General features: G+C 46.0%; 1 protein-coding gene across 1 annotated transcript; it reads right to left on the reverse strand.

Moving 5' to 3' along the window:
• Positions 1-23,541: 23,541 nt before the first annotated feature.
• ANGPT4 (angiopoietin 4) lies at positions 23,542-108,344 on the reverse strand. The gene is made up of 9 exons (XM_086932729.1): positions 107,372-108,344; positions 53,617-53,772; positions 52,953-53,074; positions 49,680-49,912; positions 31,828-31,940; positions 29,387-29,488; positions 28,184-28,350; positions 26,950-27,080; positions 23,542-24,380 (listed from the first exon to the last, which is right to left on the reverse strand). Exons 1-9 carry the CDS (start codon positions 107,633-107,635, stop codon positions 24,220-24,222), a joined length of 1,449 nt encoding a protein of 482 aa, XP_086788855.1. The 5' UTR covers positions 107,636-108,344; the 3' UTR covers positions 23,542-24,219.
• Positions 108,345-144,179: the final 35,835 nt, after the last annotated feature.

Here is a 144,179-nt window from a genome sequence, read left to right on the forward strand (position 1 = left end):
CCAGTAACATGAAGCAACACCCATCACCCCAGGTCTAAGGCTCACCCACAGCTCGACCACTGAACCTCTTGTTATTCTAGATATGGAACCAGACAGAGCATTAGGCAGATTTACAACAGGAAATGCTGTTCTAATACCGATGGAATCCTTAGGCAGCTAAGCCACTGCTCCCTAATCCGGAACTGCAGTGGATGAGGCCTTTACTTGGGTACTTGTTAGTGGTCACTTTCCAGGGTGGGTACATTTATTTACCAGCGATATGCTGTGACCACCAATTCCATTGCACTCCAACTGGATAACCAAGTTATTCCCTTTGGGCACCTGTCTCTTCAAGGCTTATTCTAGGAGGTTGCAAGATACGGTAAGTAACACTGACAAATAAAACAAAACTTTCTGCCTCATGTCTCTCTTCTTACTTCATCCAACCTCTTCTACCTCAACCTGCTAGCATAACTTCTCTCTCTACCTATCTCTAGGTATCCACCTGCTGTCTATCAACCTAATTTTTGTCTACCTCACCTCTCTCTCAATAGAACTCTCTCGCATGACCTCAACACTCCTTTCTTTATACCACTCTCTGCGCCTATCATTGTACATTTACTTCCTTACCAATTCTCTATACCCAAACGCTATCTATACCCCACTCCCTCTCTACATGCCTGTTTCCAAATCAGCTCTGCGTATCTCTCCTCCCTCATCTTCATATCTATCCCTGTCTCTGCCTCACCTCTCTCTCTACCTTTATTACGCTTTTGTTCTCTAAGATTGGTAGCTAATGCCCCCCGGCCTCCGGGATGTGGGCTAAATGGCTGTCTAAAGTATCATCAGCGAATTATGAGGTTCAGAGATGTGGAGGTCACAATAATTCATTGTTTTTTTTTTATATCTGCAATAAAAAAAAATAAAAAAAAATTACGCTTTTGTTCTCTGTACCTCTCTCTCAGCCTGCTCGCTTTCTCTCACCTCTCTACTTCATGCCTCTCTCTCTACATCAATTCTCTCAAACTCACATCTCTCTCACCAGCATCACAACTCCCACCACCTCATTTCTCTCACTAGCTAACTTCTTGATGTACCCCCAGCATTCATCCTCTACCTCACTTCATCTTCCATCTTTTTCTACCTCTGTTCCTTTCACTGGAGCTTTCTCACTACCGTACTATTTTCTCGCTACCTCTTCCTCTTTTATGCTTACATCTTTCCCTAATCTCTCTACACTTCTTTCCTATTTCAATTCACTCTCGCTGCCTCCCCTCTTCCTATCTATTTTTCATAATACATCTTTTAACTCTTTATTTACCCTCCCTCTGTAGTAACCGGAGCCCCCTTCCTCTATTTCATCTTTTCACCCCAATTTTACCTCTATTCTCTCCTCATTTCTCCTCACTCACTCTACTTTTCTGACCGCCTCACCATTCTATTTACAGGACCAGTCTTTCTGCATTTCTCAGTTTACAGCTCAGTCCTTCACGCTCTCACACTACTTTGCATCTTTATACTATTTGTGGGGTTTCAAAGGCCGGGCCAGGCCTGCCGCGCTGCTTCGCTAGATATGCGCATTAAAGGACACACACACTGTTACTGCTCTGGTGTGGACCGGAAGTGCCGTGCCACTTCGGTCCCTTTATTTAAAGCTTTCTGGCCAAGCCTGGCCAGAAAGTGATACAATGTGCGTAGTGCTTCCGGGGGCTCAGCCTGAGACCCTCGGAGCACTAGAGCGCTACATCCCTTCCCAACTTGGATTTTTTTTCAAAATAAACATAACAATAAGTTCAGCATGCGAAATCTGCTAGTCTGTGATTGGGCCGTGGATTAGATCTAAGATTATATTGCCACTTGCCTCTCGGAGGGATCTGGTCTCGAGGAGGTCCCGGTGATGACAGAGACGGATGTTCTGCGGTGTCCGGGGGCAGGCACGTGGTGTCGTTCGTGACTGCATTCTCTCCTTCTTCCCTTGCTGCAGGTATGCCACTGTCTGAGCTCTGTCCTTTCGGTGTGGGTATTTGCTTGAACCACGATATGTTACGAGTCACCTCTTCTCTGTCTCGGCTGACTGTGATTGCTGTTCCTCTGGTTTCTTTGATGACCCAGGGTTCTGGTTCGAATGGAGTCTTGAATTTTCCTCCTGGCCTCCTTGTTCGGATCAGCACGGTCTCTCCTGGATTCAGGGTTTTTGTTTGGGCTCTCCTCTTGCGACTTGCCTTCTCGTTTGTCCTTCTTCTCCGTTCTTGTGTGTCTGCTGGCGAGTATGGTGCGGGAGCCCAATTGTCAGCCATGGGTAATAAGTCTCTCCGTGGCCCGGCCAGCATCAACGCCCATGGTGACTGCATGGTGGTGCTGTGTGGTGTGCTACGATATTCTCTTAAGAACGCTTGCAGTGCTTCTTCTGGGTCACTCCCTTCTGCGGAAGATATCCGCAGCACTTTGTTTATTGTCCTCATGAAGCGTTCTACCTCGCCGTTGGCTTGTGGCCATTGCGGGGTGATTCGGTGATGCGTGATCCCAAGGTTGTTCAAAAATTCCTTGAACTCGCTCCCCTGGAACGGGGGCCCATTGTCCGTTTTGATGACCATCGGAATGCCGAATAGGGCAAATGCTTTGCTGAGGATGGGGCGAATGTTCGCGAAGCTGGTTGATGCTGCAGTTTCTACTATGGGGTACTTGGTGTAGTTGTCCATTAGTACTACTGTGATTTTCCCATCTGGGAAACTGCCAAAGTCGAGGCTTAGCCATGCCCATGGCGACGGGGCATGGTCTTCCGTGATTACTGGGGCTGGCACTTCGGGGCTGCTGGTGATTTGGCATGCTCGACACTCCCGCACGAAAGCCTCAACGCTCTCCTCCATGTTGGGGAACCATATTTTCTCCCGCATCCTCGCTTTCATTCTGCGGGTGCCTTGGTGTCCTTCGTGTGCCAGGGTGGTTGCTCTCTCTTGCAGCGCTTTGGGGATGACCACGCGAGCTCCTCTCAGTAGGAGGTCATTGTCAGCGCAGCTGAGGTCATCGTGAATTTTCCAGAACTGTTGTAGGCGTGTTCTGTCTGCTTCGTTCCACCCATTGGTGTCCTTCAGGAAGTTTGCCCACGTTCCTGCGTGTATTGCTTCTTTCGCCCTCTTGACAACCGCATCACTGTCATAGTGGGAGATGATGACATCAGCGGTCAGTGCGCAGGGGCATGCACCTGTTGCTAGCATATTGATGAACTCTTCGGTCTGAATTTCTGGGTCTGCATTGTGGGATCCATCCGTGAGGGGGTGGCGAGACAGAAAGTCAGCCGGGTTTTTCGCCCCGGGTCGGTACACTAGGTCCATTTGGTACTGTTGAACTTGGATCGCCCAGCGCTCAATCCTTGGCGGTGGGTGTGGTGCGGTGCCACGGAATAAGGGAATTAGCGGTTGGTGATCTGTCACCATTCTGAACGGGTGACCAGATATGTAGAGGTGAAAGTGGGCGCAAGCCCATTTTACTGCCAGTGCCTCCCTCTCAATTTGCGAGTATCGCGACTCTGTCGCTGTCAGAGCCTTGCTCGCGAACGCCAACGGGGCCCACACCCCTGGTTCAGATTCTTGTGACAGGAGGGCTCCTAGGCCCACTGGGCTGGCATCTACTAATACCTCGGTGGGTCTCGCAGTGTTGAAGTATGCCATCGTTGTGCTGTCCAATAGTGCCTCTTTGATTCGGTGAAACGCTTTGTCTTCAGTTTCCGTCCATTTCCATGAGCTGTCTTTCTTCGTCAGGTTTCTCAGAGGCTCTGCGATCGTGGCTAGATTGGGTATAAATCTTGCACAGTACTGTGCCATCCCTAAGAAGCTTCTCACTTCGGACGCAGTTGAAGGTGCTGGAGCGTTCTTGATGGCATGCGATTTGCGGGGATCCACCTTTACTCCGTCTGAATCAAATACGTATCCGAAGAATTCTATTGATTTCCTGAAAAATTGGCATTTGTCCTTATGTAATGTGACACCATACTGTGCGAGTCTCTGTAGGGTGGCCTTTAGTCTTCGGTGGTGTTCCTCACTCGTTTTGGCATGAATTAAGATATTGTCGCTGACATTCAGCACTCCATCAAGTCCTGTTAGGATTTCCTTAATTGTGTTTTGGAAGATTTCGGCTGCGGATGAGATGCCGAAATTAAGTCGCTTGTATCGTCTCAGCCCCAGGTGTGTTGAGAAGGTTGTGATGTAGCGGCTCTCCTCCGCTAGTCTGAGCTGATGATATCCTGCATTAAGGTCCAACTTAGAGAACCATTGGGCCCCATTCAAGTCTGTCAGGATGTCATCTACTGTTGGGGTGAGGTGCCACTCCCGTCGAATGGCTTTGTTGGGGACCCTCATATCTATGCAGATGCGGATCTTGCCTGGCTGGCGTGGCTTCTCAGCTATCACCATTGGGGATACCCACGGCGTCGGCCCAGATACCTTCTCGATTACCCCTTGTTCTTCAAGTTGGTTGAGTTCCTTTTCTACGGCTGTGCGCAGGTGGAACGGTATCCTTCTGTGCCTCAGTGCTACTGGTTGAATGGCGGGGTCGATGTGTAGTTTGATCGGCGGTCGTTTGATTGTGCCGAGGCCTTCAAAGAGTGTGGGGAACATTTCCAGGATGTCTTCTGTTTGTAGCGCTTTGACGGCGTTTGCAAACGCAATGAGGCGGAGGTCTTCCGCTGTGTTGCTACCTACAAGTAGATCTACTTCCTTGTCTATTACATGGAATGTTGTCGTCACCTCATTGTCTTCCGCCTTTACTTGGATGACCATCTTCCCTCGCAGCGGGAGGGGTTCCGTGTCTGCCGTATGTTAGTATTCGTGCCTTCGATGGGACTAGCTTGGGTCTTGGCTTCAGTGCCTTATAGTGTTGGATTCCCATGACATTCACGGTGGCTCCCGTGTCAATGACGCCATTCGCTGGAGATCCGTCGATGTGTATTTGGCATTTTGGCTGGGGTCTTCGCCGCCTCTTTAGTTCACTTACGAATGATACGTAATAGCATTCATCTTCGTCCTCTGTGGAGGACTCGTCGAATTGGGATTGCCTCGGCGATCTGTGTGATCGAGACGACGTTGCTTCGTCTAGTGATAGCTGTCTCACGGCTCCTGTGATTGGTTTTCTCCCTGACGCCCCTCTTCCTCGGGAACCACCTCTGCACACACTTGCAAAATGGTTGGGTATTCCGCATTTTGAGCATGTTTTGCCATGTGCTGGGCAGCCATCTTGGTTGTGTTCGTCTCGGCCACAGTATCCGCACGGTGTTCGGCGTGGCGTCCTGGTCGGCCATCTTCCTCTGCCTCCCCGACTGGTGTTGCGGACTGCATCCACCCTTTCTGTCTTCACCACGGTTCCTGCTTCTGCCCGTGGGTTCAGGGCTGCTTCCATTGCTGTCGCACGTGCATCCGACAGCTCGTGGGATCTGGCAAGGATCAATATTTCTTCAAGTGTAATGCGCGGTTGCCTTAGAATAAGTGTCCTTAGGTGTTTGTTGCGGCAGCCCTGAATAAGCTGTGCGGTCACTTCTTTCTTTTCGTCATCGTCTGTGCACGTGCTTATGAGATCTCTCAGCCGCGCATGGAACGCATCCATGGTTTCTCCTTCCCTTTGTCTGGATTGGCGAAACTTGAATCGCTCATAGTGTGGGTTTAGCTGGGGGTCGAAATGTGCGTTCAGCGCGTTGACCGCCGCGTCGTAGTCATCGTCATCCCCCGTGTCTGGGAGGTGTTTGAATAATTTGTACAGTTCCGTGCCCCCAAAGTGTAACAACAGGGATCTCTTTACTTCGTTATCTTTCTCCCTGGTAGCAGTGAAGTAGTTATTGAGCTGCCCTAGCCATACGGCCCATCGGGGAGCTGCTGTCCCCGGGTCTATCAGTTCGCTGAAGGGAGGTAGTGCCTGGATCTGTGAGTGGGCTGACGGTATTGGCGGCTGTGTTCCGAGGTTTAGTGCCTGTGCTGGTGGTCCTGCTTGCTGAGCCTGGCCGGCTCCTTGCTGTGCTCCCCCAGTTGCCCCTCCTGGGTTTGTGGTCATTTTGGTGCTGGGAGGTAGCTTGGCGCTTTCCCTTTTGGGCGTCTTTCTATTGGATTGCTGGTTGTATTTGCTTGTGCTTGTTGGCGTCTGCTTGAGCCACTGCCTGTTGAGTTGTTGGCTGCACTTGCTTGTGCTTGTTTAGTGTTTGTCTGGGCCAATGCTTGTTGGGGCGCTGTTTGTGCTTGCTTGTGCTTGTTTGCGTTGTTCCGTGGTGTGGTCGGCCCCCTCGCTGGGTCTCTCAGGGGCTTGCTGGGCCTCGCGCTCGATTGGTTCGAGGCGCCTCTCCGGCCTCGTGTTCTCCCGGGACTTCTTTCCCCGGTGACGTCGTCCCGCTCTCTGCGCATGCGCGCACTGCTGGGCCTGCTGCCGGTCGCTTCCTCCGGCGCGCGTCTCCGCTTTGGGCCTTCCTGCCGCTGCTACCGCCGGTGCCACACGCAGCTTCTTGCATACGCTGCTTACCGGTGAGTGTAGTTTTGCTTTCGCTGATCGTCGCCGACGTGGGTGCCCCGCTCTCGTGCTGTGGCTGGGGGTGTTCAGATCGGCTGGCGGTTTGGCAGGTAACGCCGCTGGCTGGCGCCGTTTAGTTTACGGGCATCCCACCCTCGTCGCCAGTGTGGGGTTTCAAAGGCTGGGCCAGGCCTGCCGCGCTGCTTCGCTAGATATGCGCATTAAAGGACACACACACTGTTACTGCTCTGGTGTGGACCGGAAGTGCCGTGCCACTTCGGTCCCTTTATTTAAAGCTTTCTGGCCACGCCTGGCCAGAAAGTGATACAATGTGCGTAGTGCTTCCGGGGGCTCAGCCTGAGACCCTCGAAGCACTAGAGCGCTACACTATTCTCAGTCCCTCAAATCTCTGTATACTACATGCACCCTGCCTCTACCTCTATAACATACTTCTTTTTATACCTTACCTCTCCGGCTGTCTTACCCCTCAGACTACACTGCCCCTCTCCCTTTCTATAGATTTCCCCCACTTTACCTCAATATCTTCCTTCTTCTCTCACTCACTTTAAAATCACACTCATCTTCCTGCCTTTCGTTCCAGCGGGGGCTCCTCTGCTATGGCGGAGGAGAATCGGCACCAGCTGCAAAAACGGACAAATAAAATGTAAATAAACCAGGTTTAATAGGATCTTATTTTTCTCTACTAGCCGAGTCTTGGGGGCGGGGCCATTGTGGGGGCAGTCACGGAGGCGGAGTGGTGGGCACTGTTGTCAGTGTGCATGTGGGTTTGGCCGGCCATCTCAGGACGGCCAGATCGGCATGTGCACTGAATCGGTCTCCAACCCGAGCTTTGTTGCCGAGACAGCAGGCACAGGCGTAAATCGAGGGCGTTCAAGCCAATCCTGATAAGGCATGAGAGCAGCGTCAGGATTGGTTGCAGGGAATTCTGGTAGCCTGTGCTGTGAGGAGCAGAAGAGCAATGATACAGCAGGCAAGTTAATATTATAATTTTTTGCTATTTTATTGTCCCCACCCTGCCACTCAGCCAGGATACCAGCCGGTACTGTTTCATTCTCTACCTACATCCTCCTCTGTTACCTCTATTTTTTCTGGTTATCTCACCTTTCTCTTTTTTCATATATCTTTCCAAACCTATACTACCTTTGTACCTCTTCTCCATCTCTGCTTCTCCTCTCCCACAACAACTCTCTCACAATTCCATCCAACTCTCTATCCCTCTGGTGCCTACCCTCTCCTCCCATTTCTCATACTCAGCAGTGTCAGAGGCCACTTTCTAGCCAGAGCAATGTACTTGTAGACAAAAAGGAGAGGTGTTGCATGGAACAGGTAAGAGAATTAAGGAGAAAATTATCCGATTTCACCCAATGGAATGATGAAAATTTAGATAGCAGAGTTCGATTTTCAATATTGAAAAGAGAATGCCTGCGGCGAAGGGGGATTTATTTGTGATTACAAATATCTAACAATTAAAGGTACAATTTAAGTGCTATGCGAATATGTCTAATTTACCAACATGCACCTGTCCAATCAATATCCACCATGTCACCAATGCCCTGCCTTTCCTGCAATGAGAGGATCAGGCTGGTTAGAAGCTGAGCTCAATGTAGAATCTTGCTGAACGACCAAAACATGTTTACATCCAAGGGCAAAAAGAAATAACGCCATCAATGTTTGTTCAAGCTTTCTTTTTGCTGGTGGGTTCTGGGCATCCTGAGCTTTCAGCTGTTTTTGCAAGCCTCACTTTCTGAAATGTTAACATATAATTCAGTTTTGTTTGGCATCATGAGGGCCTCAATTAGCTAAAAAAGGATAAAGAATTCAAATTGTCCTGAAAACTAAGTTTTAACACATGCATCGCCGGACCCAACAAATTCTTAAGATGACAGTGAGTCACAGCCTGGGGTGAGGGGTAAGTAGCCACCCTCACCAACACATTGTGAGGTCACTTTGGGAGACACCCCCCACCACCACAAGTGTCGCTGGTAACAGTACGACATGGAGCTCTTCCAGTGTTGAGTAGACTGTCAAGATCACCAGAAGAAAAGCATATGGCAAGCCAGGACAACAATCTAGTGGACAATGGTGCACATTTTAGAAGGTATGTGTGAGGTCGGCAATAGGACCCTGGGGAAAGCGACGACTCTACCGCGCACCGGAACAGCAACCCTGTCAGAGGTAGGAGGGGTCGGGTTTGTTATGTGTAACAGAGGAAGAGAAAAAGAGTGTAGTGTAAGGAGAAGTACGAGCAATAAAAAAGAAACAAGCCGACTCCCCAGTGTCCACCTTTTCATTCAGGGGACACTACAGTATGCAGGGGACCTTGGACCCAGGGCCCTGCTGTTCTACTACTGCCTGGGCGCGCCCACAGCTCTAACCCAGGGCTGTAACATAGGGTCTTCCCTTCCCCATTGGGGGCTTGGCATCCTAGGTTCTTCCATCACTTCGCCCTGAAAGTTTGTCTGGGTGTGAGGGAGCGTCTACGCATACTCCACAGGGGTCCGCTTCAATCAATCAATCAAAGACATTTATAGAGCGCACTATCTACCCGTAGGGTCTCAAGGCGCTGGGGGGAAGGGGGTGCCGTTACTGCTCGAACAGCCAGGTCTTCAGCTTCTTCCTGAAGGAGAGGTGGTCTTGGGTCAGGCGCAGGTCGGTCGGGAGGGAGTTCCAGGTCTTGGCAGCCAGGTAGGAGAAGGACCTTCCTCCTGTTGTCGCTCTTCGGATGCGGGGGACGGCGGCGAGGGCGTGGTTGGCTGAGCGGAGGTGGCGTTTGGGAGCGTAGAAGTTGATTCGGTTGTTGAGGTAGCTCGGGCCTTGGTCGTGTAGGGCTTTGTGTGCGTGGGTGAGGAGGCGGAAGGTGATTCTTTTGTTGACGGGGAGCCAATGCAGGTCTCTGAGATGTCCGGAGATGTGGCTGGTTCGTGGGATGTCGAGGATGAGTCTGGCTGAGGCGTTCTGGATCCGCTGGAGTCTCTTCTGGAGCTTGGCGGTGGTACCGGCGTAGAGGGCGTTGCCGTAGTCCAGTCGACTGGTGACGAGGGCTGGGTGACGGTCTTCCTGGTCTCGGTGGGGATCCACCAGAAGATCTTCCGTAGCATGCGAAGGATGTTGAAGCACGCCGAGGAGACGGTGTTGACTTGCCTGGTCATGGAGAGGGAGGAGTCCAGGATGAAGCCCAGGTTGCGTGCGTGGTCCGTCGGTTTGGGTGCGGTGCCCAGGGTGGGAGGCCACCAGGAGTCGTCCCAGGCGGAGGGCGAAGAGCCTAGGATGAGGACCTCCGTCTTGTCTGAGTTCAGTTTCAGGCGGCTGGTCGTCATCCACTCGGCTACCTCTTTCATCCCTTCGTGCAGATTAGCTCTGGTGGCGGCGGGGTCGTTGGTCCGGGAGAGGATCAGCTGGGTGTTGTCGGCGTAGGAGATTATGTTGAGGTTATTTTGGCGTGCGATGGCCGCGAGGGGGCTCATGTAGACGTTGAAGAGGGTGGGGCTCAGTGAGGATCCTTGAGGGACGCCGCAGATGACTTCGGTGGCCTCTGACTTGTACGGTGGTAGGCGGACTCTCTGTGTTCTTCCGTCGAGGAAGGAGATGATCCATTCCAGAGCCTTCTCCTGGATTCCGACGTTGCTGAGGCGCTGTACTAGGGTACGGTGGCAGACAGTGTCGAATGCCGCGGAGAGGTCTAGGAGGATGAGGGCCGCTGTTTCTCCGTTGTCCATCAGGGCTCGGATGTCATGGGTGGCGGCGATGAGGGCGGTCTCGGTGCCGTGGTTGGCTCGGAAGCCAGACTGTGAGGGGTCGAGGGATCCATTCGTCTCAAGGAAGGCGGCCAGCTGCTTGTTGACGGTCTTCTCGATGACTTTGGCTGGAAACGGGAGGAGCGAGATGGGGCGGTAATTCTTGAGTTCGGTGGGGTCCGCTGTGGGTTTCTTGAGTGGAGCGCTGAGTTCGGCGTGCTTCCAGCTCTCAGGGAAGATGGCGGTGTCGAAGGATGTGTTGATGATGTCTCGCAGGTGGGGTGCGATGACAGCGTCGGCCTTGTTGAAGACGTGGTGGGGGCAGGGGTCGGTCGGAGATCCTGAGTGGATGGAGTTCATCGTGCGGACGGTGTCTTCGGTGCTGATCGGAGTCCAGGCGCGGAGGGTGGTGGTGGGGGGTGGTGGTTCGGTCGTGGTGTGCGTAGGTTGGTTGTTGAAGCTGTTGTGTATGTCCGCGATCTTGTTGTGGAAGTATGAGGCGAGGGAGTTGCAGAGGTCTTTGCGAATTCATTACACTCCTGGCTGCGCCAATGCCCCTCCATCCAGACCAAAAACAGACTCTGCTATTTTAATACTCCAATGCATCCCTAGTCAGAAGTTCAGTCCTCCCTGCTATGCTAATAGTGCTGTCAGGAGCACCCCTACAACTCTGCCTGTGGTCCAGTCTCCATCACATCACCCCATGCTTTCTAATGGTGCCTGAGACCAGCAAAGGTTTTGTCGGACTGACTGACCCTCCATTCAAGGCAATGTGTGTTCTTCCTCTGATCATATTGTCAAGCGCTCTGATATCCTTCGGGATCTTGCTCGAGCTATATAAAACTTTATAAATAAATAAATCAATAGTTAGAAACAGACTAACAGACAATTTTCACGAGAACTGGGGGATCTCTGGGAGTAGAGCCATGGACTGGGAGGCGATGAAGACGGTTCTCCGAAGGGCATGTCTCAAGACTACCTATGGGGTCAAACAACAACTGGAACGAGATATCCAGACGCGCAAGAGACCTAGGTGACATCAAGGCGGATAAAAAAAAGCTCTGTTGGTCTTTTTCTATATAGATGTGTAGTACTCCCTAAAATCCTAACACTCCCTTGAGCTGTCTCACATACCAGCAGTAGTCTCAGTTTTGTTTTTGTTTATTTGTGAAGCTCAACTTTTGACATGGACATAATACACCTAACCATGGTCACCAACAGATACAAGCAGACATTCTTTATAATCTTAACTTATGAGAGCATGTCTATGTACTGAAGAAGCAAACTCATTTCCAAGAAATATTAGGCCCTTGGCAGATGTCCTTTGACTTTTTCCATGGACTGAAGCGCGTTTCCCTTGCTGCGGTAACTCCAAGGCCCTCATGTTGTCTCTGACGTGTTCTCACATTCTGAGTGGTCCCCTGTGTCAGTATTGATTGTGCTCTTGGCACCCTTGATTGAGGGCAGTTAATTATTCTGAAATATACACCAGTTGTAGCTACCATCTGACACATCCCGCGATGGAGCTCTATGTCCAGGATTTTGGAATGTTATGCGCCATCCATTTTAAATCCTTTATAGCGTTCCTGTGTAAACTGAGTGACCTGGACTCAGGTTCAAGTCTCAACCCCATGAAATTGTCCCTATTGGAATATTCATCTTTAAAAAAATATCTCTCACCACCACGTTTCTGCTTTTTCAATATTCCTCATAAGCTTTGGGGTGGAAGGGAGGTTGCAGTGTGAAGAAGTTGTGGGCTGAAAATTGAGTAGCCAGAGAAGCATTAGATGGGTGTAAGCCCACCTTCCTAATGAGGGAAGGAGCTATATGCAGTCACAAGGTTAGGGAGTTCCAAAGGCAGAGTCTCGTGCATGAAAGGATTTCCACGCAGGCATTTGCGCCTCAAACTGCGCAGTAGGGGATGGTTTTGGAAGTCTGAACTAAGAGTTGCCACCTCAGTCCATGTCATCGGGACACCATGTTTCCAGTCTTGGGCTTACATTGACACCCTAGTGCATTCTGGGCGCCAAAATATTGGTGTACCTCTATTGAACCAATTGCACCAATGCACTTGATGACATCAATTTTTCTCAGAACAGCCCAGAGCTAAAATCATGTGTCCAGAGAGCACTGAGTTAGCTGGCAGCCCTACTGGGGGCTTGTTTGGGTCACACGGTAGCAGTTATTTAATTAGGTTTGGGTTTAGCTGTGTACAGAAGACCGGTGGTTTGAAGTTGATCCTCGTCACGGCTAGCAGCCAATCGCTCTTCCTGAAGCATATAGGACTCATTCACCCAGAGTCTTTAATCTGGTGCTTAAATCTCCCCACCTAAGCACTTGTCTCTCTCTACGAACGTCCTTACAAAGTTGTTGTCTTCTTCTTCAGCCTCCATCTTCCCAAAAAAGATCTGCATGGCTTTGTCCTGAACTCTAATAAAAGAGAGAGGGACCCCTAAACCAAAGGGATAGGGTACCACAATAGACACAAGTCAAAAAAGTAAATTCCCTTTGGGCAAGTGAACATTAATACAAAGGTACTTACAAACAATAAACTCACTAGTACATACGCATAACAAAGAAGCAATGAAAAAATGGAAAATTCAAAAATGTGAAAACACTATAATAAGATCAAAACATTAGTACAATTTATTGACATACATTATGTTCATTAAAAATTGGGAAACAAACACAGGACGTAACAATAATAAATAAAAACATTCCAATAAAAAAGGAGTTACAGGAAAAAGGACTAAATTCAAACAACAAAATTATTTCGAATTTTCCTTAATTTTGTAATCCACATTCACTCCTTGAGCATCGACGCGTTTCGGCAGTATAAACAAAGTATGACCGCCTTCATCAGGGTATATGTATATCTGTTTCCCAACAGTTTGATAAAGATATAGTTGCTGCGGTAAAGTCCAGCTTTCAAAATACGTCCAGCACTATGGCTGAAGGACGAAATATTAAAAAGTGTAAGCCTGGAACGCGGTACAGTCTTAATTAGTTTTCAACTTGCTAGGGACACAGCGTGACTCCTGATACCCTTCAGTTTGGGAAGCTCAATATGGGTCTCTGTCCTCCAAAGCTTGCTAAGCCGGCGTCCCGCGTCCTCACGTACGTTTAGGCGAAATCAACCAGCTTGATTTCGCCTAAACGTACGTGAGGACGCGGGACGCCGGCTTAGCAAGCTTTGGAGGACAGAGACCCATATTGAGCTGCCCAAATTGAAGGGTATCAGGAGTCACGCTGTGTCCCTAGCAAGTTGAAAACTAATTAAGACTGTACCGCGTTCCAGGCTTACACTTTTTAATATTTCGTCCTTCAGCCATAGTGCTGGACGTATTTTGAAAGCTGGACTTTACCGCAGCAACTATATCTTTATCAAACTGTTGGGAAACAGATATACATATACCCTGATGAAGGCGGTCATACTTTGTTTATACCGCCGAAACGCGTCGATGCTCAAGGAGTGAATGTGGATTACAAAATTAAGGAAAATTCGAAATAATTTTGTTGTTTGAATTTAGTCCTTTTTCCTGTAACTCCTTTTTTATTGGAATGTTTTTATTTATTATTGTTACGTCCTGTGTTTGTTTCCCAATTTTTAATGAACATAATGTATGTCAATAAATTGTACTAATGTTTTGATCTTATTATAGTGTTTTCACATTTTTGAATTTTCCATTTTTTCATTGCTTCTTTGTTATGCGTATGTACTAGTGAGTTTATTGTTTGTAAGTACCTTTGTATTAATGTTCACTTGCCCAAAGGGAATTTACTTTTTTGACTTGTGGCTTTGTCCTGAAACCAGGCTTTCTGCAGGATAAATCTGCTTGACCTGCTCTCCCCGTTGGTGAATTTGAGATGTGTCTACTAGAATTCTCAATGACTGTGGGTGTGAACAGTGATCAAGATATCTGATTGAGGATGGGTGTGTTACAGTGACGGCTCCTCCGCTAAGGCAGAGGAGCGTCGCCCCACAATCAGAAAGCAGCAAAAGAAAGGAAAAAATAAAATGATAATAAAGGAATGTTATTATTGATTTATTTTCTCCTCCTGCTACAACAGCGTATGTGAGGGGGTGGGGTAGCAGAGCAGGGGAGGAGTGGTAGAACATGCCTGTGCGCAATGACTGTAAAACAGTCATGAGCACTTCCCTGTTCTCCATTCAGGCTGCATTACAGCCCACATGGAGAACATGCCCACCCCTCCAGTCCCTGGCTGAGCTCCGTGTCACAGAGGTCAGACCAATCACAACGCTCCATTGCAGGTTTGTGATTGGCTGCGGGGAGCGTGGGACCCCTGGTGAGTCCTGTTTCTATCAAGAAGCCAGGAAGAGGATGTGACGGGACACAGGAGAGGCGGTGGCGGCCGGCCCGGAGGTAACTGATTTTCTTTTTGTTTATCTGATTCCCCCCGCCCCTTCTAGGCAGCAGCCGCAACTGGCGTATTATAGGAAGGGATAGTAATACATGAGCGATGTGCACAGCAACAGAAGACAGCAAACTTCAACTGGTGGGAAAGTCATTGAGAAGAGTGGATGTTAGCTGTGTGAGGTTGAAGATTATTTAATTCACAAGGTTGGTTAAGCATGCAGGTTGTACCCCAAGAAGCTAGTAATGGTTTTTCACATAGGGTTCTAGGGTGCACTGAGAGCAGTGATGCAGTAGAAGATGACCACCAGTGGCTGGTAATAGTCAAGTTAGTCAGGAAGTGGTGGTACAGAGATACAGGTGGCTGTGGAAGATTTAAACGTCCTGGGTATGACCTTTTGAAAAGGACCTACTGAACATAATCTTCAGTGGCTGCAAGCAGCCATGGCTTGTAGAAAATAATGACTATTTGAAGAGGTAGCCAAAAAAGGGGCCTAGATATGATGCAGATGGAGTAGCTGTGGCTGGATGAGCGCAAACCTTGGTGGTAGCTGGGCGCGGCTCCTACATAATGGTAGAGGAGCGTTGTCCCACTGCTCGGAGCCAGCATAAGATAAATAAAAGGAAAATTAACCCCTTCCATGCGGCCGCGATTCCCCTGGTGTGCTGTAAACAACACGAACAGGGGCGGGCCGTGATGAACCCCAGCCGTCATCAGCACACGAGCACCGTAGTGCATGACGGCTGGGGTTTGTCATCAGCATGGAAGGGGTTAAGGATAATGTTACTTACCCAGTAAGCATCTGTTGTTGGCGTGTAGAGCTGTAGATTCACATGCTGTACATAAGTAGCCATCTAGTGTTGAGTCAGGATGTTTGCACTTTGGTTTTCTATGAAGAAGTCTTTCCAGGCACAAGGTAGGTGACTCCTCCTTTCGGTGACAGTGCGCATGTCAAAATACATAAAGGAAAGGGTAGATCTGCCCCGTATTTGATCAAGGATACGCTCTTATAGAGTCCAATCTTTTTCAGTAATCACCCATTTCAGCGCTCACCAAATAGTCAAGGCCAGATTAGATTTAGACAAAAGCACTTTTATAGAAAATATATCATTTTTATTATTATTTTCTTCATATTTTTTATATAGCACATATATCCATAATCATTTTTTAGAGAATTTCACAATTGCAAGGTAAAAGAATACATATATATACAACCCATTAACCTTCCAACATTCAGACTTCAACATATTCATACATCACCAAACAGTCATACTCGTACAAGGTTCATTCATGCATTCAATTCAGATAAAATTTACGACAAATTGCTCTGAGAGCATCCTGAACATTCCTCTCAGCAGGGAGCCGGGGATAGATGATAGTAGGTTCAGGGTAGGTGGTTTCAACGCCGACGCGCGTTTCGGTGCCTGGCCAAAGGTAGGCCGCACCTTCGTCAGGGCAAGGGAAAGGAGGGAGGGGTTGTACTCAACTGTAGGAAAAATACTTCTGATATCCAGGCTCTATTCAAATCCACATCCGCATGTAGAGTACTGCTGGAGAATGATAGCAGGTTTTTTCCACTTGGAGGCAAGCTTTGGGCACCTTCCTGATATCCTAAGTATAGGTTCTGATGGGCGATACGCGGGGCGTGGAGACAGGTTCGGACCGAGAATCGAGGTCTGCCTGCTAGGTCACTTTTGCAGTTTGAACAGTTAGGCAGTTTTCCGTCTTTTTCACACCGGAGGGCTCAGGCGGTTAACAGCTCACACTTTGCATCCGCGTTCAGCCACACGGTCAGCCCGAGCGGTGATTTCACCGAAGGGGGCCGTCAGGGTACGGGCGGTGCTCGTGGAGATTCCTCTTCGCTTCACATCCGGCAGCCGGTGACAGTGCGCATGGGCATCGACTCCATTGTTAGATTATTTGCTGCAGAGGGTGAGAATGGAGTAATAGTAAAGAATAGAGATGTCCACGCGTATGTATGTATGTATGTAAATTAAATAGAGAATAACAGCAAATACAGGTATCCGGGGAGTTGGGTGGGCGCAAGTGAATCTACAGCTCTACATGCCAAAAACTGATGCTTACTGGGTAAGTAACATTATCCATTTGAGGCATGTGAGCTGTAGATCACATGCTGTGCATAGACTACATAGCAGTATCCTCTCAAAGTGGTGGCTAACCTGTAGCTGTTGGAGTTGTCTGAAATAGTGTCTTAAGTATTGCTTGACCCACATTGGCTTGTTGTCTCACTAATATATCTACACAATAGTGTTTAATGAATGTGTGCGGTGTAGGCCATGTTGTAGCTTTGCAAACGCCAACTATGGGGATGTTTCCCAAAAAAGCCCTAGTGGACCCTAGCTTGCGAGTGGAATGTGGCCTAGGGGGTACAGTTAAGAGTTCTATTTGCTTTCACATAGCAGGATTGAATGCACTTAACAATCCACCTTGCAATACCTGATTTGGAAATAGGATTGCCCTTAAGTGGTGGCACAAAAGCAAAAAATAGTTGTTTTCTTTTACGAAAAGATGTTGTCCTTTCAATGTAGTACAAGAGTGCTCTTCCAACATCTAAGGTGTGTAGAGTTCATTCTGCCACTGAATCGGTTTGAGGGAAGAATATGGGTAATTCTACCGACTGATTTGTGTGAAAGTCAGATACTACCTTAGGTAAAAATGTGGGATTGGTACGAAGAACCATTTTGTCTCTGTGTAGTTGGAAAAATGGTTCTTGTATAGTTAATTCCTGTAGTTCACTCACTCTCACATGAAGTGATTGCAATGAGGAAAGCAGTTTTCCAGGAGAGGAACTGTGGTTCGCATTTGTGCATGGGCTCAAAAGGTGGCCTCGTTAATCTTGTAAGGACTATGTTAATATTCCACACTGGAGCAGTTGGAAGTTTAGGTGGTATAACTCATTTTAGTCCTTCCATGAAGGATTTGATCACTGGTACTCTAAACAACAACAAATGCTGTCTATTTTGTAGATAAGCAACTATTGCCGCTAGGTGTAGTCTGATGGAGGTGTAAGCCAACACTGACTGTTGCATGTGTAACAGATAGCAGATGATGTTTTGTGTGGAAGCATCAAGAGGGTTGATATGGTTGTTACCACAATAAACAATAACTCGCTTCCACTTAGCTGCATAGCAGGCCCGTGTAGTAGGTCTTCTAGCCTCCCTAATGATAGTCATACATTCTGGTGGAAGGTTCAAGTAACCAAACTCTAAGACTTCAGGAGGCAGATTGCAAGGTTCAGCTGTTTGAGGTCTGGGTGTCTGCTTTCTCCATGTCTCTGTGTGAAGAGACTGGAGGTTAAAAGCAGCTTTTGTGCAGAACCAGAGATAGCTCCAACAGGGTTGTGAACCACGTTTGACGTGCCCATGTGGGAGCTACTAGGATTAGTGATGTTTGCCTGACCTTGTGAACCACTAATGGAATGAGTGGGAGAGGCTGAAAAGTATAGGTAAATATCCCTGACCAGTTCATCCATAGTGCATCGCCCGTGGATTGCGTGTGTGGGTACCTGGAGGCGAATCTTCGGCATTTTGCGTTTTGGTGTGTGGTGAACAGGTCTATGTGAGGGACTCCCCAACTTTGAAAGTATGGGAGGATAACCTGAGGGTTGAAATCCCATTCGTGTATCTGCTGTCTCTGCCTGCTGAGGAGATCTGCAATCTGGTTGTTTACTCCTGGGAGGTGTTCCGCTAGGGGATAACGTTTGTGGTGAATGGCCCACCTCCAGATATCTTGGGCTAAGTGGGGCAGTTGGAGAGAGTGTGGACTCCCCTGTTTTTGTATGTAATACATAGCTGTCATGTTTTCTGTACGACCAAAGACAGCTTTGCCCTCCAGGTGAGTCTGAAACACCTCGAGTGCTAGAAAGATTGCAAGCAGCTCTAGATGATTAATGTGGAGCAACTTCTGCTGTTGACTCCACAGGCCTTGCACTTTGTGCTGTTGTAGATGAGCTCCCCAGCCAGTGAGAATTGTGTCAGCTGTCAGTACTATATGTGGAACGGGGTCTATGAATGGCCGTCCTTTTGACAAATTTTGTGTTCCACCACTGCAGAGAGCGATGAGTACGGCCGCTTACCAACACTAGATCGGTCAATAGACCACGTGACTGGTTCCACTGACTGGCTAAGCATTCGTGAAGTGGACGCATGTGCAGCCTGGCATGGGGGGCGATTATGATGCAAGATGCCATAATTCCCAGCAGTTACATTTAAACCCAAGCTGGAATCCAATGATTGGGTTGAAATTAGAGAATTAAAGCCTGAATATTTCAAATTCTGGCTGGGCTGGGAAAGGCCAGAGTCTTTTTTAGTATCTAGCGTGGCTCCTAGGTAGTCCTCAGTATTGGCTGGTTGGAGATGTGATTTTGTCACATGGATTGTGAACCCTAGTTGATGTAGTAACTGAATCGTTCTGAAAGTGTGCTTACGACATTGCTGGTACGTGCTGGTTTTAATGAGCCAGTAGTCCAAGTATGGGAAGACATGGATGCTTTGTCTTCTTAGCTGAGCAGCTACTACCGCCAGACACTGTGAAGACTCTGGGGGCTGTAGTGTCTCCGAATGGGAGTACCTTGAACTGAAAGTGTTGACCGCTACCATTAACCTGTGGAATTTGCGATGAGCGGGGTGGATTGGAATATGAAAGTAAGCGTCTTTTAAATCTAGAGTAGACAGAAAGTCGCCTTTCTGCAACAGAGGAAGTACTTGTTGAACTGTTACCATGTGGAAATGATCTGACTGAATGTAAAGATTGAGTTCTCTGAGATCTAATATTGGTCTGAGAGAACCATCTTTTTGAGGTAGTAGGAAGTAAAAGGAGTACACGCTTGCCTGTGATGTTGGGGTGGTACGGGCTCTATAGCCCTTTTTAGAAGTAAAGACTGAACCTCTTGTTTGAGGAGGTGTAGGTGATCTGGTGAAAGTTTGTGTGACTTTAGTGGAATGTTTGGAGGAGTGTTGATGAACTCCAAGCAGTAACCAGAACAGATAATTTGTAGTTCCCAATTGTCTGTTGTTATTGACTGCCAGATTGGTAGGAAATCTGACAGTTTGACCCCGACAGGTGTTAAGTGGTCGGGGGAAGTGGAGGCAAGTAACTGCTTTGTATTGGAGGGGGAGGCACGTGTGTTTGAACCTCTGCCCCTGCCTTTGCTGCTGTTACCTCTGTAACGCCCTCTGAAGTAACCCCTAGATGGAGAGGGTTGCTTACTGCTCTTGTAGGTGGTGGTGGTCTCCGAGGAGGTATTTTTAGAACCTCTGCAGTAAAAAGAGCACCAAAAGGAGCCACAGCTTTGTATTGACTGAAGGGCTGCTTTGGAATTGGCCACTTCAGTGTCTTTCTTCAATTTCTCTAGTGAAGAATCTATCACTAGGCCAAATAGATGTTCCTTATCAAAGGGTGTATTTAATATGGAGGTTTGAACCTCGGGTTTGAACCCAGATATGCGAAGCCAGGCATGCCTCCTTAAAATGACAACGGTGTTTATAGCTCTAGCAGCAGTGTCTGTAGCATCTAGGGAACATCTTATTGCGTTGTTAGAAATAAGTTGTCCTTCACGCACCAGGTCTTGTGCTTTAGATCTGTGTTCCTGGGGAAAATATTGGATCAACTTCTACATTCCAGTGCACAGAGTTGTATCGTGCTAGCAATGCCTGAGTGTTGGAGACACGCCAGAAATTCGCTGCCTGAGAGGCTACCCTTTTCCCTGAAGCATCAGTAAGTTTGGATTCTTTATATGGGGGGAGCATCACCTGTTGGTTGGAAGTTGGATCTTTTCCTTGCATTGGACACAACCAGGGAGTCTAGTGGTAACTGTCCCCTTATATATACTGGGTCCGATGGTGCTGGGTTGTACTTCTTGCATACTCTAGGGGTAAGAATACGAGCTGTGACTGGGTCATGAAAGATGTCATCTACATGCCTGATTATCCCTTTGAACATGGGTACTGTGTGTGATGACTTCTGCGTGGCACTGAGGGTTTCAAAGAGGAAACCCTCATCTAAGGAATCTTTCTGTAGCTGCACCCCATTATAGTTGGCAGCTCTACCCAGTAATTCATTGTACCCTGCACTGTCATCTGGTGGAGAGGGCTTGTTAGGGTACAAGTCTGGATCATTGCCTGTGGGCGAATTGATGTTGTAATCGTCCCATGGGTCTTGTAGTGGCGGATTATCATCCCCATCCCCTTTGCCATCCCCATCATCCTGGTTGTCAGGTGTATATGGTGGTGAATGTTCAGGTTAAATTGGCTGAAACTGAGGGGAAGGGGGTGATGGAAGAGGAAGAGGAGGAGGGGAAGGGTTAGTTCCAAAAGCTCTTTTCTTAAAAGGAATGTGATATTCCTCTTCTGTATCAGCCTTTCTTTTTAAAGTCACTTTAGTGGTGATATGTCCAGTCTGTAGATGAATATACAACACTTTCTTTTTCGGATCCGGTTTGTCGACCAGAGCATCAAAACTGTGTTTTTTCCGTGATTTGGGCACATCTCGGCGCCAAAAGGTTCAGTGCCGGAGTCTTAAGCGTTGGTGTCTTCGGATTCGAAGTGTGTTTTGGTGCCAAATGGTGGGGATCGGTGTCAGACTTGTGTTTTGACCCCAAAGGTCTCAGCTCGGAGCTCGATTTGGAGGGTGTCTTTTTGGAGCCTTAGTAGGCTTCGATGATGAGCCAGAAGGCGGGATGTCGGAAGCATGGTCTCGGTGCCGGCCAGAGCCCGAGGGTGCGGGTTGGACTAGAGCCTTCTTTTTATGTGGAGTTGTGTCTTGGGATGAGGTGGTAGTTGTACTCATGGTACGTTGTCCATGTGGGATGTCATCCTCTTGGTGGGAGTCGAGCTCTGAGATGGCCATCAGCTCCTGCTCCTCCTCGGTTCCCATGGCATCCCCAGCCTCTTTGTCCAATTGGTGCACAAAGATGTCCTGAATGGAACTTGTATGCTGGCTCTGCATGTCGCGACGTCGAGCCCGACGATCGCAAAGTGTTTTCTTGGAGTGGAAAGCCTGGCACGCGTTGCAGTCTAGTTCTTTGTGTTCGGGGGACAAACACAGGTTACACACTTTGTGTGAGTTGGTGCACGGTATTGGTATTTCGCGTGACACAGAGGGCAGAGTTTGAAGGGAGTTGGTTCCATCGACTGTGGGTCGGCCCGATGCGGGTAGGCCCAAAGGCCTTCCACGAGCTTTCCGATCAAAAGATTAGTTTTAGTAAGTAAATACGATACGCAATAGAAAGGGAGACGCGATCGAAAACAATACCGTTGAGGGTGAATATCTTGCGCACCAAGGGAAACCGAAGGAACAGTGTCGAACCGGAGCGCAGCGATAGATGTCCGAACCCGATGGCGGAAAAAAATAATCTAACAATGGAGTCGATGCTCATGCGCACTATCACCGAAAGGAGGAGTGACCTACCACTCGACTGGAAAGACTTCTTCGAAGAAAAACAAAGTACAAACATCCGGACCCAACACCAAATGGCGAGATATGCACAGCATGTGATCTACAGCTCACATGCCTAAAATGCAATGTTATTATCATTATATTTATCCCTGCCTGACTGAGCTGAAGCCGATAGTGTCTAGGGCAGGGCCGGGCCATGGCAGGGAGGAGGAGTGGTGTGCACTGAAAGTTCACATGTCGGTTTGGCTGGCTATCTTAGGACGGTCAAACCGATATGCGCAGTTCTATTTCTCCAATCCAGCTGTGTTGCACAGCCAGGTAGAGAAAAAAGGCACAGGCCCCCTGTGCCTGAGCGAGTGCCAGACCAACCTGCTCCGGCTAATCCCGGCACTTCTCTTGTGCTAGGTATAGCATGAAAGCAGCATCTGGATTGGGTGAGGAGCCTCTGCTTTGTGGCCCATGGACTGCTGGGTGGAAAGGAGCACTGAGGCGTCCGGCGGTGTCAGTGGCAGGTGAGTCTTTTCATTAATTTTTATTCCCGCAATCCCCAAAGCCGCACCCCACTCCCGTGCTGCACCACCACTTTAGATTGGCGGCAGCCACACTGGTGATAGCTGCGGGTAGAAATGGGCATATCAGGTTGATTTGAGATATCTGATCTTGATTCTGGGTATCTGATATGATCTGTTAATAAATTATTGCATATGAAAATTGTTATGAATGGTATATGAGGCTTTTCTGTATTGATTAAATATCATTAGAGCTGGTGCCCAAACTGAACTATTATACCTGTGAACACCATGTATTCTGTTATTGGATACGGACCAAAGAAGATCATTGTTACTGTCCTATCAGATGTTTCAAAAACTGTGAAGGATGATCCCGGCTCATGAAAAATGAAATGGTTTCGACTGTTTAAGGAATACTGGTAAATTCATACATGTATTCCATAAAAATTATTTGTAATATATATATATATATATCTTCAAAAAAACTAGCAAGTTTCCCACCATAACTACATAAGAACAGAGAAGAACCCTGCTACTAATCTTTGAGTGAGGTCCTATACAAGGATCCTAAACTATATAATAGACTTCGGAGCAACCATCAAGAGAGTCAAAACTTCAGACCCAACAATGCATTAGTAATTTTTATTCCTTTTTTTCAAGTTTCAAGATTTGATACATTTATTACAAAATTAACATTAGTTCATTACATCGTCATTGAAAAACACACACATGATTTTCAATATAATCCACACACACCGTTCAATCCTTACACTCACAAAAACACACTCACTCAACTTTAACTCAAACAACCAATCTCACATTCACAACTACGCAAATAGTCACAATAGTACATAGACGCCACAGGGTGGATTGATGACCAGATGGAACATAAGTCATTGAACAAAGGGAAGCAGGCAGGGAAAAGAATAGGGATGGATGATGAAAAGATTAATCCTGCTGCCCACAAGAACAACGCCTTGGTTCCCACCATAGTTTCCACAGCACAGAGGGAGTCCACAACGTTTTCTCCTTTCTTCAGGTACTTTTATTTCATTATATTACACCGTGTGCAAACAAAATAGGACGGTCAACGCGTTTCGGCTGTTGTATTTAACATCATCATTGATTAAAAATGTATTTTTAATTGCCACTATTGTTGAGGCCCTGAACTTGTAACATATAAGATAATTTGTGTGTTACTACTCCTCACCAAATCGTAGTACACTACAAAAATTGGTAATGAGTTGGCCTGTTATGGGATTTTTGAACCAGATGATTTAAGTTTTGCAAGTCCAGTGGTACTCATCATTTGCTGGGTACCTTCTACTTGAAAAAAAAAAATGACTTAATGTTTGCGGCGGTTTGAAGCAGCTTGCAGGAGGGTCTGATAGTAGGTGTGCTCTTGGTATACCGACCCTAGGGAGTTAGAAGCGCACGTGATTGAGTGCACTATCTTTGTGTGGTAGGAAGAAGCTGAGCGGTAGAGGTGGATGCTAGTACCTGAAGTTTGCTGAGAACTGTACTCTTGGTGTGATGTGAATGCTTGTTGCATATTCATAGGCCATGAGAGGTATACTTGGGGCCTCAGCAGTTCTTTTAGAACTTTTGACATTCCTAGTAAACTCATGTCAATGTTTTGCCTTTGCTCCAGTCTCTTTCTCCTTGTTATCGAGTGCATGTGCCTTCTTCTCAGTCTCTTGTTAGAAGTCCACTGGGCGTATCATCATGCGTGTACTCCTCAGAGAGTAGCTGGGACCCCGAAAGTAATGCCATTTAATGCCGTTCAGTTTCCGTAGATGCTGTTTGGCGGAGTAGTAAATGCCATTCAGGTTGGACAGTCCACACGCATCAAACCACCACCCTAAAGAGCAGAAAAGAAATTGCACATGTTAAACAAGACTGTGGCATGCCTCAGTGCTGGAGCACACATTTTACCCCCCTTGCAGTCAAGCTCATTCAATAAATCCCAGAAGTGGGGGACATTTGATACAGAGGATCTTCCAGACACTGGAAAAATAACACTTTGAATAAAGAGGTGTAGCAAAGCTGTCTTTGTTATCCCTTCTCAATTGATCGCTCTCCACACGGCGTAAGGGTGGTATTCTAAAGTTAGGCATCTTCATAAAATAAGAGATGATGTGGTGTGTGCCCCAGTATTCTTATGGACAATGGGGTTTGGTGTCCTACTACCCCAAACCTATTGCTCCGGTGATAGATATAATTAAGGCGAGAGGAGTTAGCGCGGCCCTTTACGGGGCTGAACTCTGGGGAACTTATAATTTAAACCAGTTATCCAGATCTGAGAATAAATTCTTGAAGGAATTGATGGCCCTCCCACAGAGTACCCCGACGTTACCCCTGCTGCTTGATATGGGGTGCCGTTCGATTAAAGACCAGGCACAACTTCGTCCGCTATTATTATGGGCCCGCCTATGGCGAGTCCCAGAACTAGCCAACTATGCGGATGGGTTGTTGGAAGTAATGGTTATGCCGGGTTGGTCCAAGATCAGGTGGCTGAAAGATGTCAAATCCTTGCTTCAAGAGTTGGGGCTCGGGAATGCCTGGGTATCTAGATCTGCTCCCCCTAAAGCTGTCCTTAAGAAGCTCTACTGGAGTTGGGTATCCTGCAAAAGTAGTTCCAACCCTAAACAAGGCAGAGTAACCGTAGAGTTTTTTAGGATTAAGGATTTGGCTTTTCGGGAACCCTACCTTGATATTATTACAAAGCCTACTGATCGGGCATTGTATTTTAAATTCAGGGTAGGAATTCTCCCAGTAGGCGAATGGACTACACGTTGGAAAATCCCGTCTCAAACTTCACCCCTTCGCTTATTCTGCACGTCCAGAGTAGAGTCTGTTGCCCATTTTTTATTTGAATGCCCGACATACAAATCACCTAGATTTAGCTGGCTTAAACCAATATGCAGAGAACTTGGCACCAGACATTACATTGTTGCTCTGCGTATTCTGATGTCAGACACTCGGCCCTTGTATGTGTGTGGATTGTCAAAATCTTTAACATGGGCTTGGTCGATCAGATCTAAAAGGCTAAATTAAATTGTTTAATTATGGTCATTGTATTAAGACCTTTTTAAGTATTTTTAACTCGATATGTATATTATTTTAAATAAATCTGCTTGAGCACTGTATATATTGTGGCTATTAAGTTGATGTATTATGTTATGCTTTTAAAGATATTTTTTATCGAAATAAAGCCTACTACTACTACTACTATTATATGGGATGGTGGTGGAGTTATGTGACTTGTATAATTACATATGTTGAGTTTGGGTGCAGTGGAATTGTATCGGATGGGTTTGGGGTTAGGTGTCTAATATTATTAAGGATGTGGGAGTTGGTATGTGTTGGTTTTATGTGTCCTGAATTATTACAGATGTCAGGGTTGGGTGCCCGAATGGCATTAAGGTTAGTATGGTTCGATTCCCTGGTATTATAAGAAATGGTGTCAGGGTTCAGTGTCCTGTACTAGTGGTGATAATGGAATTGGGTCCTATTACTAGAAGGAAAGGCGGAAAGAAAATAGTGTAATATTACAAAACAGTTACACAGTTGATATTTCACACACTCCTCATGCAAAAGCCCATATTTACATCTAAATATTGTATTGAATATTTTAATGTGAGAGTGCAGGGAAAACACTTAATAAACCTCTGACTGTGAATTAGGGGTCATTGTGGACACCATGGCAGACTCCTTAGTGCTATTAATTTTAAAAAACTCTGGGTCACAGAATGATTTACTTCGCTAGTTGAATCCATAGAGAGTATTAAACTTTGCTTTCCGTTTGTCCCAATAATCAGTCTTGGGACAAGAGGAAAACACCCTTTAAATTGGGGTTATTTGTGCCTTAAAGAGGAAATGTGACCCCTCCACGTGGACAGAACACAATCTGAAAGGGTATTTAAAAAACACATTTGGAGAGACGGTGGTGTATATACGTCCGTAGAAGAGAGCAAGTCATCATCAGAATACATGCAACATATAGAAAGAAAGCTGACACGCCTCACTTCTTTGGGAATCTCCCTTTCAGCAGCTGCAGAAGGAAAGACTTGGCTTTTTTCCTAACATTTCAGACCTAGCCTCTTCCTCTGCTTTTTATTAGCTATGCCCGTTTGTTTGTCTATATATATTTCACCAACAATCCTACTACCTGATTCTTCCTAAGGTCTTTTCTAGTTAAAACATTTGTGTTTTATATATACACATTTAAATCAATATTATTTTGTGTCATTAAAAAATAAAATGTTATGCCAAAGGAGCTATCAATGTAACTAATGATCCTATAAAGACAGCAAGTTCTACCAATATATTTACACCCAGCAGGCATTAGAATAGTCCAGGATTCTGACGTTGGTTGTAACAGTTAAGGGCAGTCTTATATTAAGTGAGACCAAGGTGCCAGGACTCACCACCGCTGAGCATCTGTGCACACTTGCACAGGCAGTTGTCGTTGTCGGAATCTCTGGTGCTGAAGTTGGTTTCGTGCAAGACAAGGCTGCTGTGTGAACCTGCAGTGCCGCTGTAATCCCCCAGGAAGAGCCTGCAAAAACAAGACCTAGAATCAGAGCAGTGGACAGAAAAACATGTGGCACAGAGGTGGTGCTTGATTTGAGCTGGTGGTTGCGGGGCTTGGCACCGGCACTTAATTCTCAACACCGGCGCTTATGACAGCCTGCCACATGGTGGCGTTGTTAGTCAAATTTAGAGCTGAGCACAACAACAGTTGCCACCCAAACCATTATTATAGCTTGAGATGTCCTGGAATAGAATAACTTGAATTGTCACCCTTGTAAGAGTGCGATGGTTAGTTGTGTTGGTTCTGTCACTGGCAGCGCTGACAGGTGCAATGGTTGGTGCAGACTTCAGTTGGGTCCTATCGAGGGTCCTGGTACTTAGTTTTTTAGAACTTAAGCACTGCGCAGAGGATTGCTGAAGAGCCAAAAATTGCATAATATGGGAGAGGAAAGGAGCTATGTTGTGGTGGGGTGAGTGAAGAAGCGCAAGTCAGAGGTGGGGGTGGGGAGAAGTGTCTGAAAAATTGAGGGATGTCAAGGAAAAGACTGTGAGAGGCTGGGAGAATAAGCAAAGGAGACAGTCTCACAAAGCCTGGCTGAAAATCAATGGTGAGGGCCTATTGCTGGAGGCCTCCAACACACACTAGGATCTCCTGGTTCTTACAAGGTTTACAGCAGTTCAAGGTGTCTAGAAGGTATATCTAAGGGATTTTCTCTGGGTCCTGGAGAAGACCGTGTTTACAAACTGCAGTCTGCATTGCACTCCAGTTGGATACCCAAGTTACTTCTCCTAAACACTAAAGTCTCCAAAGGTAGCAATAATGAGTAGCCAGGTACACTGGAGGAGGATGCACACAGTTTTGATCTCCAATGCTATATGATATTGAACTCAAACTCCATATCCAGTCGGAGTTGTATTTTTTAATAGAGTAGGTATTTTATTTAGGGGTATGAAAGGATTTAGACTGCATCCTTCCATTGTCAGTGTGTGAGTCATGGGTGGCAGTAATGGGGGTCACACTTTGCACTTGAGATGGTTGTCAGGCACTGAAGGCAAAGGAGATTTGGTGAATAGGTAACCAGAGCAGGGACGGATATGGGGTCGCTCTCGGCGCCTTGTATGTCCCACCTGTACAGCTGCCATTCGTTGCCCAGGCGGAATGTTCGATACTGTCCATAGGCCCGGTTGCCATCCCAGTCCTGAAGCTCCACCCTCAGGCTGTAGGAAGCCTGGCTGGTCAGGATGTGAACCCATTCATTTCCTAACCAGTGCTCGCCAGCTGCGTTGCCAAAGCCCTGAGAAGACAGGTGAAAGGTGGAAGCTAAGCGAGGCAAGCAATAAGGCACAAATTCAAAGCAACAAATTAAACAAAATGTAAACAAAGAGTTACCTCTGTCCAATAGTGGAGGGAGCTCTATGCAACCTCTAACCGGAGAGCTCTCTTTCACATACACAGAGGGAGCTGTAACCACCTCTCACCGCAGAGAACCCCCAGCCTACACTGCAGGAACTGTATCTTAACACCTCAGAGTCCACTCTCACCTACCCTGAGGGTGCTGTATCCTTGCTCCTACCTACACTGGGGAATCTGTATCTTCCCTATCAACTCACAACTCCCTCCACCTCACATTCATGCAACTATTTCTCCTTACTGCATAAGCTGTCTTGATCATGGCCACACAGTGCCACAATTAGAGACAGATGTCCCTATCCCAGCTCTCTGTCACACAGGTAAGGTGATGTCTGTATCACTTTACCCCCCAGAAATCAGTTTATTGACCACTTCATGTGATTGTCTCTCTTCAAGTCCATCTTATAATTCTCGCAGTCACTCAGTTGAAGCTGCTCTCTCTGCACGGCTACTCATAAAGCTCTCTGTTCTCTTGAAGGGGCTGCTTTCTCTCTGTCTAGATTTATCTCTGACCCACACACGAAGGGTGTGTCTCTATTCTTACTCCCTTGGAGCTCTCTCTGCCAATCAGATAAAGTTGTGTCTACGTCCCTATCACTCCTACAGCTCTATCACTCACCTGAAGCGGCTGTCTCTATCCCAATCACTCCTATATCATTCGCCTTAAGGGGCGGTCTCTAACTCTATTACTCCCATGGCTCTCTCTGTCGCATAGTGAAAGTGGTTGTCTCAACATTAGTATCCACCCCAGTGCCCTAGCTCCCTACATGACCGGGGACATTACACCTCTTCTGACCCATCTCCCACAGACATTGCCAGTTTGCTGGATTAAGCTTTCCAGGTTTCCAATCATGTATATATCATAATCCCAGCCCCATCTAAACCATTACCCTAAAGTAAACAAAATTAGCAGGGTTCACCGTTTTGTATTCTCTCCAGTTTCTCTGGAAGGCCAGGCTGCCATTATGCCTCTGCTGTATCACCGTCCAGCCGCCTCCCGCGGTCTCCATGTCGCAATACACCTGTGGGACAAAACACGAAGAAAGAACCATGAGTGAGTTCTGGACTGGGTCTCCAGGGCAATGCCTGGGAATGGAACACCTGAACTGGCTACAATAATGGGGCCCGGCGGACAAAAACTGGACAACGCCTCATGCTCAGTTGGCCATTAAGGATCAAATGCTCATTTCACATAGCGCTGCCTTGTCTTTTTGTAGTGTAAATCCTACCCAAGTTCATTTGGGGGTAGACCTTTTACCTCTTTTTCCAATCCATCCTTAACTGAAAATAACTATTTTGTTTTCAAAATGTTAAAGGAAACACAGACAATAGCTGTCATTACCTAAAAGGAAGACCTCCAAATAAATGCTGCACTCTAACATTATTAAGTCTGCTGTTAATGCATCAAATATCACTCCACCTTAACCCCATCAGAATCACAAATAATCTTGCTGATAACTCCAGTGAACAGCTCTCTGTCTCTAGTATTTCTGCGGACACGGGCACATCATCTCCAGATTCTTTGGGCCCTCGGTGGACCTCTCAGACCAGCATCCATCTGGAGCCTCAGCTTCGTCTCAGTTGAAGTAGCTCACATTTTGTGTAGTTTTATCATATTTTTGCAGAAGTTGCCACCACACATCAGTGAATGAGAAACCTAACGTCTCCCTCGCAAACCCTTACATTGATGATCAACCTAGGCGCCCCTTCTTTTTTAAACCTCTTCAGTAAGAGTCCGTCCTCATGGTTAAGACCTCATTCAGAGTCCTATATCATTCAGACGAGGCATTAACAGTAATTACAGGCGCATCGGGATTACAAATAAAGGAACACCACAGCTTGGAAGGAGTAAAAATATCGCAGTGAAATTTGAAAAACATGCATTTTGTGACCGGCATCTTGGAATTCACCATCGTCCATCACCCAGTTCAGCTGGCTTCCCTCTCAACTCCTGGGGCAGAAATGTCTGCCCTGGGAGTAGCAAAGTGATCTTTGATTAACAAATGTAGAGAGGGTCCTCCTCAGCTCCTGGTGTCGAGATTGATTTTGGAGTGGGAAACAAGCAAGCCTTCATGGTCCGATGAAGAGTGAAGGATGCTTGCTGTCATATCCGTATCGGCGGCGTCAATAGAGTGAAAAGGGCTATCTTACTCTCCTATTTTAAGGTGTGCAAACACCCCAGAGGGCTCTTGCTCATCAGTTTCTGAGTTAAAGATGTTGGAGTCAAGTCTGTCTTTTTTGAACCTGCTCATCCGAAATGTGGCATCATTCAAATCTATCCTCACAACCAATTCTGCGTTTCACATATCTGTTCCACTCTCTTAAACATTATTGATTTACAGGGATGTTGTGTGCCAAGTACACTATAATGAACGTTTAGCTCTTAACAGGGCACCCCTTGTAGAGTGGATGGCAATCAGGTGGCTCCAGTTCGGGAAACAGTCTTCCCAACAAGGTTTTTACCTTGTTGTGCCTTTAACACACATTTTTTTAGCACGCATATTTTTACCACCAATATGCATTTACAACGCATGCTAATACCACGCACTTCAGGTAAGTTGGCGGCGGTGAGGGGTCTCCCCCCACAAATACATTGTTTTAAAATCAAAATAAAATACCTGGTATTGGCATGTGTTGTAAATGCATATTCGCGGCAAAAACATGAGTGCTTAACATGCGTGGCAAAGGCATGCAATGTATTTACCTGCATTGTATCGTCGTACAACCCTTCAATTCAAGACATCCAAAATGGAAAGAATGGATTCGAAACACATTGTGGGAAATTCTTCCAAAACTCCTTTGGATTTGTTCTTCTAGAACACGGCTACCTAAATAAATAAGGCGTAAAGTCTAAGCCTTGTATCAGATGCTAAGTGCATGTCGATGCCAAGTAAGCTTCAGGTTTAAGAAAAGTATTTTTTTCAAAAAGACCAAAAATATATACTTCTCTTTCTTCAATAACAGACTGAGTGAAGGTAATCAGCCGCCACAAAGTTCTTTTTGACTTATTCCATTCTTTATGTTCTGGGTTTCCCCTATCCCTTAGAGAAAAAATAGTTTCCTCTGTACACTCATCTATGTTAAACTGGGCCTTCTCCTTAGGAGTAGGGGCCAACTTTAACAAGACAGCAACTTCCTGCTTCATAGGGTTGCCTGGAAACGCCCTGGTGTTAACACCAGTAATATTAAATCGGCAACTGCTACTCCTCAAAAGGGAAATACCAGTGATGAACGGCTGCCCTCTTTTCTCTAGTGCAGGCCCACAAATAGGGATACTTTTGAACGTATATCCATCAGCCATGTTTTCTATGGAAGGATTGGAAGCAATAGAGCTTGCCCTTCACTGATCTGTGATGCTCACCTTCTTGGGATCTGTCGTGTTTGCCATGTAGATGGTGTAAACCCCACTCAACTCGTGTCCAGCGCGACGAAGTTGGGCGCAGTCGCGAAACGGGCCGTCCTTCTTTGTAACGACTGCGAGGAAGAAACAACAGACTTTAGCCCTAGTATTTGCCTCCTGAGTATGTGATTACGCTCTCTTAAGGTGATATATTATTTGATGCCTTTATTTTTGCAGATTGAACAGTTGTCACAATATGCTCTGAGACCGCTCGGCTCTCAATGGTGCCCACCACACACACGCACTCATTAACATGCCACACCCTATTAACAACAACTGAAAAATCACGCCCTTACTATCCCATTTCGGTTGTACTACTAAATATCAACACCAACAATTGACTATTGACTATCGAGGACGGAATACCGGGATACTAAATATCAAAGGAGAACTGCATATAGGCAAGTATAGATTTACTGCTCCTAACACCACGTCTATGTAACTTGAAGATATATGTACCGCGTAGGTACAAATATGTGGAGTTTGGGATATCAAATCTAGACTAACTTACATATCAATAAATAATTTCAATGTTTTGTCCTCGATATTCTGTCATCGTCCCCCCTTCCCCCCCCCCGCCCCCCCCCCCAATCGATATTGTGGGTTCGCTATTTAGGTTTCAAATCCCTCATGTCACATCAAGAATTCCCAGACCAGTGCAAAATGGGGTTTGGTCCATTATTTTTACAGGCAGTACAAACCATGCATAGGAATCCTCGGGCCAAAATATGTACAATGGGATATGAATCATCATTTGTTTATATTACCCGGGGAACGAGACAGGGCTGTCCCTGCTACCCGTTGCTTTTCGCAATTTACATAGAGCCATTAATACAACTATTGGAGTCCACTAATCTAATACAATCAATGCTGGTGGGCGAACATGAAGTGCGTGTTCTTGCATATGCCGACGATATTGCGGTAGTGACTTCGGATCCGGAGCCTGCATTAAGGGAGGTGGAACGGCTGACACAAGCATTTGGACAGGTGGCTGGGTATAAACTAAAGATCGCTAAAACCCAAGTAATCTGTATGACTGGTCTGTGTTTAAGTGAAACACGAGTAACAAAAGAGGCTAAATATTTAGGGATTAAAATTAGATTGTCCATTCAGGAGATAGTGGATGTAAATTGGAGGGATATAATAAGGGCGGTTAAAAGCCAGCTTGATAAGTTAGAATGCCTACACCTTTGGTTGGACGCCGAAACGTGCTTAAGATGTGTATCCTCCCTAAAGTGCTATACTATTTCCGGACGGTACCTTTGGAATTGTCAAAGGCACAATTAACACAACTTCAAAGTATTTCAGATAGGTTTATTTGGGGTGGGCGTAAACCACGCCAGGCTTCAAAATACATGATGTTACCATTGATACATGGTGGATCCCAAATTTTATTTTATATTATTTGGTATGCCTTATACAAAATGCGCGATATATGGTGATTGGTGGGGCCACACGGTATTTTGAGACGCCGAATATCTACCAGATGATATCGGGAAATCAGACGTGTGAAGCATTGTTGAAATTCTATGAGCCAAGCTACTACAAACGCACCAGATTTAAAATCATGACCGCAGCGTATAAGGGGTGGAAGTGGTTGCGGAAGATTTTGGTTGTCCAACTGATTAATTTTTATACACCTCTTGACTCCAGGGCTATATTGCCCATGATATTCTGGGATACAAAGATGCGAATATGGCGTGAAAAAGGGATCGGCCGTCTAGGCGATTTCTTTAAGGATGGTATATTGGTTTCATTTATTGAGTTGATGGAAACATATGCAATTGTTAAGAATGATTTTTTTAAATATTTACAATTACGGGACTTTTTACATAAACAATGTCGACTTCAGCGTATTGTTAAGATTGAATTTATTGAAGCTCTCTTAAAAGGGGCTAAAATTGGGGCTTTGTATGAAATTTTAGTGTCGAAACAACCGGACGATATTGAAATACAGGATTTGAAATGGCAAAATCGAATGGGTAGCTCGGCTTCTTTTTTGCAAGCATCGATTGAGATGGCGACAGAAGTAGTTCTGTTTGCAAATTTACTTACTCAACATTACAAAACAGTGTTTAATTTGTACCATACCCCGGCTAAAATGATGAAATGGGGGACGTCTACGATGGAAAATGTTTTAGATGTCAAATGGATGAGGAAGACATTGTTCATGTATTTTATTGATTGTAATGCACTCCTCCAGTTTTTTGTACGTATTGAGGAATTTCGGTTTGAAGTAAAGAAGGTGCAATGGCATATTAGCGGTGAACTGCTGCTTTTTGGGGTTGGTAATAATATGCCTAGAACACAGAATTCTTACTCCTATCGTTATTTTATTTTTATGGCAATGGCAGTAGCCAGGTTATGTATTGCTACAATGTGGCTGAAACCAGAAGCACCTGCATTTGAAATGTGGAGAGCTAAGTTTTATAATGTGTTCCATCTAGAATTTAACCTATATCGCATCAAATCTGTTAAAAAAAAAAACAACTAGGGTTGAAGATATGGCAACCAATGCTCCAACATTTTGAAGTTTCACTTTGAAAATGTGATTTATGATATATGTACTGCTATTAACTGAATAATAAAGAAATAAAAAAAAAAAAAAGAATTCTTAGACCTCTGATTTTACAAAGAACTTCAGGACAAAAAATTACCCTTGCAGAGAATCCCTCACAACAAGCTCACTAGAACGAATATTTGACTTAATTCTGCAGAAACTTAAACCCTACCTTCCACATGAAGACCTAACATAAGCGGTCCAAGCTCTTGTATTGCCCTTCTAGGAGCCTCCCTCAATGCGGCAGCCAGACATGTCTCCAGAACAAAAAGAAATACACACATCTCCCCGGCCCTAAAATCTCTGAACTGGCTACCATATAAAGCAAAAATCCAATTAAAATGTGCATGCTTAAGATATAAAGCGCTACATTTCAATACCCCCACATATCTGTCTCAAAAGCTAGAAACATTAGGGGGCTTTTCCCCCCCAATAACAAACTGCGTACACCCTGCTTCCAAAAACCTCAACAAACCCACAAAAAGAAAACGGGCGCCAGAGCTTTTTCGGTTGTCGCACCTAAGATATGGAACTCTCTACCACTGGATGTTCGCCTAATCTCCTTTACCGCCGCCTTCAAACAAAAAACAAAATCTTTTTGCTGACTAAGCTTTTACCCTAAGACAATTTATCTGTGCCTATGGAAATGTAACCATATTAACTTCTCTATGATGGCTGACCATCTTATTACAGACTATAATTGAGATCAAGCTTTTTATTCTAAGTATCTTCATCTATGTTTGTCATGCACACATGTATCTTTTGATACCCTACTCTTCGTCATGTAAAGCGCTCTAATACCCACTGGTGTCATGTTCGCGCTATACAAAACTTTATAAATCATATTTTGTCTACCACGATTAACCTACTTCAAATACATCTACAGTGGGAAAGGTATTGTACAACTGTCCCTCTCAGCCATAGCCACACGGTCACCAACCTTACCTTTTACCCTTATCCTATCCCTAACTCTGAACTTAACCCAATTGAATTTAACCTCCGCCTAATAACAAGTCTGTTTCCCTAAATGTAAAAATAACCTTTAGACTAGTATGAGCCCTTAGCCTAACACTAAACCAGTTTAAAAAGTGTTGCCTTAGCTCAACACTAAGACTTACCCTAACCTAAATCCAACTGTGACCTTCATGTTTACCACTATTCTCCCCGAAACCATATTATCCAACTCTATCTTTAAATTAACTCTAACAAAAAAGAACAGATTGACACTCATTGTTAAAAAAGATTGGTTGTGAAACCGTACTAATCCATTTTTCTTTGTAATGTTGGAAGCTGTTTTGGATTAATAAGTTGTAACATAATTCGGAACACTCATTTCATCCACCTACCTATCTTGGTCCCGTCAGCCCTCCATCCCTCCTCCATTCCTCCTCTCCTCCATCCTTCCTCCAGCCATCCTCCACCCGACCTCCATCCGTCCTACACTCGTACTCGATCTATCCTCCATCCATCCATCCTCCATCCGTCCTCCATCCATCCCTGCCCTCTCTATCCTCCATTCCTCTTCCATCTGATCTCCATCCATCCTCCATTCATCCTCCATCCCTCTATCCTCCATCTGTCCTCCATCCATCCTCCATCTGATCTCATCCAGCCTCCTTCTGATCTCCATCCATCTGTCCTCCATCTATCCTCCATTCCTCTTCCATCTATCCTCCATTCCTCTTCCATCTGATCTCCATCCATCCTCCATCTGTCCTCCATCCATCCTCCATCTGATCTCATCCATCCTCCTTCTGAACTCGATCCATCCATCTATCCTCCATTTGATCTCATACATCCTTCATCTATCCATCCTCCATCCCTCTTCCATCTGATCTCCATCTATCCTCCTTCTGATCTCCATCCATCCTCCATCCATCGTCCATCTGATCTCCTCCATCCTGCATCTATCCATCCTTCATTTGTCCTCCATCCGTCCTCCATCCATCTATCCTCCATTCCTCTTCCATCTATCCTCCATTCCTCTTCCATCTGATCTCCATCCATCCTCCATCCATCTATCCTCCATCGGTCCTCCATCCATTCTCCATCTGATCTCATCCATCCTCCTTCTGATCTCCATCCATCCTCCATCCATCTATCCTCCATCTGTCCTCCATCTATCCTCCATTCCTCTTCCATCTATCCTCCATTCCTCTTCCATCTGATCTCCATCCATCCTCCATCTGTCCTCCATCCATCCTCCATCTGATCTCATCCATCCTCCTTCTGAACTCGGTCCATCCATCTATCCTCCATCTGTCCTCCATTTGATCTCATACATCCTTCATCTATCCATCCTCCATCCCTCTTCCATCTGATCTCCATCAATCCTCCTTCTGATCTCCATCCATCCTCCATCCATCGTCCATCTGATCTCCTCCATCCTGCATCTATCCCTCCTTCATCTGTCCTCCATCCGTCCTCCATCCATCTATCCTCCATTCCTCTTCCATCTATCCTCCATTCCTCTCCCATCTGATCTCCATCCATCCTCCATCCATCTATCCTCCATCGGTCCTCCATCCATCCTCCATCTGATCTCATCCATCCTCCTTCTGATCTCCATCCATCCTCCATCCATCTATCCTCCATCTATCCTCCATTCCTCTTCCATCTATCCTCCATTCCTCTTCCATCTATCCTCCATTCGTCTTCCATCTGATCTCCATCCATCCTCCATCCATCTATCCTCCATCTGACCTCATCCATCCTCCTTCTGAACTCGATCCAGCCATCTATCCTCCATCTGTCCTCCATCCATCCTCCATTTGATCCCATACATCCTTCATCTATCCATCCTCCATCCCTCTTTCATCTGATGTCCATCGATCCTCCTTCCGATCTCCATCCATTGTCCATCCATCTATCCTCCATCTGTCCTCCATCCATCCTCCATCCATCGTCCATCTTATCTCCTCCATCCTTCATCTATCCGTCCTTCATCTGTCCTTCATCAGTCCTCCATCCCACCTCCACCCCTCCATCATCTGACCTCTATCCATCCGTCCTCCATCCATCCTCCATCTATCCTCGATCTATCCGTCCTCCTTCCATCCTCCATCAATCTGTCCTCCATCTGACCTCATCCACCCGTCCTCCATCCATGAGTTCTCCATCTGTCCTCATCTATCGTCCATCCATCCTCCAACAAACAGCTGCTGCATGTTTGACTTTACAGACCACAGTCCATTTTTTTCCAACCATCTTGTCGTGAAATGTAAACAAGAACTAAACATTCCAGTGCCAGTTACTGCCCACTGTCAGCTGCACTTGAGGAGGGCAGCTTGAGGAATGAGTCCTTTCTACAGACAAAATATGCTTTTTAACAGTGCAGAGTGTTTTTCTACAATTCTGCATTTTTAACTACATAAATAAGTTCTGACTCTTTTTTTTACAACAGAAAAAAACAAAGCATAATACTGTATTTCACTTACAATTATCAATAAACATTTCACTCTATAAATAGCACACTTACAAGCGTATTACTCCGAAATAAACATGTTACATATAAACGACATAATGAGTGCCATGTAATATGGTGCTATATTGCCATCTTGTGGCTCAGCCTCGAAGCGTGTAGTGTATAGGACCGTTTTAGTTTGTTACCCAAGTATCATTCATCTCTCTACAGACAGACAGACAGAGAGACAGAGAGACAGAGAGAGAGACAGACAGACAGACAGACAGACAGACAGACAGACAGACAGACAGACAGACAGACAGACAGACAGACAGACAGATAGATAGATAGATAGATAGATAGATAGATAGATAGATAGATAGATAGATAGATAGATAGATAGATAGATAGATAGATAGATAGATAGATAATGTATGAAAAATATAATGGAAAATATTTCATGGCTCCCTGTGAACTATGGATTTCATTATCATAGTGACCCTTCCCCAACCACTCTACTGAGGTTTACCCTTGTTAGAGCTAGTAGGGTTATGTATCATGAAGCACCAAAGTCTGTAGGAAGGGTATCTAAGTTATGCACAGCAGAATGCAAATTATGTGGCACATCAGGTAGTGTTATTTTCATCCATTCGAGCTAGACACAATGTTTTTTTGTGAAATCTGTAAATCCATACACAATTAGTGCAAATAGACAGTCCTCTGGCTGAGGAGCACCTTGCCCTGAGGCTAACACCTCGGCTGGCATCGCCATCACTGGTTTCCACCTGAATTACAGCACCTCGCGATATCTGAATTACTTGGATTTTGTTCACTCAGCTGGTTGGGGGGGGGGGGGCACTAGATAACATGGGGGTACATTACTAGGCACCCCTTCTGCTCTGACGCCCACCAGGGTCTAATGTCACCCCCACCACTGTACACACCTTCTTCATGGAGCTTGTAAGTGTGTATCAGATCCTCTGCTCAGGGCCGCACTGGCTGCACGTTCCTTGCAGAACCAGTTGTGAGGTTCTCTGCATAGGGCATCAGTGACTAGATAGAATTTCTGCTCAGTTAGATTTTCTCCTTAATTTTCTTGGAGTCCTTCTTTTCTACTGCTACTTGGAGCTGATCTAACAGCTGCTTCATACAGGTAGTAGACAGTAGCTCTTCCTCACTGATTGCACCATTGACGTCATTTCAGGGGTCGCCAAGGGTCGCAGCTGGCTTGAACTTTGCTTCCCCTAGCACTGCTTTTGCGACCCCTGGCCTCAGTGGAGGCAAATTCAATGCGAGGAACACAGGGGCAGCTGTCCATTTTTTATTATACTAATAGCGAATAAATAAAATATATTATTCGCTAATAGTGTAATAAAGATGGAGAACAATAAGCTGGAATACACGGCAGCTGAGGTAAGTAGAAAATGCTTTTAAATGTGTGTTGTGTGCGTGATTGTGGGTGAGAGAGCATTTATGAGAGAAAGAGTGTATATGTGTGCCTTGTGTGCTACCACATACTCTGCATTTGCCCGAGGGGCGCTGATTTGGCTCAGTCCAGGGGTCCCATTTAGAGAAACCCGCAGAGTAGTGGACAGGGAGGGTCAGCACACACTCTTGGAGGAGTTCCTAAACAGACAGCCCTTGATTTTAGACGCATTTACGCCCCAAATGTCACCCAAAGGCAGTTCTGGGACTCACTATCGGCAGTCCTAACGCAATTTACGACATCACAATGGATACTGGTGGGTGACTACAATTGCGTGCTGAACATATCCTTGGACCGACCGCACCCCCCCCAGGAGCTGGTTCCTCTGTTTAGGCGCATGTGGAGCGGTGCCAATTATGGATGCAGCACTGGTCCCTTGCAGATGTCTGGAGGAGTCGGTACCAAACTTCCAGGCTGTACTCCTTTCACTCGATACCCCACAACTTACCTGTGCGTCTTGACCAGTTCTTCTGCTCACCAACAATACTTCCAATGACCCAGAAAACAGATTACCTAGGAAGAGTGGTGTCTGACCATGATGCACACCTTTTAACGCTTAGATGGCATTCGCCCCACTCACCAGTTCCGACTTGGAAATTACAGCGGGAGTGTTTAGAAGACCCAGTATTTCGCCATGATCCTGAAGCCAGCATCACAGACTTCTTCCACAACAACATCAACAAGGCATTCACCAGGACGCTGGAATGGGACGCTGTTAAAGTAGTCATTTGGGGGCAAATAGCAGGAGCCCACAAGGCTCTCGAGTATTGCCTGGAAAAAGCAGAGTTTCATGCTGAAAGCTGTAACTAAGGACTCAAGAGTCCACAACTCATGTACAGGTCACGGAGGCCAAGATGGCGTACGAGGAGTGCTTAGCAGACATGCAGCGGTATAACTTTAAAGTATATGCAACCAAAAACATAGAAGGGTGACAGATCGGGAGCGCTTCTTACCTGGATGGCCCGCCAGACCCAAAACATGCGGCAATCATGGAAATCTATGACCCACCCCGCTGGAGGAGTTGCGACCTCCCAGGCAGATATTTTGCAACTCTTTCATAATTACTAGGAAACGATATATCAGAATCCTATGCAGGATGGTCAGAAAGTAGCCAATCAATTCCTACACACTCTCACCATACCACAGATCCCAAACGATGATAGAGACATCCTCGTGGCGGAGATCATGCCTTTGGACATGAAACAAGCAATCCGGGCTCTGGCTCGGAACAAAGCCCCCTGGATGGATGGCTTACCCCTAGAATACTATAGCGTCTTTACCACGCTGTTGGCACCGCAGCTAGCCACAATGTATGCAGCAGCCCTGGAGGAGGGGGAGCTACCCAGCTTGTTGTGGGAATCCCTCATAATCTCAATTCCAAAACCTGACGAGACCTGGTCCACTTGGACTTGTACAGGCAGATTACACTACTTTCGGCCGACTGTAAGACCCTAGGCAAGATATTAACCGACCGATTGGACCCGATACTCCCACCGCTTATACACCCGGACCAGAATGGATTCGTGCCAGGCAGAAGCATGTCTCAAAATATCAGCTGACTGTTCCAAGTTCAGGATCAGGCTCAGGGCAGCTACCCTGGCCTGGACCTGGAAAAGGCATTCAATACCCTGACTTGGCTATACCTCTTTGAAGTGCGGAAGCGGGTGTGGATGGGGTCGTTTTTTTCTGGGTGCACGTAAAACTATTATATACAAAACTCACCTCCAGAGGGAGATTGGGCAAATATATCTCCTCGCCCTTTCAGATAGAGAGGGGCACCAGACAGGGATGTCACCTCTCTCCCCTCTTGTTTGCCTTGGCAATTGAGCCCCTGTTGATCCGGTTGCGTCAGGAGGCAGAGGCCTGGGGCATCCCAATAGCGGGTATCACATATATAGTGCCCCTGTATGCGGACGATATGCTATATGTAAGGGACATCACTGCCGATCTCAGCCCCATATGGAACATACTGTCAGACCTCGTGGCCGCGAAAGGACTTAAAGTCAATTGGCCGAAATTCACTATACATCCTCCAAGTCCAAACCTCTCCCCACGAGAGATAAGTGTTGGGAGTTCGCATATGGCTTGGAGAACTGACACTCTGCAATATCTCGGTGTGAGACTATATCAATCCCCAGCGGACCTGTTTGAGGGCAATCATCGTAGGGCACTGGCGTGGGGCAAAACACAAGTGAACTTTTAGAAGACCCTGCCATTAGCCCCCCTAGGTAGAGTGGCCTTGGCCAAAATGATCCTAGTGCCACAATTCCTCTACTACTTTGCCAACAGCCTTTATTCCCCCTCGCTTCTTCTTCCATGCGTTGGACACTCTATTGAGCTCCCTTATATGTGGTGGCATGGCACCAGAGGGTTGGCCTCACAAAATTGCAACTTTCGATAGATCAGGGCCTACTTTCTCGTGACACAAATCCAGCGGCTATCCAGCTGGATGGTGGGATGTCATTTGGCGGAGACCGCCTCGGAGAGGGGACCCATGTCGGTGCCAGCCCTACGTCGCCAACTCCACCCGGGCACCAGTCTGACAGCGATACATTCCGTGCAGGTGAGGATGGCACGTGCATGTATGTTGCGACTTCACCGTATCTCAGGTGAGACTCCCCTATATACCCTCTGCACCCATTAGCCGTCCTGTCTAGAAGCGATGGATTCTACACTATTAGGGTCAGCTGCTACTGTTCGATCGGCTCTCGGATGAGACAGGCCTTACACGAGGACAGTTTTTACTACACAGACAAATAGTCCACAGCAGTCGCCACATTTGGGATCTATCCGGGAGGGAACCAACGACGCGCCCAGTACTCCACACAATTCTCCACATGGGACCAGGGAGGCACTTAATAACCTGGCTTTACAAAGCAATTTGAGACCTAACTGCCACCACACTCGCCCCACTGAGCCAAAAATGGGAGGAGGAGGTAGGATACCCACTGCACGACAAGGAATGGGAGCGCGCCCTGGAATATCCAAAGAAACGGTGTCAGAATACCCGCTTTAAAAACATACAATTCTCCATACAACACCGTGCATACCTCCCCCGTGCAGCTCCAATGCTTTTACCCAGACACCCAATTTGTATGCTCAAGATGTCAATACCCAGATGCGACATTCAAACAGATGTTCGGGCTATGCCCCACAATCCACCCCTACTGGAATACAATACATGAGACATTGCAGGAGTTAACAGGGCTCACTGACATCAATACCTGGGAAGCCAATGGGATCGGGATCTTCCACAGGTGTAAAACTCTAAAAGTGCAAACGCGGGTCATTTCACTGGCCCTCTTACTGGCGAAGAGAGGAATTATGATGCATTGGAGAACAGCAGAGGGACACCCATTGGCGGCCCGGGAGGGAGCTGCTCGAAAATGGGGGGAGGAGGCACAAAGGGTGCACAGAAAACACATCTCAATGGAATGGGCTACAATACTGCATCAATTTTGCCAACACCTGGCCAAGATTCAACAGCCGCCATTGCTACCGACGGATGTATGACGTTACAACGCATGCTATTACAACGCATGCCTTTACAACGCGGTTTTTACATCGCAAACCTTTACAACGCATACCGTTTTGGGGTGCTGGATAGTGAATAGTTTAATTTACTATTCCAACTCCAGTCCCCGTGGACACTAGGGAAGGTGTTGGATAGTAAATTAAACTTATTCCCTATCCTAGAGCGCCCCCCAGCGCAATGCGTTGTAATGGTTTGCGATATAAAAACCGCGTTGTAAAGGCATGCATTGTAAAAGTTTCGTTGTAAAGGTTGTTTACCCCACCGACTACACTAGAAAACCCAAGTCAGACTACACAACCCGCGTCTCCCCCACACACTCATACGGACGCAGTCACTCCAACTACTCGTCTGGAAGCGTAACCCAGCAACGCCCCCGAGCGCATAGAGCCATTCTATATATCGCCCAGCCTCAACCTAGCCACACCCCTGGAGAGTCCCCCATGTCCCCAGACTCCTCCCCTCATAAATGCATGCAAAGTCAGAATGGTCCCTACTCCTAGGCGTTAGCAGAGGCGCCCAAGTATGATCATCCCAAGTTCAAATCCCCGGTTAATTACACACACCAGTAGTTTAAAGGACCGGGTGCTTTTTCAAACAAATAGTTCCTCACCAGAAAGGCAATGAGGCCAACCTTTTATACCACATATTAGCTACAGAGGATCACATTGCCAAGCCTGCTGCCTTAGAATTTTCCCCTACCCCTACTGGGCCCAGGGAAATGTGCTGTATAACTGTATTGCTTGATTAAACTGCTAGGCCTACATTCATGTAAAATAATATGAAAAAGCGAATAAAAATAGATTTTAAAAAAAAAGTGTGAATTTGTGTGTATATGTAAGTATGTGAGGGTGAGTGAAAGTGGAGGCCAAAAGGTGAGTGATGTCACTTCCGCTATCCCTGGCATTTCGGTGAACTGACGTCCATTGATTGCAGCCGAGGTCCGTGCAGGTAACAGCGTTGGGGCGAGGGGGCGGGTAAGGGGGGATTTCGAGAGACAATGCCGAAGGAAAATTGAATAAATAATTAATTTCTTCTCTGCATCGTCCCTCGAAATGCCCCCTTACCTGGCCCTACCGCCCCACCACTGTTACCTGCACGGACTGCAGCTGGATTGCACCCTCTTTGCCTAGCTGTCTTCCTCTCTCTTTGGACGTTGCCAGGTATTGTTTTCTTTTTTGGAAACATTTAAAAGGAGAGGATTGCAAGTTAATGACAGAAAATGCAATCTGAAAATGGTATCCACAGATTGGGGCATAGCAGGCCTGTCAGATTTTGCAGAGCCAGAGTCCTAAAGTTTCTTACAGTGATACCCAAAATGTATTTACGTAAATAGGATACTTTTCAGAACTAACCGCTCAATCGCAGGATAACGGACAGCGTGCAAATTTTAGAATAGATTCCTACAGCTAAACTATGGTCTTTCTCCTCTTCTAGGGCAATTTTCACATTTCGTTCACCGGCACAAAGACAGCTCCAGTGAGTTATTTCCACATATGGCCAGATGTAGGTAATTCTTAGTTACCGACTCTTAAATATCGACTCATACCGAATCGGTATTTAAGAGTCGGTAAATAGGAAGGAGGCAGATGCAGGAAAAAAATTACCGATTCTGTAAGGGTCGGTATTTACCGAATCTGTAAATACCGATTCGGTATTTCACATTGATTCCTATGGGCCTTGAAGCCCATAGGAATCAATGTGAAATACCGAATCGGTATTTACAGATTCGGTAAATACCGAATCCTGCAAGGGTGCAGGGGGTGTCACTTTGACACCCTCTAGCACCCCAAGTACAGGCATGTGTGCCATGTGGCACACATACATGACCTAAGGGCATGTCTGTGTGTCACATGACACAGGTGTGCATGCACAGATGTGCATGCACACCTGAATTCGGTATTTTAACACCCAATAGGATTGGGTGGTAAAATACCAACTCTTAAGGGCCTGTGGCACTCTTAGGAGTGTCACCCTCATATGGATTTACAGAATCGGTATATTTACCGATTCGGTAAAATACCGAAGTGGTAAATTTACAGAATCGGTAAATATACCGATTCTGTATATTCAGACCCACCTACATCTCAAAAGCCAAATACCGGTCGGTAACGGCCGAAATCGGCCGTTACCGACCGGTATTTGGCGACCTACATCTGGCCCTAAGTGCCTAAACGTGTTTTGTCCGGGATTTAATTATTTTGTTAATAAATTGTATTTAATATGTGGCTCTCCGAGAGTACAGAAGGCATATTGTTTGCAAAGAGCATATCGTTAATACCTTGGTGTGCTTATTGCAAATGCCCATTGAACAAGCATTGGGAGAGCCATTTGGTCTGTTTTGACAGGCTGGTGTGATGGTTCATTTAGAAAATATTTTTATTGCAAGTATATGTTACCAATATAAAATGAAAAAAAATGCTCCCACCTCAGTCGCGACTACTTTATGCTCCAAATAAACAAAATAAGTTACAAAAATAGCCATTAAATATAGTTAGTGTAATCTATAGATATCCTTTAAACACACAAGGGAGACCTAAAAAAAACAAAAATTATATAAATGGAAAACATTGGTAAAGTATTTGAAGTGCACTTCTTTTAAGGTGAATGTGCACAAGTAGTCAGTCATAATGCGGTCACTCGCAGTACAAGCGAGGCTACGGCTGAAGTAAAAACGTAAATTGCAGTTAAACAGACCAAAGTATAAAGATGCATGACTTAAAGCCCATAAAAGTATGCATGTATTTTTATTTATAAATGTTTTTGAGTATGTGAGGAAGGCAAGACAGTGGAAACTGTCTCTGTGTCAGACCTAAAAAGCAGCAGTGAGTCTAGCTCTGCTCGTGGAGGGAGGGGTGTGCGTTGACCTACAAGGGTTGCGTTGATTTATTAAAGGGTGTTACATACGGCTACATGTCTTTCAGCTACTTCATGTCAGCCTTTCAGGATATCACTGATGTATAATAGGGTGTTGCAAGAGCCAATGATAGAGCTGCATGAACACTAATTGGTGTGACCACTCCATTTGTAGGAAGGGCGGGGTCCAGAGCAGCCAGTGGTGTGCATACATCAAGTAGAAGTGTGCACGCCATTGGTGAACCTGAATGGAGTGCGAATGCTGCAAGTGTGACTGTCCCATAACTGAAGATACTGCTGAATATAGAATGTCATGGTACCCAGTGGGTCAGCACTTGTCTGTGGCTGCACAAGTCGTTGGCAGGCCTCAGATACCCCAGGACAACAAGTGTAGGCACCGCACAAAATGCCTGACCATCTATGATGGAATCTGGAGCCACTGAGCACCAGCACGTTGCACCAGGCGTGAGATGGTGAGACTTGCGCACACCCACCGTGGACAACTTAAGGCCGGCTTGTCGACTGCAAACTTGTCAAGCTTGGCAGATGCTAAGGAAGTTTTCCTAATTTTCTTTTTTGCGGCGGGTGTGAGGGTGGGGGGGTAAAAAGACTGCAGCAGAACTGTGAGGCAGGTAGGCAGCCATTGTCAAAGTAGGGAACTCTGGAAAACATGTATGGAAACATTCAAGCCACCTGCTGAAGGCACTATAATGGCTCTACACCAATCAGATGCTTTACATTTTAGTTTGCTTATAGATCTGTTTTTCTCTCTCTCTCTCTCGCTCTCTTAATTCCTCTTTATGGAAGTAGTTATTGTTGCTGTTATTGTTACTGCTGGCACTACTCTGAGACCCCCTCTTTATGGTATTGTTTCTTATTAAGCGCCACAAGTCGACCTAACAGGGTCTCTAGTCGCTTTATGATGCCTGCACTACTGAAGAAGTTAAATATCATACACAACAATCTGGTGGATGGTGCTATGAAACTTGCACCCACCTGTAGTTATCTCTCTGAGGGACCCACTACTAAAAGGCGGAGAAAGATTTCATCAATGTTCATGAGAACACTCCATCCACGCGACTTCCACTCACAAGACTGTTCAAGCATGCCAGCCCTGCCCAAACTGTACACTGTATTTCCCCTGATCCTGGGGCCCTTGGTCAGATGGGGTGTTCTTGTTGGAGAAGCCGGGCACAAATCTAAAGATAAAGTATTGCCACTCATTCTCCTCTGTGCCGCAGATGGCCTAAGACCCCACTGCCTTCTTTCCCTTCTGCAGCTTTGAGGGAAGCCACTTCTACTATCACTTCTACCCACCATAGCAGCAAGATTGAGTTGATCCCGGATATGAGTAAAAGCAGATGGAGAAGGTTGGAGGTTAAGAGAAGTTGATAGGAGCGATGCAAGCTAGACCCAGTCTTGGCGAGCCCAATTAATACAGCCGTACCTCTTATGAAATGTGTTGTCTTCCGCTATCCCACCTCACAAGAAGACCTTTAATTTTCTATTTTCATCAACAGACAACAAGAAAAAAATGCCTAGCCACTGGACCCTTCATCTTGTAAGGCCACAGGGGCACAAAGGCATACTTTGGAGCCTGCAGAGATCATTGCCTTCCCAAAGTCTACATTCCAAGAGATTCCTTCCATAGACATTCATGCAGATGATAAAGTGGACCAGGCTCTCCCCATGGTCCTACAGTGAGTGGGCATCTTGGGCCTTCAAGACAAAGTGTGATCCTATTCAGTGCTAATGCAAACTTCAAGATTCCACCCAACCATCTCTAGGTGAGCTGCAGTCAGTAGCTCTAGGCAAGAAACTGTTCATGTCAAGGAGGAACATCAGTCGATGTGTGCACTGGAACCAGTGCGGCTGACTGTAAGGTCAACACAATACCAGACAAGGCAAGCTCCGGCAATGTCTGCACAGCAAGCACTAATCTCTCAGCCTGCTAAAGGCAACGCAAGACCCACTGCATCTGGTGCGCAGCACACCTGGCCTAGCCGAGGGGCCACCTAAAGTACAAAGCTCACCTTCACAGGAGATGTATACTATGAGAAGGCCAAATCCATGAACTCATCCCTGTCATCACTTCTGAGCAGTAACTGAAAGGAAGACTAGTAGCAGAAGATGAAAGTACCTAAATCACTGGCTGCAAGATGAACAGAGGTACATGGGGACAAAATCCTCCAGGCTCCCAAAAGAGAATCTGGTGCTTGGTGAACTAAGTCACCAGATGCATATTTACTAACAGGAAACACCCAGGTACAGTATGGTGTAATAACCTCCACTTGGTGGACCTGGTGGACCACTCTTGCATTTCATCTGTGGACCTCAAATCTGCAATGAAGATAAATATCCTTGAATTGGGCAGGGCTACCGAGGGCATTGCGTTAGGCTGTGTGATGAGCAATCTGCGAAACATTTTGGGAAGATGTTAGTTGCCAATGTTTCTCTGCTACACAGTGAAGCAACATGTGTGATCGTCTAGCCTATCACCACTAATGCGTAAACCTCTTGAACCAGGGCAACCTCAAATTCAGATTTCTACCATGAGAAGAACTTTTGTTAATCTGTATGAACAAGGTGCTTATTATAACTAGGCCTGGGCGAAATGTTAACTACACTAGAGTGATTGGCATAATTTTGGTAAATTTGTGTAACAAAATTCACGCAAAAATTACTGTGATAATGCCATTAGACCGCATTGTCAAATTTCGGGGAGAAATGTTAACACAAGATGTATCGTCGGGTCGTTTTTGAACTTGAGAGGAATTTCAGGTAGATTTTTTACCCGATTAGACCATTTGAGTAAATTTTGAATGCAAAACTACAAATTTGAATGCGAACTGTAGTGTTTTGAATGCGAGAGGCAGTTCATTTAATGTGGATGGTCAACAAACATTTCAGATAGATTTTTGTACTATGCAGACAATTCAGATAATAAATACCAAACTGCACATCCGAAAGTGAACAGAAGTGTTTTGAAAGCAAGCAACCGAAAATCAACTAGAAACTACAGTTTTCAGTAGAATTTTTACCTCAACGGACCTGTTGGTAAATTTTCAATGTGAGAAACGCTTGCGTAGTTATGTATAATTTTGCTTTTTTTTTTTAATTTTGTGAAAATTACTTGTGTTAAACTCACCCCTGTATATAATTTAAAACCTGTGTATTCCAAATCTTTTCCCGATTCATTTATTTATTTTTGCTCTTTTTCTTTCCTCTCCACTTATATTATTGCCATACTCATATGCAAAGACCATTACCCGATCTGAATGCCAATAAAATTAGCTGACCGTTCTACATGAACAAGACTGGCACATTTTCGCATTTTTTCATAAATAAGCACCCAACACAGCTATCCCGAAACACAAACTGCTTGAATCCTATTGCATTAATGGAGCTCACAATGCAAAAAGCATATAGCGCTTTTGGTGGAAGCTCACACTTTTTGAATCCTGCAGCACTGCAGGGGGAAACTACCAGTGCTCGAATCCTGTGGCAGTGCCACAGTAAGCTTTAACACCTTGGCTGCTGTGACTTTTCCCTTCCTGTGCTGAAATTGCTTGAATACTATAGTTTCATGACGAGCTTAGCTCGTCATAAGCACAGCTCAACTGTGCCTCATGACGAGCTGACATCGTCATGAGCATCGAAAGGGTTAAGTGTTAGAATCCTATAGCATTGCTGGGTAAGGTCAGCATGCTAGAACCCTATATCAGTATGGGGCTCCTGTAGCAATGAATGAGGATGAGGTCACGTAGGTAGAATCCCATAGCTCTGTTGAGGGAGTTCATAGTGCTTCCTATAGAAATGATGGGGAGATTACAATGTTATTACTCTACAGCACTGCAGAAAGAGCTGACTTTGCAAACATTCTTAGCACTGCTGGGTAAAGAAAAGATCACACATATACAAAGCAGCACTGCTGGGATTTTCACTGGTGATGGCTAGGCCTGCATCAGTCACTCACCTTTCCCCTGCGAGAGCTGCTGCAGCAAGCCCTGCAGCGAGTCTACCAGCTGGACGTGCTGTCTCTGGAGCTGCACTGCGTGGCTGCTCACTGCTTGCAAGGTCCGCTCCAAGCCGTCCACCGTGCTGTTTTGATGGACCACGAAGTGCTGCAGCTCTTTGCTGTCTTTTTGCATTCCCTCCATCTCTGCTCGGTGCTTCTGCTCCAAGTCGCGTACTCGGGTCTCTAAAGCACTGCACCACAGAGGGAGAGGAAAAAAAGGTAAAACTCAATGTGAATGTAATACCTGGATTACACCGTCCCCCACCAGTCCGTACCATTAGACTCGCCCAGTGAATGGAGTTGGAAGAAACAGACCTTACCCACCGGTGTTTATTTTTCTGAAAGTAGCCATGTGGGTTTCAATTCACTTGCTTTGAAAGCATGTATGTATGTATGTATATATGTATGTATGTATGTATGTATGCATATAATATTTCTACTGCACAATCCTATCTAAAAAGGCAGCGAGAGCACTTTACAATGTCAAACATAAGAAAACATTTAAAAAGTGTTAGGAGTGGTAGCTGGGATATGGACAGTTAATACAGTGCGAAGTAATGGTCTTTAAAGAGGTGGTTCTTCCACTCCTTCCTACATTGGAGCAGCGTTCGGGTGGTCCAAATGGATGTAGGAGTGTTTTTCCAGGTCCTGGACGCAGGGATGGAAAATACCTTGTTTTTTCTTTTTCGCACTTCTTAGTCTGCAGTCCGATGGCGTCCTGGCTGCGGGTGTGCAGATAACCACCAGAGATGGTGAGCTTGTCTGCGAGACAAGTGGGGTTCTGGTTCTGATGCTTTGTAAATGATGGATCGGGTTTCGAAGATGAGCCAGCGAGGGGGAGAAAATGGAGTTCCATCACGGTGGGGTGATGTGATCATATTTCATCAGGCCCTGGATGAGCGGTGCTGTGACTTATAGGATGCCATTGAGGTGTGCCAGTGTGGAGTCTGGGAGGCCATGAAACAGGATGTTATCAAGATCCAGATGTGAGAGTAAAGAGGGTATGAACCGCAGTTCTGAAGTCACTTTCTTGAAGAAACAATAGAAGAGAGAGCTGGTACCAAGCTGTCTTTGTGTTTTATGGTAATATGTCCCTTGAGGGAGATGCTAGTGCCCAGGGTGAATCCAAGTGTCTTGGCATTCAATAAAAGTTGGGGTTCGACGTAATCAAGGTTTATGTAATTGAGCTAGGTTTGTACTGTTTCTTGTTTGTTGTTCTTGGCAAATAACAGAAATCCTGTCTTGGCTAGGTTGATCTTCAGGTAGACAAAAAGTTAGAAACCTGTTCTGTAGGATTTCTCCTATATTTGGTGCAAATTTTGGGCTTATGTTGGAATCAGGAAGAATATCAGGGGTACTCAAGGAAACCTAGAACAGTGCTATTTTTGCTGCTACATCAGTATGCGTCACTGTGAGCTCACCCTGCTGTGTCCAAAAAATGGTTCATCCCCAAACATCCTTCAATAACCTCAAGCATCCTTTAATCTTTTGTCACGTCCACTAGGACCAAATGTTACTAATGTCCATGCCCAAGGGACAGTTTGGTGGTGTGTGGCAGTGTGGTTGTCTCTGTGATGGGGAGTCCTCCCCTCAGTCCTGGGTATTCACTGAAAGCAGGCCAGAAACAAGACTTTAAAGAAAACCACATTGCAATATTCCATACTCAACACTAGATGGCAGAAGAGTGCACAGCATGCCATTCCTCAACACTACAAGCAACAAAATAATTGTTAATCCAGTTTGGGGGTGGGCAAACACTGCACCTCAAGACTCCTTTCACTCCAAACACCTCTCTCTGCTCTATCATTTTTTTATGGTTTGCAACTTAAAAAATCATGTGGAAAGTAACTTGATTTACTTACTCATACATATATTTCTTTTTGCACGTGTATTATTTTAAGTGTGTTGCTTTTGGTAGTTGTACATTTTGGAGGTGATCCTTAGGAGAGTACAGATTTGTGCGAGGCAGAGGAGTGGGAGGACCCATTCCCTAGAAATGCTTTAAGCAGAGACAAACACTCTTACTAACCAAGATCACTGTCTCATATTGTTGAACTGTGCAGCAGGGATTTCAGGCATTTGAACTAAGCACTCTACAGCAACAGCAAAATGGTAGAGGACTAGTTTAATTTAAGGTATCTGGTTTCACAGACCTACAATAACTGTTGCATTGCAGGTCCCTGACTCAATTATTATAGTCAGACTGCAGAATAATATATTTTTGATAAATTTGTAGAACATTTACAGTGTAGGTGTGTCTATCTTGGATTGTAAGTGTAAACCACTGGGGAAATAGTAGCACTTAACATGTGGGGGCCTATATTTTACAGAATCGGTAAATTTACCGATTCTGTAAATTTACCGAATCGGTAAATCTATATGTAGGTGGCACTGGAAACAGTGACACAGGCCCCTAAGAATTTGTTATTTACCAAGTAATACTATTGCATGGTAAATAACGAATTCTTTTGTACATGCACATCTGTGCATGTACACCTGTGCCATGTGGCACACATACATGCCCTGAGGGCATGTATGTGTGTCACATGGCACACAAGCCTGAATCAGGGGTGCAACAGTGTGTCAAAGTGACACCATGTACCCCTTGTAAATTCGGTAATTTTACCGAATCGGTATTTACCGATTCGGTAATTGACATTGGTTCCTATGGGCCTCAAGGCCCGTAGGAATCAATGGCAATTAAATAATCGGTAAATACCAATTCAGTAATTACCGAATGTTACAGATTCGGTAAACAAATCGTTAAAAATACCTACATAGCATTTACCGATTTGTAAAATTCGGTATTTACGAATCGGTAAATGCCATTTACCTACATCGGGCCCATAGAGAGCAAACATTGAGAAGCAGTAAGTAGAGCTAGTTCTGCTTGAGTGGAGGAGGCAGGGAGAGCATCCTGCCTGGACCAGGGAGCTAAGATCTGTCATGTGTAAGTGCATGTTGAAGCACACCATTAAGGGCAGGGAGACAGAGCTCTACTTATCTCAGGTTAAGGGAACTCTCAGTGTGGGTGCAGGGGGAGGGAGATCTTTTTGCTTAAATGAAATGTGTACAAGTACTGAGCTTTTCTTGAGCACATGTTAAGTGAAGGCACTCTTCTTGTCTTCCTTCAAGGAGGAGGGAGCAATCATTGTGTAAACGGGAGGAGTTTTCCTCACCTCTGTGCCATCCTCCAGTTTCATGTTGCGGCTTCCCCCAGCCCTGTCTTACCTGTTCCAGGTGTGCAGCTTGTGGACCTCCTTCACCTGAGACAGGAGCTTCTCCTCCAGCTTATTTGTGGAGAGCGACGTTTCCAGAAGTTGGGCCTTGATCCGCGATGTTTGATTCAAAACCTATTGGGGAGGAAATGAGACACGGTCATCAGACCCTTGCACCAGGAAGACCCTTGTGCCACCAGCACTTTAATGCCAGGGGAAGGTCTCCAGCCAATAGCCTTCACTAGTGAGTGCCATACAGGGCTGGAATAGTCTGTAGGGCAATCTGGCAGTGCCCAAAGGGCTTGTCCGACAGGTCAGCACGTTAGCATTTTTTTTAGTTGCTTGTGGGCCTGTTTTATGGTCCGTTGGACCTTTTTTACTGTTCATTTCCTTGTTATTGAAAAAAACATTGTCTGAAAAAAGCTCAATCCATGCACTCTTCCATACCTTCCAAAACCCATATACAAGATGTCAGTCAGTGCAAGTGCAAAACAGCTAAAATTCACAAATATGGGTCACTTTTTTAGCTATCTAATTCACTAATGGGGGCCACTTTTATTTTGGTGCCCAAGTCTGTTTTTGTTGAATTCCGACCCTGGTTCTATACTAGACTTACAATCTTTGGACTATCAGTTTACCTGTCTTTTCTCCCTCCTCCCCAGCCCCTACCATCATACCTGACTTTCCACGTCCGTCACCTTCCTCGCCTGCTCTGCGATTTTCTGCCGCAGAAGTGTACCAACGTTCAGGATTGAGACTGAGTGCCACGGGTCGGAATTCATGTCCTTGTATAGCCAATCAGAAGGAGTCCTTTGCTGGACTGAGCTCTCCAGCTGTAGGTTGGAAAAGAACACATGCAGTTACTGTGCGGCCACTGAAATCCACTGCACAGAGAGGCGGGTATAACCAGTACCAAGCGCAAGAGGGACTGGGGTAGGGTTAGAATAGGCCTGGGCAAAACTTGCAGAGTTTCACTCCGTGGAGTTCCGTAGAATTACCTAAACACTCAGTGAGATTCCACAGAGCTCTGCGAGCAGCAGAGTTGCATACGTTGCGCTGCTTGCCCTGATTTTAGCCCTGGGAGCTCGTCCCGTGCTGTAAAATCAGCACAAAAGGCACCACGCGGCACGCACCACGCTGCACGCCAGAGGTCGCTGCTTCTTTCTGCTGCCCGAGTAGACTTTCTACTCGACAGCAGCTTCAGGCATGGCTCCTCTGTTAAGGCGGAGGAGTGTCGCCCCACTAACTAAATTGCCCCCAGAAATGGAAAAATAAAATAGTAATAAAGTTAATTTGTTACCATTTTATTTTTCAAAACCCCGTCCCAAGCTGAGTGTCGTGACGGGGCGGGGCTTTCTGCTGCTGCCAGTCTGGCAGCAGCTGAAAGCAGTGACGGGCAGGGCACTTTAATTTTAAAGTGTCTCTTTGGCCAGCCGTCTTATGACGGTTAGCCGGGCATGCACATTTTAAACCTCTCCAACCTAGGGCTTCAGTATTCTCGGGAGCGTCGAAGAAGGCCGCTCCCTCCAATCCTGGCACTTCTTTCATACTGCATGAGAGAAGCGCCAGGATTGGTTACTGCAGTTCCCTGGGTCCCCCGTTGGAGCTTACCTGCCTGGAGAAGATCCGAGCGAGGAGGACATCACGCCAGGAAGATAAGTGAAATTATTTTTTTACCCTTTTATTTACACTTATTTTAGGCCACCCGCCCACCACCCTCCGTACATGCAACCACCACTCTGCAGCTTTCACACCGCGAAGGGCAGCTTTCTCAACGTGAGTGGTAGCAACCTGCCACGATCGCCTACGTTGAGAAATCTCACTGGGAGGTGGTCTAGCGCTTCATTTTTTTACTCATGAATTTACTGTTGGTGAGCTGGGCGCAAGAAAATCTCTGGTACGCAGCGGTTGGTGGAGTTTTTCCAAGCGGAGCGTGGAGTGGGCAAGTTTACCGCTCACCAGTAGTCCAGAACAGGGGAATCGCTTGCACGATATATAGGTGGTGTGTCAGGAATGCTGCAATGTATACATCATGTTTTAATGTCACAACAACAATGATGGGCAGTTTGTAAAGACGCCACTGGAGACAACATGAAACATTAGCACTTGACACGAAGTGAGAGGCTGGTCCACGGAGGGGTATGAGAAGTTGGCACTGAAGGGCAGTTTGAGAAGATGGTACAGGTGGGCAGCGTCAGAAGCTGAGTGGAATTATCAGATGCTCACATTGGGTGCAGAGTGGGATTTTGGCACTGAGGGGCAGTGTGAGATGTTTTTACTGAGGAGCAGTGTAAGAAACTGGTAGTGAGGGTTAGTTTGCGCAGTTGGCACCAACGGGCAGTGTGTGATACAGGCACTAAGGGGCAGCGCGTGATACTGGCACAGAGGAGCATCATAGGCTTCTGGCACTGAAGGGCAGTGTGAGATGCTGCAGTGAAGAGTGTGTAAAAACTGCCTCTGTGTAGCAATGTGAGCACCTGGTACTGAGGGGGAAGTGTAAGTAACTGGCATGAGATATTTTTATGAGAAGCTGGCACTGGGGGCTCGGTCAGAATGCGCTGCTGTTGGAGAGATTGCTGGGGGAGGGTTAAGGTCCTTGCACTAAGGTGCCCTGTGAGAAGCAGATACTGAGGGCGCGAGAAACGATCTCACTGGCGTTTTTTTTTTTTATAGTCTTTATTGTACAGTTTTATCAATTAAGCCACCACCCCCCCCCCTTGAACTCCCCCATACAGACTGTTTTAAATTATTAAACACGTACATACATCATCTTGTTGAATCAAAATCAAAGTTGAAATTTGTTAGTTTAGAAACAAAGTAAGTTCAACTGGAAATGCTTCATACAGAACAACAGAGAGCGAAAACATGGAGCAGGACGATGAAGGATCCAGAGTGGAAAAGTGGAAGAGGAGGGAAAAAGACACAAGTTTATCGTGTTTAAACAATATCACAACATCGATCTCCCCATCCATTGTGTAAGCGGATGCCATATTTCAAGCCCTTTCTTTTTCCTTTTTATTCCCTTCCTGCTGAATATGGCTATTTCCACGTTATATGCAGCTAGTAGTCATGCCCGCCATTGATGAAATGAAAGTGGATATGGGTCTAACCAAGTTGATGTCAAGCAAATTCTTAGAATGGCCATTGAGATAAACAGAAGTCCCTGAATGGTAGCTGGTCTAGGGTCACTATCAATCCCAAGTATTATTTCCGCTGTCGTGATCACAATTCTAGTTCCAAATATCTCTGATAGAAACAATGAGATTTCTCGTCTAATGGTTTTCAGGGTTTCACATGTGGCCAACATATGAATCCGATCTACCTTGGGCATTGCGCATCGAGGACATAATGTACCTTTACCTATGCTCCATTTAGAAATCTTTTTGGGGGTATAGTATAGTTGGAAAAATGTCTTGTAGAATTGGGCTTGAAGTTTAGTAGACATTAGTAAAGAGAATGACATTTTATGTATTGTGGTCTCAGACATACCTAGTTTATTTTCCCAGTTACGGAAATGTTTCTCTAGGTCATCAGGAAGGCCAGTAGCTAGGTTTTTATAGATTTCACCTATTCTAGCCCTATCCGTTTGGGCCGTTTCAATTGCCAAAATTTTCCGAAATGTCTCCCCCCCCCCCTTTTTTAGAAATATAATCTCTGATTTGTAAATATTTGTAAAAATCGCGGGATTTCTGTCCAAATTTAATTTTAAGGGATTCGAATGATCGAAAGCCCACTGAATCGTACAGTGACCCAACTTGTACTATTCCTGCTCTAACCCAGCGCCTCATACAGGAATCTTTGAATATCTCCGGGAGATTATTATTCCCACATAGCGTAGTGTAGTGGGAGAATCTGCCGATCCCCAGAAGTTTTCGTACTTGATTCCAAGCGATATAAATGCCTTTGAGTGATTTAAAGCGTACTTTTTTGAAGTGACAATCATATGTTAACCTCCACAAATGATTGCTTGCCTCCTCACCGAGGATCAGTTCCTGTGGCGTTGGAACTAGACTCTGTAAGTTAAATTCCTGCCTGGGGGTTAAGAGCACTCTACGGTATTTAAGGATAGTGGCCCACCAGTATAGTTTGAAGTTTGGTAATGCAAGGCCACCTCTTTCCCTAGGTAAGGTAACAAACCTTTGGGCTCTACGTGTTCTTGCAAATCCCCAAATAAAACGTGCAAAAATGTTGTCTATAGTTTTAAAAATCTGTGGATCAAAGTTTAAACAAATCGTGCGAAAAAAATACAAAAATTTAGGAAAAAATAGCATTTTGATAAGATTGCATCTACCAATAATAGTAAGGTGCAAATTGTGTAGATGAGCTAGACTTTTTTCAGTCTGTTTTAGAAGGGGGCTCAGATTTAGGTTCACCAAGTTATCTAAATCTGCTGTGATGTTCACGCCGAGATATACCGCCTTGTCTACGACCCTTTCGTCTGAATAGTTAGTCTTATTGTTGATTATGATCTGGGTTTTAGTTTGGTTCAATTTATACCCTGATATCTCCCCAAACCTTGTTGCTTCCTCCTCCATCGCTTTGACTGACGACATTGGATCAGCTGTTACAATTGCAATATCGTCAGCAAAATCCAAAGTTTTGGTTTCGCCATTAATAGTTTTTATAGGTGGTATGGATTTGTTTGTCTCTAACCTAGTAATAAAAGGATCTATATAAAGGGCAAACAGTAGAGGAGAGCAAGGACACCCCTGCCTTGTGCCTCTTGCCACTTTGATGGTTTCCGATAGGTCCCCATTAAACATAACCGCTGCTTCGGGTGTGACATATAACATCTGTACAGCTTTAATGAAGTGATCCCCGATCCCGCTCCTTGACATGACACTCCAGAGATATTGCCAGGAGACCCTGTCAAATGCTTTTTCCGCATCTAGTAATATCAAGGCCATAGGGTCTCCTGCTACCTCTGCCATGTCAAAGAGCGTGATCACTCTCTGGATGTGGTCTGTTGTAGATCTACCTGGGACGAATCCATGTTGCCTAGCAGATATAATTTTATGGATAATTGGTGTGAGTCTACTGGCTAGCATTTTAGAGTATATTTTGGAATCATTATTAATTAAAGTAATTGGGTGATAAGCGCCCAATTCTGTAGGATCTTTATTTTTTTTTTGAGAAAACGATGATATTTGCCCGGGTTCAAGAGTCTGGAGGACATCCACCCTGAAAAACGTGTATCTGGCGGGTTTTAAGACCATACAAAGGTTTTTAATTTTTAACACGTTTTTTTATGTCCAATTTTTTTTATTAATTTAAGAGAGAGAGAGTATAAATATTTAAGGTACTACAACATGTAATACAGAAAAATAAAACCATCTTGAACAATAAATAATTATTAAAAAGAATAAATATGAGGAATAATATATATAATGGATAAACCCTAATAAAAACAGACAGATAGAACCTAATCATGTCACTTCATTTGTATTCCATTTAAGTAAGAATAATTGATCAAAGAAAGAATAAATGAAAAAAAACACAAGAAAAAAGAAAAACGAAGAGAGAAGGAAGAAGAGAAAAGGAAAGAAAAGAATAAGGAGATAGAGAGAGAGAAAGAAGAAGAGCAAAAGAGAAAAAGAGAATGACGTTTTATTCTGAGTTAAGTAGTACACATCCGACCCCAGGCAGGCTGCGTCCATCTGACCACACCTGGAATCCCACGTCCCCAGGGCAACCAAAAAGAATGCCATGACATGCATTGGAATGTCATTAGATATTAATCTTTACTCATCCACGCATATTGCTAAGTCTTACCAAACACAACAGTGGGCGGTGAGGGAAGTGTGCCCCGCGGACGTCTGTGAGGCGCTAGTACTGGATGCAAAATGAAATGATGACACTGGTGATCAGCTGACGCTTAGAGGTAGTGTGAGTGGCTGGCATTGGGGCCGTGCGAGAAGACAATCGCCATGCATTCGGCAATGTTAGCCAGGAGCCAGTACTACCGGAAGCGAAGTGAAAAGCTGACCTTTGTGGGCAGGGGAAGAAGCTGGCACCGAGGAGCGATCTGAGAGATGTTGCGAAGGAACGACTCAGAACCAGTGGTAGAGAGGACCACTACTTTAATTGCTTCGACTCACGCACAGCATCGAGGAGAACCGGCAGAAACCCCTCTTGTTCCGATGCTCTGTCTTCTGGTGACCTCACCGGAAGCCGCCGCTCGAGTGAAACTCAAGCATAAGAACTCCAGGAGCTCAGCAGCAGGCACAAGCTTACAACACGACAAGAGACTTGCCCTGGGGTGATCTGACGCGTGCCTATGCCAGAATGTGGCACTGGTGAGATGTATGAGGAGCTGGCACTGGGGAGTAGTGCGACAATGTGATATTGGGGGCAATGTAAGAAGGCAAAACTGGTTTAACATTTAAGAAGCTGATTGCGAAAATACCGTGAGCAGGTGACCCTGGGGGCAGTGTCAGAAGTTGCTACTGGAACACTATGTGAAAAGCTGGCACTGGGTGGGGGCAGTATGCGATGTTTGAATTAGTGGTCAGTGTGAAAAGCTGGCACTACTGAGCAGTGCGAGAAACAGGGGCTAGTGGACATTGTGCAAAGCTTGAACCAATGGGCATTGTTAGGTGGTGACACACATTTATAATGTGAAAAACACTAGGCAGTGTGAGAAACTGACACTAACTGGCAGCGTGCAAAACTGGCCCTGATTGGCAGTCATTGAACAATGATGAGGCTGCCGGCCCCTACAAGAACGGCTACTGGGGAGGGCAGTGAAAGAAGCTGCCGCCAGTGGGACGTGAAACAAAGTTTCAGTGGTGAGCAACATAAGAAGCAAGTACAAGGGGGACCGTATGGAAAAACTGCACAGCGTGCACTGGATGAGCGTGCGCAGAGATGGCACTGTGTAAAACGTAAGACGCTGACACTTGAGGGCAGAACGAGGATGAGACATTGGTAGGCAACATGAACAGGTCTCAGCAGCAGCCTGTGAAAGGAACAAGTATTGCTGTCTGTGGAAGAGCTTGCCCTGGATGGCTGACAAGTCGGACTGCATTTTTAGGTCTCGCCTGAGCCAGCGCTCTGCAAGACTTTTCGTAAGGGGCTTCAAAAATCTGACCACACGCTCGTGCGTGTGGTCAGATTTTTGTCACAGGCTATAGGCCTTTGCGTGCGTCTTTCTAGGAAAGACAGCACACAATTGGGCAAAGGCAGGTACATGTCCCGCCTTTGCTCCGCCCACGGCCTAATGCTTGCAGTTACCCGCAAGGCGGTGTTAGAACTGGGGGTCTTTCGTTGGCAGAGGTAGGTACCACTGTCCAAATAGGGAGCCTTGCTTCTAGTCAGGGTAAGGAGGAAACACTCTCTAGATAACCTCTGCTCACCCCCTTCGTAGCTTGGCACAAGCAGTCAGGCTTATCAAACGCAATATGTAAAGTATTTGTACCAATACTCACAGTAACACAGTGAAAACACCACAAACTGACTCCACAACAGTGTAGAAAAATAAAGGTATTTAATCTAAACTACACAAGACCAAAACGACAAAAACCCAACATACACAGTTCAAGAATATGGTTGCAAAAGAGTTCTTAATGTTAGCATTAAAATAATCCACAGTTGCGGAAAAGATCACAGTTGTGTCATGTTTAGCCACAGTACCTTTGTTAGCGATAAAAAGTTCCAAGCACAGAAGCTGTAGCGGGGGAAAACAAGCGATGCGTTGCTCCTGAGACCCTGGGGAGGCGTTAGTGACAGCCCCGCTGCAGCAGAGGACGTGTTGCGACAAATTCGGTCTGTATGGGGAGGAAGGCGATGACTTGTATGGATTCCGGTGCGTAGGTTCCGTAGGAAGTTTTCTCCAGCAAAGGCACGATGCGATGATTCTCGGGGGGCTGCGATGATCTCCTTGGCGAGGATGCGCGGTACAGCGGCGATCTTCCTCTTGCAGCTCCTCGATGCGATGGCTCTGCGACAGCTCTGTCTCTGTAACCCATACTTCCTTGTGTCCAGCTCTGTCTCGGTGTCCCAGACTCCCTTGTGTCCAACGCGCATTCTTCCAGCGCTTATTTTGTTCATGTCTCAGTTCTGAGCCTTTCTTCCTTTTTTCCTTCAAACCCCGAGATGGCTTTAATAAAGAACGGGGAAGGTCTTTGCTCTCCTCGGCAGGGTGGGGGCTGCTTTAGAAGTTACTTTAAGCAATACTCGGAGCCTGGAAGGAGAACACATTTAATAATGAACTGGTTACTATGGTTCTGTCCGGCTGTAGGGCAGTGCACTGTTCTAGACCTATTGATAGCTGCTGTTCATTGTAGAAACGGTGGGATGTAATCAGCTTTTCCCAAACAAACTAAAATCCGGTTCTTCTCCGCAGCCTGAAAATGGCCCTTTGTTGTAGCTGGAACCATCTGTGTCTGTTTTATTTTGTTAGACCTGCACAGATTTGAGCTGCATAGCTAAACACTTATAAGGTCCCAAAGGCGAGACCTATTGGCTATGCCAATGCTTGTTGTTTTTTGTTTTTGCAATTTTATATAGGGGCAACTCGACCCGAAGGTATCAGAGCGCTTTACATGAGCACCAGTTACGTTACACAAGGACACATTTATTTTTGGTAGGTACGGGGTGGTTAAATGATTAGCCCAGAATCAGGATGTTGAGCCGACGCTGAGACTCAAACCTGGTTCCCAGGTCCAAGGTCAGCAGCTCTGGTCATTAAGCAACAAAGTAATTAAAGCCTTTAGTAGGCATCTCTTAACTAGCAACACTAGAAGTAACGACAATTGGCAAATTCAACAGGCTTAGTATTGGCAAACTGGTGCGAAGGTTATTTTTTTTTTAGGTCTGGCATTAGCAAATAATTTTTTATTTAAAAAAAAAACCTTATTAATGTACCCACTTATCCATACTTATATAAAGGGATTCCAAGCCATTATAGTGTGTTACATTCTTATTCCCATTTTTCTTCCACTCACCACAGCGCACAACAAGGTACAAGAGTTCCCTTCTGTATCAGTGATTGCATTCCGACCAATTTGCACACATTATAAAATAGTTGCCTTCTGTTCCACGGATGGTGGGGCAATGTGTCTTTTAAAATATATATAGCCTTTTTTTTCCCGCGAGTGCTCAGCAGCTCCCTTGACACTGCTACAGTTGCTCACTGCCACTTGGAGTGTGTCCCATCCCGCGTGGGCAATGCCAGCTTCAACCATCTTGGAATGGGTTTTAAAATCATTGAAACATAGCCGCCTATTTGTGAGCATGCACAAGCAAAGACACAATTGGTCAGCCATCTTTCAATGGTTTCTGTAGAACTTTATTACTAACACCGTTTCAAGATGCTTGCTCGTGCGTGCGTAAGCACGTACAGGGGCAGTGATTTTTTAATGGTTTTGTGATAAGGGTTAACCAAATCTATGTCCAAAGTGCAATACATGGAAATTGCATTAGTCAAACCATAACTTGTTTCAGATATTTTTAATTTTTTGCTCAGGCTAACAATTATCACAGGAAGTTTCCGTCTGTTACAATGAGCTCTTCCCACTTCTTGGCTCCTGAGGCAAAAAAACCCCAAAGATTAGGTTACTCAGCCACAATGTTTGCATTTCATTGTTACTACTACAAGGGCGTTTCACTTGTTTTCAACCTCTCAACCTAGACACCTGCTTGAATATTGTTTTTAAGAATTATTTGAATAAACCTATTCAAAACGTCTGAGAACTAGTGTATAAATAAGCGCTTTGTCATGTCTCTAGCAACCTGCTCCATTCGCATCCATGGTACGAGAAATTCTGGCAGGTCATCTCTGATTTACAGACTATATTCATTTTTCTTTTGTTAATAAACCCTTTAGGCTTTGACTGGCATGTGAGAGGATTTTCTTTAGGAAAGGAAGAAAACGCTGCAAAAGACAACATTTTTGGCAGAGGGAGGAAGGAAGGAAACTTCCTAATTAAGACATTAATTCAAATTCAAATGTTTTTCCTATTCACAGAGGTATTTTACTAGTAGTAACTTTACGAATGCAGAGCCTCCGCACTCATCGCGGCAACTCAGCAGATAGAAACACTGTACAGACCTCCCTGTCTTGTTATGTGCAGGGACTCCGAACTAGTAAAGATACACCTCATAGAATGCCTCTGAGAATAGGAGAATAATGTAAATTTACACAAAAGTGTAAGTTTACTTTTGTGAATCGGGCCCTAAGGGTGCAGTTGTTTTTTATGCATTACCTGGGAGTGGCCATGTGTGGCCACACTTACCATGTCTTCCAGAACCCCCAGAGGCAGCGTGATTTATCCGCATGAGGATGTCGTATTCCCCTCCCTTCCGTGGCGGTTGTATCTCCTACAACTACAGTGCTCTGCCCCAGGGTACCTGCAACAACAGTAGCAACAGGCCCTGCAATCCCATTCTGTCTCCAAGTTTTCAAAAAAGAAAACCCGCGTATGCACTCTTCTCTTCCTACATTCGGGAGAACGAGCTTCCCCGTTCTAGAGATTAAATACGACCCAATTCTACCAGGAACCATTGATCTTCGTATTTCTATGTAATATCAATCATTGATCCATACAATACACCCAACATAGAACCGATGCTTTGAATAATGTCCATCTGAATAAAAAGGAAACGGCCAACATTCCATCCAAAAAACGAGATTGAGTTCCAGTTCCTACACTCATTGATTACTACACATGACGGATCTGTATAGGGTATCTGTTCAGACCCCGAAACAAGACAGACACCGAACTATAGTCTTGATAAAGGTGGATCATATTCTCGCCCAGAACCACCGAAACGCGTCGACGCCTATCTACTGTGCAATTCACAGGGCCGGCTCTAGGCTCATGGTGGCCCTGGGCAGGGAGCGTAGGTAGGGGGCCCGGATGAGGGGGTCCGGGCAGGGCAGAGCGCGCAGGCCAGTAAAGAGGGGAGGGGGTCAGGGAGTTTAGAAGTGGAACAGAGCCGTAGGCCGCCAAATCCCTGCCAGGGGCCATCACGCAAATATGTATCCATCCTCAGAGGATTAATATATTAAGGATATATATTGGCGTGGTGGCCCCTGGGGTTTGGTGGCCCTGTGCAGGTGCACAGCTTGCACATGCCTAGAGCCGGCCCTGCAATTCAAGCCCTTTCCTCCCCTGTTGATATAGAAAGTGGTTGCTATAAAACATGGGTGTGATGAAATTACAGCTTTGAATGTACCACATGTATTTTACAATTTTCATGTTTTACAAAATTTTTGTCTGTCTTTTTTTATTGTGCAGGCCACAATAGATTGTATTATTATTTGTAATTTTAGTTTTTACTATTATGTCTAGGAATTCTATGATGTATATATAAATGTAAATTATTTTTTATGACTTAATTCTTTAATAAATTTTGCTGTATTTCATGTTTACGATTGCATCAGTTTATGATGTTATCATTTTGACTTGAGGCTATGTTTTAGCTTACTCTGTATATATCTCAAGGGAACCAGTTTACTTTTGGTGCCACACTTACTACAATACTGGCTTGAGTACCTTTCCTACTGTTTTGTAACCGTTTGAACTGTAGTAACTTTAGAAGTGTAGTTTGTGAATACCAATTGTCTTACTCTTTTGTGGGTGGGTGTTTTTATTTGCATGCCCCTTCCTTTAACCCCGCCTTAAACCCATTCTATTTAGTGTTAAAAAATCCCCATTTTACATCCACTCAGCACTGTCCGCCCATTTACACCTAATTCATAGGTTTACGAGTGCAGAAATCGACGTCACTTCGATAGACATCTCCGCATATAAAAGATAGGAAAGGAGTAGGAGTCCACACATAATTTTATGAATAGCATTTTGTAGTACACGAGTAGTATTACTGTAGTGCTACTTTACGTACTGCAAGATGCAGTTTAAGAATAGGCTCCAGTTCTATTCTATATATACTCTAAGTTGCTTTGGTTCAGTCCGCTTAAGCTCTGGCTTTATTGGCTCAGGAACTTCCAGGCACTGGTTTGAGAAACTATAGATCACATCTTAGACCAGCCCACAGGAGTATTTTAGTCCCACCTTCATTTTGCTGGCTGCTTAATTGTATCCTTCCACCTACTTTAGAATGCATGAATGGCTCATTTAAATCTGAATAATACACTCCGGGCTACCACATTTAATTTTTTATCTCCTCCATTTTGTAACACGAAAAAACTTTTAAAAAAAAGAATTGCTCTGCAGCAGGTATGCTTTTATTGCTTTTGTCAGTGCTCAAGGGCAAACATCGCACCTTTTGGCTTTCCAATGCTTGTTCATTATTGCAAAACATTTCTAAAAATTTACTATGAATGTATCATCGATTAATGATCCTACAGTAGGCTGCAGGAGATTAATTACATTTCTTTACCATGTAGTTAATGTGTAGTTTACCCTACGTTCTGTCACAGAGCGCGGACACTATAATTCTTTTATCCCGCACTAGATTAAAGAGGACCCTGCTTCATCAGGCTGTGTTTGATTGCAGGAGGAGATTAAGCTGCTGATTTTACCCTTAACTGGATTAGAGAAGATTAGTGGGACTGCTTTAATGTGCATTACATTACAGAGGGAGATTGTTCGGATTATGTTATCCCGCATCTCAGCACGCAGCGGATTATTCTGATGACATTACCCTGAATTAGAAAGCTAAAGAATGTGTTTGCTTTCATTTATGTTTGATTACAGAAACACACTACACTGATTTTGTCACATTATTTTATAAAGAAGACTCCAATGATTTTACGCAGTATAACAATATTAATGATTACATGAGAATACTAGGGCTCTTTCACCCTGCATTGGTCACAGACTGAGATTATTCTCATTAATTTACCCATAATCTAAATGTCAGAGACTCCTTGGCTTACCTCACCCTAGGATAGACAACAGAAGGAGTTTAGTTTGATTGCTTTACCATGCATTTTCCTGTAATAGGTTGCCTAAAGCGCCCGAGCTCGTGTTGTAATTTGCATTAAATTAAGAGATAACATTGTATAATTTAGATTACAGAATAAGAACGCGCTGTTTACATTACCATGCATTTGGCTGGACATTACTCAAATGTATTTATCCTCTCCTAGACTAGAGAAGTAGATCATACTTATTCCTTCACCATCAGACACCAGAAGATAATGATCTGACTATTTCATGCTGTGTTATATAATAGGAGATTGTCTGATTACTCTGCTCTGCATTACATCACAGAATCCTTTGCTTGGGTTACTCTAACCAGTATTAGATTAAAGAAGGGTATTACTAGCCCCTTTACCGGATTACATATTGAAGTTACTTACTTTTCATTACTCTGCATTAGATTTCAAAAGGGATTATTCCTATTACGTTGTCCTACATTGGATTACCATGGATTTCTTTGATTGCTTTAACCTGTATTAGATAACATAGGAAGATTATTCGGGGTACTGCACCCTGCATTACATAAAAAGATATTTCTTTGATTACTTTATCGTGTATTAAGTTACGGCGGAACTTTCCTCTGTATTTGATTAGTGAACAGGTGAAGACAACAAGGACCCCCTGGGTAGTGTATAGACTCCTAGGGCAGGGTAACAACTAGTGTGAGAAAAAATCCCAGGACGTCTAATGTATACAGTGAACACTCGGGATAGGTCAGTAATCAAGCAGGAAAATCAAGAATATAACAGTATCTAAATAAAATATATATTTTTAATGAATATTTGTTTAAAAACAACATATAAAATAGGATCACAAAACCAAACCAATTAATCAGAATAAAAAATGGGTCAATAACATACAATTCTAATGGTCAAACATAAAATCATGATTAATACAGAAAATAAACACATAAATGCATATAATACAGCAAATGTTTAAAAAGGAGCATAAGAACTCGACGCGCGTTTCGGCAGTAACCCGCCTTCTTCAGGAGACCTAGAATAAATCAAAACACGGACGCTCTATCCATGCAGTAGCATCATTAGAGGGTGACACATTCATGGATGGGATAACATAAAATTGGTTGCAAGATGGGGATATTCCTTCGTGTTTTCAATGAAGTGGGCGATGTACGTAGCGCAGAGGGAAGTTGATTAAAAAAGCGATGGTCACAGTGATACTTTAAATTTTATGTAGTGTATCAGAGTAGTAATCCATACGACTTTGCTAGGTGATGGTACATTCGAGGATAGTGCAAAATAATTTCTTAAACAAACTAACAGAGGACGGACAGAAATGCAGTCCTATTCCGTTGCTCAGGGTGTTAGGGTCCTATTTCCCCATGTACAGTTGTTTAGTCGTTTCTTAAGATCGTAGATAATGCGTGGGCAGCAGAATGGTGCTGTTCCAGCGTTTGTTCCGTAGGGATCCAACCTCCGCAAAAGGATATAAAACAGCCGTCCCTTAAGGAAGTAATTATCGAGTGGACAGCAGAATGGTGCTGCTCCGTCGTTCGTGTTGTGGGGACCCGACCTCCACAGAATGCAAATTTGATTAGTGAACATTCTTAACTATTTACAGCATTAGTGTACAGAAGAATATTATGGACTCATTTACCCTGAATTGGATTACATACGTACTCAATTTACTATACGCTGCAATATTTCATAGAAACTGATTACTCGGATTGTTTTACGCTGAATTAGATTGCAGATCATTACTCTGGATATTTTACCCTGCATTACGGCACAATAGACTAATACTCTAATCATTGTACATGTTACTGATGTACAAACAATCATTTTTTTGTTTTCCCCAGCATTAAATTGCAGCAGGTGTTTATTCTCATTTCCTTATACTGCATTAAATTATGTAAATATTACACCCGCTACTCTGAATCTTACTGTTTTACAGAAGGGATTTACTTTGATTGCTTTACTCTGCATTAGATGTAAGGAGGATATTCTGGAATGGCTCTTGGTGAACTATAGAAGATCACTCCAATTTTTTAACCCTTAACCAAATTACAGAGGAATACGTCCACCACTTTACCCTGGATTGGATTACAGAAAGGGATACAAAAAAATGAAAAACCACACACACACACCCGCTTTTCCCCCCACTACCTCCTCGCCCCCCGCAGCACCATAAATCTTGGAGCCACAGATTAACAATGACTCTGAGATTTCCAGAATAATTGATAAAGAGTTTTTCACAGGGTCTATATATTTTTTTCGCAGTCCTTCTCCAGTTCTTTTATATAGAGCTTTCAACTTATTTTTCCAAAATGCAAGTAATTAAACTTGTTTTGAAAAAATAGTTTTTCTTTCTAACAAAATCCCTACTATATTTTTTTTATTTCTAAATGTGATTCAATATCATCCAGAGGTTTTACGAGTTGTTAATAATGACACAAAGCAGTAAAATGCTAAATACATCCTCAAGCAAACAGTAATAGTATGGTTTTAGCAGCCTTCTACTCTTTATACAAGTAATGAAATGCTAAACAATTTTCCAACACTGTGTTTGCAAGTATATTGCATTTTCCTTTGAAGTGACTGCTATTATTGCCAAATTTAAGTCAGAATTTCACCATGGCTACATAAGAGTAGGAATCCTGCAATCACATGGACATTGCACCACTAGTCAATGCAGCACAGTGCACTCTTTGAATGTAGGCAAAACATGTAAAGCAGCCTCTTTGCACGTGGCATTGATCCCAATGCCCTAATATGTAAAATGTTCTCTTGCATGCCTAAAAAGTTAGAATACCAATACATAAACAGTGTATAGCAGGGTTACAATTGGTTCAAATCTGAGGAATAAAGAGCATGGTACAGTACAAATGTTTACAGATTTTTTATACATATATATATATATATATATATATATATATATATTCGAATCGCTACATAAACGCCGCTTCAGAAAATGCCTCGCAGCAAGCAGACACAGACCCAGGTTCAGTGCAAAAAAATGCTTTCGCGTTTAATCGGCCATTATGCGTTTCACCACCGAAGTAGCTTGATCACATGACAACGCCAAACAAAGTTCAGACCAGTTAAAAAGCTGCACCATTGCAAGTGAGTATGCAGTGATTGATGAACATAAAGAAAATCTTTTCTTAAATTCGCTAAATAACAATTTAAAATAGGCATCTGTTCTAGTATTTTCAAGGCAAACATGATAAATCACAGGATAAATACATGGTTAAACAATTAGATATAAATATGTTTAAAATACATATATTATCTATATCGTAGTGCAAAAATATATTTGGTACAAAAATATATAAAGTACAAAAATATATACATGAGCATTTTTAAAAGGTCCATAAAAACGCGTTTTATCTACAATGTTTTAGTTTGATAATAACTGCATAAATGCATTAAGATTGCCAGTAATAAAGTGATTGGATGCAGGATCACAGTCTATTGAACCTGCTGTCTTGACTTGCCATACTGGAATAATTGTAGTTCAAAGCTTTTGAGTACGGTTTTTTTCTTTTTTTTGTTTTTTTATATCCCTTACAAAGCTTTCAACATAGATCCCATGATATTTTAATAAAACACTCAATATCGTCAGAAATATAGTCTTATATAATAATTCATGGGTTGTCATAGCGAATAAATAAAGAGTCATAAAAAAGTGAAAGTGCAAAAAAGTGACTAAAGATTAAAAAACAAACATGTTTTTTGGTTGAGAGAAACATAGGCGATTCCTAGAACATGTGTGAAAATCTTATTCGTTTGAAATTCATTGTGCATAATGACTTAAAGTATGGTTGTTAAGAATAAAATATATTTAGGCCATTTAAGAGCATTCTGTGAGCAGGGAATGGAAAAGGATTTGTGGGGCATAACCAAAAACAAGCACAGAAACCAATCCTTATTTGGTAACTAATTGATAATTATAGGCATGTGTGAAGATCTTCAGTGGTGTTTAGTCCTCCCGGGCTTTTGCTATTGAAATTGACAATGTAACGTGTCTCGAGCTTGCGCATTTTTTGTTCCATGTCACCACCCTTTTTGGTCTTAGGGATAGTGTCAATTACAAAATATGATTGGTCCTTTAAGTTGTTATTATGGACTTCTCGAAGGTGTCTGGCGACAGGGTAAGTCTGGTCATGATTTACAATTGCCCTAATGTGTTGCAAAATTCTCTTATTGGCAGGTAGTTTTGTGCTGCCCACATATTTTAATGGACAAGTACATTCTAAGACATAAATAGCGAATTCTGTCTTACAGTGAAGAGATTTGTAAATTTTGATTTTCTTATCACTGAAAGCTGTTCTGTAACATTTTTTGTCTACACCATATTCACATGCTTTGCATGAACTACATTTAGTAAAGCCACTGGATGCTTTTAGCCATTTACTGGCCGAAAACGATTCGGGGCAACTAGATACCAAGTTGTTATACATAGAATTTGCCCTCCTAAAAGTGATGCTAGGTCGTGATGGCATGTCGATACCTATCACTGGATCATTTTTTACCAGGGTCCAATTTTTGTTAATGATCTTCGTGATTGCTTTTTCTTGGGCACTGTAGGGTATAATTAATCTTATTGAATCTGAGTTACTGTCTCCTTGGTTTGCTGATTCTCTAATGTTTTTGGGAATAAGGAGAGTTTCCCTATTGAGTTGTGATGTTTTGTTTATAGCAGCTTGTATAGTTTTCAGCGGGTAACCTCTAGCAAGGAACCTTTCCTTGCATTGAGATTGTGCCTCCACTAGGTCTGATGAATTGCTACAAATTCTTTTTATTCGTAGCATTTCCCCATAGGGGATGCTATGTACTAAATGCCTAGGGTGAAAGCTGGAAAAATGCAGGACAGAATTGACGGCTGTATCCTTTCTATACAACTTAGTTTCCATTTTGCTATTAGCCACATAAATTTATACATCAAGAAAACAGATGCTAGCTGCACTAATAGATGAAGTAAAGTGAAAATTGACATTGTTAGAATTGAGAACACTGACCAAGATTGAGCCTCCTCCACTGAACCATCCCGGACAAAAAACAAATCATCTATGTATCTGTAATATAACTTTACATGTTTGTTATACCATTCAACATGTGTGCCCCTGAGGACCAGCTCCTCCCACCAGCCCATAAAAATACAGGCGTAACTGGGGGAGAAGCTGGCCCCCATTGCGACACCCCTTACTTGCTGATAAAATGTTTGATCAAAGGAAAACATATTGTTATGTAGACAGAAATTAACCATGTCTAAAAGCATGTTGTTATGTTCCGGGCACGTTGATCTTCTTCTAATTAGAAAATATTCCAAAACCCTTAGACCATCCTTATGATCAATGCAAGTGTACAAAGATGACACATCTAATGTCAAGAGATGAAGGTTCGAGTTCCATTTGAAGTCCTTGATTTTATTTACGAAATCACTGGTGTCCCTTAGGTATGATGCCAAACCCATTACACACTCTTGCAGAAAGAAGTCAATGTATTTTGACGCATTTTCTAAGAGGCTCAATCTAGCCGAGATAATAGGACGTCCTGGCGGATTTAAAGCGTTTTTGTGCACTTTAGGGATGAAATAAATATTTGGAATGACTGGATGATCGTTTCTCATGAATTGATATTCCTCTTTTGTTATAAGGCCAGTGCTTTTCAATGCGATTAATTTCATATAAAATGCATTAGCAGTTTCCTTAATGGCTGATGCACTGCTGAGCCTACAGCAGGTCCGATCATTAAATTGGGACATAGCTTCCTTCATATATTCCTTCTTAGACCATAACACCACATTTCCCCCCTTGTCAGAGTTTCTTACAATCACGTTATCGTTCTTTTGTAACTTGGCAACCACATTTTTGTATAGTCTATTTTGTCTTGATATTTTATTTTTTGATGCACAAGTTCTGTGATTGAGTTTTTTAATTTCCTCTGTAACGTGTTCATTAAAAATGTCTATTCCGTCTCGTAACATTATTGGATTAAATTTTGATTTTTTTCTTGAAGGGTGTTGGAGTTATGTCAATTCTATTGTGTAATGTTGGTTGGCTGTAATTCTCCAAAGACAAGGATTCTGAATTATCAATACGGCCTTCAATATGTAAATCTGTTAGGGCTAACAGTAGTGGGGCCTGTGATGAGCTGGATGTTTGTTGCTCAGATGTATCAATTTCAGGAACTTCAAGAAGTTTTTTTGACTTATTTTTTGCATGAAATTTACGCAACTTCAACTTCTGTATAAATTGGTATATATCCATGCGGGTGTTAGCATAGTCAAAATTGGACTCATTACAAAAAGATAGACCCAGGGCTAAGATTTGAGTTTCCGCCTTATTTAAAACAGTCTCCGTTAAATTTATGACTGTTTTTTCCTCATCGGACATGGGTTTTAGAGCTGACGGCGTTTCCACCAGACCCTTGCTTTTGCTGTTCTGTGCAGTTGGCGCGTTTCCTGGCTTTGCGCATTTGGCTGCGCTTGTAGTTTCTCCTTTGCCTGCTTGATTCTGCCTGTTCCCTGATCTTAGGGTTGCTTTGCGTTCTTTGGCTAAAAAATCAATTTCCTCACCAGGCGAAGGTGCCACATTGGGAAAGGTTGGTGGAACTCGGGTTTCATCGCCGTCAGTTTCATTTTCCACGGCAGAGCTGTTGTCAGAATATGAGGATTCCCACTTGCTGTCTGTTATTTGAAATACTGGCTTTAGCTGTATTTGTTTGAGGTTGTTTCATTTGTTTTGCTGATTTAATTCCATCATATTTACGCGCAAAGGTGAAGATACGCCCGCATTCATAGTCCACACGGTCCCGGTGGAACTTGAATGCTTTACGTGCCTTAATTTTTTCTTCTTCCTTGCGTAAGCGAGTGGTCATTTCAGCATTAAGCTTATTTATTTCTTCTGCAGTGCCCATTTGTGCTTTTTCGTCAGTTAGGGCAACTATCTGTTTTTGCAGCTTCACCCTATCAATTTCAGTGTATTTCACCAGTATTTCTACAAGGGATCTTGGAGTCCAAGTTCCTTTGCGCCCACTCTTTCATCATTTCTGGGTTTGGTTGTTCATAGCTTGGAGCCAGAAGAATACGCAGGCCCCTTGGGATTCTACCTGCGTCCAAATAACGTTGCAGTGATTTATGTTCCTACCATTTGGCTTGCTCCCCACGCATCAACTTCTCCAATGCTCTCATTTTGCTCTTTAAATCAGTATTCACATTTGAATTTAATTGCCCCATCTGGGTAATTTGATTGATGGTTGGGGACACATAATCAAACAGTTTCAGAGCCGCCGCTTCTCGGTCTTTTAGCGTGTCGGCCGACATTGCTTTAAAGCTGTTTATTCTTCGAGGGCTATATATATCTCAGCCGAGATCGAAACGCGTCTTCCCTGTTTGTCTGAATAAACCCGCAAAACTTTTACCTGCATACCTGGTGTGGCTCGTTATTTCTGCACGGATCTGCAGGAATTCCCGTAATGTATATATATATATATATATATATATATATATATATATATATATATATATACTAATGCTGAATTTTAAATCATCAAAAACAGCCCGCCGTGGCCCAATATTTGCAAATGTGATTCTTTATTCAAAGGCTTGACACACTTTATGTGTTTCGGGGAGAATTATTGGCCCAATACATGTTCCCCACATTCTTTTCCACCGCAATTGTAAATAGACACTTATATTTGTGTAAATTAATTATGAAATGTGACATTGAAACGATCTGTTTTGGAACATTTTCACAGTTTTATGATTTTCGAGTGAAGTGTAACTCGTAATGGTACGTGAAAGTCTTTTCACTATGTTTAGTTGGTCACATGTGATGTTATTTAAACCGTTGAAAAAAACAAACACAGTTACTCGTGAACAAGGGGATCTCCCCGAAACGTGTAGAATGTGTCAAGCCTTTGAATAAAGAATCATTTTTGCAAATATTGGGCCACGGCGTGCTGTTTTTGACGATTTAAAATTCAGCATTGGTTTGTGTTTAGGGATTCGCCATCCCACTGTGGAACGACGTTGGAAGGGGCCCGGTTAAGGCGAATGCTTTGCTTCACATTGCTCTGCTGTGGGATATATATATATACTAGCAGCCCCTCCCGGCGTTGTCCGGGTATGAATTGCTGCCGGCCAGTAGTATATTGTTTTGTAGGATTTCGTTTTGATAGCATTTTTTATTCTGTGACATGCCTGTGAAACGCTCCGACATAAGAGTGCGCGTTCAGTAGTGTGTGAACTCGAGTTTCCCTACTTTATTTTTCTTTGCAATATTATATAGCACAAACTCAACAACATGGCATGAGCACAATTTACATTACAGAAGAACACATTCATTTGTGGTAGGCACGGGGAGACAAAGCGATTTGCCTGGAATCACAGGATGTTGAGCTGATGCCGAGATTCGAACGTAGCTCCCCAGCTCTAAAATTCTAGAACTTGTGGCGGGAGGTGTGTCTAAAAGTGTATGTCGGTGCTGGCCATCAATGAGAGAGACATGTGCATTTTTCAAATGGGTGGCGAAAAAATATGAGTATGTTGCTGGAGATGTGGGCCGCCGTGCCACCAATGTACTTACCGGGGGAAGGTAAACACCCATTATTCCGCAACTTTCTTTCCGCATACCATCACTCCGCATACTTTCATTACAAAAGTACCATGACTCCGCAATGCCATTATAACGCATGGCATTACATTTTATATGCTTTTACTACGCATACATGTACAAGGAAATTCGTTGTAAATGCATGAATGGTAAAAGCATGTTTTTTTAAAATGTTTGGATAAGGTAAGTATGGGTATAGGGGTATATGTTTTGGGGTACTGAGGTATATGTTTTGAGGTGTTTGGGTATTTTAAGGGTTCAGATATAATTTTGGGTTATGGGGTGCAGGGGTAGTTTTAGGGTTTAGGGATAGGTTTGGGTTTTGGGGAACAGGGGTAAGTGTTCAGGGCTAGCTTTGGGTTTTGGGGTACAGGGGTATTTTTAGGGTTCAGGGCTAGCTTTGGGTTTTGGGGTACACAGGTATTTTAGGGTTCAGGGGTAGGTTTGGGTTTGGGGTACAGGGTTATTTTTAGGGTTCAGGGCTAGGTTTGGGATTTGGGGTACAGGGGTATTTTTAGGGTTCAGGGGTAGGTTTGGGTTTTGGGTACAGGGGCATTTTAAGGGTTCAGGGCTAGGTTTGGGTTTTGGGCTACAGGGGTATTTTAGGGTTCCGGGGTAGGTCTGGGTTTTGGGGTACAGTGGTATTTTTAGGGTTCTGGGCTAGGTTTGGGTTTTGGGGTACATGGGTATTTTTAGGGTTCAGGGGTAAGTTTGGGTTTTGAGGTACAGGGGTAGTTATAGGGTTCAGGGTTAGGTTTGGGTTTTGGGGTACAGGGGTATTTTTAGGGTTTAGGGATAGGTTTGGGTTTGGGGTATAGGGTATATTTATAGGGTTGAGATGGGTTAGTGTTTAAGGGTGTTGGGTATTTTAAGGAGTAAAGGTGGGTTATGATTACGGGGTGCAGGGGTATTTAAAGGGAGCAGGGTGGGATTAGCACACAATATGAGACATGGCATGAAGGGGGGAACGTACCACACGCCCCCAGCATTTGTCACGCCCCAGCACACGCCCACAGCACAACACAGACACGCCCACAAGGGACTACTTTGCTGGCACGGTTCCTTTACCTTTTAAATGTATATGGTGGGCATCTGCATAGCCTATGTCCTTCTGCTGCAACTGCCCTTTCCAACGCTGTATTGGGTGTTGTGATTGGTGCTGTGGTTCCTGAGATTACCCGCCTCAAAGGTTTGGGCTCTCTCTTTATTATATTAGTATAGAAGATATATATATATATATATATATATATATATATATATATATATATATATATATATATATATATATATATATATATATATATATATATATATATATATATATTACCTACTGGCGGTCGCCAGTAGGTAGTTATAGTTAGGATTGGCTGCTATAGGAAATCCGCAACATTCTATTGGGAATAACTCTTGCGCCGGTTGAGGGATTGTGTAGTTTGGTTACTAGCACAGCAACAGTGGTTTATTAATTCAACATACATTACAAATGGACTAAAACCTGCTGCTTAAACCATTCTTATGTATTTGGGGGCCTGGAATAGTCCGAATTTTCACCCTTGTACGAGAGTGATGGTTAGTAGCTGTGTTGATATTGTAATTGTCAACACTGACAGTGGCAATAGGTGGTGGAATCGGACTACTGATAAGGGCCCTGGCACGTCTTTTCTTTTTTTTTTTACAAATAAAGCACTGTTTGGGTCTGCCCCTTTCAACCACTGATGTGCCCCATTTACCCATTGGCTCATGACTTTGTCAATCAAGTCTTGGCTCAGCCTAGAGGATTATTCATTTCGAACTTAATGCTGTTGGCTGATGCAATGTATCAGTGGCCTCCACGCCAGTGCTTGCACGGAAATGCACAAGTTACTACTTCCCAACTAGGGAGCCTTCACTACAATCCACATTTCGTTTCTAATCTGGATTAATGTGTTTACGCTTCTTGCACAAGCACATTAAAGTAAGACCTATTGGCTTTGCCAATGCTTGTTCGCACTTACAGTAGACATCAACTGCAATGGATTTGAAAGCATTTCCTTTATTTAACCTATCTACTGAAGGTGTCTTATGTGCTTAGTAATTAGACAGGTTTTTGTTTTTCCCTCCTCAGGCGGGTACATTTCTATCGAAGAGTTTCAAGGTACTATGAGATAAAAAACTTTATGCTCAGTCTAACCAAAACTAACCCTTTAAAGATGCAAATCAAAGTAGCACAAGAAGGAAGGAAGACACAGCTGGACTTGATTTGATTCCAAGTGGTCAGGAGCTACGGATGTAAACGGGGGGGGAGGAGAGGTTCTGCGAATCGATTTGCGTAGAGTTGTCCGAGCAATGGCTCCCTTATACAGAAGCGTAGCTTCAGAGGAGGTGTTGGGGTGTTACACCCCTTAATAATTGTATTCTATAGTAAATAGTTGGGTACAGATGAAGAGCAATATTTTGTTATTAAGGCTGTTCACCCCATCTTTTGGAGGGAAAACTCAGGTCATAGCCCCAAGAGGAGGTTCTATCTTTGGATACCTAGGTATGTTAACTAATAAACTATGATTTTGGAATGACTATTTTCTTAAATCAAAGAGCAATACCTTCAACTCTTTTACTGAACATTGACATTTTAATAATGCTGTGGTTGTGCTTATTTCAAGTACTAGAGCAGTGGTTCTGAACCTTTTAACTTCTGTGGATCCCCACTGAATTATTAATGGGATCCGGGAGCCCCCAATGAATCATTACTGGAATCCAGGGCTCCCCAATGAGTTATTACTGGAACCTGGGGAGCTCTAATGAGTCAATTCTGGAACCTAGGAACCCCCAATGAGTCAATATTGGAATCCGTGGACTCCCAATGAGGCATTATTTGACCCTCAGAACAATAAACAAAAATACAGAAACAAGTATACATCGACCAAATACTTAAATATTAAGACATTTTGTTTTAATTCAAAAATATAGAAAATGTTTTCAATGTTACTTTTTTAAAAATATATTTTATACATTTTAATTTATTAATTGTAATATTATTTGATTTTGTAAAAAAGTCGTAGACCTCAAGAAACACCAGGGGTCCTTGGACCACAGGTAAAGAACTACAGGACTTATGCATATAACATGAGGTACAGATTGCCCCACAGTTATTGTATACAACCGCCTCACTGGATTATATAGTGATTTCATGATTAATGTAGATTCTTTTGAAGGTAAAAAACTGGAGGATAATGCGGAGTCTTTCTACGGTATACCATTAACAACTTTTTGCTGGAACCTACGACTACTACTTGCATGCAATAAAGTAGAGTTAAAATATAAAACGTTTGTCCTCAGTATTAGAAGTAGGACATGTTTAACCCGTCTAGCCTTAAGGGAATGGGAAAGATTCAGCTACATCGAATGGGCTATAAAATTCTAACATCTTGGAGAAAGATGGTGCAAAGAGATAACAATTTGCCCACTAAATAAACTGCCCACTTTCTTTGAGCTGGAAAGCAGTCATTTTAAATAAGCATTGCCTAGATCAATAGGTTTTGCCTTTTAATTGTGTTACTTTATCATTTGGCTTTGCCAATGCTTCTTGCTTATGCCGTTCTATATGGGCAAAGAAGGAAAAAACGGATGTAGAACTGAATTGGCAAACAAATAAGCCTTAAGGAGGCTGACATAAGCATGCATCTGTCCAAATGCATACACAAATATGCATTGCGACACTGCAGCCATTTTTTAAAAAAACTTTTAGTTTACCACTCCAAGATGGCATAGCACATGACAGTCTTGAAGTGGTAAATTGATAAATGGGTGCAAATGTGCCTTAAATAAGTAGCCGGTAGAAAATTGCAGGTGTCAGCCAGGCCCTGCAAAAAGAATTTCTTTAAGCTGTTGACCACGGCGCGAATTCGGCCACGGTGCGGGTGATTTATGGAGTGGGCATGTTTCAGACGACCACGGCCGTCCTCCGCACACGCCCACTGTGATGTTGGACGGCCGGGGACCGTCATCAGACGCACCTAACGGGTTAAAGAATGCAACAGTGAGTCGCAGGGGAGAAAAGGTGGAAGCTGATTGGGTGGGGTGAAGGGCCAGCAGTCAAAACTGAAGTGGGGCGCAGCATGGAGTGGAAGACAGTAAAGCTGCAGAGGAGGTTGGGGGTTAAAAAAATAATTAAAAAGCCTATGGTGGATGGGTGGAGAATGTGGAGAATGCAACAAGTGATCTTGTAAGAAGGGAGCAACATGGAAATAGTGGATTAGGGTAGGACACTGAGCCGGGAGGCATCACGCGAGGAAGAGAACAAGAAAACACCATCATGGAGCGCTGAAATAAAAAGAAAAATTTATCACAAAAAAGCCCTCCAATAAAAAATAGAAGGTAAAAAAAACTATATTTTCAGGGATGGAAAAACACAGATAGAGAAAGGAAAGTCATTGAATAAGAAGCAAACATATAAGATTGACAAGAAAGTCAACCAGTAGTAATCAGTGGGATGATCCAAAGACAACTGTAAGTATTGGTACAGTCCACAACAAGCCTTCAATAACACACTACTAAAATCTGTCCCTAGGCGAGATCTAACGAGTGCACGCAAGCGTAGAAATTATCGAGATGCCTCAGAGATGCCGCCTCCAATACCACAACTGGACCTGCCGGTCAAATTGAGAACTGTCTGCTTTCATTTCCCTAGAAGATATTCATGCTTCCTTGGCGGGAGACGCTTGAGGGCAAGACATCTTTTAGAGATATATGGAATGATTTAAATGTTTGTAGAGGGGTAACTCTATTTCAGTGGCAATGGAGTTCCCTCCCTGCCTACATTATAGTCCACCCACCCGATTTAGAATCGTATGGATGTTATCATTTGACAACAGAAGAGACTACTCTGCCTCCGCCATGGTCAAATCCCTCAGACGGAATGTATGCAAAAAATTCCTAGGCAATCTTAACAGCAGATAAACAAGTAACTAGACCCAAATGCAGAAGGAACAATCAAGGAAAAAATATAATTATTTGTATAAAACAAACATTTTTTTAATACACATAGTAAAAATCATATAGATAACTGAAAATAATCAGACTATATGACAATTCAATTTAAAAATACATACAATTGATACATATAATAACACAATTTACAACACTTATATATAAAAAGACACCATGAATTACTAAAAGGTGTCCAAGAACAGGGTGAGGATAAAGTACTCGACGCCCGTTTCGGCGAAAACGCCTTCTTCAGGAGCCACAAGTAACAATAAAGGGAGACAGGAAAAACACACAGTTGGTATCTTTGTGTAAATGACAGGCAAACGATGTACCTGTAAAATTGGTATGTCGTATCCTTGCTAAGACGTTAATGTGCGTCAAGCGGTGAAAATAACCAGGTATGCCATGAAAATTATGAAGAGTCTTAGGGAATGATGTCCCACATACAAAGGCAAACTCTGGTGTAATCTCAAGATGTAGATATCGTTATTCGGTTATTTCTTAGGCATGATAAATAACTGACAATGATAAAACGTTCCGCTTGGAACGAATGGCACAAAACTTGAAAACGCAGCCAGTAGATGCTGACTCGCTGTTTCCAAGCTGGTAGCTTGACTCGTTTTTCTAGAGCCCCGATGGATAATACTCGAGACGTGTGTTCTTAAAAAATCGCAGCGTCAATGATGTGCTTTAAATAATCTACATGAGCAATGTAAAAAACTATACTGCAGTTTATCAATATCACAAAACTAGCAGGCGTGCAGACGGGCGATGCTATATCTTTGTATTTCACAGGGTAGATAGCTTGTAGAGGAAACACTCGTAGCCGGATAAAGCTCACGGAGTTACTGCGGTGCCGTCGGCCGATACAATTGTATGTATTTTTAAATTGAATTGTCATATAGTCCGATTAGTTTCAGTTATCTATATGATTTTTACTATGTGTATTAAAAAAAAATTTGTTTTATACAAATAATTATATTTTTTCCTTGATTGTTCCTTCTGCATTTGGGTCTAGTTACTTGTTTATCTACTGTTAAGATTGCCTAGGAATTTTTTGCATACGTTCTGTCTACCCTGCCCTAGGAGTCTGTTGAAGTCACTACCCAGGGGGTCCTTGTTTTTCTCATATTCAAATCCCTCCGACGGCCAGAATGAATAAGGGCTGTCGGGCATTTGGCTGTATGTCTGCCCATCTAATTAAGATAGGCAGACATACAGATGAATTTCAATTCCTGACACCATCAGGAAAAACCTGCTGTACGGGGCTTAAAAAACTCCCATGGCAAGCGCAGGCATTGCTTTATTTTTTTTTCAAAAATAATATTCCACTTTGAGATTTTCTTTTTTGAAAATGAAAAAAACATTGTTATTTTGCACCGTCATGTTGATGGAGCCATCCATCAAACTTACAATGTATTAACAGGAACCACTGTGACGGCGGTTCCTGCCAAAGCTAGAAACGTCTGCTGGGCCAGTAGACATTTCTTACTTTGGGGGGCAGCTCGTCCATTAGTGTGACAGAGAAATGTATTCCATCGCCCTGGAGTAGAATCGGGCCATTAATCAAATCAGGCTCATAATCCGGCCTGCAGACTTTGGGCATATTTATAAGGGAATAGCGAAGCGTGGCGATAAGCAAATATTACTAACGCCACGCTCCCCCATTCTGAAAACGCAGGGTTGCGCCGTATGCACAAAAATGCGATGCAGCCGTGCATTTCCCCCTGCGCTGGCACTAAATCTAGCTGCCTACCGCCAACGCAGGCCCCCTTGCACCATAGTGCAAGAGTGTCTGCATTGGGGAATGATTCTTTATGTGCAGGAAGGTGTCCCTTCCTGCACATAAAAAATGCAGAATGGCGAATTGTAACTTCTATGTGTGCTGCACTGTGCAGCACACATAAAAGTTGCAAATCGTCATTTTTTTTTTAAATGATCAGTGTACGTTCCTGCACATGAACAATCATTCATGGCGATTTGATGTTTCTATGTGTGCTGTGCAATGCAGCACACGTAGAAACAGCAAAAACGAGGAGAAATTAAGCATTTCTCCTCTTTTCACCATGTTAAGACCAGGATTTCCCTGGTCTTAATTTTGGCGCTGCCTCCTATTTACGCCACCTTTCTAAATAGGGAGCAGCATCAAAACCAATGGGTGTTGCAGCGGAACGCCCACCGCAACACCCATTGCACGCCCTTTTCACACTAAGTGCAACGTGAAAGGGGGCCTTATTTACAAGGCGGCGTTTACCACGTTAAGTAGCTTAACACCGCCTTGTAAATAAGGCGAAGGGTTGATCGCCTCAAGAACGTTATATATCGTGACGTTCCTGTGGCGACAGGGGCTTGTAAATATGCTCCTCCATTTTGCTTCCACACACTTACTTTCCCTTTCCAAGTATCAGGAAAGCCAGGCTACGAAGTTGTTCAATGAGCTGCCTAACAGCCACCGCCTGGAATGCATTACCCAACCCATTAGGCCACACTGTCTCTCATTCGGACTTTAGAAAGCAATTGAAACCCCTTTTCATGTTGTGTCAGTGGTTTGATTAGCGATAGGACTTCCAGCTGGGTAGCAATCGCAGAACGCTCTCCAAAAGCTACACTCAAGCAATCAAAAGGAATCCTAGAAGATAACAGGCCCATCCATGTTCACTGTTTCAAAAGAAAGATGTTTGGAAAACCTTACTAGAGATCAAATGTAGTACGGGATGTTAAGGGCTTGTGAGATGGCGGACAGCGGGCATAAGAAAACCAGGGTAAAAATGGAAACATTGTAAGGCGGCCACTGTAGGCAGGGCTTTAAGTGGGCCGGGTCTCACTGGTGCTGAGCACTGGCAGTTTTTTAAAGGTGGCTTCGAAACGGGTCCCTATCGGGCTTTTTTTTGTGCCCTGGCATAGGCGGTCCATTTTTTTCCGGACTGCAGTACCCGCAGGCACATTGATGTGCAGGTGAGGTTGTAGGGGAAGAGAAATCCTTTAAAGAGAGTCATTTTCTCTCTAGATTTCCCTTCTCATTTTGAAACTCGGGAGCAGCAACATTGTGGTGCCACCAGGGCTTTAACTAGAAGCTTCTTCAATATTATATACAAGCCATAGTTGCTGCTTATTTATCTTATGCAACTAACAACCATTGACAAAGGCAATAGTCCTGACTTGTTGTAGGTATGATGTTACTTGTTGTATCATATATGTGGATGCAATGACAGAAACAGCAAAATACAAGTCGGGAGACACACTATGCTAAGCAAAGATTCTTAGCTTATATGTTTTAGGCCACGCCCTTAATTACATTGGCCACGCCCCTTTGAGCCACCCCCGCCCCAGTTTTTTTTATCCCACTTAAAGCACTGACTATGGGAAATAAACAAAGTGGTCGGCTGGGATGTCCTCGTTGTAGATGGTTGCTCTGATTGGCTGTCCTGCACCACATTCTCTTCCGGGTTGCTTGCGTCTTGGCTGCATTCTCTCCCCTCGCTCTATGGCCTTCTGCTATGTTTACTGTGTGTGCACTGACCCGTGTGAGCCAATCAGTGGGCGGGCTATTCTGAGCCTTCTGCAGGCAGATGTGGACAGGGCAGACAGATGTTAGGTCATAGGCCAAGAACAACCCTCCGTAAAAAGAGAACATTGTGTGTAGAAGCAAACTTGAACATGCCAGCAAAGAACAGAGTCTTAAAGTCGATAAAACTAAACACTAAAAGGGGTCAGCATCTGCGACCAGATGCCACCCTGAAAGAGTCACTCTGCTGTCAGAGAGCAAGGAATAGGAAACATTCTGCAATAAGAGAGCATGGAATAGAAAACTCTCTACAGAGAACAATAGGAAAAACTCTGCAATCAGAGAGCACTGAATACAAGACACTCTGTAACCAAAGAGCACCGAATAGAAAACACTCTACAGAGAGGAACGAATAGGAAACACTCTGCAACAAGAAAGCATGGAACAGAAAACTCTCTGCAGAGAGCAATGAATAGGAAACACTCAGCAATCAGAGAACACTGAATAGAAAGCACTCTGGGGCAGATTTACCATGTATTCACACAGAGCAGTGCAGCAGCCACAAATGCTGCGCTGCGTGAGAAGGAGAGCGTCACATTTAGGGAAATATGGCACTCTCCTTCCGTTTCCCTAGCGCTGTAATCAGCTGCCTTGCGCCGCGGAGACACCTTTGCGCCATGGTGCGAGGGTGTTTCTCTGTGAGTCTAGCATAGGTTTTGTACTGGAAGGGTACCCTTCCAGTACAAAATACCATGCTTAGACTAACTTTAGCCCTTTTCCCCTTATGTATGCGTGCTGTAAGGTGCAGCACACGTACAAAGTCGGAAAAGGAAGGAGAAATGAAATAATTTTTCATCTTTGCGCCTACTTCACAAGAGAGTAGGTTTTCTGTCGCTAAACCCGGTCTACTTTATTTAACAAAATTGTGTTTAGAGTCAGAAATCTTGGATGTTTGCATGGAAATGTCCATATTCCACCCATGGCACTCCCCCTTGGTGCTAAGTAATGCAAAGCAGAGTTATGCGCAGCTTGGCTTTACTTGCAAGTTATTTCCAGCACTGAAAAGTAAATTGGAAAAAAAAGAATTTGCGTCGATTTGTGTCACTTTTGTGACAAAAACACGGGATAAACTCTTAGTAAATCTGACCCTCTGTAATCAGAGAGCAATGAATACAAAACACTCTGCAATCAGAGCACCGAATACAAAACACTACATTCAGAGAGCACCAAATACAAAACACTCTGCAATCAGAAACACTGAATAGAAACACTTCAACAAAACACTTTGCAATTCCAGCACCGAACAGAAAACATACTGCAATCAGAGAGCACCGAATAGAAAACCCTCTACAATCAGAGAGCACCGAATAGAAAACACTGCAATCAGAAAGCACCAAATACAAAACACTACAATCAGAAAGCACCAAATACAAAACACTCTGCAATCAGAGAGCACCGAATAGAAAACACTCCCCACTCACAGAGCACCGAATAGAAAACACTCGGCAATCAGAAAAACACTGAATAGAAACACTTTGACAAAACACTCTGCAATCACAGCACCAAACAGAAAACACACTGCAATCAGAGAGCACTGAATAGAAAACCCTCTACAATCAGAGAGCACCGAATAGAAAACACTATGCAATCAGAGAGCACCGAATAGAAAACACTCCCCACTCACAGAGCACCGAATAGAAAACACTCGGCAATCAGAAAAACACTGAATAGAAACACTTTGACAAAACACTCTGAAATCACAGCACCAAACAGAAAACACACTGCAATCAGAGAGCACTGAATAGAAAACCCTCTAAAATCAGAGAGCACCGAATAGAAAACACTATGCAATCAGAGAGCACCGAATAGAAAACACTCCCCACTCACAGAGCACCGAATAGAAAACACTCGGCAATCAGAAAAACACTGAATAGAAACACTTTGACAAAACACTCTGCAATCACAGCACCAAACAGAAAACACACTGCAATCAGAGAGCACTGAATAGAAAACCCTCTACAATCAGAGAGCACCGAATAGAAAACACTATGCACTCGCAGAGCACCAAGTAGAAAACACTCTGCAATCAGAGAGCACTGAATATACAACACTCTGCAGTCAGAGAGCACCGAATACAAAAAACTTCAATCAGAGAGCACCAAATACAAAACACTGCAATCAGAAAGCACCAAATAGAAAACACTCTGCAATCAGAGAGCACCAAATAGAAAACACTCTCCACTCACAGAGCACCAAAGAGAAAACACTCTGCAATCAGAAACACCGAATAGAAACACTTTGACAAAACACTCGGCAATAACAGCACCGAACAGAAAACACACTGCAATCAGAGAGCACCGAATAGAAAACCCTCTACAATCAGAGAGCACCGAATACAAAACACTGCATTCAGAAAGCACCAAATACAAAACACTGCAATCAGAAAGCACCAAATAGAAAACACTCTGCAATCAGAGAGCACCAAATAGAAAACACTCTCCACTCACAGAGCACCAAAGAGAAAACACTCTGCAATCAGAAACACCGAATAGAAACACTTTGACAAAACACTCTGCAATCACAGCACCAAACACAAAACACACTGCAATCAGAGAGCACCAAATAGAAAACCCTCTACAATCAGAGAGCACCGATTAGACAGCACACTGCAATCATAGAGCATGGAATAGAAAACATTCTACAATCAGAGAACACCGAATAGAAAACACTCTGCAGTCAGAGAGCACCAAATACAAAACACTGCAATCAGAGCACCGAATACAAAACACTGCAATCAGAAAGCACCAAAATACAAACACTCTGCAATCAGACGGCACCAAGTAGAAAACACTCTCCACTCACAGAACACCAAATACAAAACACTCTGCAATCAGAAACACCGAATAGAAACACTTTGACAAAACACTCTGCAATCACAGCACCAAACAGAAAACACACTGCAATCAGAGAGCACCAAATAGAAAACCCTCTACAATCAGAGAGCACCGATTAGACAGCACACTGCAATCATAGAGCATGGAATAGAAAACATTCTTTGATCAGAGAGCACTAAATAGAAAACACCCTGCAGTCTGAGAGCACCGAATACAAAACATCCTGTAATCAGAGCACCAAATAGAAAACACTCTGCAATCAGACAGCACCGAATAGAAAACACTCTGCTATCAGAAAGCACCAAATAGAAAACACTCTGCTATCAGAAATACCGAATAGAAACACTTTGACAAAACAAACACTCTGCAGTCAGAGACCCCCAAATACAAAGCACTCTCCAATCAGAGAGCAACTAATAGAAAACACTCTGCAACCAGGGAGCATCGAATAGAAAGCATTATGCAATCAGAGAGCGATGAATAGAAAACACTGCAATCAGGGAGCATAGAATAGAAAACACTCTGCAATCAGAAACACCAAATACAAAACGTTCTGTTATCAGAGAGAAGATAATCATTGGAATGTTGGAGCTGCAGGCCTAGATCAGCCTATATATGCTAACCCTGGGCGTAGTACTACGCTACGCTCGCAGAGCCTGCGTAGTTTGCGCTACTACGCGAATTGAACGTAGCACAGTGCAAAAACGCGTAGCGTAGCAGACATTTTTTGCTTGCTCGAGGCCCTGAACGTCAAGTTGGCGACCGCGAGCTAGCAAAATCACCATCCCGGCGAGACTTTTTCCTCGTTCACGATCAGCAAGCGTGGAAAATAAACCTCCCGGCGAGATTCTCAACGCGGGGAGGTCAGGTTTCTCATTGTGAGTGCTCGCGTATGCTCGCGACCGCTCTCGATGACAAACTACCAGTATGCGTTGAGAAAGCTGCCGCTCGAGTACAAATCTACTCGAGCGGCAGAAAACGACCGCTTGCACTGTGCAAGATGCCGTTTGCAATGATTGCAGTACGGACAAGCATCCGGCACTGTGCAATCAGTGCGAACAGCATTTCCCTACAACACTACGCAGTTCGCGTAGCGTGCGTAGTGCACTTCGCGTAGCTACATGTAGCGCTACTACGCAAACTATGCCCAGGGTTATTTGTATGCCCAGAGCTACTCCAATGTCTTCAATTGAGCTCTTGACATTCCAGTGTTCTAATTTATCTTATACCCTTTCGCACATTTGTTAGCAGCATATCATATACTTTGTGCAATGCAAGTTTAAAATAATGACTTGCATATTCACAGTGCTTTCTATCATAGACTGGAACCTCGTAGCACTAAACATAAACAAGTCACTATTCTCCACTGCACCAACCAGGATTCAGTTCTGTGGCTTTCTAGTTACACAGTGCATGATAAAGGATTCATAATGTACAATAGTTCATTTCCCACTGATTAACTTAACTTGCATTTATTTTTCATTAAAGCTGTGCCTTATTTTATATGTAGTTACCTGAAGGTGAAAGATGAACAAGCATTGTAAATGCAATAGCTCTTGCATTTGTTGGAGTTTGAGCTATTGGAATTGTAAATGGCACTGTTTTTTGCGAATGCAATAGATATGTCCTTCCTACCTTAATAAAATAAAGACCTCTGTTGTGAGTTTTGTTCTGTAGTTTTTTGTATAGCATGAAGTACCCGTTATTTTGAAAAGCTCTTCTGTTTTATATACTTCAAGTAATGCAGGGAAATTTAAATATGTAAAATAAACATGATAGTACTCTACTGTGGTAAGTGTAATGCTATTTATATGGAAAAAATGCATTATGGCAACTGTGCATACATTTTTTTAAAGCACTGCTCAATTTGGAAGAAATGTTTAATAACAAACATTACTGCATTTTAGGACATGGGAAAAAATATCTTCAAAATGAAATGTGCCATCTGAAAAAGATGAACTACAGCCAATTTTAGGAAAATAAAGAACAATAAGGCAGTAGACAAACAGTATCACATCACCTTAATCTGGCTCTCCATGGCGCGCTAGTTGAGAAAAAAGGCCACGGTTAAGGCTGATACTCAAGACTCAATGTCTTCCCATCGCTTCAGGGGATTTATAGTGAAAGGACTGTGGCTGCTCCATTATTTTTGGAGTTGGAAAGCAGGAACTGAGTCTCATCGTTTGGAATGCAGAAAAACCTTAATAACAGACCTACCTTTTAGAACATTGTATGGAAGGCATGGGTAGTTAGGTGGTTTCTATAAAATTACGCATTTGGCATTGGATTATGAGCTGGAGGGTTTTGTAACAGAGCAAATGAGAAAACAGTTTAATAAAGACTACTTTTAATATAGTCACTGCCAAGGATTGGTCACATGCTTACACCTCATGTCATCCAGGCCCCCAGGGCCAGGCAATCTACAGAGCACATCTAATTGCAAAAGATTAATATGTTTAATAGACAAATCCACTCACTGAGGCCAGGATTCTCAGACTTAAAAAGAGAGAGAAGTGATGAACATTGAAAAATAGGGCAATTATACCTCTTTGCTGCAGCACTACCTTCAACCATTGTCTCGCTCATTCAAAGGTGAATGCAAATTTTATGTAGCGCTTCAAGATGCATGTACCAGCTTTCAGAGGAGACACTGCCTCACCCAAAGGTACTCGTGGATGAAAGGGATTCGGTGAGACTATGCCATGAATTAACCCCCTAACCTGCAGGCTGAATGCAGAATACTCTGAATTTGACGAGTTATCTGTAAGTCTATCCTTAAGGGGCCATTATTACTATAGTTACAAATTCACTTCAAGCAAAGTTCTATCATCAAACCCAGCGTAATCACAAGTGCAAGTAGTTCAGAAAGCGCACAAAGTGTGCGCAATGTAAAGCAGTAATTTTCTGAAAACGTTTAATCTGCTCAGACACAAACACCTTTAACTTGCAAAATGAGTCAACTCCTTAGTACACATTATTTCCAGAACTGGTAAAGTAGCACTGCTTTTGAAAGCAATGCTCTGAGAGCATAGTTGAAAGAAAACCTCACGTTTGCATGTTTAGTTATTTGTAGAGGGCTAACCTAATTTAAGAGAAACTGAGCACTGAAAGGGAGGAACGGAAGAGTGAATAAGGGCGGGGGCCATTCCAAAGTATCAGGATCATTTACAATTATCTGGATTTAGTATTTTTTTTGTAAAGCCAGTCAACATAGTAAATAACGCCAATATAAAACACCTGGGGCCTCATTTATGACTTTTTGCCGTAGGGAAGCGCAGCAGGCCTTCCTGCTGCACTTCCCTACGGCAAAAGAAAAGGGCAGAAATGCGCCGTATCTATAAGATACGGCGCATTCCTGTCCTTTTCCTCTCCGCCGGCGCACAGTGGGCTGCCTGCGCCAGCGCAGGCACCCTTGCACAATGGTGCAAGGGTGCCTGCGTTGCGGGGAAGATTATTTTTGTACAGGAAGGGAAACCTTTCTGTACAAAAATAATCACAAGAGGCTTTTCCTCTTTCTATGTGTGCTGCAGAATGCAGCACACATAGAACAAGCATTGGAAATGCAATAGGTCTCGCGTTAGGAAAGTTTGAGCGATTGGTATAGTAAATGACACTTTTTTTTATTTATGTGTTGGTTTTGAAAATAGCAAAATTAATAGCTTTGTCAGTTACAATGTCAATAGTTTTAACTTTCGCAAATGTGACACCTATAGCATTTGTAATGCAATGTGTGTTGTATTTACGTGACTTAGATGTATTGATATTACAAATAACAATGGCTTTTAATTTTGTAATTAATACTTAAATAAAAGTTATTGTAATTTATAATGGCAATACCTTAAACGTTTGTAAATAACTTTTGTGAAGATTATGTTCAGTGTATTTTATTGTGACGAAAATCCAAGAACATTGCATTTGCACCTACACACACACACAGAGCCACACACACACACACACACACACACATATAGATGTGGTGGTGGTGGATCTGGGGGATATGGTGGTGGTGGATGTGGTGGTGGATGTGGTGGTGGATGCGGTGGTGGATGTGGTGTTGGTGGATGTGGTGTTGGTGGATGCGGTGGTGGTGGGTGTGGTGGTGGATGTGGTGGTGGTGGATGCGGTGGTGGTGGATGCGGTGGTGGTGGATGCGGTGGTGGGTGTGGTGGTGGTGGATGCGGTGGTGGATGTGGTGGTGGTGGATGCGGTGGTGGTGGAAGTGGTGGTGGATGTGTTGGATGTGGTGGTGGATGTGGTGGTGGTGGTGGGTGTGGTGGATGTGGTGTTGGTGGATGCAGTGGTGGTGGTGGATGTGGTGGTGGTGGATGCAGTGGTGGATGTGGTGGTGGTGGAAGTGGGGGTGGATGTGTTGGATGTGGTGGTGGATGTGGTGAAAGTGGTGGTGGATGTGGTGGTGGATGTGGCGGTGGATGTCATGGTGGATGTGGAGGTGATGGTGGATGTGGTGGTGGATGTGGTGGTGATGGTGGATGTGGTGGTGGATGCGGTGGATGTGGTGGTGGTGGATGCAGTGGTGTTGGTGGATGCAGTGGTGGTGGTGGATGCAGTGGTGGTGGTGGATGCAGTGGTGGTGGTGGATGGGGTGTTGGTGGTGGTGGATGCAGTGGTGGTGGTGGATGTGGTGGTTGGTGGATGTGGTGGTGGGTGTGGTGGTGGATGTGGTGGTGGATGTGGTGGTGGATGTGGTGGTGGATGTGGTGGTGGTGGATGCAGTGGATGTGGCGGTGGTGGATGTGATGGTGGATGTGGTGGATGTGGTGGTGGATGTGGCGGTGGATGTCATGGTGGATGTGGAGGTGATGGTGGATGTGATGGTGGATGTGATGGTGGATGTGGTGGTGGATGTGGTGGTGGATGTGGTGGTGGATGTGGTGGTGATGGTGGATGAGGTGGTGGATGCGGTGGATGTGGTGGTGGTGGATGCGGTGGATGTGGTGGATGTGGTGGATGTGGCGGTGGATGTCATGATGGATGTGGAGGTGATGGTGTATGTGGTGGTGGATGTGGTGGTGATGGTGGATGTGGTGGTGGATGTGGTGGTGGTGGATGCAGTGGTGGATGCAGTGGTGGTGGATGGGGTGGTGGTTTTGGTGGAGGGGGTGGTGGATTTAGTGGTGGTGGGTGTGGTGGATATGGTGGTGGTGGGTGTGGTTAAAGTGTTGGTGGATGTGGTGGTGGATGTGGTGGTTGATGCGGTGGTGGTGGATGCGGTGGATGTGGATGTGGTGGATGTGGTGGTGGATGTGGCGGTGGATGTCATGGTGGATGTGGAGGTGATGGTGGATGTGGTGGTGGATGTGGTGGATGCAGTGGATGTGGTGGTGGTGGATGCAGTGGTGGTGGGGGATGCAGTGGTGGTGGTGGATGTAGTGGTGGTGGGTGTGGTGGATGTGGTGGTGGTGGGTGTGGTGGATGTGGTGGTGGTGGGTGTGGTGGATGTGGTGGTGGTGGGTGTGGTGAAAGTGGTGGTGGATGCGGTGGTGGATGTGGTGGTGGTGGTGGATGTGGTGTTGGTGGATGCAGTGTTGGAGGTGGTGGGTGTGGTGGTGGATGTGGTGGTGGATGTGTTGGTGGTGGTGGATGTGGTGGTGGTGGATGCGGTGGATGTGGATGTGGTGGCTGAAAGAGAATTATGGCCTATAAATGAAATAGGTGGATGGTCTTGGCTAATGCCAGATCTAAAAAGTAGTTCCCTTAATGTAAGCAATGAAAGGTACAAGTTATCCACTCAAAAGTGTTGTAAAGAAGCAATACTCGAATGTAGTGACAAATGCAAAAAGAGTAAATAAAGCAAGCCATTGAATTCTTAGCAAGCAAATGGCATTGGCAAAAAAATCCATACAATGATAAACTATAAGTTTCCCCAAAGCTGCTGTAATTGATGGCGTTGCACACAAAATGTATTTTGACAACAGACAGCTGAAGCTATCCATAGGCGAGACCTAAAAGCTATATGGAAGCGCTGAAAACAGGAGTCTTTCAAATTAACCATTAGGATATGGAGCTAATTGCCGACTAGGACTTCTGGAGATACTGTTGTCAGTTAAACAAACTTCACCTTGCTTTGTCCTTCATCTTTAATAAACCGGGCATTAGCAAAGCCAATAGGTCTGGGTTTTATGTGCTAGTGCACATTCAGATGGGCATAAATATATGCATAAGAAGCAGATAGAGGTAGGCCAATAAAAAATATTCTTGAATGCATTACAGTACCTGCACCCCATTGAAGGTGACGGGTTACTGCAAAACCTATACATAAGGTGAGAGACAGTGGGGAAGAAAGAAGTAGTTCTCTGGGCTGAGCCAATATGTAATTGACAAAGTGTCAAGCCAGTGGCTGAAAGAGAATTATGGCCTGTAAATGAAATAGGTGGAGTGAATGCCCAATGTATGTTGGAAACAATATGCCCGTTCTAACAGCTGTGGTGTTAAACCAAGACCTAAACATATTGCCAAGTGGGAAAAATGCCAACTGTTGCACCTTTTTAGAGACCTATCTGAAATCTCTGGAAAAAATTGATCATTCAAAAGAAAAGGGTAACAAAGGGGCAGTGGAGGAACGGGCCAGATATTAAAAAAAAACTTAACACTTTCTATGCAAGTCACATCTGTTTTTTAAACGGCCGGATCTCGTAGAGGGAGGCGGAGGCCTCTTCGTTCGGCTGACTCGTGATGCACACAGAGGAAGAGGCAATGGTAAAAGTAGAAATAGAAGATGGACACTGTGGGGGAAACGTGTCTGGAGTCAAAGCATTAGAATGTTAAACTGCGCAATTTTATTTTTTTCATTTCCGTAAATCCTCGGTTTACAGCACCCAGGTGTAAAGTTGCGTATTGGGTCCTCTAATGACGCTAATCTGCGAAACCGCCACAATGTAAAAGCAATATGTGCAGGAAATACGCACGAATTAGCAGCCTCCTACATTATTAATGTATTATTGTTAAAAACCGGCACTAAGTGATAAGAGAACGAATGATTGGGAGGAAAGTCTGCAGGAGCGCCACCGGCTGACTGCCTTCGGGATGTTTGTGCCCAGTCAGGCTCTAATCGCAGCCTCTCCACTGTCTGAACAGCCCCTGCCTCGATTACACAGGATGTCTTTTGCGAAACAATGCTGCTGGTAATCTTGCCCTGAATTACTGCCAACTTTGAAGGGCGGATGCACACGGAAACCAATTACCGCGCACAGTTCAAATATTATCGGTCTCATATTCGTTAAAGTTAGAGCGCCTAATCTCTCCGATCAGGGGGACCTGGGGGTGAAGGACAGCAGAATAAAACAAGTTAAACAGGTTTTAAAAGGAGACATGGCCTAGCGGCCGTGTGAAACTGAAAGTACGGCCAGCCGGCCGTGAATAATTAGGGGGTGAGAAATGCGCTGGGAGGGCTGCCTTCGATGTGGTGATGCGAGGCAGGCAGCTGGTGGCATTGTGCACGCGCTTTTTAGGGCTTGCGCTTGCGCAATGACCTAAAAAGCACATGCACTTGAAGGAATCGCCAGTGGAATCGCCAGTGGTGGTTAAGCTCTGTTTAAGCCATAATAGAGCTTCGCCAGCGATGCGCAGAAGCGCATCAGCAGGCGAGCCCTAAAAAGGAAATACGAGGAGAAATAAAGACATTTCTCTCTGTTGCGCCTCCCTTACGCCTCCCCTGGGGAGGCGTAAGCTTTTGGCACTGCTTCAGAGTTACGATTGCTCGTAAATCTGGGGCAGTGTCAAAAGGCCATGGATGTTGCTGGGAACGCCCCCAGCAACACCCATTGCACGCCCCTTTAACGCAGGACACTGCGTTAAAGGGACTGATATTTATCAGGCAGCAGTACGCCACAAAAACTGGCGTACTGCTGCCTGATAAATACCACGCAGGCTTCTGCGCCACAGAACTTCATGAAAAGTGAAGTTCCGATGGCGCAAGGGGCCTCATAAATGAGGCCCCTGCAATGGTGCCGTAGCGCTGGAGGCGAAAATGGCATTATAGACTCCACGTGAAAACAAGTGGGGTTATGAGGATACAGTTACCACAGGCTGTCACTAGGTGTCCCTTGAGACCTCTTTTGGCCACATATGGTACTGCACCCTTCAACATGGCTAGAGAAAGGATATGGGGCATCGCTGAAAACTGCCGACTGGGGAGCTGGGGATCCGTGTTCGAGTCTGGTGTAGGCTGATTGTTTGATTTTCCCCAAGTGCCTGGATAGATGCACTATATAAATAAAAGTGACTCATTTAAAATAATATAACAATTCATTTGTAAAGTAACAAAAAAATGAGCAAAACAAAAGTGGACTCAGACACGTGGTGGGACCTGCGAGCAGTGGTGTGGGAGGGGTGAGGGGGAGGCATGGAGATAAAGTGACGCGACGAAGTTTCATTGCACAAGTAAACAGAAGTTGACGAGTAAAGAGACAGGCCAACAAAAAAATTATTGTTCTCTCCAAGTATAAATAACCTGAACAGTAAGAACACATGTAAGAGGGCCAGTCCTTATGGGAGGATACAAAAAATTCCAAAAAGGAGGGACTACTAAGTGTATTCACCAACAAAAAGCCAGCATTTCCAAAGGGCAGCAACAGGAACCGATGAAAAAGATGGGAGACTTTTCAAGCCCATATTGTAGATACAGCATGTCTCGAAGAGACAGCACAAACTCTGTCTAGGCGAGACCTAAAAAGTGACAGAATATTTTGTTTTTCTAACCATGACTTTGACCCCGACACCCCACTCACCTCCCACGGGCCCCCTTTGCGCACAGCATCACACTTCACTTTTTAGGTCTCGGCTAGCGTAGGCTGCGCACATGCGCAGTCTCGCTGGCGAGATTTAATGACTGAGTAGCGAGGTTAAGCCCTGCCCCTCTTCTCCATTAGCTGGCCTCCTAAACGGCGGCCAGCCATTGGAGAAGAGGTCCCAGTGACATCATTCTTTGGATCTAAGCCCCGTCCTCTTCAGATTGGGGGGCTTGTTTTTGACTTTCTTTCTCCCCTCTTCTACATTGGCTGGAATGTCAAAAACACGCCTCCCAGTCTGAAAAGGACGGGGCTTAGAGATGGCGAGCGCTTGCTCAGGTAGAAGCCAAGAATCCATGTCGTAGTTGAAAGGCCACAGCCCGCAGACGACGAGTTAGGAAAATTTGCATTAACCTTCGGTGACGCAGATGGGGACAGCGCTTGATGCCGAGTTGTAGCCCCTAGGGACCAGGGCTGAAAGCGCTCTCCAGTGTGCCGGGGAGAGCAGGAGGCACACCGCAACCTTTAGCATCAAAGCTATGTAGATTGGGTCAGTAACCAAACAATAGTGTATCTGTCCGCGTTGGGCGCCGTGGCGACCTTTCCGCTTCATACCCTGAGAGTCGCATTGTCGGCTTTGTCTTCCTCGGACTGCCTCTGTTAAAGTGGGGTTTTTGTCCGCTTTATCTCGTCGCCGAAACTAAATGAGCTTTTCCGTACTTTTTTGTTGTCCTCCATGAAGAGCGGCCGTTGTGCAATCGGGACTCTCAGACATGCTGCACGCAGCACTGATTGCATGTTTCCCCTCCATCTTCATGTCTTTCAGTCAGTTCCCAGCCCATCCGTTCATTTTCTTATGCTGGAAGAGCCCACGACCTCCTGCACAACACCTCCCCCTGGACATGACCAAGGCCTCCAGGCCCCTTAACCGTCCCATATTTCCGTGAGACGAAAAAAGCCTGGGACACGGCAGCCCTGCGCACACCCACCAGCAAGTCTGGGACCCCCGCCCCATACACTCTCGCCATCGTGAGATGGGAATAGCTCAGAGATGCTGCATAAAGCTAAGCAGATTTGTGTCAAAGCGATCCTTGGGTTTTAGAGTGCATCAGTCGGGCAGCCCCTTGAAACGTCCTGCAGAAACCTACACCCCTGTTATGGATAATAATAATCATTTTCTATATAGCAATTAATACCACAATTCAACATTTGTAAGCGCTCTAAATAATAGGTACATTGTATTACCCAGTTTGAATCGTACTTAATTTATCGACCTCCGAATGATGGAGGACTGAGTCTGCATTACTCTGATTCGAACTCGAAACCTGCAGATCAACGCATGGTCAGCGTAGAATGTTTGGCAAAAGGGCTTGAAGGCTCCCATGACATACCCTAGTGTCCATCAGACCATTGCACACTGACATTTGTAATGGATCGATGGATAAGGTGCACCGTATGCTGCACCTCTTTGTCCAAGTCTGCTCCTGCAACTCAAGGGAATTAACTCAGTAGGTTGAGTATATAATGATATGAGGTTTTTTTTACCTCAAAATTAAAAGACCTGAGCGTTTGCATCGCCGAGCCTACAAAGAAAAGAGCTAACAACATGAAACATTTATGCAGTTTTGGAAAAGTCTCGTTTTTCAGACTGAATACAACCTGCCTGGATGGGAAGTTTGGTAGAGAGGAAGTGGATTTCCAACTTTGACTTCTTTGGAGTATCTTTTTTTAAAAACATAAACACTCCGTGATTTAAGGATTAATTGATTGACCTGAAATTGCCGAACAGTCGTTGCATAGGCTATACATACACGCCACAAAAACCTGAAAATGAGCGTGCTGTGGTTTAATTTTCTATCAGATGTTACACGAGGGCCACACTTAGAGTGATTTCATTTTCTATCAGATGTTACCCGAGGGCACCAGCCCGTGACAAACAGAACCTTTTAGAGGAAAAATAATAAACAGGTTAGGGTTGCAGTGTTTATGTGTGTTTTTGATGTTCCAGGGGCATTGGTGCACGGACGAGCCTGCCTTGGGCATTAACTTGTTCTAATTACCACTCTCGATTCGCTTGGGATCCCAAATACCACACCTCGGATCACGCCACACTCATGAGTGACGGGCACCCCTCTATGGCGCAGCTTCATCAACCCCCTTCCAGCATTAACAGACCGGCGGTCATCCCCCAGCACCACATCCACCACTACCACCACATCCACCACCACCACATCTACCACATCATCCACATCCACCACCACATCCACCACCACCTCATCCGCCACCACCTCATCCACCACCACATCCACATCCACCTCCACCACATCCGCCGCCACCACCACCACATCCACCACCACATCCCCCACCACCACATCCAACACCACATCCACCACCAACACCACATCCACCACCACCACAGTAGAAAGTAAAACGACAAACATGAACATTGCCTGCGCCATCTTGTTTAGCAAGGGCCTCTGTGTGTGCGTAAGCTACAACCATTTTAGACATCGGGCCATTTTGTACTCTGCAGGTCACCCGTGTGTCACCCCGACCTCGCTATCGTCCCCCAGCGCTCTGGCTAAACGAACAAATGTACTGGGGTTGTAAAACCTTGTCGTCATGACAAAGCCCCGGAGTCACTTCCCGCACCAAACCCGTTTGCCCTTTCATCCTCTTTGCACGGGCAAGCCCTTTTGATAACCTTTTTCACTGCACCTGGCTACTCAATCCGGTCCCAGGCACTAATCGACCCCTGCGGAGATGGTTTATTACCCCCACATGGCAGGGCTTGTTTCACCGACAAAGGGGCCTGATTTAATCAATGACACTAACCCTTAGATCTGACCGATCCCACGTATTTTTAGATCCTGTCGGAATGTCCAGCTGAGAGATAGCGATCATCTGTTAGATCTGGGTGGGGGGATGATTGCTGCTAGGTTTGTGTGAGAACTAGCCTAAGGCGGGGATTCCAAGGATGTTTAACCATGCCAATAAACTGATGCAAATGTGTATAAAAGACCAAACCACGGAGATGCAGTTAGAGCACCGCCCGATGACATCCCTTTGCCTGAAGTGATTGTTCTCCTCTGGAGTAATAAACCTGTTTTTTGCCTTCTAGTTTCCAGCACCTGCCTCGTTATTTTGATAGATAATCGTAAGGTGAATTAAAGGTGTTTTACGCCGGGCAGCATTGGTGGTCTTAGGCGATTCACTGCTTTTCATCACCATCACCACCACCACATCCACCACCACCAAATACATCTACTACCACCACATCCACCACCACATCCACCACCACCACATACACCATCACCACCACAACCACCACCACATCCACCACAACCACATCCACCACCACATCCACCTCCACCACAACGTGTGTGTGTGGCTCTGTGTGTGGCTCTGTGTGGCTCTGTGTGTATGTGTGTGGCTCTGTGTGTATGTGTGTGGCTGTGTGTGTGGGTGGCGCTAAGTGGGTGTGGGTGGCTCTGTGTGTGTGGGTGGCTATGTGTGTGTGTGTGTGTGTGTGGGGCTCGTGTGCGTGGGTAGCTCTGTGTGTGTGTGTGTGACTCTGCATTGTGTGCGGCTGTGTGTGTGTGTGGCTCTGTGTGTGTGTGGCTCTGTGTGTGTGTGGCTCTGTGTGTGTGTGTCTGTGTGTGTGTGTGTCTGTGTGTGTGTAAATGCAATAGGTCTCGCATTTGAGAGAGATTAAGCTATTGGCATTGTAAATGACAATGGCATTTATTTATCGGTTTTCAAAACCAACACATAAATAAAAAAAATTACATTTACACGCACGCTGGGCAGATTCCCCTGCTGTGCGAGCGTTCCATTTAAACGGGGGCGGGCATGACGAGTTTAGCTCGTCATGAGCACCGGAGCGCCGTGGCTCATGACGAGCTGACCTCGACATGAGCATGAGGTCGCTGTACGTGCCCCACCCCCCCGGCACAGCGGGGGAATCCCGCCAGCGGCGAAGGGGTTAATGCACTTCGACTTCTGGTAAGAGAGCTCTGAATACAACAAAACATCCTATAATCATAGAGCATGGTTAGACACCACTCTCAGAGACGGCATTGTCAGAAAGCAGAGAAAAGAAAACACTCTGCTACCAGAAAGCACTCTCAAAAAGGAAGCATCCTTCAACCATGGAGCACTCTCAAAAGGGTGCCCTGTGCGACAAGTGAGGAGTCTCCGAGAAAGAAACTCTTCTCCCAGAGAACAGACTCAGAGAGACGCACACTGCTACTGTACAGTCTGCGACCATAGAGCACCCTAAAAGAGAAGTGCCAGCGAGCACCAGTACAGAGAAACACCAGGGAGCACCCTAACAAAGAAGCACCAGACAGCACCCTCAGCACCAGACAGAGGCACCAGCCAGCACTCTCAGGGAGACGCACCAGAGAACTCCCTCAGAGAGAAGCACCAGAGCACCCTCAGAGATAAGCACCAGAGAGCACCCTCAGAGAGAAGAACCAGTGAGCACCCTGTGAGAAGCACCAGAGAGCACCATAAGAGAGAAGCACCAGAGAGCACCCTAAGCGAGAAGCACCAGAGAGCACCCTCGGAGAGAAGAACCAGAGAGCACCCTAAGAGAGAAGTACCAGAGCACCCTCAGAGAGAAGCACCAGAGCACCCTCAGAGAGAAGCACCAGAGAGCACCATAAGAGAGTAGCACCAGAGAGCACCCTAAGAGAGAAGCACCAGAGCACCCTCAGAGAGAAGGACCAGAGAGCACCCTCAGACAGGAGCACCCTAAGAGAGAAGCACTAGAGCACCCACAGAGAGAAGAACCATAGAGCACCCCTAGAGAGAAGAACCAGAGAGCACCCTAAGAGAGAAGCACCAGAGCACCCACAGAGAGAAGAACCATAGAGCACCCCTAGAGAGAAGAACCAGAGAGCACCCTCGGAGAGAAGTGTCAGAAAGCACCCTCAGAGAGAACTGCCCTCAGAGAGAAGCACCAGCGAGCACCCTCAGAGAGAAGCACCAGAGCACCCTCAGAGAGAAACATCAAAGCACCCTCAGGGAGAAACACCAGAGAGCACCCTCAGAGAGAAGCACCAGAGCACCCTCAGAGAGAAGCACCAGCGAACAACCTCAGAGAGAAGCACCAGAGCACCGTCAGAGAGAAGCACCAGAGCACCCTCGGAGAAAAGCACCAGAGCACCCTCAGAGAGAAGCACCAGAGAGCACCCTCAGAGAGAAGCACTAGAGAGCACCTTCAGAGAGAAGCACCAGAGAGCACCCTCAGAGAGAAGAACCAAAGAGCACCCTCAGAGAGAAGAACCAGAGAGCACCCTGAGAGAAGCACCAGAGAGCACCATAAGAGAGAAGCACCAGAGAGCACCCTCAGAGGGAAGAACCAGAGAGCACCCTCAGAGAGAGGTACCAGAGCACCCTCAGAGAGAAGCACCAGAGAGCACCATAAGAGAGCAGCACCATAGAGCACCCTAAGAGAGAAGCACCAGAGCACCCTCAGAGAGAAGGACCAGAGAGCACCCTCAGACAGAAGCACCAGAGAGCACCCTAAGAGAGAAGCACTAGAGCACCCCTAAGAGAGAAGAACCAGAGAGCACCCTCAGAGAGAAGTGTCAGAGAGCACCCTCAGAGAGAACCACCCTCAGAGAGAAGCACCAGAGAGCACCCTCAGAGAGAAGCACCAGAGCACCCTCAGAGAGAAACATCAAAGCACCCTCAGAGAGAAACACCAGAGAGCACCCTCAGAGAGAAGCACCAGAGCACCCTCAAAGAGAAGCACCTGCGAACAACCTCAGAGAGAAGCACCAGAGCACCCTCAGAGAGAAGCACCAGAGAGCACCCTCAGAGAGAAGCACCAGAGAGCACCCTCAGAGAAAAGAACCAGAGAGCACCCTAAGAGAGAAGCACCAGAGAGCACCCTAAGAGAGAAGCACTAGAGCACTCTCAGAGAGAAGCACCAGAGAGCACCCTCAGACAGAAGCACCAGAGAGCACCCTCGGAGAGAAGCATCAGAGAGCACCCTCAGAGAGAAGCACCAGAGAGCACCCTCAGAGACAAGCACCAGAGAGCACCCTCAGAGACAAGCATCAGAGAGCACGCTCAGAGAAACACCAGAGAGCACCCTCAGAGAGAAGCACCAGAGCACCCTCAGAGAGAAGCGCCAGAGAACCACCTCAGAGAGAAGCACCAGAGCACCCTCAGTGAGAAGCACCAGACAGAGGCACCAGACAGCACTCTCAGAGAGGAGCACCAGAGAACTCCCTCAAAGAAAAGCACCAAAGAGCAACCTCAGAGAGAAGCACCAGAGCACCCTCAGAGAGAAGCACCAGAGCACCCTCAGAGAGAAGCGCCAAAGAGCACCCTCAGAGAGAAGCACCAAAAAGCACCCTCAGAGAGAAGCACCAAAAAGCACCCTCAGAGAGAAGCACCAGAACACCCTCAGTGAGAAACACCAGAGCACCCACAGAGAAAAGACCCAGAGAGCACCCTCAGTGAGAAGCACCAGAGCACCCTCAGTGAGAAGCACCTGAGCACCCTCAGAGAGAAGCACCAGAGAGCACCCTCAGAGAGAAAAACGAGAGAGCACCCTCAGTGAGAAGAACCATGGAGCACCCTCAGTGAGAAGCACCAGAGCACCCACAGAGAGAAGAACCATAGAGCACCCTCAGTGAGAAGAACTATGGAGCACCCTCAGTGAGAAGCACCAGAGCACACTTAGTGAGAAGCACCAGAGCACCCTCAGAGAAAAACACCAGAGAGCACCCTCAGAGAGAAGCGTCAGAGAGCAATCTCAGAGAGAAGCACCAGAGAGCACCCTCAGAGAAAAGCACTAGAGCACCCTCAGTGAGAAGCACTAGAGCACCCACAAAGAGAAGAACCAGAGAGCACCCTCAGTGAGAAGCACCAGAGCACCCTCAGTGAGAAGCACCAGAGCACACTCAGAGAGAAACACCAGAGAGCACCCTCAGTGAGTAGCGCCAGAGGGCATCCTAAGAGAGAAGCACCAGAGCACCCTCAGGGAGAAGCACCAGAGATCACCCTCAGAGAGAAGCACCAGAGAGCGCCCTCAGAGAGAAACGTCAGAGAGCAACCTCAGAGAGAAGCACCAGAGCGCAACCTCAGAGAGAAGCACCAGAGAGCACCCTCAGAGAGAAGCGTCAGAGAGCAACCTCAGAAAGAAGCACCAGAGAGCACCCTCAGAGAGAAGCGTCAGAGAGCACCCACGGAGAGAAGCGTCAGTGAGCACCCTCAGAGAGAAGCGTCAGAGAGCACCCTCAGAGAGAAGCGTCAGAGAGCACCCTCAGAGAGAAGCGTCAGAGAGCACCCTCAGAGAGAAGCACCAGAGAGCACTCTCAGAGAGAAGCACCAGGGAGCGCCCTCAGTGAGAAGCACCAGAGAGCACCCTTAGAGAGACGCATCAGAGAGCAGCAGCAGAGAGCACCCTCAGAGAGAAGCACCACAGAGCACCCTCAGAGAGAAGCACCACAAAGCACCCTCAGAGAGAAGCGTCAGAGAACAACCTCAGAGAGAAGCACCAGAAAGCACAATCAGAGAGAAGCGTCAGAGAGCACTCTTGGACAGAAGCACCAGAGAGCACCCTCAGAGAGAAGCGTCAGAGAGCAATTTCAGAGAGAAGCACCAGAGAGCACCCACAGAGAGAAGAACCATAGAGCACCCCTAGAGAGAAGAACCAGAGAGCACCCTAAGAGAGAAGCACCAGAGAGCACCCTCAGAGAGAAGCACCAGAGCACCCTCAGTGAGAAACACTAGAGCACCCTCGAAGAGAAGCACCAGAGAGCACCCTCAGAGAGAAGCACCAAAGCACCCTCAGAGAGAAGAACCAGAGAGCACCTTTAGAGAGAAGCACCATAGAGCACCCTCAGAGGGACGTGCCAGAGAGCACCCTTAGGGAGAAGCCCCAGAGAACACATTCAGAGAGAAGAACCAGAGAGCACCCTAGGAGAGAAGCACCAGAGCACCCTCAGAGAGAAGCACCAGAGCACTCTCAGAGAGAAGCACCAGAGAGCACCCTCAGAGAGAAGCACCAGAGAGCACCCTCAGAGAAAAGAACCAGAGAGCACCCTAAGAGAGAAGCACCAGAGAGCACCCTCAGAGAAAAGAACCAGAGAGCACCCTAAGAGAGAAGAACCAGAGAGCACCCTAAGAGAGAAGCACTAGAGCACTCTCAGAGAGAAGCACCAGAGAGCACCCTCAGACAGAAGCACCAGAGAGCACCCTCGGAGAGAAGCATCAGAGAGCACACTCAGAGAGAAGCACCAGAGAGCACCCTCAGAGACAAGCACCAGAGCACCCTCAGAGAGAAGCATCAGAGAGCACGCTCAGAGAAACACCAGAGAGCACCCTCAGAGAGAAGCACCAGAGCACCCTCAGAGAGAAGCGCCAGAGAACCACCTCAGAGAGAAGCACCAGACAGAGGCACCAGACAGCACTCTAAGAGAGGAGCACCAGAGAACTCCCTCGGAGAAAAGCACCAAAGAGCAACCTCAGAGAGAAGCACCAGAGCACCCTCAGTGAGAAGCACCTGAGCACCCTCAGAGAGAAGCACCAGAGAGCACCCTCAGAGAGAAGCACCAGAGAGCACCCTCAGAGAGAAGCGCCAGAGAACCACCTCAGAGAGAAGCACCAGAGAGCACCCTCAGAGAAAAGCGCCAAAAAGCACCCTCAGAGAGAAGCACCAGAACACCCTCAGTGAGAAACACCAGAGCACCCTCAGAGAAAAGACCCAGAGAGCACCCTCAGTGGGAAGCACCCTCAGTGATAAGCACCTGAGCACCCTCAGAGAGAAGCACCAGAGAGCACCCTCAGAGAGAAGAACGAGAGAGCACCCTCAGTGAGAAGCACCAGAGCACCCACAGAGAGAAGAACCATAGAGCACCCTCAGTGAGAAGAACCATGGAGCACCCTCAGTGAGAAGCACCAGAGCACCCTCGGAGAAAAACACCAGAGAGCACCCTCAGAGAGAAGCGTCAGAGAGCACCCACAGAGAGAAGAACCATAGAGCACCCTCAGTGAGAAGAACTATGGAGCACCCTCAGTGAGAAGCACCAGAGCACACTTAGTGAGAAGCACCAGAGCACCCTCAGAGAAAAACACTAGAGAGCACCCTCAGAGAGAAGCGTCAGAGAGCAATCTCAGAGAGAAGCACCAGAGAGCACCCTCAGAGAAAAGCACTAGAGCACCCTCAGTGAGAAGCACTAGAGCACCCACAAAGAGAAGAACCAGAGAGCACCCTCAGTGAGAAGCACCAGAGCACCCTCAGTGAGAAGCACCAGAGCACACTCAGAGAGAAACACCAGAGAGCAACCTCAGTGAGTAGCGCCAGAGGGCATCCTAAGAGAGAAGCACCAGAGCACCCTCAGGGAGAAGCACCAGAGCTCACCCTCAGAGAGAAGCACCAAAGCACCCTCAGAGAGAAGCACCAGAGCGCAACCTCAGAGAGAAGCACCAGAGAGCGCCCTCAGAGAGAAGCGTCAGAGAGCAACCTCAGAGAGAAGCGTCAGAGAGCAACCTCAGACAGAAGCACCAGAGAGCACCCTCGGAGAGAAGCATCAGAGAGCACCCACGGAGAGAAGCGTCAGTGAGCACCCTCAGAGAGAAGCGTCAGAGAGCACCCTCAGAGAGAAGCCTCAGAGAGCACCCTCAGAGAGAAGCGTCAGAGAGCACCCTCAGAGAGAAGCCTCAGAGAGCACCCTAAGAGAGAAGCACCAGAGAGCACCCTTAGAGAGACGCATCAGGGAGCAGCAGCAGAGAGCACCCTCAGTGAGAAACACTAGAGCACCCTCAGAGAGAAGCACCAGAGAGCACCCTCAGAGAGAAGCACCAGAGCACCCTCAGTGAGAAACACTAGAGCACCCTCAGAGAGAAGCACCAGAGAGCACCCTCAGAGAGAAGCACCAAAGCACCCTCAGAGAGAAGAACCAGAGATCACCCTCAGAGAGAAGAACCAGAGAGCACCCTCAGAGAGAAGCACCATAGAGCACCCTCAGAGAGACGTGCCAGAGAGCACCCTTAGAGAGAAGCCCCAGAGAACACCCTCAGAGAGAAGAACCAGAGAGCACCCTAGGAGAGAAGCACCAGAGAGCACCCTAAGAGAGAAGCACCAGAGCACTCTCAGAGAGAAGCACCAGAGAGCACCCTCGGAGAGAAGCACCAGAGAGCACCCTCAGAGACAAGCACATGAGCACCCTCAGAGAGAAGCATCAGAGAACACCCTCAGAGAGAAGCATCAGAGAACACCCTCAGAGAAACACCAGAGAGCACCCTCAGTGAGAAGCACCAGACAGCACTCTCAGAGAGGAGCACCAAAGAGCAACCTCAGTGAGAAACACCAGAGCACCCACAGAGAAAAGACCCAGAGAGCACCCTCAGTGATAAGCACCAGCGCACCCTCAGTGAGAAACACCAGAGCACCCACAGAGAAAAGACCCAGAGAGCACCCTCAGTGATAAGCACCAGCGCACCCTCAGTGAGAAACACCAGAGCACCCACAGAGAAAAGACCCAGAGAGCACCCTCAGTGATAAGCACCAGCGCACCCTCAGAGGGAAGAACCAGAGAGGACCCTAAGAGAGAAGAACCAGAGAGCACCCTCAGAGGGAAGAACCAGAGAGGACCCTAAGAGAGAAGAACCAGAGAGCACCCACAGAGAGAAGCACCAGAGCACCCTCAGTGAGAAGCACCAGAGCACCCTCAGAGAGAAACACCAGAGAGCACCCTCAGAGAGAAGCGTCAGAGAGCACCCACAGAGAGAAGAACCATAGAGCACCCTCAGTGAGAAGAACTATGGAGCACCCTCAGTGAGAAGCACCAGAGCACACTTAGTGAGAAGCACCAGAGCACCCTCAGAGAAAAACACTAGAGAGCACCCTCAGAGAGAAGCGTCAGAGAGCAATCTCAGAGAGAAGCACCAGAGAGCACCCTCAGAGAAAAGCACTAGAGCACCCTCAGTGAGAAGCACTAGAGCACCCACAAAGAGAAGAACCAGAGAGCACCCTCAGTGAGAAGCACCAGAGCACACTCAGAGAGAAACACCAGAGAGCAACCTCAGTGAGTAGCGCCAGAGGGCATCCTAAGAGAGAAGCACCAGAGCACCCTCAGGGAGAAGCACCAGAGATCACCCTCAGAGAGAAGCACCAGAGAGCGCCCTCAGAGAGAAACGTCAGAGAGCAACCTCAGAGAGAAGCGTCAGAGAGCAACCTCAGACAGAAGCACCAGAGAGCACCCTCAGAGAGAAGCATCAGAGAGCACCCACGGAGAGAAGCGTCAGTGAGCACCCTCAGAGAGAAGCGTCAGAGAGCACCCTCAGAGAGAAGCCTCAGAGAGCGCCCTCAGTGAGAAGCACCAGAGAGCACCCTTAGAGAGACGCATCAGAGAGCAGCAGCAGAGAGCACCCTCAGTGAGAAACACTAGAGCACCCTCAGAGAGAAGCACCAGAGAGCACCCTCAGAGAGAAGCACCAGAGCACCCTCAGAGAGAAGAACCAGAGATCACCCTCAGAGAGAAGAACCAGAGAGCACCCTCAGAGAGAAGCACCATAGAGCACCCTCAGAGAGACGTGCCAGAGAGCACCCTTAGAGAGAAGCCCCAGAGAACACCCTCAGAGAGAAGAACCAGAGAGCACCCTAGGAGAGAAGCACCAGAGAGCACCCTAAGAGAGAAGCACCAGAGCACTCTCAGAGAGAAGCACCAGAGAGCACCCTCGGAGAGAAGCACCAGAGAGCACCCTCAGAGACAAGCACATGAGCACCCTCAGAGAGAAGCATCAGAGAACACCCTCAGAGAGAAGCATCAGAGAACACCCTCAGAGAAACACCAGAGAGCACCCTCAGAGAGAAGCACCAGAGAGCACCCTCAGTGAGAAGCACCAGACAGCACTCTCAGAGAGGAGCACCAAAGAGCAACCTCAGAGAGAAGCACCAGCGCACCCTCAGAGAGAAGCACCAAAGCACCCTCAGAGAGAAGCACCAGAGAGCACCATTAGAGAGAAGAACCAGAGAGCACCCTGAGAGAAGCACCAGAGAGCACCCTCAGAGAGAAGCACCAGCGAGCACCCTCAGAGAGAAGCACCAGCGCACCCTCAGAGAGAAGCACCAGAGCAGCCACAAAGAGAAGAACAAGAGAGCTCCCTCAGTGAGAAACACCAGAGCACACTCAGAGAGAAGCACCAGAGAGCACCCTCAGAGAGAAGAACCAGAGAACACCCTCAGAGAGAAGCGTCAGAGAGCACGCTCAGAGAAACACCAGAGAGCACCCTCAGAGAGAAGCACCAGAGCACCCTCAGAGAGAAGCGCCAGAGAGCACCCTGTGAGAAGCACCAGAGAGCACCCTCAGAGAGAAGCACCAGAGAGCACCCTAAGCGAGAAGCACCAGAGAGCACCCTCAGAGAGAAGAACCAGTGAGCACCCTCAGAGAGAAGCGTCAGAGAGCACCGTCAGCACCAGAGACACCCTCAGAGAGAAGCACCAGAGAGCACCCTCAGAGAGAAGCGTCAGAGAGCACCGTCAGCACCAGAGACACCCACAGAGAGAAGCACCAGACACCGTAAGAGAGGAGCGCCCTCTGCGGCCAGGGAGCTCACTGCGGATGGAATCCGCCAGCCTGGCCTGCTGTGTGTTGGATGATCTGTACCACAAAGGTTGGGCCGTGATCCATGCCTGCTGCCGCGGGCTCCAGTGGGAGGAGGGGGCTATTCGTCATAGTTGGTGTGTAGATTATAGGACCCCCCACTGCCATAGTGAACGTGGGGTGATGGTGTCCAGTTGTTGGCCTGTTACATGGTGTGTCCCTGGTTTGGTCGGTGTTATGCACAGTGTTGACCGGCAGGGGGCGCTAGGGGGTCAGGCACTCACCTTGAGCAGCCACTGGGTGGCATTCTCCAGGACGCTCTCCAGCTCTTGCAGCCTCTCCCTGGACTCGTCGCCCCCCAGCGGAGGGGCGTCTCTCTGCATGGGCTGGGCTGGCCCCCCGCTGGGCTGGCAGTGGTCTGTCTCCGGCAGGACGAAGGTGTAGGAGCAGGGCCCGCGGGGGGGCTTCCTATAGACGCCCCTGCCAGGGTCCGCACAACAGGCGGTGGTGACGTAGAGCAGGGCCCCCAGGAGCCCAACTGCGCGCATGGCCTCGACTCTCACCTGCTCTGCCCTGGTGGTAAAGGAGGGGTCGAAGTACCTGGGAACGCGCCTACACCTGATAATACCTCGGACACCTCAGTGGTCGCGTGCTGTCCCGAAGGCCCTCTCGTGGCACGGGGCGGTGGCCACGTGACCTGTGCGCACCTGCGCAGCGACTGGCACCGGTTGTGAGGCCTCTAGGCCCTGGCCTGCCTACATTGGACTCCCACTGTCCTGGCAGTCACTCGTGCATCCTCTCTCGCTGCCCCTGTCTCCTTGTCTCTTGTCTGCCCCATCCTCTCTCTCCTCCACTCAGCACCCGCTGCCCTCCATGGAGACCCCCTCTCGTTTCTCTCCCTCACTCCCTCTTCGCCTCAGTTCTTCCTCTGCCTCCTCCTCTCACTGTCTCTTGGGCGTCTGACACTTCCTCTCTCGGATTTCCACTCTCACTCCAGCTCTGGGATGCAGACTCCGACCCTCCCTCCCTCGTGTCTGTGCCTCGTACTCTCCTCCCTCGCTCTTCTCTGTTATTTTCTCCAAGTCTCTCCTTTTTCCAAGCCTTGTCTTTTGCACTCACCCCTCTTCCTCTAACTCCCCTTCTCTAAGAGATCAGCCTTCTATAATGCCCTCTCCATGCCCTGCTCGAGCCTGCCAGGCCTGCTCCCAAATGTTTTGTTGAAAAACAACGACATTTCAGTGTTGCTGTCCCTCCCCCACTGGTACTGCAGCTCGAGTTTCACAAGAAGGTCTGCCTGGGCCCTCTTTCCCCAGCACCCCCTCTACCCTCCCTCTCTCCTTGCCCCGCCTCCCTCCCTCTCCCAAGACCACACGCTTCTGCCTCCCTGCTGACAGGCCTCCGAGGCTATCAGTCACTTCATTCCATGATAATAACCTTCAGGGGAGGACTGGGGGGTCGTTTGGCGTCGTAATTCACCATGGACTCCGATTAAGGCATCGGAATGCATTTTGGGACAGTATGGTCGAATTTATTGATAATTACAACAAGGTTGAGAACAGTCACGCCTTCATGACTCAATGCTTGGCGCTGACGCTTTTTCCAAGTTATTAAAACTCCATGTTTCCAGCCCGGGACTTTCCTTGGACACACTAAGGCGTCTGGGAGTTGTAGTCTTCAGGGTATATTTACTATCGTTAGTCTGTGAGTTTATGCAGTGCAGGTCTGTTTTGCGCTTGTGGGCTTGTTTTTAACGGTATGGTAAATCTCAATTACATTTTGGGTTGGGTTGGGTTGGGCCATGCAAGCAGCGACACAAAACATTAATGAAAATACCCCTTACTTTGCAGCTATCAACCAATTTGATTAATTCACCTAAGGCAGACCCACTGGAATTCTTTGATTCTGTAGCTGTGGGGTCATCTGCATGATTATGGATTTTCCACAATTGCCACATAATCCATTATCTGCTGCACATTCAGCAGATTTTAACAGAAAAAATAATTCTAGTGCAAACTGATCAAAAGTTGCTAACAACGCAGCAACAATTGTTCTCACGCAGTGGAAGGGCCTTCTCAAAGGTAAAATGGGCATCTTTCAATTTCTTATTCCTGTATTCGGGTGTTAAACTGGTAGAGTTCAGGTGAAATCTTTCCCCAGACAGTGTTACAATTTATAAAAGTTGTAAAATAATGAAGTAATACTATCACAAAATGTGCGGCATCACCCAGAACCTCAGCCTTACTCCCCACAAAAAAAATTCGGCCATAGGAGCTCTCTTCACTCTTCACCACCTCAAGAAAATTAAACCCTCCATTCCTGCTGATGATTTTAAATTAGTTGTTCAATCACTGGTACTGTCTAAATTCGACTATGGTATTGCCGTTCTCTCTGGAACACCGAAAGTCCACTTAGCCCCAATCAAATCAGTCCTCAACATCGCGGCCAGGCTTATTTCTGATTGTAGACGGTCTGACCACATCACCCCCATCCTCAAAGGTCTCAGATGGCTTCCCATTGACGGCAGATCCACCTTCAAGACTGCTTGCATTACGCATAGAGCCTTGCATCATCACACCCCATTGTATCTCTCAGATAAACTCCACAAAGCGGGCTGCTCTAGAGAAATGAGGAGCATCAATGCTCTCATACTAGTTCCTCCTTTGTTAACCACTTAGCTGCGGCGGCTATTCCGCCGCAGTGCTAAGGGGGAGGGGGGGTCGCGCGGCGCTCCCGTGCTCGTGACGGAACCGCTCCGTCACGAGCCTCAAGTGGGCTGTGCTTGTGACGGAACAGTTCCGTCACGGCCCGCCCGCCCAATAGGACCCTCAGCGCAGGCGCGGAATTGGCGCAGCGCAGGCGCGGCGAGCGGGCCGTGATGGAACCGTTCTGTCACCAGCACAGCCCACCCGAGGCTCGTGACGGAGCGGTTCCGTCACGAGCACGCAAGGGGTTAAACAAGAAATCTCCTCAATCACGCTCCTTCTCTGGAAATGCACCTACTATCTGGAACTCACTCCCTAAAGATCTATGTTGCAACCCCTGCTCCCTCAGCTTCAAAAAAAGACCTCAAGCTGCACCTTCTCCACAAATACTGGGGTCCTTAATCCTTGCTTCCTAGCATGGTGTCTCAACCTGCTCCCGACTGTACTATGTTCCCGCCCCATTATACCTGACTCACTCCCCCCACTCTTCTCATTTCTATTTCATATACTTCTAACCTCCCCCCTCCAGTTCTCTTATAATTACTGTCTACTCCCCCATGCTATCACCTCTCCCATCACCCTCCTCAGTTCCCTCCTTCTTTCATATCCCCCATCCCTGACCTCCCACGCTAGCTTAACTATCCAATGCTTGTTATGGCCTAACTATATTTTTTATTTTCTTGCCCATGTTATAATTGTTCTATGCATACTGTTCTTACTGTCCTGCATTTTACCTTTTTGTACAAATGTTATATTGCAATTGTTTTCCTCGCCTAACCATTGTAAAGCACCTTGATACCCTCGGTCTAGCCAGCGCTATATAAAACCTTTTAAATAAATAAACTGCATCATTTGCCTTTTCTTGCTGCATAATTTAGTCAATCATGCAGCATAATTTGGTTCTTGCCTGCAGTATAATTCTAGTGGTGCAGACCTTAAGGCATGGAGTTTCGATCGCCACAATTCTTGGCACAGTGGTAGTGGCATCACACAATGTTTGACGCGTGAGGACGTCACAGATTCAAGGCCTTGTCCCAACTTTAGTCCATCAACATCCTCCTAGTTGCTGCTGTTGGGGTCCGATGGGAAGGGAAATCAACGGAAACGGCAGAAAGTAAACATAGTTCTTAGGGCTGCTGCCTTCAGGAGACCTGGGACAATACCCAGAGTACCAAAGGACAAGTCAAGGGTAGAAGCTGTTACCCCTGGCAACCTCTAAGTGACGTCCATGGCTAGAGCCAAAAATGCACACTGGCAATTACATATCCTCCACAACATAATATGCTTAGTCCCAGCAAAATACTTTGAGACCACAGCGGAGTAATTTGTTCTTTCCAGGCTTTACTACAGAAATGCTCTGCTCACAGGCACCCCAAATCAAGGCTTTCAGCACTAAAAGCTATCATGAAAGCAGGGGCGGCTCTAGGCTCATGGCGGCCCTGGGCAGGGAGCATAGGTAGGGGGCCCCGGGAGGAACAGGTAGGGGGCCCCCGGAGGAACGCAGGCGCGGAGGCCAGTGAAGAGGGGGGTCAGGCTGTTTGGAAGTGGAACAGAGCCAGAGGCCGCCAAATCCCTGCCAGGGGCCGCCACGTAAATATGTATCCATCCTCAGAGGATTATTATATCAATGATATATATTGGCGTGGCGGCCCCTGGGGTTTGGTGGCCCTGTGCAGTTGCACAGCTTGCACATCCCTAAGGCCGCCCCTGATGAAAGCACTAGCCAGACATACTCCTGACACAGTAAAGAGGAATTTCGTCTCTTCAGTTCTGAGATCCTTGAACTGGCTCCCAGTGGAACCAAAAACGTGTAAAACAAGGTCTTAGCATTAATTTGTATCACCCCATACGTTCCAGCCAGGTCATGTGATGAGGTCCGCGCTGTTTCACAGATATCTTCTGCCTTCAGATCTTTATTACACATTGATCCTATTCTATTGTGACTTCTAATGATTATTTGCATGTCTGCCCAGCCTCCTTCTTTGCAACGCACTCTGTATCTGTGATTGGCCTGAGTAAAAGGAAGCCACAGGACTGGAAATGTTGTGCCCCAATAACATGAAGCGAGATGGCTTTCCTTGATGCACTGCACAGAGGTGGAAACCCATCCTGGTCCATGCAACTAACTCATGACAGGTGAAAACACACCATTTCATCCACAACCCTGGTCATCCTGGCATTACAATTATTGCTGCAGTTCCAGTTTGCAAACCTTTTGACCTAAAGGTTCAGTTAAGGCCCCAGGAGCAACCTGGCTCAGGATCTCAGCACCTCTAAGATCACTTCCCTTGTGACTTTTCACAATGTGTTCCTTTCACCCACCTGTGTTTTTACAAAATATCAGTGTCTAATGCACCATAGCACTATTTCCCTCACTGTGAGATACCCACAGTTAAGGGGTGGAGATTTTGAATCCGGCTGGTATGTTTACCTTTTACTGCAGGTATCATAAGGTGAAGTCCCTGGAAGGGGGAATAGCCAGTCACACCCATAGTTACTGGGTCACTGTAGTGCAGTGCTTTATTTGTAAAAAAAAAAAAAAAAATAAGTGCATGGGCCCTAGTCAAGAGGCCACTTCTGCTTGTACTGCTCGTTGCACACCCCCTATAAGTGTAAGTGTGATAATTCTGACAATTCTTGGCCACAAAGTTAAAAGAATGGCTTAGATGATAGGTATTAGTCATTTTTAATTGTACAGTAGGGATTTGCGCATTTGCTCCTCCTTCAAAGATGTAGACAAGTCCAGTCAATAGGATAATTCCTATATATAAAGAAGAGCGATTGTCATCTAGTGTTTTTTTAATGAAATTACTTTATTGGCATCAGCATCTTTGTAGTTCCAGAGAACATGTTTTTGCTTCTCTGAGAGCGCAACAGCTGACACGTGTTTCGCCCTTTGTGGTCAGTCAGACCAGGGTTTTCTCAAGGCTAGTAGGATAATTCACGAGTCATTAACAAAATGACTTATGGCCGTTTGTTTCTCAAGAGGGATTACCCTGCGATGATCTGCTGATGCTAATAATAATTTCAGCTATGTATGCATTGTCTATGAAGACCGATGGATTATACCTCCTGTCATCTTTTTAATGACTCATGAATTATCCTACTAGCCTTCCAGCTACACAAAATGGAAGGTGCACTTGATTGGAGTCAAACAGGCGACAAACTTGTAGTCCAAAAAAAGTTCTTCTTTTTTTTTAATCTTGTTTAAAACCGGCACACAGCCAACGCGTTTCGTTCCCTAGTGCCTCGGGAACTTCGTCAGGGCTTTCTAAAATTATCAGTTAATGGCTGGAGAGCTGGAATGTTTCGCGGTCAATCAAGCATAAACGTTTATGAGCACAAGTTCAATTCACCTAATCCTGGGTCAGACAACAGATTTCAGGAAGAATCACAAAAAATTCAAGCAGTACTTCAATATTTCTTAAAACAAATTCCTATTAAGGTAGAAAATAGAATCCAATAATGATTACCAGGTGGAAGTGTGAACTCGTAAAAATTATATAAGAACACCCGGGTATAAGTAGGACTCGTCCTTGATGTCTCAAAATAAGATGCAACAGGTCTCCAATGGAAGCCGCACAATTACAGAGTAGGGCGGCTCTTAAATCAGATTGACCCACGGACATAAATGAGACCCGCTATCAATATCTCAATTACGATGAAAATAGGTGTCCAGTTGTAGTCTCAAGATTAGACCATAGACTCTCTAGTTAAGATAACCCATGAGTGTAAATAAGACCCGTTATCAGTATCGCCGAAAGGACGAGCAGCTACCGGGCAGTGTGGTGGCTTGCAACGGCATCGGTTAATTGCCGGTGGTGATTAAATGAACGAATGCAATAATGAATAATGTCTTTTAAAGCTGTCAACACGGCTCCATGGTTAAAGACTGGTTAGCCATTTGTTGATTGTTTGTGCATGAGATTGCGTGTGTGCATGTGTGTGTGTGAGAGAGAAAAAAAGTGAGAATATCTGCAATTTACAACTTTCCTCCTTCTCAGGTCGATAAACTGAATACTTATTGAGTTAGGTAATAACGCCTGGTGTTTAGACACCTTAGAAATGTCAACACCGTGACATTAAGCGCTTTATATGTATATGGTGCAAGTTATCATTTTATAAAGGCCCACACACCATATTGGGCTAGTGAGAATTCTCCTACGTAGAATTTCTGTTCAATTTAGTGACAGACGGTGCACATTTTAGCATGTTACCCACATTAGATCAATAACATTGATCCTACCCTTATAATATTTGAAAACCACTTTGTAGGAAGATTTGTGGGTTCTCCCTTAGGCAATTTAGAGATGAATTGTGTGCAAATAGTGCATTTTGAACCCATTTGGAAGGTACAAATTGTCAAAACATTGGATGATTTCACAGTTATTGTATACATGGCCTGGAAGCTTATAGCAGGCAGAAAAAGCTTTCAAACTGTGGAGGCCACAAGTGGCTCTTGTTTGTGGGGTTTAAATATCACTTTCTCGTCCTAAAAATGACTAGTTTGTGCGGCTTGGCAGTTCGGGCTGGACTGTTCCCATGAGGCACAGGGTCAGACTGATTTGCATATGGCCATGTCTGAACTGGGGTGGCAGAGTGGGCTAAAGAACGGTGATGGATTAAACCCAGATCAGTTGACTAGGGGTGAGTGCTTGTATTGTCAACGCTCCGTCCATCATTTCCTTTGGTTTTTCTTTGTTCGCCATAGTTTGTTGTTGTTGACACATTCACGCACATCTATACAGCGAGCATGCAGCCTATTGAGCTATTTTACTGGGATAGAAATCTGCAAGCTGTAGTGTCACAGAGGCCTCAGGCACAGAGCAATCCCACTGATCTTCAATCCTGGCACCTGGTGAATTCACTTGGATTTATGGAGCTGATTTACAGTTTCATCTGGTTCAGTGCACTCCAATAAAAAGCTGAAATGGGAAGATTATCTTAATGACAAATAACCTTGACAGGTTGAAAGCAAGTGTCCATGACACTACTAAATTAATTTCAGGGACATTTTACTTATTATTATAAGTATGGGCTTCCAATGTGCAGCAAGCAAAGTGCTCATGGGTAAAAAGTCTAGACTTGTAGAAAGTGTCCCACTTGACATGGGGCCCCTGGCAGCCCTAAAGAAGTTCTATCAAAAACAGACAGGGTAAAATCCTGCACATCACACCAGTGGTTAAGAGGCACTAAAAGTACATTCAGCAAAAATGCAAACTAGGGAGTACTCGTGTAGTAAAAACAACAAAGGGAAATGACTGTCAAGATATATGTGGAGATTGTGGAGAAGTGTGGCTCAGGGGTTAGAGGCGGCAGACCCGAAAGCTGAGATTGGTCCTGGACCAGGGTTCAATTCCCCCCCTCGGCAGGTCTTGGGCTAAATATTCCACGGACTCGATAATTCTCGCTCCGGTGCCTTCTCGACTCACGGGTTCACACTCTGCGACTCTGGGCAATAGCTTGCTTAATCTCCACAACGGCCCCTCGTGGCGGGATGCCTGACTTTCACCTTGTGGATACCCGCTGGGGCTATCACACAGGGGAATATCAGGATGGGTTCCCTAAGCAAGCGCCGGGACACCCACTGCGGGTAGCTGTGCGCTATATAAGCTCAACTACATTTACATTTACATTTACATATATAGGCAATGTGAAAAGCATTCCACATAAAGCAACACAAGACACATATATTAATCATTTGCTACATGTAAACAGTTACTAAAGACTGGTAAAGTCTGGTGTTAAGCTCACAGGCCTCACACAGGCAGGGTTCTCAAGTTCTGAGAGTGAGTAGCATCTCAAGTCTAGGTATTTGCTTTGCATTATGGGAATTGCAGTACTGGTCATCAGATTTAAAAAACAGGGCTACAAGCCACAGGCGGCAAAGCAAAAACCTGGACCTCATGCATAGACTAGTAAACTTGAGAGCTTTGCTGAGACCAGTCGAGGCATGGTCTGGAGGTGACAAAGCTGGGGGAACTGGTGAACCTCTGCACCGTTCTTCTCAACATACAGACAATGAACTTCAGATCTCACCTGACTGCACTCTCAAAGGTGAAACAAAATAACCACAATGAGGGAGTAATGCTATCGGATTCAAAAAGCCCTTAACAAACTGATACCCTAGAAAAATGTCACACACCAAAATAGAAATTGAAGATACCGCGAATCAATGAAGAAATAAAAAAGAAAAAATGCAACTGCCCTCTTTTGAATGTTAATGACACTAATTAAGACACCCACTATATAAAATACGCGCCCAAATACGCAAAAGGATCTCCAAGTCCACCCACAAAAAAGCAGAGTTCTAAAGCCCTGAATGCACCTCGGGGAGTAGCTCAATCACAATATTTCTAAAACCTAATGATACATTACTTTGTTACCAAAGCTAGAACACTGAGGGGCTTATTTACAAGCCCATTCCGCCACCGATGCGTCACTTTTTTGGATGCATCAGCGGCGCAATGCATGGCTTTTCCTAGCCTTGTAAATATGCCCCCCTTTCATGCATTAGTCTGCGTGAAAGGAAAGTTCCATGGGTGTTGCTGTGAGGGTTCCCACACAACATCCATGGAACCTGACGTTTTCCCAGATTTACAAGGTTTTGTAAACTTGGGAAAACGTTACATTTCAACGCCACCCCAGGGGAGGCGTAAGGGAGGCGCAACGAGGAGAAATACCTTTATTTCTCCACGTTTTTCCTTTTTCTATGTGTGCTGCATTCTGGAGGAAAGCACCTCTCGTGATTGTTTTTGTGCAGGAAGGTGTCCATTCCTGCAGAAAAAGAATCACCCCAACAACGCAGACACCCTTGCACCATGGAGTGCCGTGTTGGCTCAAGGCAGCCAATGGGGCGCAATTGCAGGGAAAAGGGACAGGAATGCGCTGTATCTTGTACATAAGGCGCATTCCTGCCCTTTTCTTTTGACGCACGGCAGCTCAGCAGAAAGGCTTGCAGCGCTGCCTTGCGTCAAAATATTGTAAACGAGACCATGAAACTCTGTCTTATGAAATATGCATCCATATGGAGAGGGCGAGAGGAGGGAAGGCAAAGCTAGAGAGGGCAAGAAAGGAATCAGAAGTCACTTTAGAACTAAAAAATCATATTTTACAATCAGTTGAGGCTGCATTTGAAGCAATCATTTAAAGAATGAGTTTTCTGGTAAGTAAAAGGCCTACTAAATATAAGACAGTTGCTTTTATTTTCCACTCCACTGAACCATCACCAACCCCACTGACTCCCCCATCACCACTGACGCTGCCTACTGTGCCATCGCACCCCTGCATGCCAGCTCGTGAGTCCTAAACAGCTTTGTTGCAATTGACCAGGGTCCTCCTACAACCCTCACCCACTGGCATATACCACTCCCTATTCCCTCGGCACAGCTGCCAGGTTTCCCAGGTCCTTGCCTAATGTGCTGCTCCAGTCCAGGTTTTTTCTTTGAATTCTGGGACTAAACCATTGAATAAACAAGACTACAAGCCCCAGAATTCAAAAGAAAACACCTAGGGCCTCATTTATGAGGCTGTGCGTCACTTTTACGCCGCCGGTGCGTGACTTTCTGTGACGCACCAGTATCGTAAAAAATGCACCTGGTTGCGCCATATTTACAAAGTGACGCATCTAGGTAGATGCGTCACTTTGTAAACCCCTGCGCCACATTATACCTGCGCCAGGTATAATGTATGCAAGGGGGGCGTATTGACGCAAGGAAGGGTCGTAGAAGTGACGCAGTGAAATGTATGAGAAAATCTTGCGCCTGCCTCACAGCAGGCGTAAGACTGACGCAGGCCCTTTCACATGGGGCTTGTCCCATGTGAAAGGACGCATTGCTGGAGTTGCGTCACTTTTGTGACACACTCCAGCAATGCATCACTTTTGCGCTTACAGATACGTCAGAAATACTGACGTATCTGTAACTCCTTGCGACATGATGCGTCATACATTAAATATGACGCATCTGGAATGTCGCAAGGAGTGCTCACTGAGAAGTGACGCATCGCTGTTTTCACGCAGCGATGCGTCATTTCTCATAAATGAGGGCTCTGGACTGGAGCAGCACATGACACGTGGACCTGGGAAACTAGGCCAGGGTGCTTCGGGTACCCCTAAAACATTGTCTTGCTTAAGGGTGCCAGGCAATTCCATGACACGAAGGCTGTAATGCTCCAGTCCTTGACCATTCATTTACAATTAATTGCTTTCAGGCGCCACCGGAGAGACCCAGGACTACAATTCCCAGAATGCATTAGTGTGTTAGATTAGAAAGCCGGGACTGGGATACCGTAGGCTCTGTGGAATGGGCTCATCTAGTCATCTCAGCCTTTCACTGAATAATCTCCTCCAGCCCAGATCGACTGCTCCCCACACCTTCTCTGTCCTGATACCTGAGCCGAAGGCGCCACTGCCCTCCCTCAGTACTGTTCCCAGCCTCTTCTGATCAGGAGCAGCTGGGCCCTCAGGGACTCCCAGACTATTTATAAAGCACAGCTCTGCCGCAAGGCAGGGAATCTTGGCAGATGAAAGGAATACATCCGGTGACCCCCTGTCCGCAGAAAGCGGGATGAAGCAGGGGCCACGGAAAGCATCCAAGACACGCTGTCCTGCAGAGACTCTGCTAACAAGCTTTTATTATTCCAAGAGCGCCATGTTGCTCTTGCGTCCTTTCCCAGCCTCTTTGCACCTTCTGCCTTCCCTGTCTCCAAACATCACTCTTACAGCTACAAATGTCACATGTAACACCTTTCTTCTATTCCCTGCATTTTAGCGAACCACACAGGTTGCACTTTGCAAGCTGGAATGTGTGGTTTTCTTTTCAAACACGGCAAGCATGGACTCAAAAATACTATGGTAAGTTCTGTTGGCTAAAACGCCAATGCTTGATTTACGTGTCACAATTGGAACAGTCTTTCTTCCCCTCGGAAAGTGCCTCCATTTTCTCTCCTTTATAGGTAAAAGCCTACCACACAGTGCAGTTGTCTGGAGTGCTAAAGACATCTTGGGGACATTCAGAAAGCTTCCCTGGGAATGTACTCCGCCCATTGTTTACCATTGGCTTTGTGGTTTGTAACTCATATTTGTTTGCTTTCTATTTGCTGACTTACGAGTGCTCACTTTCTGTAAACAGGCCTTTACATCTTTTTCTTATCTTGTCACCTTTGCTGTGCATTCAAAGACAGAGGTCAAGTGTCAGACTCCGTCTTTTGAGGTAGCTTGGTGTTTTCTTTTCTTTCTTCGACTTCAAAGTGAGAGGATTTATGTGCCAATCTTGCTGTGAAAGAATATGTGACAATCTTCATGTGAAAGGAAAGGCTTTTTTCTAGCACATAACAAAATGTAAATGAACTGTGCAGATATTTCAGAATATTCTGGAAATAGGAAAGCACAAATGAAGCCCCTTTTTTCAATTTTGAAGTGTGGTGGGCACAAATATTTTAATACTATCAAAACAAATCAATACACTAGGGGATGACATTTCCATGTATTATTGTGTGTGCGCCATATACATTTATTAGTAAAATTGCATGGTTGTGGAAATCTAATGGTCATTTCATTTGAAAATGTGCTATCTGTAATGGCAGTGTGCTACCTCACCATGCATGCTCCACTTAATGTCATTCTACGTTACTCTGCAACACTCTACGCGACTTCACAATATGCCTCTCTACTTTACTTCACACCACTCTACTTTATGCCAATGCACTCTATGCCATCTGTACTCTACTCTGCACCACTGCACTCTTCGCCACTGCACTCTACACCACTCCACTCTATGCCACTCTACTCCGCAACCCTGCACTCCATGTCACTGCACTCTACGACAATACACTGTATTCCAATAAACTCTACTCTCTACCACTCCACTCGATGCCAATCCACTCCACACCACTGTAATCTACTCTGCACTAATGTACTCTATGCCACTTTACTCTGCTGTACACCACTTCACTCTATGCCCCTCTACTCTATGCCACTGCACCAATTCCCTGTACCATGCACCACTACACTCTACGCCACTGCAGTCTACTCTACTGCACTCTACACCACTATACTCCACTTTGTGGCACTCCACTCTATGCCACTTCACTCTATGTCACTCCACTCTGTGCTGCGAAACTCCACTCTACGCCACTGCAATCTATGCGACTATACTTTACACCGCTTTACTCTACCCCACTCTATGCCATTGCACTCTACACCAATACACTCTACTCAGTACCACTCCACTCTACACCACTTCACTTTACGCCAATCCACTCTACGCCAATCCACCCTACTCAGTACCACTGCATTCTATGCCACTCTACACCACCGCACTCTATACCACTATACTCTACCCTGCACCACTGCACTCCAAAACGATATATTCTAGGTCACTCCAATGTATGCCATGCAACTCTGCACCACTGCACTCTATGCTGCACCCCTCTACTCTACTCTATACTACTGTAATCTATGCCACTGCACTCTACGCCACTCAGTCCTAAACCACAGCACTCTATGCAACTGCACTGTATGCCAATGCACTCTACTCAAAGCCAATTCACTCTATGCCAATGCAGTCTACACCACTCTACTCAAAAAACCAATGCACTCTACACCACTATACTCTATTCTGCAACACTCTTCTCAATGCAACAGCACTCTACGCCACTGCACCCTACTCCACTGAACTCTACGCCACTGCACTCTACACAACTCTATTATACTCTGCACCATTGTACTGTACACCACCACTCTCTACACCACTCTTATCTGAACCACTCTACTCTATGCCAATGTGCTCTATGCCTGCTACATCACTGCGCTCTACAACACTCTACTCTGCTCCACTCTACTCTATGCCACCTAACTGTACTCTAAGCCAATGTACCCTACGCACACTCTACTTTGAAGTACTCCACTCTATGCCACTACACTCTGCTCGGCACTGCAGTCTATGCCACTCTACTCTATTCTGTACCACTCTACTCCATGCCACTGCATTCTACGACTCTGCACTCTACACCACTCTACACTGCACCACTCAATGCCACTCTAATCTACTCTGCACCACTGTACCCTGCATCACTGCACTCTTCGCCACTGCAGTCCACACCAATGCACTCTAGGCTACTCTACTTTGCACCACTCGAGTCTAGCCCACATCATTCTAAGCTGCTGCATTAGACAATGCTGTACTCTACACCACTACACTCTCCGCTGCTGCACTTTGCCAGTGCACTCTGCTCTGCACTACACTCTATGCCACTCTACTCTATTCTGTACCACTCTACTCCATGCCACTGCATTCTACGACTTTGCACTCTACACTGGACCACTCTATGCCACTGCACTCAATGCCACTCTAATCTACTCTGCACCACTGTACCCTGCATCACTGCACTCTTCGCCACTGCAGTCCACACCAATGCACTCTAGGCTACTAATAATAATAATAATAATAATAATAAAGAGCTTATAGAGCGCTCAGTAACGCCATCACGGCGTGTCCCCGCGCTAAGCTACCAGCGAACCTGCCTAGAACACCCAGCCTCTATGCAGTATATAGGTGAGTTTTGAGCAGAGCCCTGAAACGTAGTTCATTGTCCTCCAGTCGCAGCACAGGAGGTAATTTATTCCAATTTTGAGCTGCTAGTAACGCAAAGGAACGTCCACCTATTCTCGCCTTCCTAATCCTGGGGACTGTCAGCAGACCGGTACCCTCTGAACGGAGGGTCCTGGTAGGCTCATAACGGCTGACTAGCTCCTTCAGATATGTTGGTGACTTGTCCCAGACAATACGATGGCAAAAAAGGAGGCACTTAAATAGCACACGCTTCTTCACCGGCAGCCAATGAAGCGCATCCAGCGCCAGTTTCGAGCTAGCTCTCCTGGGTCTTCTTAACACCAGTCTGGCGGAGGAGTTCTGGATGACTTGTAGGCGACCTATGCTGCCCTCGGTTGCCCCAAGGAACAGAATATTGCCATAATCTAACCGCGAGGTTAGTACTCTACTTTGCACCACTCTAGTCTAGCCCACAGCATTCTAAGCTGCTGCATTAGACAATGCTGTACTCTACACCGCTACACTCTCCGCTGCTGCACTTCGCCAACACACTCTATGCCAATGCACTCTACTCTACGCCACTCCACTGTACACAATTCTACGTGACTCCATGCTATGCCACTCCACTCCACTCTATGTCACTCTACTCTACTCTATCCCACTCTACTCAACAACACTTTACTCCACTCGACGTAACTCCACTCTGTGGCACTCTACTCCACTCTATGGCACTCTACACCACTTCACTCCACAACAGTCTACTCCAATTCACACAACTTCCTCTATGCCACTTTACTCCATTCCATGCCACTCCACTCCACTCTATGACACGCTACTCAACTCTGTTCCATTACTTCACTCTACACCACCCTAATGTACATCACTCTATGCCACTCCATTCTACAACACTCTATGCCACTTCACTCTAACCACTGCACTCCACTCTACTTCAGTCTACTCCAGGACACTCCACTCTGCTCCAGGACACTAAATGAAACTCCACTCCAGAACACTCAACGCCACTCTACACCACTTCCCATTACGACACTGCACTCCATGCCACTCTCCTCTATGCCACTAACTTTTAATAATGCTCAACAGCAAGCACTCTTGTGTACAACATGGCTAAAACACATTGTCAAAGCCAATAGCTCTTGAATAGGTAAGACCTATTGGCTTTGCCAATGCTTGTTCCTTAAACCTCTCTCATTATCATCCTCGCTGTCCTTATATCAGTATCCTGCTACATTTCTCTTCCCTCCTTTTAATGCTTTCCCATCATCTTTGTTTCCTCCACCTGTTCCTCTTTACCCATTCCCTAGCTCCTTGATTTTATCTACTCCCTCCTCTCTTCCCTTTCCTTCCTCTCCTTGCCGCCAATCAATCAATCAATCAATCAATCAAGCAAGCTTTATTCGACAAATGTCATAAAAGCATAAAATACATACAATTCATTGCTTCATTTGCAAAAGAACAAGTGCCAGGCCCTAAAGTTTTGCTCGGATGCTCATGGCCTTTGCTTTCGAATGTCGGGGTGCCGGTTACCACTCTGCTTAATCTGGATTCCACCTTAACCTACTTTTGTCCACTGCCAGACACTGCCAGACACTCCCTGCCTCTCTATCTTAGTCTTGCAAGTTCTTTTTCACTCCTGATTTCTCCCTTTGCCACTATTTTTATATTTTTCTCTTCCCCCTTGTTCCCCCCCCCATAACTGCTGGTCCCCAAAATATGGGATCTGGTGGGCCCAACCTGCAACCACCAGCCCAAATTGTTTTGCATGCCCCATCGTCATTGTAATTGTATTTATATAGCGCTTACTATCCCTGACGAGGGGTTGAAGCGCTTTATGGTGAGTAGTGAGCTACTCCAAAACCCGAAGTTAGTGGTTAATTCAGTGATGTTGTTGGTTATTGGGATTAGTAATGTGTTCTCAAGAAAGAAAGAAAACATCCCATGCATTTACTGGTTTCCTTGTGGCAGATTAAATGTAATACCAGTGTAGGTCAATAATGGTGGCTATGTGGTTCCAGGCAAATGGGTAATAAGATAAATAGATAGTCAGATTGAAGTTAGTTGTTAGTACCTATTATTATGTAGCAGAGACAGGGTGTTGAAAAAGTAGAGATTGTGGTCTGTGAAATAAGGTATGAGGCATTTGCAGAATTACAATTACAGAGATTAAGGCAGACAGCCATGAGAAATAAAGGAGCCAATATTCAGAAATATAAGTCATGCAGAGAATGGAAGGTAAGGAAAGGGCCACTCTGGAAAAAGAAGGGAGAGAAATGATTCGGAAAAAAGCAAGTTCCATTTTTAGGTCTTTTGTACCTGTAAGGTGGGATGCCAGATTTGAACACCTCGTGCAGAGTGCCATGGGCCTGGACTGTGAGGAGGATGAGAAGTGAGAGCCAATGCATACTCTGAGGGGTGTTGTGAGTTTGGCTTTTGAATTGGGTACATAATCTTACAGGCGCTCGTATAGAAATCTCAGATAATTATCTAGTAATCGAACAATTATTAATAGTAGTGCATTCAGAATGGAAAGATACACCGTACTTCCACATGATCATACAGAGATTGAACAAGACAATTGGAAAATTTTGAAGCACACGCCACTCAAATTAGTTACAGTGTAGTACACTTATAGAGTACTAGCAGCCCGCCCGACCTTATCCGGGAGCATTCAGGCTTCTCCTACTCCCGCCTGCCCTGACATTGCCCAGCAGCCCGTGCCCCGCCCGCTCTGTTTCCCGCCTGGCCCGACCCCCGCCTGGAATGTTCCTGCCTGCCCCGACATTGGCTTTCCTTACCTCAGCCGCCGCTCTGCTCCTCACCGCCTGTCCACGAGCCTTACCTGAGCCGCCGCTCTGCTCCTCACCGCCTGTCCGCCGCCGCTCCTCCCCCGCGCCATGTCCGCCTCTCTGCTGCTCCCACCACCGCTGGCCTCACGTCACCGCTCCTCCTCCGCGCCATGTCTGCCGCTCCTCGGACGCCTCACCTCCCCGTGCTGACGTGAGCACGCACGTCGCGGCGGCGCTACTTTGGGGGGGACTACTTTAAAAAAATATATATAAATATTGTAAATACCGGTTAATTTTTACATTTATCTAGCCTATAACCATCTACACACCCTGCCGATTTCAACGGTGTATCTGGTGTGTAGATTGGCGCAGTGGTTCCCGAATTTACCCGCCTCAAAGCCTTAAAGTTTCTCCTTTATTATAGATGTATAGATAATAACACAATGGCAAAGTTCCGTATCTCCTTGTATGTTACTTTTATTCCATCCACTTCTTTTAGCCTTAGCCAACACGCGTTTCCTCGCTTGGGGGATTAACCCTACGACTTCCCCAGGGCTGTAGTCTCAATGTGGTCGAATATATAGACCTCCTACAATCAGTCGATTGAGTGGTCAAATGTTCAAAGTTCCGCATAAAAGAATATTCAGCGTAGATTTGTCAAAATCCAGTTAGTGAAATTGACAGAGAATGTCCTTCTCCCAAGAGTTATCACATTGGTCCAATGTGTATAGTCAGGAGCGGCTTTAGGCTCATGGCAGCCCTGGGCAGGGAGCGTAGGTAGGGGGCCCCGGAAGAGGCGGTCCGGGAGGGGCAGAGCGCGGAGGCCAGTGAAGAAGGGGGGGGTCAGGGTGTTTGGAAGTGGAACAGAGCCGGAGGCCGCCAAATCCCTGCCAGAGGCCGCCACGCAAATATATGCCCATCCTCAGAGGATTATTATATTAAGGTTATATATTGGCGTGGTGGCCCCTGGGGTTTTGTGGCCCTGTGCAGGTGCACAGCTTGCACATGCCTAAGGCCGCCCCTGGTATAGTATATGAGATCGATCCCCAGAAGAAGAATAAGCTTCCGATTCATCAGGCCCCAAATGAGGGAACCCTGATGCTGCGTTTCTCGGTACCCGAATGCAGGTCTTTTTGTGAGTTTGTCATGCTTGCACATACCTTTAACGAGATGGGCAGCCACATGGAGCATGCTTGTCAGTGGAGTGAATTATGGGAATGCCAGCCAGCAGAGGGCTGCTTCCAGCGGGCAAAGTGGATTAATAAAGTATGGGAACTTTGACACTGAATCCAATGGGGCCAGGGTCAGTGAGCATGGAGTCTGGATCAAAGGTGTGACTAAAAAGAACAAATTATTCTCTAACTATTTTGTTAGGTTTTCACTTTCGAGTATCTGCATATACATCAACACCCCTTAAATGAAAAATAGATGTAACTTAAACTAATAAGTGAGAGATGCGCTATTTTATATTGGGAGCCCTCTATTGGTTAAAGCGGTCACTGCAGATATCTGTGCGCATGCCCAGAGAGCCAAAGAATTAATTCAGGTTGGTGCAGTGGGGGATAGTGCCTTGTGTGTGTTTAGTGTTTCGAGGTTCCAGCTCTGTGAATATGTACTTCATTACTTTAAACTTGAATTACACACAGTAAAGATAGGCTGCCACAAAGTGCACAAAAAGATTCAGGTTTAAGATAAGAAAGTGCTTCCAAAATATGTATCTGAGTAACATGCAGGCTGTACTCGGTGCAAAATTTGTTTTTATAACTGTCCATTAAAAGTACACACTTCACAGCGCATCAGGTCACCTTAAAATTCCTCTAAAAAAAAAAAATCTTCAAGTGACTCCATCAATTAAAGCCAAAACTGGCTTCCAAGCAGGCTTTACATTTGTAATTTACGGAAACAGCTTTACAGTGAGTATTTTACTACGTGCATGCCTTTACAATGCGTGCCTTTACCACATATTTATAATTTAGGGTTAGTTGAGGGGAGTGGGGGTCTCCCCCCACAAATACATTGTTTTTATACATAAAAAAATCCATGGTAATGGCATGCGTTGTGAAAGCATGTGCATGGTAAAAACATGCATGGTAACAAATGTGTGGCAAAGGCATGCAATGTACTTCTCTGTGTCGTACCGTCGTACAACAGTAACTTAACCAAATGCACACATTTACATTTCTTTCTGGCAGCAGGTATCTTGGCAAGGAGGCTTGGTTCTTGTTAAGCTGTCTGTTGTTCCCTCCGCTTCACAGTGCAGGAGACTCGCACTTCAGCTAGGGCCTCTCAAATGTCGGAATTCCAAGGAGGGTTGGCTTTTTTTTTGTGTTATAATTTTTTATTAGCATTTCATAAATACGGTACAAGAAATATGTGATAACATTGCATATCTTAAAATACGTAATAGTAGAGAAAGAATAATGAATACAATTATAAATAGAAAAGCAAATGTATCAAAATTCATAGAATAGCGGAAAAAAGGAGGAAATTAGGGACAAAAAATATTATATAAAATAAATACAGATATCATTAAATGCTAAATAGTGAATATAATATATTAAAGCTTTAAACCATAAATTTGACAACAAATCATTAAAAACTGAAAAAGATAGAATGTTAAGCTAGTTAAACATAAGTTACATATGTCTATAAAAAAAGGATTTGAAATATTAAAAGGGAATACATTATGGGTTGGCTTTTAACATGAAGTAGGGGAACTGTTTTTGTCAAATTGAAAAAGTATGGGCATGTTGAGCACTTCAGATCCTGCCCACTTTGACCTCTGGTTGCTTCCACCATAATGGAAAATATCAGAGTTTGCACGGTGTCTTGTTGTCTACTTTCAGTAACAAGCATTGGCAAAGTCAATAGGATTCACCTATGCAAGCAATTGGCTTTGCCAATATGTTTTAGCCATGCTGTACACCAGTGTGGCTGCTGTTCAGCAAGGATAAAAGTTAGTGGAGTAAAGGAGAGTGGTATGAAGTATCGTAAAGTGGAGTTGAACGGAGTGCTATGGAGTGACGTGGAGTGGTGTAGAGTGTTGTGGCATAGAGTGGTGTAGCGCGTTGTGGAGTGTCGTGGAGGGAGCAGAGTGTCATAGAGTGGAAGGACGTAGAGTGAATGAGTAGAGTGTCAGAGTGGAGTGACAGAGTGTTGTAGATTGGTGTAGAGCAGAGTGGAGTGGCGTACAGGGTGTTGCATAGAGTGGTATAGAGTAGAGTGCACTGGTGTAGTGTAGAGTGCAGTGGCGTGAAGTGCTGTGGTGCAGAATAGATTAGAGAAGCTTGGAGTAATGCAAAGAGTAGTGGTATATACTGCATTGGTGTAGAGTGCAGTAGAGTCGTGTAGAGTTGAGTGGTGCAGAGTAAAGTGCAGTGGCATAGAGTTGAGTGGTGCAGAGTAGAGTGGTGCACAGAGCAGTGGCATACAGTACAGTGGTGCAGAGTAGAATAGAGTGGCATAGAGTGCAGGACACAGAGCACGATGGTGTAGCGTGGCGTAGTGTGCGGTGACATAGAGTTCAGTGGTGCAGATAGAGTGGGGTTGAGTTCCGTGGCAGAGAGGGCTGTCTTTCAGAGTAGAGTGTCGTAGAGTGCAGTGCCTTAGAGTGAGAGTGGCTTGGAGTATAGTGGTACAGAGAGCAGTGGTGTGGAGAGCAGTGGTTTAGATTACAGTGACGTGGAGTAGAATTAAGCGGCATAGAGTGCAGTGACATGGAGCGCAATGGAGTAGAGTGGCATAGCGTGCAGTGGCATAGCGTGCAGTGGTGTAAAGAGTTGTACAGTATAGTGGCATAGACTACAGTGGTGCAGAGTAGTTGGTGCAGGGTACAGTGGCGTAGAGTGCATTGGTTTTGAACAAAGCAGTGTAGAGTGTAGTGGTTTAGAGTAGAGTGGCATAGAGCACAGTGGTGTAGAGCGGAGTGATGCACAGTACAGTAGAGTGGCACAGAGTACAGCAGCGCACAGTGGTGTGGCGTGGAGTAGAGTGACATACAGTGCAGTGGCAGAGTGAGATGGCGTAGAGTAGATTGTTTCAGAGTAGAGTGAAGTGACAGAGTGAGTGAAATGGCATAGGGTAGAGTGGTGCAGAGTAGAGTGGTGCTGAGGGCAGTAGCATAGAGTACAGTGTTGCAGAGTAGAATAGAGGGGAGTAAAGTGCAATGATGTACAGCACAATGGTGTAGATTGGCATTGCATGCAGTGGCGTAGGATGAGGTGGCATAAATTGCAGTAGTACAGAGTAGAGTGGCGTTAAGTTCAGTGGCGGAGAGTGCAGTCTTGCAAAGTAGGGTGTTGTAAAGTGCAGTGGCATAGAGGACAGTGGTGCAGAGCAGAGTGGTCCAGAGTAGAGTGATGTAGAGAGCATTGTCATAGAATACAGTGATACAGAGTAGAATAGAGTGGTGGAGAGTGCAGTAATGTAGAGCCCAATGGTGTAGAGTGACATAGCGCACAGTGGCATAGCGTGCAGTGACAGAGTGCAGTGACAGAGTGCAGTGACATAGAGTGCAGTGGCATAGAGAGTTTTAGAGTATTGTGGCATAGAGTGCTGTAATGCAGTGGAGTAGAGTGCATTGGTTTTGAATAAAGTGGTGTTGAGTGCATTGGCGTAGAGTGCAGTGGTTGAGAGTAGAGTGGCATAGAGTGCAGTGGCTTAGAGTGGATTGTTTCAGAGTAGAGGAAAGTGACGTGGAGTAGTGCAGGGTAGAGTGCAGCGGCATAGAGTAGTGGTGTAGAGCAGGGGTCTCCAAACCGGTCCTGGAGGGCCGGATCCATGCTAGATTTTTAAAATAACTACATGGGGATATCCAAAAAATCTGGCATGGATCCGGCCCTCCGGGACCGGTTTGGAGACCCCTGGTGTAGAGTATTCAGGTGCAGAGTAGAGTCGCACAGAGTAGAGTAGCGTAGAGTGCAGTGGCGTAGAGTAGATTGTTTCAGAGTAGAGTAAAGTGCTGTAGATTGGAGTGGTGCACTGTAAAGTAGAGTGGTACTGGGAAGAGTGCAGTGGCATAGAGTAGTAGCATAGAGTGAAGTGGAATAGAGTGCAATGGTGCAGAGTGGAGTGGCATAGAGCGGAGGGGCATAAAGTGGAGTGATGCAGAGTAGAGTAGAGTGGAGTGGACTAGACTCAAGTGGTGTAGAGTCCAGTGTTAAAGAGTGCAGTCAGAAGTGGCCAGTAAGGTACAGGGGTGGCAGGGCAGAATTTTAGAATTCAGAGGTTTAGAATACAAATTTGAAAAATCACTTACCTGATCTTGCCGCCATCTCTCCATTGCACGTCTCTTCCACATCGAGTGAGTCTCTTCCGGGGACCTGGAAGCACCCAGGCTCCCCACAGCCCATCACAACACTGCAATGCCACATTCTGATTGGTAAGCACCCAGTGCTGTGGTTTGGCGCTCATCCAGGGAATGGGGGCCTGGGCATGTTCTCCATGCAGGCTGTAATGCAGCCTGCATGGAGAACATGAGAAGTGCGCATGAATGTTTGGCCGGCCCGAAAGGGGGAGCAAGGTTTCCAGCTGGTAGCAATCACCCACTGTCACCAAATCGGCTTCTGTCCACGCTGGTAACTGTCCCACTGAGAAGACTGTAAGAGGGTCGCCATGTGGAAGACCCACAAGCGGCACAGCAGGGGCATAAAGCGGTATCACTGTTGTCCTCAGGACACAGCACCACCAGCATTTCAGTGCTACCGCCAGTAACGCCCTGGTCTCGGGATGGGCATTGCTGGGCACAGTAATTTAGCCAGAGCGTGCTGTGGTTTTGTGCCATGCCTATCAGGCCCAACTCTTCCTGCCTGCTCCCATCCAGCCACTGGATAACACACTGGAGATGCACCCCCAGAAAATACAATTCAAATTCCAGAGCTCCTAGTCCTCCCTCATCGATTGGACGGAGAAGAATCTGCAGCGACCTCCATCCCAAATCAGTTCGCTGAGTACGGTGTCCAGTTATCTAAACTAAGAAGTCGGTATCCCCACTGGGAGGTTACAGAAATAATACAGTAACCAGGGTGAGCATTATTATTATTTTTGACACTGATATCCCGGACGTAAGGGGCAACTTCAGGGACCCCTAAAAGGGGAAGCTGGTCTTTAGCAATCATAAGGCTTTCTCCAGATTCCCTTTCAGTAAGGTATATATAGAGTGAAAAATCTGGATGTCCCAATATTTAAACGTTATAGGGGACCCGGACAGATCCTGTGGGATGTCCAACGGTTGCCGGATGTCTGGGGCAGTGAGGAACAGGCAGGTTTTTGATTTAATAACTAGAGTCTCTCAAAGTCCTACAATAAATGCAGCACCATCGCTGCCCCCGCCGGGCCCTCTCTTATATATACCAAGAGATCATCGCATACAGTGAAATAATATGTTCTCTGCCATCTACTAATGCTCAAGAAACCGCCCTATCACCCCGGATGAACTCCGCCAATGGTTCGATGGCCAGTGCAAAGAGAAGCAGGGGCAGTGAGCACCCGTGTCTGGTGCCTCTATGTATCTGATTTGTGCAGACGGCTATGCCGGTCTTGACTCGTGCAGTTGGGTCATTATAGAGAAGCTTAACCCAGTTTATCCGCCTTTCTCCAAGACCCATTCGCCTCATGGCCTCAAACAGAAAGTCCCATCTCACCGAATCAAAGGCTTTTTTGAGGTCCACAGCCACCAGCAATTTCTCCTACTGGGGCTGTATCCCGGGTGGTAGAGGATATGGTATAATATTGGCAGGTTAGAGGAAGTTCTGCAGGATGGTATGAATCGGTTTTGGTCTTCATGAATCCGGGTCTGCGTATGAAGGAGTAAGTGAAAGGCTAGGACCTTACTGAGGACTTTAAGTCTGCAACAGGCGCTCCTTTCAGTGTAGTCTTAGGAAGCAGGATTACACTCACATCCAGGTGGAGGCCGGTAGGACTCCTCACTTCAGTGAGAAAGCATGATGTCTCAAGTCTCGGAGTGAAGGTCCCTGCCTAAGCGGAGGTGAACTCCGCACTTAATCCGTTCGGGACCGGGGTTTTCCCATGGCCATTTCTTTAATGGCCACCTTGATCTCCTGGGTAGTAATTTGGCCATCTCGTTGCACCTGAGTCTCTTAGTGGTAACCGCTGCAGAAAGGCAGCCTGTACCCCCGGCGAGAGATCAACAGGTTTCTCATGCATTGTTTCATTATATTCCTGAAATGAGTCATTGATGGACCTGGAGGGAGTACAATAAATTTCCGACTTCCATGAGGATCTGTGTAATAGGTTACCCTCTAGTTTCAGGTAAATTAGCCAGGCTAAAGCCAACCCGGACGGCCTTCTTCCTCGTGTACCCTAGTAATATATTGTTAGAGTCATGGCAGTGTAAGCATCCCCTCCCTGAGCAGTATCCAGCTTGTGCAGTTTGCTATCCAGAGATTGAAGTTCTCTATTTAATTTTCTCTGGACCCAGATCTTTTAGCCCATACATTGACCACGAAGCACCACTTTAAAGGCCTCCCATTCAACCAAACTGGATCACACAGAACCATGAGTGAGTTCAATGAACCCTGTAATGGTCAGGGAGTCCTGGAAATAGGTATCCTCAAGGGACAGAGGACTGAGGTGCCACTGGGTGAACTCCGGGCTTTCTGTGATTGGCCAAAAGCCCAAAAGTAAGGGACTCTGGTCTGACAATGTACGTCCAAAGTATTTAGTAAAGGTGACGTATTGACTAACCCTCTGGAAACATACAATTTGTCAAGCCCAGTGTGCAACTGGTAAATATGTGAGTAATATAAGTAGTCTTGTTTCTCCTCATATTGTATCCTCCAGGAGTCTGTCAGGCCTCAACTGCCCAACCAGTTTCTGAGACCCTTTGCCAACCTGTAGGCAGTCGCGCCCGATAATGAGGGAGTGGAACGGTCAAGTATTATATCAGCTACACAATTGAAGCCTCCTCCATATAGACAGTCATCTGTGACCAGGGGTGCCAACACTGCCGATAGGGATCAGAGGAAAGCCAACTGGTCTGGGATGGGGGCATAAAACCCCTCTGAGTGATTTCCTTACCAATCAATCTACCCTTTACCAAGAATTAAAGGCACTCCTTATCGATGACAGTGTGAATGAGCTCGAAAGGCGTCCTTGCCCTGATCCAGATAAGGGTCCCTGTTGCGAAAGCCGAGTGGCATGTAGAATATAATTGGCCCTGCCACCTATGTTGTAAGCACTCTACCTCTCCATTCAATAGGTGTGTTTCCTGCAATATGGTAATCTGATCTCCCCTATGCCACAGGTATCTGTGTATGTTGTGGTACTTAGAGGCCGAACCCATTCCACAGATATACCACATCAGGACCTTTATTGCGTGGCAGTGGTTCTGCATCTAGCCCAACTAGGAAGATTCCCCAGTTGCGCCCCAGGGCCTCTACCAGTGATCTCCCTCCTCGATGCATGTGACAGCGTAGACTCTAGCCCAATTTGGAAGATTGCCCGCTTGTGCCCCTGGCCTCTACCAGTGACCTCCCTCCTCAATGCATGTCACTGCGCAGACCCTGAGACAAACAATAAAACCACCAACCAAAAACTCTCTCGCCCTAGGGCAGACCAGCAACGGCGGCCACCCAAACCTGAAACAAGAAACCATTGTCAGTAGGACCCCTCCTCTAGTTTCCTGGCAAGGGCCAATCTGTGAAGTGCAAGCTATATAGTGTAGCCATGACTGTGCCTGTGCCGGCTTCACAAGTGGTAACCAGCCCAGGGTGCCAGTAGGAAATCCATACAGTTATGATGATGTCCTTGGTCCAAAGTCCCAGAGTGTATAGAAGGCTTATTAATAAATGAACTCCCCAGGTCGAGATCTGTCTCGGGCCACCTCTCCCCAGCAACAGGGACTTCCCCTCAGTTCACAATTAGTAAATAGGCTGCTACGGTGCAACAAGGTCTTTCAGATCAAATCATCTATTGATTGTGGAGTTACCAAGGGTATTGTGATCCTGTCTTCCAGGGAGGTGCCCAACTCTGAAAGCAGTGACCGTCAGCCCGAGGGTGTGTCAGTGTCAGAATCGTGACCTGTGCCGACCAGATTTTTGGACCAGATGGAATCCGCTCCTAGGAGCCCCTCTAACCCAGCCGGAACGTAAACCACTCCCCCCTTAGAACGTATTCACAATGGGTATGGATATATATATGTACATCGCGTACCTAAGGATGGGAAAATAGCAATAAACATGCATTGGTTTTCTACAATATCCTATTCACACCTATTAGTCTCGCGACCACGTAGGCCCAGACTAGTCTACCCTAGGGCAGGTCTGATAATGTACCATTAAGCACTGATCACCATCAGTGTTCACTCGACACGCAATCCGGCGCGCCTACACACATGGGCCTGCAGTCCCAGTGTCCTCATTTATACCCGGTCTGCAATCCGGCAGACCTACACACCCCTCTATCTTGGGTGCTCTCACTTACACACGGCCTACAATCCGGCAGGCCTCCACACCGTATCCCCCCGGTGCTCTCATTTACACACGGTCCACAATCCGGCGGACCTACACACCATCTACCTTAGGTGCTCTCATTAACGCCATATACCAACGACGATCACTTTCCTATGAACACTTAGGGATGAAGTCTGTTGTTATCTATTCAGGATAGAACTACGATAATAAAAATTGGTATGGTTTTCCGAATTACAATATGTACCTTCTGCTCTTGGCATCAAATGTTCCCTGTCCTCCTATTTGCTCAGTCACTCCTTACCTGATCGGGATTCGCATCCGTTCATGCAAACAATTCCTGACTAGAGGACCAGTTTACCATGATTGAACAAGAATACAAGGCACACGTCGGTTCACTAGGAAATGGGGTATTTATTACAATAAAAATAAACACAATACTACACAATATATATATATGCTGCAAAGAAAAGTAAAGGTTAAGATGCGCGCTTATCAAGGAAAGGGCAGAGGTCACCTGGTTAATATGAAGTCGGGGCTCGGCAGTCATCTAGGTTCCCGTCTCGTCTCTGTGTCTTGGCTCGTCTCGGACTCACACCTCAGCAGTCACGGGTACACGTCTGCACCGCTATGCTCAATCTCCTCTGCTTCCCTCCAAGCCACTGGAACCTCACTCGCTATTAGCTACCATCTCTCTCTCTCTCAGTCTCTGTGCGCTCCGCACTATTTCTCCTTCAGTCTTTCTCAGAGAGTCTCGGTTTCGGAATCTTTCTCGGACTTCAAAATGGCGATTGTCTGACTTGAAAATAATTAATAGCATAGATGCTAACGGCTAGCTGCCGCCTACAGACTGACTGACTCATTGCCTAACACTTTCGCTAATATGGAAGCTGTCCCTTCATGGAAAGTTACGGCCAGTAACCTGCCGCCCACCAAATTCTTGTACCTCCCCGTACCAAGGACACGTTCCCAGCTGGCCAGCCTGGAGTTGTGTCTTCGGAGTGGAGAAAAATACAGTCTTTCGATAAGGGCCAGCCTGAACCGGTTCTCTCCAAGCAAACAACACCTTGAAACTAAAACATTACACTTGACCTAGAAAGCCTCTCAAGCTACCAGGCAGAGGGCAAGATGGAGTCTGTCCTGTTTAAGGCCTGCAAGGCCCAAAATATGCATAACTCCATAGAAGATATACTAATACTCTTGCAAAAGGACGGATCATCACTAATACTTATATATCTATCCCCTAGCTTGAGTTTATAAGCCCTGATCTAAGGAAAAGGGTACGAAAATGCACTACTGTGCCTTATGGATAGGTCCTACTTATAGTCCTAATCCCTATACTGCAAGGGTAATAGGCTGGAGTCATTCTCCATCATCCTCCCTCTAAAAGAGGGTCGAAAAAGTCGGCTATTACATTTCACCCTTGACTCCAGTCTATTAGCCATGTCTCATATATAACTAACATCAGTGGAAGAATAATAAGAAACAAAATTAACTGACCTACTCTTCCTAACAAATCTACAAAATTGTAATAAAGAAGGAATGCACTGAATAAAGCAGCAAATGGCTACTAAAATACAAATAGAGATAATAACACCCCCTAAAATCTGTCGTAAAGAATGTAAGTCAGGTAACCAATTAAAGAGCCAGTCGAACCAGCCCTGGTCGATATGTTTTTTAACTTCTGCAGTCAAGTCGTGAAGTTTGTCAATATGGGCCTGAATCGATTTAGAATGGTCAGAGAGGTTAAAACAACAAAGACCCTCAAAGTCAGAACAGTCATGACCATGTTTTAACAGGAGATAATCAATCGCTGCGCGGTTTTGAAGAATAGCTCGACGTTCACCCTGGGCATCTAATAACAGGTCAGATAAAACAGTAGAAGTCTGATTAATGGATTTAACCATCCAGCAGGCCATCTTGCCAATTGTTTTCGCATTATAAACGGCTAATGCCGGGACACCAATAATAGAAAAAGCTAAACTAAGGTATTCAGATTTAGAGTAAAGGTGTACGGAGGAATCACAGTCTTCATTTAACATCATAGAGTCTCGTACTACACGGGAATGGGAACCAGGGTGTGAGGAAAACATTAACAAACTTAATCTAGTGATAGCGCATGGACCTCCAGAAATATTAGCGGGAATATAGGGCCAAGAGGTATTCCCACACGAGAAAAGCCATCCAGTAGGCAATAACATTGTACGATAATAACTAGGAACAACTAATAAACTTTTGCATGTCATATTGTTCTTAACGGAAATACATGAACTTGGAAGTCTTCGTAAACACAGCAATCGTTGATGAGCTGAAAAAGAAGTGGCAGCTCGCAATTTCAATCTCAGACATTCAGAGATGGCCTTTGGATCACATGTAAAAATAAAGCATAAATCACCTTGCGTAATGTTATATGTAGTCATTTGGGAATGAATCGGGGGAGCAGAATCAGAAAGGGCAGAACACAAAGGGCAAAATTCGTGAGCCGCAAAATCGCCCAGAATAACATTTGGTCGGGCACTCGAAATATTGAAAATGTGCCGCAACGTGTCAGTGGAGGCAGGGACAGCAACCAAGCAGGTCGCTAGGATATCAGTCACAGATCTCATAGGAGTGAGACAAAAATGCGGAGAGTTTGTGACCCGTTTAGCAAGGGTAATCCAGAAGTTAGACGAAGAGTCCCACGCAGCGAAGGAACGCGGAACTCGGGTTCTCCAATCAACCGAAGTCGGCGGGTTCCCTCCTCTCCCGGCGTAGCAGACCAAAAGGAGTCCAACGCCGGCACATCCTGCAGCAGCAGTCCAGAGAATGATCTGAAAGAATACAAACACAGGCCTTAATCATTCTCGTAAGTAACATTTGTCAGCTGGGACAGCTTCCCAGCTATCTTTCCCTGGCTTCATCACCAAAATGGTGTTGTCATGACCGGTCGCAATAACTTCAGCCTGTTCAGGGGGATGTTTAGGCGATTGCACCCATATTTTAGCACCAGGGTTGTCCGTGGAACCGAACCCTTTTTGACCTCGTATCGTTAGCAAAGTCGGGGCAGTGCCTTTCTTAATCTCACCACTGAAAACAGGCATAATCAGCAACTGAGCAACACGGTCAGATTTTTTGATCGATAAATCAATCTCACTGCTATTAAGCAGAAGAACCTTAATCTCACCCTGATAATCTCTGTCAATTACTCCTCCGAGAACTTGAATACCTTTTAAGGCAAGGCCCAATCTAGGGGCAATCAGTCCAAAGCTACCGGCAGGTATACAGACACCAATGCCAGTCTCAACAATGATTCGGTCTCTACCTTTTAGAAGTGTATCATTCATAGCATGCAGGTCCAAACCTGCGGAACCTGGGGTCGCTCTGCATGGAGCCAAAGCTCCGGGGGTAATTTCCCAGTACATAACAGTATTGGACATCGAATTAGGTTTTGCATCAACAGTTGGAGAAAACAAACGCATTAAAGGAGATTCTGCATGCAACAAAGGGCGGTTATTTAAAATCAACAATGCTTGGAGCAAAAAGTCTCTCCAGTTTTTGTAATGCTCATTGTGAGAAGTTGGCCCGATATGCAGCGTTCGCTATTCTAGCGACCGCTATGTATCGTTCCAAACGACCCTTATGGTGATTGGTTGTAAGTCAACCTTAGACCAGCTATCCTAGTAGCGAAGATACGAGCAGTCTTCGGGCTAAACTCTAGAGGGCGTGTTAAGCCAGCTGTTATACCATCACATACCCCTTGAACCCCAAGTGAAAGGACACCACACAAGTGTTATGAAAATAAACAGAATATTTATTAAGAATCACAACAGCCCTGGACTCTTTATGAGGACAGGGTACTAAGCACAAACCAAAACTCTTAGGAAAATACTTCAAGTGCACAATTAAAACAAGTGTCCGAGGACACGGAAAGTTTAGTGGTCTCGGGCGGACCCGATAAGGCAAGTCGGAAGCGAGGGACTCGGGACCCTAGAGTAAGGAGGCTATGCAGGCACTGAAATGCCGAAGTTACCTAGCCACGAGGGCTGCGGCTGCACAAGTCTTACAGGCGTCGGGGTCTTCGCTGACGAGCCAGGAGCCGGAAGAAAAGGAGTTGCTGGCCGGCGACCAGTGCTGAATATTTCGTAGAGATCCAAGCCTGGATCAGAGATCGTTGATACCTGAAAGCAGAGGGGACCAAGTTCGTACTACTAGCCAGTAGTCAGAGGGTACCAGGAAGGCACCGGTTGGCCGTCACCTCGACTAGGTGAGTGGGCGACGCTAGGCTCTGCAGTCTCACGGACCAGGAGGCGTTGTCGGCGACCAGGATGGAGGTGCGAGCTGTCCCACGAAGGTTGATGCTGTCGGCGTCGCTGGGCCCAGGATTGGGGCAACAAGCCTTGGCAGATTTCAGGACCACGGGGTGGGCCTAAAATGGCGTCTTGAGTGGACCAGGAGGGTCCGGGTGCTTCTCTCAAAGATGGAAGCAAAGGCCAGTCTGGAGCAACCAGACCAGCAGCGTTGGTTGTCGGATGTCGTCAAAGAAGGGCACAAGCCAGCGGCTAGTGACCAGACAACGTGCTGAGCAGCGAGCAGAAGGGCCCCACGCAGATCGTGGAGATGCTGGGAGACTGCACTTCGGTGCTGGAGCTGCTCAGGGTCGGGGCTTCTCGGACCCCAGAGCACTCACCAGAGAATTGCTTCGATGGTCGTGCTGTTTAAGAAAGCGTGCAGGTTTTGATGATGGCCGGTCCCTCGAGGTCTCGTCGCACCCACAGATCTCAGCTGAGCTGACGACGTGGGTAGAGGTCAGAGGTGCCAGGGAAGCCGGTTCTCGTCGAGCTGGGCCGTCGGATTCCTTGAGGAAGGACTTGCAGCAAACCGCAGAGTTCTTAGATGGTGCCCGCTGGTGCAGGGTGACTACTCCTTAGCCACAAGGGAGAAATCTTGAGAAGAGTCTCGAAGTCCTTTCGTAGAAAGTATTCTTGATTCAAAGATGATCTAATTTGGAAGGGTCCCCGCTCCGGCCTTTATCCGAAAGAAAGGGGTGGGTACATGACTAGGTCCTGCCCTAAGGGTGGGACCAGGAAGGGGGGTAGTTACACCCCTCTCCCCTGCTGGACTTTCCCCAGGTCTGGGGCTGGCGCCCCTGGAACTGGTTCTGACCGGCAGATGCGTAGTGAGCACCGGGGTGCCACTCCGCAGTCATCTTCTCGCAAAGCCCTACCTACCCAGAATACACAAACCCTGTCTGGGACGGTGCGAACACCGCCCTTGACAGGAAACCCTTTGTCCAAGCTCTCCTCGCTGGAAGGACTCCCAGCAGCAGGAGGTCAGACTCGTGTCTGTGGGGGCAGCATCCATTTTGTGGAGCTGAGGCTTTTGTTAACTTTAACCGGGGTTCACAGTTACGTACATGTTGTGTCCCTCTAGAAGGGCGGAATGCTAACCTCGTCGCCAGAATTGGTGAGGGGGTAGCATCCCGATTCGTATGACACCTTACTCGACATGTCTTGATAACGCAATACCGAAGTTACCGATATGGTACGCGTTATCATGGAACAGCCATTGGGTCTTGGTTCCGCAAGCTGCAACCGGGCTCGGCTCAGGCCAGAACCCAATTCACACGATTCCAAGCACTCTGCCTTCAGGATTGTCAAGGCCTGCCATAGGAGTGTCTGATAGGGACTTGGGTGTCCATTGTATGGTTAGATATAGGGCTACTATACCTAAAGCAACGAGCGGGTACGCTACGTTGCCCCAGCTGTCGTGCAGCCAGTTGTGTCAGATTTAGATGGCCATCCAGGGGTGGCATAATACATGCTTCAGCCCCTGGTAGGCCCTGGGTACACCGATGCCCTGAGTTACAGGGTCTGACAGGGTGGCCCAGTTCCAATTGGGTAATGCACCTAAGGTACACGCATCAATTTAGAGAGAGAACAGCTAGGCTGTGGGTCTGATTAGCAGGCCCACAGCCCGAGAAAGTCGTAAACCAGTGAAACAAAAGCAAAAAGTCTGGGTGATCATAGGATTGCAGACCCTACTCTCCTACATGACCCCCCCCCCCCCCAAACGTTGGGACAATAAGCTAACCTTGACCAGGTGAGTCTTCTTGTTCTAAGTGGAAATACCTGGAGAGCCCATCTGCATTGCCATGATCAGTGCCAGGTCTATGCTCCACTGTGAAGTCCATCCCCTGTAGGGAAAGGGACCACCTAAGCAGTTTGGGGTTTTCACCCTTCATCTGATTTAGCCATAAGAGGGGCTTATGGTCGGTCTGAATTTTGAAATGAGTGCCAAACAAGTATGGCCTCAGTTTCTTCAGGGCCCACACCACAGCGAAGGCCTCCCTCTCTATAGCTGACCAATTTTTCTCTCTGGGGGTCAGCCGTCTGCTTATAAAAGCAATGGGCTGGTCATTACCATCAAAATTCAGTTGAGATAGAACAGCTCCCACACCCAACTCAGAAGCATCTGTTTGGACAATGAATGGTTTGGAGTAGTCTGGACTCTTGAGGATAGGTGCCGTGCACATGGCCTGTTTTAGGTCATCGAATGCTTTTTGACAGCTCGCTGTCCACTGAACCTTTTTTGGCATTTTCTTACTCGTCAGTTCATTGAGCGGAGTCACAATCGATCCGTAATTTCTGACGAACTTCCGGTAGTAACCAGTCAGGCCCAAGAAAGCTCGAACCTGAGTCTGGGTGGTTGGAGGAGCCCAGTCCCTGATTGACTGTATCTTGCTCTCCAGTGGCTGAACTTGGCCTCCCCCGACGAGGTGGCCCAAGTATACAACCTGTGTCTGCCCTATCTGGCACTTGGTAGCCTTGATAGTGAGACCTGCTGCTTGCAGAGCCTCTAACACTTTCCGCAGGTGGACCAGGTGATCCTCCCAGGTGGAGCTAAAGACAGCAATATCGTCAAGATACGCCGCACAGAAGTCATCCAGCCCAGTGAGAACGTGATTCACCAACCGTTGGAAGGTGGCAGGTGCATTTTTCAAACCAAAGGGCATCACCACGAACTGGTAATGCCCACCAGGGGTAGAAAATGCGGTCTTAGGCTTGGCGTCCTCAGCTAACCTGATTTGCCAATACCCAGCTGTCAGGTCAAACGTACTTAAGTAGTTGGCTGAAGCCAATCTATCGATAAGCTTGTCTGCCCTTGGTATTGGGTGGGCATCAGTCTTAGTGACTGCATTGAGACCCCGGTAGTCTACGCAGAACCTCATCTCTTTCTTACCGCCCGGGGTGTGAGGTTTCGGCACTAGAACTACGGGACTAGCCCAGGGGCTGTCCGAGGGTTCAATGACTCCCAGCTCCAACATTTTCTGCACTTCGTTCTTGATGCAGTCTCTAACGTGATCTGGCTGCCGGTAGATTTTACTCTTCATGGGCAAGCTGTCACCAGTGTCGACCTCATGGGTGCACCAATTGGTCTGACTGGGTGTTAGAGAGAACATATGCCGGAAGGATTGAAGAACCTGTTTACAATCCTCCTGTTGATGTTCGGAGAGGCTGCCACAAAAGACAACACCATCTACCGATCCATCGTCAGGATTCTGAGTGAGCAGGTCGGGGAGAGGGTCACTCTCCTCCTCCTGTCCCTCATCCATGGCCATGAGCAAACTCATGTCCTTCCTGTCGACATATGCCTTGAGCCTGTTGACATGGAGCACCCTGTGGGGGCTCCGGGGAGTTCCCAGGTCTACCAGGTAGGTGACCTCTCCCTTTTTCTCCAGGATGGTGTAGGGCCCGGACCATTTGTCCTTGAGTGCTGCCGGGGCCACTGGCTCCAGCACCCACACCTTCTGTCCGGGATGATAAACAGTCAAGACAGCCTTTTGGTCATGCCAAGCTTTTTGGAGTTCTTGGCTGGCCTTAAGGTTTTCGGATGCCTTCTCCATGTACTCAGCCATCCGCGAGCGGAGGCCCAGCACATAGTCCACTATGCTGGTTGCAGGCTTTTTGAGAGGTCTCTCCCATCCTTCCTTCACCAAACACAGGGGTCCTCTCACAGGATGCCCGTACAAAAGTTCAAAAGGGCTGTAGCCAACCCCCTTCTGTGGGACTTCTCTGTAAGCGAATAAAAGGCAGGGGATCAGGACGTCCCATCTACGCCGAAGCTTTTCAGGTAGTCCGTGAATCATCCCTTTCAGGGTCCTGTTGAATCTCTCAACAAGCCCATTGCATTGTGGATGATAGGGTGTAGTGAATTTGTAGTTGACACCACATTCCTTCCACATAGCAGTTAAGTAGCTCGACATAAAGTTTGCACCTCTGTCGGAGACGACCTCCTTAGGGAAGCCCACTCTGGAGAATACTCCAACTAGGGCTCTTGCCACAACAGGCGCTGTAGTGGTCCTAAGGGGAATAGCTTCAGGGTACCTGGTGGCATGATCCACTACCACCAGTATAAACTTGTGCCCTGATGCTGTTGGTGGTTCCATGGGACCGACGATGTCAATCCCCACCCGTTCAAAGGGCAACCCCACCACAGGCATTGGTATAAGGGGGGCCTTTGTCGTGCCACCTGACTTACCACTGGCTTGGCAAGTGACACAGGAGCGGCAAAACTCCTTGGTATCTTTGTTCATGTGAGGCCAGTGAAAGTGTGAGACAAGCCTGTCCCACGTCTTCGTCTGGCCTAAGTGTCCTGCTAAGGGAATCTCGTGGGCCAAGGTAAGGAGGAAACCACGCTGAGACAAGGGGACGACCAGCCTCCTGGTCATGCCAGGCTTGGGGTCTCTTGCCTCAGTGTACAGGAGTCCATCTTCCCAGTATACCTTGTGGGTACCTGTGGCGTTCCCAGCAGCCTCAGCAGCAGCCTGCTGTCTGAGGGGTTCAAGAGAAGGGCAGCTTAACTGGTCCTTCCCCAGGTCCTCTCGTGTGGGTCCCCCTGAGCCCAGAAACTCAACTTGATCAAGTTCGAGTTCTTTAGGTTCAGTTTCCCGCAATTCTTGGAGGTCAGCCTCCTCTGAGTCCTGATCCTCGACCTGGGGCAAGGGGGAAGGCGAAGCCTTAACCCGACTGCTCCTCTTCTTGGGAGGTGTCTGGTCCGTTGTTCCAGGATCCAGCACCTTTTCAGTGGGGCATCGTCTGACCTGTGACCTGGTCACGGCAAACACGTGTGCTGGCAAGCCTAACATCTCCAAGTGAGTCCGTTGCTCCACTTCTGACCATCGTGATGACTCCAAATCATTGCCCAACAAACAATCCACTGGGAGGTCTGAACTAACAACAACCTTTTTCTGGCCATTTACCCCTCCCCAGGAGAAAGCAACAATCGCCATACTATGACTGGTAGTGACGTTGCTGGCATTGGTCACCAGGAATTCTGTACCTGGCATGATCTGTCCAGGGTCCACGAAGTTAGGCGTCACCATGGTGACGCTGGCACAAGTGTCCCTATAGGCCTGAGCCATTCTTCCATTTATTAAAGGCGTCTGTCGGTATTTGCCCAAAGTATTGGGATTGATATCAGGGGATATATCCACATCCCCTGTACAGACAAGGACAGCCTGAGTGAGTGTACTAGCTAAGCCGTCACACCCCTCAGAACCCAAGGTTAACCCAACTAGTCCCTTGGGAGGTGCACTACTACTGCTGGCTGTACTAGGGGGCACAGGTGCCGTAGGGGCTGCAGTAGCAGGAGTCTGCCCTCCTTTCTTGGTGCACTCACTAAACCAGTGAGTTTTACTTTTACAGTATTGGCACCACCTTTTCGATTGACCTTCTTGATTCTTCTTTTTCTGGGAAGCCTGACCCCCCCCCTCTTTGGGTTGTTGGGGACCTGTCGAAGACTTCTGGTCAGTTTGTTCCCCTTTCGAATCTTTACCCTTCTGGTCTGCTTTCTTCTGACCACCCTGGTTCTGGCCCTGGTTTTGCTTAACCCTTGTTCTGACCCATCTGTCTGCCTTTTTTCCCAATTCTTGGGGAGAGGTCAGATCCGAGTCGACAAGGTGCTGATGCAACAACTGGTTCTGACAATTGTTTAAAATCTGTTCATGATCAAATTATACAATCCTTGGTAATCAGTAACCTTACTGCCCAGCAACCAGCCCTCAAAAGCCTTAGTGGCACAATCAACGAAATCAGACCAGTCCTGAGACTGAGTTTTCTGGGTATCCCTGAACAGCAACCTGTACTGCTCAGTGGTTAGGCCGAACCCATCAACCAGTGTGTTCTTCAGGATCTGGTAGTTGTTAGCGTCCTCGACCCTTGTGGTGAGGAGCTTATCTCTACCTTTACCTTCAAAGGAGAGCCACAAGATAGCTGCCCACTGACTCTGGGGGACTCACTGTACAGTGCAGGCCCGCTCCAAAGCAGTAATCCACTTGTGGATGTCGTCCCCTTGCTTAAAGGGGGGCACTATCTTATTCAGGTGCTTAGTGTCTAAACTCCTGAGTTCCCGTGGGGGAATGCTGCCACCAGTGGGAATCGTCCCACTCAACTCTTGCTCTCGAGCAAAGGCGAGTCTCTCTTTGGCTAGGGCAAGTTCTTCCCTTTCGATCCGCAGATTGACTTCCCGCTCCTTTGCTTCGTACACTCTTCTCTGAGGCGATGTCATCCCTCTTAGAACAGAGCCTCGAGAGCCATTGGTTCGAACAGATCTGTTAGAGCCTCTTGAG

The sequence above is a fragment of the Lissotriton vulgaris genome, chromosome 7, assembly GCF_964263255.1.
Source record: "Lissotriton vulgaris chromosome 7, aLisVul1.2, whole genome shotgun sequence".
NCBI classification, from domain to species: Eukaryota; Metazoa; Chordata; class Amphibia; order Caudata; family Salamandridae; genus Lissotriton; species Lissotriton vulgaris.

Coding starts and splice junctions, on each gene's coding strand:
- ANGPT4 (XM_086932729.1), bottom strand. CDS start 107,635: ATGCGCGCAGTTGGGCTCCTGGGGGCCCTGCTCTACGTCACCACCGCC. Junction 49,913..52,952: donor AAGCTGCACACCTGGAACAG/GTAAGACAGGGC, acceptor TCTGTGGTGCAG/TGCTTTAGAGACCCGAGTAC. Junction 24,381..26,949: donor TGCACAGATGCTCAGCGGTG/GTGAGTCCTGGC, acceptor TCTGCTCTTTAG/GGTGGTGGTTTGATGCGTGT.